Below are 121,896 nucleotides of genomic sequence, written 5' to 3' on the forward strand. Positions count from 1 at the left end.
AAGAAAACACCACAATCAAAGCAGCAGCTTTGATCCAAAGGTGAGCCCACTGCCAACATACAACTTGCCTCTTCAAAGCAACCTGACCAACATCACAGCAAGGAATACCATCTCCTTGAACTTTGCCAGAGTTACCCTCAAACTGGCAAGCCATGCCCAAGCATGGCACCATATAACATCGGACCGTTGGGTCTTACACATAGTAACGACGGGATATGCGCTGGAGTTCAAGGAGTACCCTCCATTTCTAGGCGTGAAGTACACTCCGGAAACGCCTATCTTGAGGGAGGAGATAGGGAAGCTTTTGATGAAGGAAGCAATATTGCCGGTCCAGTGGGCTCTCAGCCAGTCGGGATTTTATTCCCGTTACTTCCAAATCCCCAAACATGATGGGGGTATAAGACCTATCATGGATCTTCAGGGCCTAAATCAATACATCGAAGTACAGAAATTCAGGATGACAATGTTGCAAGCCATCCTTCCACTCCTCTTTGGGGAGAATTGGATTGCAACGCTCGACTTGAAAGATGCGTACTTTCATACAGGCATTCAAGAGAACCATCACAAGTATCTCCGCTTCACCATGGGGAGCGAAATTTATCAATACAATGTGTTACCCTTCGGCCTGGTCACTGCCCCACGGGTATTCACGAAGTGTGTTGCAGTGATAATAGCAGCCAGTTGTCCAAATACGGATAAATGGACAGTTCCTTTTGTTTTGAGATAGGCTGACAGCCAGTACACGAGAACAATTGCTAGAACATGTACACATGGTAATGACCCTGTTGGACGATCTGGGCATAAAGATCAACTGGGAGAAGTCCTTCCTGCAGCCGGCAAGACGCCTTCGATATATCAGAGCACTATTGGACATGACGGCCCAAAGGGCATTTCTCCCGAGAGAGTGGTTTTTATGCCTGCAGATGTTCATCCTCTTGTGTCAGAGGAATCCAGTGCAGAAGACAAGGACTATACAGGGGATACTCGGCCTGATGGCATCCTGCACCACCACAGTCTTATATGCAAAGCTACGCATGCGCAAGCTGAAGCTCTGGTTTCTAAGAGCTTACAAGCCAAGACTGGAGCCACAATCCAAGTGGGTGACACTTCCAGGGAAGGTGGTAGACTCACTGATGTGGTAGACAAAGGAATCGAACATGCTCAATGGCGTAAAGTTCCAGACACTGAGGCCATCAACCACAGTGACATCTGATGCTTCAATGCATGGCTGGGGGGCCCACCTACTACACCACAAGGTGCAGGGGCAATGGACGCCAAAGGAGAAGGTTCTACATATCAACTTCCTAGAACTGCTGACCGCATTCAAAGCCTTGCTCGCCTTCCAAGGAAAACTCATGGGACAAGCCATCTAGCTGCAGATGGACAAGACAACGGCCACTGCGTATGTCAACAAGCAAGGCGGGACGGTGTCCAGGTCATTATGCAACTTCAGTTTGCAATTGTGGAATTGGTGCATTCCACGGGGGATTTATTCAATTGCCATTCACATCAAGGGCACTTTGAACATTTTGGCGGACTCTTTGAGCAGAGAACTTGTGCTGGACCAGCACGAGTGGGAATTGAATCTGGTGATACTGGAACAGTTATTCCAAGCTTAGGGCAGGCCAACGGTGGATCTATTCATGACGTCCAGGAACAAGAAATGTGGCCACTATTGCTCTCGGATGGGAGTCGGCCCAGGCACAAAGGGAGATGCGTTTCAGTATCAATGGAGCCATCAGCTGTTTTATACCTATCCTCCAACTCTGCTGCTGCCCAGGGTGGTAGCCAAGCTTCTACAAGACAAGACTCGGGCGATAGTGATTGCCCCATGGTGGCCAAGTCAGCCTTGGTACATGCAACCACTCAGACTGTCCAAAGGCAGGTACAGGAGGCTGCCACAGTGGACAGAGCTGATAACTCAAGACCAAGGGGACCTAGTACACCCTGACTTACCCATGCTGAGTCTCACGTTGTGGAGGATTGGCTACTAAGGAGAATTCTCCTGAATACCCGTAAGCTGTCCACAAGGCGCAGCTACCGAGCAAAGTGGCGCAGGTTTGCGGCACATGCTACCTCTAGAGACTTTCACCGCAAAGAAGCAAGACTTAAGGCCGTTCTTCTATACCTGACAACTCTGAAACAGAGCAGCCTGGCGAATGTCTCTATAAAGGTGCATATGGTGGCTATATCAGCACACCATGATGGGTGGGATGGAAAGATGGTCTTCACCCATCCGAGGTGTAAAGATTTTTTGAGAGGCATCAACAATTTATACCCGCCGGTTCGCCTGCCAGCTGAGAAGTGGACTCTCTCCTTGGTACTCTCGTCACTAACAGAACCGCCTTTTGAACCGTTAGCGGCTGCATCAATGAAACTCTTGACCCTAAAGACACTCTTTTTAGTGGCTATCACCACGACCAGACGTGTAAGTGAGCTTCGTGCACTCCGCATGGATAAGCCTCATACAGAGATTTATCCGGAACGGGTCGTCATGTTCTTGGATCCCGAGTTCCGGCTGAAAATTGTTACGGAGTTTCACCTTAATACTGAAATTGTGTTGCCTACCTTTTTCAGGGAACCTTCATCCGCCCTCCAGCGTGCAATGCATTCATTGGATGTTCGTCGAGCCCTTCTCTTCTATTTGAGGGCCACTAAGGATATTCGTAGAACACCTCAGTTATTTGTTGGCCTTCAGGGCAAGTGTAAAGGCAATTCGCCTACGCGCCAAAAGTTGTCTTTCTGGTTAGTGGAACTGATTAAGATGGCGTATGACCAACAAGGGGTATGCCCATCGTCTGCAATCAGGGCATGTTCCACTAGGGCTTACGCCGCATCGGTGGCGCATCTATCAGGCATTCGATTCACGGCTATCTGCACAGCGGCAACATGGTCGTCTCATCAGACATTTGTTAAACACTACGCCATAGATGTGCGTACAGCTAAGGCTGCAGATTCTGGATGGGTGGTCCTTAAGAGGGTGTTACAGTGACTTGCAGTGCTTGCCCACCTCCTACTGGGTGGCTTGAAATTCACCCACTACTTATGAGTTCTGGAACCACTATCCAGATAAACAGGTTGCTTACCTGTAACAGATGATCTGGTACTGGTTCCATACATTCATAAAACCCACCCGTCCCCACAGCTGGAATAGCAAGCCACTGAACCACCGTACACATGACATGGTACCATCAAGGCCTTGCTCTCATGTCAGCCATCAAGAAACTGAATACAGAGACACCCAACCGCCACTAGAGGATACTGCAGTCACGTGCAGTGGGCAGTTGGCGTCGTGAGGAGCTAATGAATTCTTCCCGAAGCTGATCTGCGCAGGCGCAGAACCCACTACTTATGAATGTATGGAACCACTACCAGATCATCTGTTACAGATAAGCAACCTGTTTTTCTGCCCTGCCGGTTTAAGTATGCAATCGCCATGGTGTTCTCCAGACTGATCTGGACCACTTTGCCAATCAGGGATGGCTGGAAGGACTTTAGCCCTTGAAAGACTGCTAGGAGCTCTAAAATGTTTATGTGCAGTTGGCATTGGAGTGGAGACCAGCACCCCTGCACTCATAGCTCCCCACAGTGGGCTCCTCAGCTGTGTAGTAAAGCATCCGTCATGACCCAGGCGGTCGGTTGAGGTACATGAAATGGTACCCCTGACAGCAAGTTGATTATTTTAGTCCACCATCAGAGGGAAAGCAAGATTGGGTAAGGAACTGTTAGCGGTTTCTGAGCACTGTGCACATTCGGTTGGAAAACTGACAGGAAACACAGCTGAAGACGCCTGAGCCGAAAGTTTGGCGTAAGGTACAGTGGAGGTGCATGAAGCCATGAGGCCCAGCAACTTTTGCACCTCATGTGCCTTCTGTCTGAGCTGAGCCACGAAGGCAGCTATCAAGGTCTTGAAGCGCAAGAAACATTCCTAGGGCAGGAATGCCTGTTATGCCCTGGCATCCAGCACTATGCCAATATAGTCTATGTGCTTCACTGGCTCCAGTTTGGATTTCGTCCAATTGACCTGGATGCCCAGGTCCTCAAGTAGATTGAGAACTGTGAAGCCAATTCTTCTTTCCTTTGTCCTGCCAGGAGCCAGTCATCGAGTATGGAATGACCATCCACCACAGTGACTGAAGGTGTGCTATGATCACGGCCATACGTTTTGTAAATACATGGGGCACCATCGCCAGGCCAAGTGGAAGCACATTGTACTGATAGGTCTGGTTGCCCACTGTGAACCTGAGGTACTGCTGGTGGTTGTACTGGATCCTTATGTGGAAATATGCATCTCGGAGATCCAATGTTGTGAATCATTCCTCCCTGTGAAGGAGAGGAAGGATGCTCTGCAATGTCACCATACTGAACTTGCGCACATCTACGTGACGATTCAGGCACCACAGATCCATGATTGGCTGTAGTCCCCCATCCTACTTGGGGACCTGGAAATATTGTGAATAAACCCCCCACCATTGATCCATCCACCAAACTAGTGAGATCGCCCCTTGTCCAAGAGAGTTTGGGCTTCTTCCATCAAAAGTGAGGATGCTGGTGTGTACTTGAACAATGGCAGGGTCGTGAACTCTTATCGCGTAGCCCATTTGTACTAGGCGAAGGACCCAGCGATTCAATGTTATGTTGAGCCATGTGAAGGCACGACTTGCCAGCCTGATATTGGGGCCGGCAAAGTAGGAATGCAAGTTTGGTGTTGATGGTGGTAAGTTTTGGATGAGGTGATTCGGTGGACTGACCTCACGATCAAAGATGTTGCTTACCAGACTAGGTAGTTTTTGGGTGTGGGCTTTGTGATGTTCTAGCCTTTTGGTTAAAAGGTTTCCTATTGTAGCGTTGGTACAGCTTATGGAAGTCTTTATCAGACTGTTTGCAGGAGTATTGTATGAGTGATATTTAGAAGGGTAGAATTGAGAAGGCGCGGTAAATGTTTTTGCCATGAATCTGGATTTTTTGATGCTAGTCTGTGGTTTCACAGAAGAGGCCCTTCCCATCGAATGGCAAGTTCTCTACTCTGTCTTTCATGTACTGTTGAAGGGCAGCAGACCACAGTCACGTGTGTCTAAGGGAGATTGCTGTTGCTAGAGTGTGCAACTGTCTCTGCCAAATGTTTGGTGTTGCTTAGTTGCTGTCTGGTGAGAAGGGTGACCTTGGCGTGCACGTCATTGAATTTGGCCAGAAACTCTTCCGGTGATAAATCAGCTTGTTCATTGAAAAGCATAACCCAGAGCGAGTGGGTGTACTTATCGAAATAGGCAGTATAGTTCGCTATCTTCAATCCTAAACAGGAGGGAGGTTGAGTATATCTTCCGCCCCAGGACGTCCAGCTAACAACCCTCCTTGTCCCCTGGAGTGGTGTGTCTCGTGCCTGTCTTGGAAGAAGATGTGCAATCAACCACAACAGAGTTCGGAGATGGGTGTTTCAACAAAAAGTCGTTGTCCTCCTACTGGATCCTATATAAGTTCTCCAAGTGTTTGGATGTAGGGGCAGATGTTTGTAGGACCTCTCATGCTGATTTGGCAGCCTTGGAGATTACAAAGAGCACTGGTAGATGCACAGGTTGGGTGATAGCCATTGAGTTAAGTTGTAGACGGGGTCATCCACATCCTGCGTTTGCTTCTTCAACTCCAGGCCCAGAGTGGCCACCATCTCACTGATTTGGCGATGATAGGAGCACATCTCTTCATTTGGAGACACATTATCACCCAGTACCACTTTGAGTGGGGGTTCATAAGGGTGTTCTGAGGAGTCAGTGCCGGAGGTTGTAGAATCCGAGTCATAATGGTCCATTAGTATAGTTGTTCTTGGCCCCAAGGGAGTGGTCCCTCTCTTTTTGGGCACCGTTTGTGTTGTAGAAGTGGTCGTATCCAAAACCACCTTCTGTGTAGGCTGACTTTTCAGTGGACAGTTTTTGGGGACCTCCACAGTTTGTGTTGAGATACAGGGGAGTTTGACCATATGTTGAGGAATTGAAGTGGTGTCTACTCTTGAAGACGTAATCTGGGTCGCCATCGAAACCACAATAGCGCTTGGTGCGGGCTCTTCACGTGGAGGTGTAATCTGAGTCACAATGGGAATCACAGTCATAGAAGATTGACTGGCTTTCCAGAGTTCATATTCATAGTAATCATATGGGAGACCTGGGGACTGCAGATGTGCCTGTGAAGCACCACCCCAGCCTCCAGCACACACTAAGCCTTGGTTGGCCACATAGTCTCTCGGCACCCTCCAGGGATGTAGACTGGAAGCCTGCATGGTCGAAGTACGGCTTGGCATCAAGTGGAAAGACTGGAAGGTCGATGGAGTTGAGTGAGTGGACAGATGAGCCCTCATCAGCAAAATTCTAGGCATCTTCAGGACAGTTACAAGTGCACTATCCTCGAAAATGGCTTTTTATGGCTCAGGAAACCATAGAAGGTTGATGCCAGAATGCTCTCATTCAAGTTGAGCATATTCAAAAGACGCTGAGTATCACCAGGTCCCAAACCAGCCTCTAGATCTTCGCTGTCAGTGTTGAATGTTGAAGACAATCCAGGTCGAAGAGTGCAGCCCTTGCTGCACCCACAAGGTTGCTGGAGAAGGAGACTGGAAAGGCGTCTTAACTGGAGACAAATGAGTGGTCACGAGATCGAGAAGTTGATATCGAAGTCAACATTGAAGTCGACGCTGGAGCTGGGAGTTGTGGCGTGGGCATCAAGGAACCAAGCTCCACTACTTGGCCAGGGCGAGCCACAAAGGAGCTCCACTGCTATCTTGAGGTTCCTTCGGACTAGAGGTGGCCATTAGTACCTGCAGTGCTCAAACTATATTAGGCCAAGCCACTGGCACAATTAATCTATGATGCCCACCCAAGACCACCCTCTAATTTTATTATACTAAAACATGTCCAATCTAAATTCTTAAGAGCGGCTTTACAAGTGCCCTGCTGTATCTCCAGTGCCACTCTGCATCTGGAAACTGACATGATAAAGGTTGGGGCCAAAATTTGGATGCCTTGGGGAAAAAAAATTATTTGCAGTATTCACATAACAGAACAGTATCGCATAACAGTACATTTAACAATCATATTTTCCAAATATCACAAGAAAATCCAAAATCAGATCTAGTACCGTTAATATAATAACAAATTGCCCAAATACAGTGGAACTGTGATTCTACTCACAGCCTGCATTAATCTAATCTTATCAGTGATCTAAGAGGGCAATTGACCACACCTTATTATACCACTGCTCAATTGTTAATTGATCCAAATATTTCCATTGTTGACAATTAGTGTTTTCACTGCCAAGATTTATAAAGTCTATGATAGGGTGGCGGTATTGGGTTTCTCCCCGTCTCTTCTCCTTGCTATGGGCTGTGATAAGGCGAAAGCGGCCATTAAACAAAGGACCCTGGATAGAGAACGCCAAGCGGATCTAAGTAGGGTACCTGGTTTCCTAGCCTCAGGTAGCTCCAGGTTCACTGTCTTCCCTCCCCCTGCATATCTGACACAGTTGGAAATACCAAGCCACAGAAGGGTGTTCACCCTTGCCCGATGTCATGTCCTTCCATCCACTGTTTTGGAGGAAAAATTCAAGAAGGTTACATTTGCAGAAAGGCTTTGCCCCGTGCCTCTGGGGAGGTGGAAACCACTGAGCATGTACTCCTTTCTTGCAATTTTTATAAAGATAGCTGAGATAAACTCATACTCCCTCTACTACTCAGCTGCAGTTTTCCCTCTAAGGTGTGCACACACTCACATGTTTTTTGATGTCCACTCAGGTTAAATCATGAAGGCCCCACTCTGAATGCAAGTGTGCACACACTGCCTTGATACTGCCACCCAGATCTAAACTCATTCTGCACACAGATGAAAAAAAATAGGGAGAACACTGCTCAACTGCCCTGGTCACCCCAGCCAAGTCTACACTAACATGCTGCTCTCGGGTGAAAAGCGGACTTTCAGATACAATGGTGTTAGGTTATGCGCGGCAGTGTGCAAGATCCATCACACCCTGACTTCTGCCCATAATCCATGAAGCTGATTTTAACTACTTTATTAGATTGTCCTATTTTAGTTAGTAACTTCATTTCCCTTTTTAACATATAGTACATTTTAGAGTATGTCTCTCTTTTAACATTGTAGATGTCTTTTATTCATTGATATTTGAAGGTGTACTAGAGTTGTATTTTATAATTAATTTTATGTAGCAGATTTTAAAATACTGACTATTATCTATTTTAGTTAGCTGCCTTGCTATTTTAATTAGATGTTTAATGCTATATTTTATATTTTAGCTACCTCGCTTGTACTCCACAGTATATTTTAAATATATTGTATTTTTAGACCCTCATTCCATTAGTCTTCCCACTAGAGCTGTAATACAAATCTCAATCTTATAGTTTATAGTAGTAATACATGTAACATTTATTTTCGTAATAATCTGATTATCTTATCTATTTTTTTACTGTATTATTGTATTATAACCTGGGCTGGTCTTTGACCATAATAAAGGTGATTGATTGATTGACTGGAGACCTGAAGGAGAAGGAGTTGCCCGGGATGTGTTTGCTGCCTCCACACATCTTAGTGTTGTGCTCTTCTCTCGATGTTTTTTTGGGCGAGGGTGCCACTTCTACATCGGATTCCCGGTGTAGAGACTTGTGTCGCTTTTGGTGTGTCAAGTCAGAAGGAGTCTTGGGCACCTTGAATGGTGTGCCAGAGCTCGATGCTGTGGCACTTCGAGTCAAGGATTTAGACTGCCCTTCTGCAGTCCTTGGTACAGACCTTGTTGTCATGCTCAATGCCGAAGGCACAGGCACGTCGACAGGCGAATGGGGGCATCGGTGTACCGGGACGCAGTGTGCTGTCAGAGAACAGCGCGTAGGCATAGGGCTCTATTTTTCCCCATCTGGTAGGGAAAGGTCAGGCAAACGTTGCACGAAAAAGTATTATGCTCTCCGCCTAGACAAAGGAGACAGAGCTCATGGTCGTCCGCTGAGGGAAGTTTGGCGTTACAGCGTTTAAAGGTTTTTATCCATTACGATAAGGGAGAAAGAATAAACTCAGAGATACTCAAATGGCATCATCAGGAGTTCGTTCCGAGTCAGAGCAGTCATTATCCATCCTACTGTCCAAAGTCGTTACCGAAAATTCCGCCCGTTTCTCTGTTGTTGTCTTTGTTTACAGCATTTAGATGAAGAATAATAAAGTCTGGTCTAAGTCAGAGGATCATTCGATGTATTTGTTCTCTTTCCCCCTCACAGAAAATGTTCCAAACCGAGGAGCTAACTTTCTGAGGTGCCAACACAATGACAGTCCGAAAGGAACTGAGGTGATAAACGCTAGCTCACCCAAACCAGCGAAGTGCACCACATGCAGGCACAGTACCCACTCTTATGAGTGCAATGGATCCAGATCCAGATCCTATAGTTCTGCTTTTAGACCTTAATAGGGAAAAACAATGGGGGAATGACAGACTTTTTTTTTAAAGCAGTTGGGTTTATTTAAGAATAACACATTACAAAAAAAAAAAAAATACAGATTTCAGGTTTTAAATTCATTACTTGCAGAAAAACATAGAAAAACAGGTACCAAAGAGACTTGTATAAAAAATACACAGACAGCTCAAAAAAGATACAAACTTTCTAGAAGAGCACAACTTAGGGAAGGTCAAGGGGAAAATTTGTACAAAACTATTGTTTACAGGTAGAGAATATATAAAATGTTCCCTATTTGATGGCAAAAAATACAAGAGGACTTTTTATTTTTTAGAAGAAAGATACATTACGAGGTATGTGAGCAGTCCAGCATCCTTCAGGCCCGAAATCCAACCACACCCCACCTTTGCTGGCTGACAGCAGGTGCAGCAGCTAAGCACAGCTGTTGCACAACATCCATGCATATAAGTGGGGCTCCTACTGAAAGAAATGTAGGTTGTGGACTGTAGCATGGGTCAGCAGCATTGACGGGTGAGGGTGTACAGTCTCTCACATTTTGAGCCAGTCAAAGGTGCCTTGGGATCTGCAATATGTTTGCCTGTATGGAGCTGTAAAGCTGCTGCTGAGAGCACATTTTAGTTTTGCTTCACATAGAAGCTGGACAGATTTTCTGTATTGCCCTGCATCCCCAAATACACCTGCATAAAAGCAGACTTTGAGGAGGAAGAGGTCCTTCACTCCATCAGTAATGGCTGTCAAAAACATAAGCACATGTGTTGGGGGCGCATGAGGAAAGAGGGGGGCTCAGGCTCCCAATTCACCTGTAGGACTTAGAACAGAGGAGAACAGAAGAAAAGAGCTGCAAAACCCAACAGATGTTTATTTGTTCACTGCACCATTGGGAAAGGCTTATAAATATATACGGTATAAAAACAATTATAAAAGAGCTTTAAACAAGTCTTATTGTACCTAAATTCCACAAAGAGCTTGATGATCAACAACTGCTCCACTCTCCTTTGTCAGATAAGCACCCATTCAACCTATAGCTGCTTAGTTTGCTTGCAACTCCTATTGACTCAAGAACACAATGGAACAGTCCTTCCTAAGTTCAGGATCTCCTTAGATTCTGAGAACAGGCTAAGTATATGGTTGGGTGGGGATGCTGGCTTTTATAGGGCTGACCCCAGGCATTTGAGCACAATGAACAGGGCCCCAGAAGTGACCTGCAACTCTCAAGTCTACCCTTCCCTGCTCGATCAGATTCCATACACACACAGTCTGCCAGTGAGAGGCCATAATGGAGGCGGCACCTAAGAGAAAGACTCTCAGTGCAGCATGTCTTTGCAGATAAATATCTCATCTTTCCAATAGACAGGCAGTTGGCCCTAGGTTTTGAGTTAAAGGAGAGTTAATGAAAGATCCACTAAGAGAATAGATTCTGAATGCTAGGAAGGCCCCTTGCTTGAGCATCTGTGAAAAGAGGATTGTTAACCTTTCATGTCCCATGCCCTGCTACAGAATGGAAGGGAAGGGAAGGTTATGTCATGGGAGAAAGGCAGCAAGCTGCTTCTTATGTGCTGGTGTTTATTAGAGCTTCCATTCTCACCTAGTCATCATATCATTCAACAAACTAAGGGCAGTGCTACAAATTACAGTTGCTGTGGGACACAGCCAACACATGAAGAGCAGAAGTAAAACATATATGCAGACTTGTCTAGGGAACCTGGGCATATCAGATTTCCCAGACACACACACACGGGTTTTGAAGACACACGTACCCGTGCATTTTACTTCCATGCTTTACACTTTTTGCTACAGAAAAGACAACAGCACTGCCTCTACTGAGCACTGTGGAGTTAACTTTTCTCCAGTCAGGGGAGACACAGTACAACCATGCAAATGCTTTAGCCCCACACACACTCCAAATGAAGCTTAGCAAGTCTTAAGATGTTTGTACAAATCAGCCATCTGGAAAAGGGCAGAGACTGTGGAGAGAACTCCTTGGAGGTCAAAACTGAACTCCTAAAATTGCTTGTAAAAATAAGGTTTCAAAATACAAAAAACAGGGAAGTGTGCTTCTGAGAGAATTCCACAGCACACTGGTCCATGAAATAAAATATATATATATAATATATATTTTAAAATCCACAAAAATGTATTGTACAGAGTCTTGTGTCAGTGGGGAAACCCACGCAGTCCGCATCGGGGATAGCAGAGGAGGGCAAAGGCCTAGTTCAGTCTCTGAAGGGTGGTCCTGTGTCTGGCATGAAATCACAGAAGCTTGCGATGGAGGATCTCCCAGACCATCCGTTTTCGGAAATAAGGCATATGTTGCTTTAATGAGAAATTGAGAGAGAGAGAGAGAGAGAGAGAGAGAGAGAGAGAGAAACATACCACAGTCCTTTAAGAGGAAGTCAATGTAATTGTTTTCAATGCATGCTGGGAAATTGTAGACACTCATACCAAGGCAGCAATATTCCCATGCCCTACTGCACACACTCTCTTTCGCTGTCTCCCACCCACCAACCCACAGTAAGTCACTGGGTCCTGGACTTCTTCTTAAAGAAAATGAGTTACTTTTGAAGTTTTGATCTAGCAACCTTAACCTCAAATTCTCAACCTAAGCAAAGTCTTTTTAAAAAAATCAACAGTACCAAAATGCTAATAGCAGCGCCAGTTTACAGTACAGAACTGGGCTGTTAGTGTAATAAAACCTGGAGAGGGAGGGAGGGAAGAGAGAGACACCAGACACTAAATGAGCATGCACCCAGTACAGAAGACTTCAGTTCTACTATGTAACAGGCACATATGAAATACACCACCAGCACCAATCACCATTTTCAAAAGAAAAGAAAAAATGCTAAATATAAAAGTAGTTTTTAGCTGCTGACTTGATGTTTACGGATTTGCATTACAGAAATACGTTAGCTCTATAGGGCACAATTCGCTTGGCAATACTCCAAGGTTCTGCCTGAGTGCCCAAGAACAAGTTACGGCTACTGACACAGGGGCACAATGGACTGCCAGTTACTTGAAAATCAAAGTTTTGGAATCTGAATTGTACAACATGAGTAAATGTATGTAAGTTCTCTTAATCTGAATCTAAATCTGAATCTGAAAAAGTCTGACTTTTTTAAAATGCAGAACTGGTTTGCTTTTAGCATAAACCAAATTAGGGCCAGAAGGCACAATTATGACCATATAGCTCAGGGATTCTCAACGTTGAAGTCCAAAAACATCTGGGGACCCAACATTGAGAATCCCTGAATACTCTGCCAATACCACACTCACTAACTGGGTTGTGGGGGAAGGAACTTACCTGAGTGAAATTGATTGGTTTGTCTTTGGTAATGCAGTCAGCATATTTGCAGGCAAACATCCCACAGTCACTGCCATTCATCTGTTGCGGGATTTCCTTTAAAAAGAAATAAACCCAGCCCTCTCTATTTAGATGACAAAAACCTCATGTTAGCTTTATCAAATATAAACTGCACACATTAATGAAAGGTTTAAGGAGCCCAAAGAAGCCCTCCATACTCTTGGGATCGAGCAAAAATAAAAGAGCAAGTCTTCAGAACGAACGGGAACAAATAAAGCATTATCATTTCAGTCAATCAAGGAGGTCACCAAATGCCTGTAGCCTTTATTAATTCCTACAGCATCTGTGGTTGGAGAGGCCCCTCCCACTCTCTGCATGCCTCATGTTTTGGACAAAGAACAACTGCCATATACCCTCCAGCAGCACTTCACTTTTTCTGGCAAAGAAGGAGGAACTCACTCCCTGCTCTTTCCCTTCCTGGTTTTCCATCATTGGCTGGTTTTTTTACTGTAGACAAGAGCAGCAAGAACTAAGAACAAGAGGAACTGCCGGGAACAGTTTCCTTGTTCCTCTTTGCCATAAGGAGGGAGAGATCCTTCAACTCACAAACAGATTGCAGTTTTCTCCTTGCTGGTGGGTGGGGAAATGAGAGAGTTAGCAAGGACCTCTTCAGCCACTGAGGCTTGTAGCAGCTGTTGGAAGGGAGAGTTACTACTGGCATTCTGAGGCTTCAGTACACATATCACATGATGAATCCCAAGCTACTGTGTGAGCCAGGTTCTGCTGGCTGGCCAGTCACTGTAAATGTGCTCTTTCTAACAGCTGCATACAGAAGTCTGCCTGGGGTCACAGAATGGAAGAAAGGGCTCTCTTCTCATAGGAAAGGGCATATAAGCCATGGTCAATCATATGAACATTTCAGACTATGTGGATAGCATATGGGGCCAACATACCTGGCTCCTTTTACTCAGCAGCATCCAGCCATTGGAATCAAATTCCCTTCGCTTTTTGTCCAGGCTTTCCTGCTTTAGGTACTGCCTGCAGGGGTTAGGCAAGAGTGAGAAGGAACATCTTTAGCAAGCAAGCAATTAAAGCAATTCCATTTAGACAATTCTGAAAAATTACTTTGGATTTCAGAATTGCCTTCTTGTAGCAAAATTCAAGAGCTCAACTCATCTCCCAAAACTCAGCCCCAGAATACCCATAGTAGTAGTCGGCCAAAGCCACAAAAAAGGCTGATAAGAGGAGCAAGCTGCTTCCCTGACCAGAAAATCCACTTTAAAATACATACCTTGACAAAGCAAAGTTCAAGTCTCTGTATTGTACCCCAGGCATACTGCCGTTTCCTAGTCATTTCCCGCTTCCTCCCTTCATTCCTAATCTCAGGCCATATGCAGTGCTAACTCCAACAAGGGTAGGGCACAAAACAGATGAAACTCTAGGGATGAATGAAAACATGGCCAGGAGAGCCTTAGATTGATAAACCTCCTGTGCAGATGCAATGAAGGTTCTACAGAGTGATTATGTGCTGGTGTGCATCATATGTGGGTAGTCCATGGTTGAGTATCACTTCAGCAAGGATAGATGACTTGCTGTCAATTTCAGATACTTTTATGTAACAGTATTCTTGTGACCTATGCACAAGTTATATAAATATTATCTCCTTGTATTAACAAATATTACCCTCTAGGCAGCTGCAGTGTTACTTTTTAACTAGTGCTTTAACAATGAAATTGACCCTAGTAGATTCTATCTCATTTTTGCATAACATGGGTCAAACACCAGAACGTACACATAAATTGCCAAATTTCACAAAGCTTTCCAAGAGCTTCCTAAGGTTTTCCATTATTTTCTGCTTCCCAGTTTCACCTAGAATTCCATGCTGTCATACAGACATAGATGGACCATCCAAATGATGATGCTCTGGTTATTGAGGGAGGCCAGAAAAGACTGATGACAATATTTGGCATTGGGTGCCTCAGCCACACTGCATTTCTTCCAGGAACTGGTACATGAATTGACTGAAAAGCAGTTAACTATACCAAGTCCTACAAACCTGGACTGCTGTTGTGGTATTCACTGCCTCCTTTGACAGCTAGCTCCAATGGCTATTCAATTTTGCTGCTAATATTCCTGACTTCCAGAGCAAATCAGTCAAATTCAGGTTTTTCTGTTGCATTAAAGTCTTCCCTGCAGCCATAGCTTCCTTTTTCCTCATCTCCATATCTTGTAAATACATGTAAGCAATTCACCCCAGTACATCTTTGATAAACTCAGCTGCTTTAATTATATGCTGTGCAACTTGTTCTTGCTGCTTATTGTCTGCTAACTCCACATATGGAATACAGATATCAGGATACATGCCACCTTTCACAAATGTACATATCTAATGCATTTTCTTTTCTCTTACTGGTTCTTCCCTCCACACACACTTAAGGACTGAGCGCATATCTGGCCACTTTTTTCAAAGAACCATGCAACTAGTGTGCAACTCCTGTATGCACAGGAGGGCTTGAGAGTGGTAGCTCTCAAGTGCAGTAAAATATAAAAGATGATTCTGGAAAAAAGTTGGAGGAAGATTAGTATTTCTTTTTTTCCCTTTTTTAAAGACTCAATTTGGACCCATTTATTAAAGGATTTCAGGGTAGGGAAAGACATGTGGGGATGCAAAGGAGTTCAGTCAATGTGATATACATATAAGGAGCAGAGTCAACACAAGACAGATTATTTAGCTTCTACAACCTCTAAACCTGTAAGAAGTGCAGATTGACTTCTCTCAGATACCAAGAAATTCTAGGGGCATGTCCTGCTGAACACAGAATGTGGTGGCATACAAGTATTTGTCAAGATGACAATATACAGACACCGTCCACACGCCAGAGCAACACAGATTCGTCCTGCATCTCCCTTCGCATGTTAGAGTTGACGCACATACAGATATGTGCTTCATATTTCAGCACTTCTTAAAACATTGCCCCCATTCACCTACCTTTGAACGTTCTAGACCCACAAACAAAAGCACAATCTGCCTACATGTTTGCACTGACACACGAATCAGACAAAACCATGGTTAATGCTGGGAAGGGAAGCAAGGGGGAAACCTGACCCAGAGAAAGGACAAGAGTATACACATTCATGAGGATGCCCCCCGTTTACAGACAACGGTTTGTTACAAGCCAGTGTTATGGCTGCACCAGGAAACTAAATCATGAATATCACCCTTTCTAGGCATATTCAACACTTTCTCTGAAGCTTTCCCAGAGTAAATACTAATTTGGGCTATTAATTTCTCCTTTGCTTTTAACTAGGAATGCCTCCTATATCTCACATGCCTACACCAGTGAAAGGTGTCATGACCAAGTAAATGGAGAAATATACAAACCTATGAAGCTGTCTTATACTGAGCCAGTCATGGTTCACCTATCCTGGTGCTGGCTGCTTATACTGACAACAACTCTCCGGGGTCTTAGGCATAGAAAGCTATCTACAATGCTTTAAATAACCAAAATCAATAAATTTCAACTTCCATAGATGTGGATAGAGGACTTTGTATAAAATTGGTTTTTAGAATAGAACATACATTTTTAGAATAAGAACAAGCCATTGGAGATTTATGGATTGCCATAAATCTCTCCCTTTTCTAAAAAGGGGCAAGCAATCATTCAAAACTCACCAAAAATCAGGAAGCTCTAAAGATTGAAAGCATGAAAGGGTCACTAACCATGAATAGGACCTCCGTCCCCTCTTCCCGGTGTGATCCTCCCACTGCATTCAACCAATTAAAGCCTCCTGAAAGGAAATAGAAAGGGATAAGCAATTACAGGAAGGGCAGCCAATCAGCTGAAGCTCCCCACCCTTTATCTCATTTACACTACCTGCACCACTACTCCGTGAGTCCAAACTTCCAGGCTTCTGTTTTAACTATGCTGCCATCTTGTGTGCTGGAACAAGTGTTCCAGGACCAAATCTGGATCTGCTTTGACTTCCCCGCCATATACTCCGAGAACCTTACGCCTTTCCATATCTCCCCAATAACCTCACAGCTGATCTATCAACATAAACTAGCTCAAGCAGCAGAAAAGCCAAACCATTCAGTTCTATTACAGAAAAAAAAACACACCTTTAACTTCTAAGCATCTACAGAAACATTCTCAGGGATATACTGGCTTCAACCTATAATCATGGTTGCTTACTACAAAGAACTATTAATTCCAGCCAAAATTTTGCAACCATTTGCCAGAGGTGGCAACTAACAATACTCTGCACTGCCCACCTCTTATACATAGATGCAAGCTCACCCTAACACATACAACAAAGATTAAAAACGGGTTCTGTATTTTCAGTCTCCTTGTTCAAAATCCACTCGCATACCCCAGTTATGCCATTCTAGTTTATAGTACAATTAAACACATTTTATTTCATTTCATTTCAAAATTGCCAACACTGAACTCATGATTTCATCTTCATATATTTAAGTCCTTCACCATTTCTTTACAAAAGTGAAAAGCCTTTTGCTAGCTGGTAAGTTAATTCAGACAAGGATTTCTATTTGCCCTGTAAGAATATGCTTTTCTAAGTATTTGTGGTTCTCATAAAGTGGAAGATCTCCCATATTGCAGGACTAAGCAAAATTGTCTGTATGATAGCCCCTGTCATTCAGAACTGGTGGGCCAAAGCTGGCTTCAAATCCTGTTGACTTGGGAGATCAGAATGGCAAACAGTGAGGTGCAGAGACTCCTGAAGAGAATGAACTAGAGAGTGAACTCCTAGAGCTGGTAAGCCAAAGTACTTCCTTGCTAAGCTGGAAGTCACACCTTTCCAAGGCAAACTTTTGGAATCTGAATTATGGTTTGAAATAGTTTGCTATTTTGTTGGGGATTTTTCGCCCGAGTATTTTAGCTGTTTGTCTGTTGAATTCTTAGGTTATGCTGGCAAGCTCCAACACTGTAGCAAGCAAAGAAGAGTCCCCCAGTTCACTTGGATGAGGCACCTGACCAAAGTCAAGCCCTGGTGCTCCTGCTGCTCTGCCAATGGAAGCCAGAGAAGTGGCTTCACTGTGAGGTAATGGAGACATATCCTGCCCTGCGACAGGCCACAGATGTCTCACAAGAAGTGGGCACAGCATTTGTCAAGAATGCTGGCAGGTCTTTAAAAGCCAAGCTGGTCAAGGCCAAGGATGACACCTCGGGACTTTATTGCTGCACCAAGGTGCATCCCAGGAGAGCAGCAAGAGAGGGTGCGAGCCAGTGTGGTTAGACCGGGGAGACCAGAGTTCAAATCCCTACTCAGCCATAGAAGTCACTGGGTGACTCTGGGCCAGTCACGTATATCTCAGCCTAATCTACCTCACAACCAACCTTGGAATAAACAACTTTGGGCTCCTTGGAGGAAGAGCGGGATATAAATGTAATAATAAACAAAACAAATAAACCCCCTCTTCCTGGAAACTGTTGTCTCTAGTTGTAGGAAGGAGAATGGGTGCCCCCAGGCTGGGCAGGCATTATACTTCCTCTGTCCACCCCTCTCTGTGACAGAATACAAGCCAGTAGCTGGCTGTTTAATTTATATACTGCCTGACTCCAAAGGCTCCAGACTTTTGACTTAGTTTGCATTAGTGTCTCCTGAAATTAAGAGTAAGGGAGCTAACCTTAGCAATTTCCCCCCTGTTCCATTGCTTTTGTTTATGCCACCAACAAAATTACTTTAAATTGCTAACGCCGACGTTATTTTTCTAAGATCCAAGTTATCTACTTCATCAGTAGAGACTAACAGAAGGTTTTTGTAGTTGGACTCAATTATTAGTTACCTATTTTAGCTTTTGGGTTTGATTTATAGAGTTGAAATGTTTTAGTTCACTGTGTACAACATGAGTGTTAAGATGCATATCTGCCTGAGGCCCTCAGATCATCAGCTCGAGCCTTCTCTTGGCCTCGCTACTTACACATATCTGGTTGGCAGGTATTGGGGATAGGCCTCTTCCAGTAGGGGTGTGCATGGAACCGCACAGCTGCAGTCCGGCACTGTGGGGTGGGTTCCTTTAAGGGCGGGGAGGATTTACTTACCCCTCCCGCCACTTGTCCCCCTCCAGCGCTTGTATTTATTGTAAGAATTGGGGCAGCAGGATACCTCCCTGCCGCCCCTTGCCCCTCCCCAATGCAAAAGGCTCCGGCAAGCCTTTTGCACACGTGCACGTCACGCGCGAGCTTCATGTCTCCCTGACGCTGGAGGCCCGGCGCCTCGGCCCCTGCCGGCGGGTAGACTAGGCCTCCGGCGGCCCGAGGCCCGGTCTACCCGCTGGGACAAGGCTGGGTAGACCGTGCCTCCAGAAGTGCCGTCTACCTGATCTCGTCCCGGCAGGTAGACCGGGCCTCCGGCCGCCGGAGGCCCGGTCTACCCGCCAGCAGGGGCCGAGGCCGGGTAGACTGGGCCTCTGGCATAGGGGAGACGTGAAGCTCACGCGCGACGTGCACATGTGCAAAAGGCTTGCCAGAGTATCCTGCTACCCCAGTTCTTACAATAAATACGAGCGCTGGAGGGGGACAAGTGGCGGGAGGAGTAAGTAAACCCTCCCCACCCTTAAAGGAACCCCCTCCACCCAGACTGGACCGGTTCGGACGCCTTTACAATGGCCTCCGGAGCGGTCCGGACCCATCCCTATCTTCCAGTAGTGCTCCCCTGCCTTTCAAAGGATCTCCCAGATGGGCTTTGTTTGATTAACTTTATAAAAAAACACCAAAAAACTGGCAGCAACCTGGTCACTAATTTTAATTATATTTTAATCCTGACAGTTATTTAATCTTATCTGTTTGCTGCTGTCTTCTAGTGTGCTTTTCTCATGTTGCATATTTTTATTGTGTTTTATTGCATGTTTTATATTGTATTTTTAAAAAATAAAATATTTTGTTTTGTATTTTGTATTTGTTTTGTGTTGTGATTTGTTGTGTTTCATGTGTTATTGCATGTTTTTAATGTTGTGTTGTGAGCTGCCCAGAGAACAATTTGTTATGGGGCAACTAACAAAGATTATTATTATTGTGTTTTATTGTAAGCCGCCCCAAGCAGTAGTGTGCTGGAGGAGCAAGCTAGAAATGTTTTAAATGAAGAAATGGTTTGCATGCATATGTGCACATTCTCTTTTGCACTGTGAAGTGTGTTAACTTTGTTAACTGGTGAAGTTACCTTCTGTTTGTGCCAGCATGTCACACTTAGCACAGGACTTTGTTTAAAAACGGTGTGCAGTATTTGAGATAAAGAGGCACCATCTATTAACTAGGGATATTGAGAAGTTTACAGGAATGTACAGAAATCCAGAAATGCAACAAGACAAAACACAATCCTAAACACTTGTACAGCTTAATCATTCTGCAAGTCTGCTTAAGATTCCTGAATCATTGTCAAAAAAAACCATCTGGCTACATTCTTTTTACATACCTATATACCTTTATTCTCTTTATTGAGCAGGGGGAGAGTAACTGGTCCTATCCATTCCCAGAACAGCATCCCTCAAGTGGCTGCTGGTGGTGTCTATCTGGTGTTTCGTTTTAGAGTGTGAGCCCTTGAGGACAGGCATCCATTTGTATTTCTCTATGTAAACCCCTCTGGAAACTTTTGTTGAAGAGCGGCATATAAATATTTGTCTTTGTATGCTGATGCAGCACTCCTATACCATAAGCAACCATTTGCTGGTACAGGTGGACCTCGATATCCGCAGGGGTTCCATTCCCAGCAACAACCGCAGATACAGAAAATGCAAATGTCAAGTCATTGGGAGCTATGGGATCACGGATGTTAGGTTCCCAGTCATCAGGAAAATCGAAAATTACTGAAAATTGGCCAGATTTGGGGGGGGGGGGAGCTCCCAACCATGCCTTACTGCTCTGAGTCATGCTGTGGCCCAGAATGCCCCCAAATCAGCCAAAAATTGCCATTTTCCTTTTCTTAAAAAAAAAAAACACAAAAAAACCACTGAGCCATTTTGAGGCTCCAAAACACAAAACAGTCGTCAGAAATAACCTCTGAAGTCATTTCCAGCCACCCCAACCTGCAGATATGCAAGGTTGGCATTTCCCCTCCCACTTTTCTTTTTTCATGTATGATGTGGTCGGGTGCCTTTTACCCAACCATGGATCTGCAAATCCACAGATAATCAACCCATGGATATTGAGGCCCTCCTGTATAGAAATACTTAGAATCAGGCCATGAGAAATTTTCAGTTCTTTGTTTAAGTTGTCAATGATACCCTTGCTAACTTTTCTGGCACCTTAGGCCATATTGTTTTGAACCGCTTAGTCATACATTTTTGGAGAGTAAATGGGTACAGGCCAACTTGTACATACCTGAGATTTTCTTCGGAATGGTAATAGTTCTACGAATTCTTGGAACAACTAGTGTGCTGCCTCAACAGTGAAGGATTGGCTGCAATCCTAAACACTTACTGTAGAGTAAATCCCATTGAACTCATTAGGACTTATTTCTAAGTGCACAGGCTTAGGATGCCTTTTCCACTTCAACCTGCTTGTACCAAAGACACAGGCCACTCATTTTAGACTTTATCCGAGCCCTCTTCCTAGACTGCTTTTAAAGAAAACTTAACTCACTCTGGCAATAGTTGGGAATCTTAAGAGACATATGCAACACATGCCTGAACTCTATATAATGTAGCCTGGTTGCCATCTGCAGATTAAGCTGGGCTCTTTCCAAACTGAAAAGGCCATGACATGTTTACTACTTTAAGAGGGTTATGCTCAGATGTTGCCTGAGCATAACTCTCATGTTGTTGCCATTTCTTTTTCAGATGTGGGAGCCTAATCTCATGGATATTTATTCGAACTGGGTCCCATGGGGCTTACGGTCAAAACATGCCTAGGATTGCAGCTATAGTTGAACCATGTCGGTGGATGTAGAGACTCATGCCCCACATTTTATTGGAGCTCAGAGGCTGTAGCTCAGCAGCATGTCTGTAAAAATTTAGCTGAAGCCCCACACAGATAAAAACCAGCTAGGTTACTCCTAGCTCCCCCCCCCAAAAAAAGTATGTGAAAACTAGTAAAATCAGCTCAAGGAAATGGGAACATCTGTCTCCTGGGTTATTGTAGCATGCTTACTTTTAGTCAGCTATTTGGAAAGTTGGCCCTTTCTACCTATCATGTATAGAGTAGTTTGTCAGGCATGATGCTTTCCATCAGCCGCAAGCTCTTATTTCCTCTTTTCACCCTTGATTGGGGAAGCTTGAAGTATATTGGGATACTCACAACAGTATCTTGCAAGCTTCACTATTACTTCCACCCATTGAATCATAGTAAGTGATGGTATTCTTCCTGAAGTCTATGACCTAAACAAAGACAGAACCTGTCATTAAGGCATTACCACACACTCACAACCTTTCATTTTCCAAGATGCAGTCAGCAAACATCCACACTTGATGTCTGCGAACAGGAACCATCTGAAAAGCATTTTGGCAAACTTCTGCTGAAGATCTATAATGACTCCACTTTAGCTCAGTAATAGAAATCTTGTTCAGCCACACTGAGACATGACTAATTTATATATCTAAGTGCAATTAGCAAAATTTCCCCAAAAACGTGGCAGCTAAGTAGTTTTAAATTAGTGGATCTCCGAGGCCTTTAGGTTTTAACAATGAAATATGTTTGTTCACTGGTACACCTTGCAAAAGAGGAGATATTTTTAAGATGTTTTTCAGAGTACATGACAGAGAGCTGCCTTCTACCAAATCAGACCATTAGTTAATCTAGCTCAGTACTGTCTACATTGACTGGCAGCAGCTCTTCAGGGGTTCAAAAAGGGGTCTTTCCCAATCCTACCTGTAGACGCCAGGAGCCAAATCTGGAACCCTCTGCATCCAAAACAGGTATTCTACCACGTAGGTATACCAAGTATACCTCTCTCTCTCCCCCTCCCCACCACAGACAGACCAAAGAACTGTAAAACAAACTCACTGCTAAGCACCAGTGGACACCAAGGTGAATAGGCACCAACAAGATGTTTACAGAGAATATATCCACTTTTTTAGTCCAACGTTTCACAGCTTGATACCCAGCAGTTTTCAACTTGGTGAAGAAAAATGTGTTAAATGCATGTACAGTTGGAAAGTCCTTCTGTTTACTTCTCTCCATCAGCATATTCATGTAGAAGTTGATTATCTGAGAAAGAAAGAAATGTTATTTTAGAAGGTAACTGGTAAGTTTCCAAAAACAGTCCTTTAGCATTCATGCAAGAGCATTCATTAAGCAAGCTGTGGTAATTCAACTTTGTTTAGTGCTGAGCCATTGGTCCTGCTGACCCAATTATAGTTAACAAAAAGGGGACTGCTCATTAAGTTAGCATATGCAAATACTTCATAACTATTTAAGGGCTCTAAATGTTGTGTATATTTGGTAGCCTGCATACACTCGACTTGTGCAAGACAATTGCAGTATTTGAGATCGTACAGAATTTGGAAAATTTTGCCAGTAGGGGAAAAAAGGCATGGAAACTAAGGTGTGGGCAGACTTTAAGAAGCCAGATAGTAAGTCCCCTAAGAACCTGCCCAACTACTGATGTTAGCATCTGGGACCCTATTCTGTGTCCTATTGTCAGAACCAGTGTTCCTTCTAACAGGGATTCCAAGATGTTGTTGACTACAATACCCATAATCTCTAGCCAAACGCCATTGTACCTGGGGATGCTGGGAGTTGTAGTGAACAACATCTGGGAACATCTTAGAGGGAACACTGGTCAGAACTATGGCAGCTGAACTTGAGGGACATGGCCTAGGCCATATCCTGGCTTGCTATCCAGCAGGTAGTGAAAAGAGTTTTTATTTCTACAGGAAATTGGTTCCAAGTGAAGTGTGATGCGGTTTATGCTTTTCAATCTTGCTGTTTTACTATTTTTTGGTCTATACAGTTGTTTTGATAATCTTTTAGATGATCACTGGAAAAGAGCCAGAGGCTAGAAGTTATATACAGCCTACCCACCCTCTCACCCCTCCCCCCCAAGAAAACCACACACACAACCCACTCCACAGACACACACAAAGGCTAGGAACATCAGCCAGTATGCCCCAGGGTAGAGAGAACGGAACATTGGTTTCACTTACTGTGAAGGCTTCTTCTGGTTGCTGAGGCCAGGGACATCTCTATGGGTTATCCCTTTCAGGAGCTCCAAGGCAGGACAGAATTGATTGGATAAAAAGAAAAGACTGCCTACCTGAGCTTGGGCCATAACCCCGCCCCAGTTCTTTCAGGCCAAGAAAGCATAAGGAAAACTTGCACCAGAGGAAGAAAAAATGAGTTAGTATAATAGGAAGGAAGTGACGGGGAGAAATGAGCAGGCTCTCTCTCTCTCCTTTTCACTTCAGGCCGTTCCCAGAGTGGAAACAGCTGAAGAGATGTCAGTAGTAGGCCAGAGCGCCATAGTAACTGGGTGGGCCAAGATGTCCCTTGCCTCAGCAACCAGAAGAAGCCTTCATGGTAAGTGAAACCAATGTTCGGTTGCTGGAGGCCAGGGACATCTCTATGGGAAATACCATAGCTGGCCAACTCGGGCTGGAGTGTTCTGGCCTATTGTCAAGGAAGCACTTGTTGCAAGACCCGCCACCCAAAGGAAGCCTGGGCTGAGGCATATTCGTCAATCTGGTAATGCCTCGTAAACGTAGATGGCAAGGCCCAGGTTGTGACTGATGCATTTGTCGAAAAAGCTGCCAATGCTGCTGCCGCCGCCCTTGCCAAGTGAGCCAAGATGCAGGCAGGTGACTACAGATGGGCTTCATATGCCATCGCGATGCATGCTTTAATCCATCTCGTGATTGTAGCAGATGACACAGCTGTCCCCATGGACCACGGGTGAAAAGACACAAACATAGTGTCCGAAATTCTGAAGGATGCTGTTCTCTTGATGTAGGCCTTAAGGCACTACCGTACATCTAGCTTGTGCCATAGTCTTTCGCTAGGGTGAGCCGGCTGGGGACAAAACGATAGCAGGAAAGTGTCCTGTGATAGGTGAAAGGATGACAAAACCTTAGGATGTACCAACGGGTCAGGTATCAGTCTAAAGGCATCTGTGAGGAAAATGCAGAATGACTTGTTGATGGATAAGGCTCTCAGCTCAGATACATACCTGGCGGATGTGATCGCCACGAGGAAGGCCAACTTGAATCACAAAACTTTAATTGGAATGCGTTTTAGCAGTTCGAACAGAGGAAACTGAAGAGCACAGAGAATTATATGTAAGTTCCAGGAGGAGAACCTATGGACCATTGGAGAGGAGAGCAGGGAAGCACCCCTCAACAAGTGATTGAGGTTAGGGTGAGACTGGTCGATCTGCGAAGACCCACTGGATATTAATGGAAGCAAAGATGCCGCCTGTCTCCTAAGGGTATTGGGTCAGAGTCCCTTTTCCAGGCCTTCCTGCAGGAAACGAAGCAGATGTTGCAAGGTCGTGGTGCCCCATGGAATGGAGTGGCAGGCCATCCAATGCAAGAAGGTCCTCCAAGTGTACTGATAGATCCTTTCTGTTGACCTGCAGCGTGATGCTAACATTGTCTTCAGCACACCCCCGGAGAACCCCTGCCGTCTGAGGATCTGCCGCTCAGTCTCCAGATGGCAAGCTGTAACCACGCCAGTTTGGGGTGACTAATGGGACCCTGGGAGAGGAGACTGTGGTCCGTGGGCAACTCCCAAGGAGATTACACTGATAGATGAAGCAGTTCCGGAAAGCACAGCCGCTGGGGCCAGAACGGAGCGATGAGTAGAACTTTGGCCTGTAGAAGGTGAACCCTGCACAGAAACCTCGTCAGGAGCGGTGTTGGGGGGGGGGGTGTACAGCAGGCCCCTCAGCCACTGGGCTGACATGGCATCTACTGTGGTTGCCTCCTGGCAGGGAAACCTTAACATGAACGCAGGTAGCTTTTCGTTGGCAGGGGCTGCGAATAAGTCCATCATCAGTACTCCCATGAGGCTCGTGAACTGGTCGAAAACCCTCGGATGAAGTGACCACTCCCCCAGAGGAATGTCTATACAGCTGAGCCAGTCCGCCACCACGTTCAGTTCTCCCTTGACATGGTGGGTGATTATTGATCCCAGGTGTTTTCCCACCCATGACAGGAGGTGAATGGCTTCTTGATGTAGGGAGCAGGACCGAGTCCTGAGTCCCGCGCCCCGCCCCGTTCACATATGCCTTGGCCAATGTGTTGTCGGTCTTGAATAACACGTGTGAATCGTATAGAGGTGATTGGAAGGCCAGTAGAGCTGGCCAAATGGCCCAAAGCTCCCGCCAATTGATGCTGTGTGACCTTTCTTGGGCGGACCACAGACCTTGAGTGGAGAAGTTGCAGCAAAGTGTGCCCCACCCTGTCACTTGTGTCGGTCGAGAGGATGATCCTGCGAGGATCTACAAATGGTTTGCCCTGTTGAAGGTTGTCGTTCACCAGCCACCAGTGGAGGGAGGCACGAGTATGTGCCGGTAGGGAGAGAGTAACCTTTGTCTTTTTGGCTATGGCCTTCTGGTAGGGGAGCAGGAACCATTGAAAGTCACAAAGGTGGAAACGCACCCATTGAATGGAGTCCAAGGTGGCCACCATTAGGCCCCAAAGTCTCGCTAAGATGCTGAGAGATGTCGTTGAGGTAGATAGAATTGACCTGATCTCTGACTGGAGGATGCATAGGCAGTCCGGCAGAAGAGTGATGATGGCCGCTTCAGTGTCTATTATCACACCCAGATGGTGCAGTTGGTAGGATGGAGTCAGCTGACATTTCCCCCAGTTCACGAGGAAACTGAAGGTCCAGCTGAGCTTCCTGCGGGGAACGTGACTGCAGGAGCAAATCGTCCAAGTATGCAAAGACTCTCACCCCCTCAGCAGAAGATGCGTTACTAGGGGTGCCAACACCTTTGTGAAGACACGGGGAGCCGAGGAGAGGCCAAATGGTAATGCTGCATATTGAAAGTGGTGGCCTGCATACTTGAATTGAAGGTATTTTCGACTTTCTGTGTGATTTGGGATGTGAAGGTATGCTTCTTTTAGATCTATGGATGCAAGAAGATCTAGATGGTGTAGCGCAGGCTTCCCCAAACTGCGGCCCTCCAGATGTTGCTGAACTACAACTCCCAGCATCCCTAGACACAATTTTTTGTGGCTGGGTATGCTGGAAGTTGTAGTTCAGCAACATCTGGAGGGCCGCAGTTTGGGGAAGCCTGGTGTAGCGCCTCCGATATTGACTTTAACATTTCCATGTGGAAATGTTCTCGCCTCACTGACCTGTTTAGAAACTTCAGGTCCAGCACAACTCTCTTGGTTCCATCTTTCTTTGGAACCGTGAACAATACAGAATAAACTCCTGCTCCCTCCTCTGGAGGTGGCACCAGTTCAACTGCCCTGATGTCCAGCAGATGTTGGATAGCCAGGATCATCTGGGAATGTTTTGCAAAGTTTCAGGACCTTGGCATTGGAAGAAATCTGAAGGAGGGAGGAGTATGAACTTCTATTTTGTAGCCATGACGGATGACCTTCAGTACCCAATTATCTGATGTTGAGGATTCCCATGCACGGATGAAGCTGGATAAACGCCCTCCAAGCCAGGTAGGCTTCCTGTCATTGCTGAAGTTTGAGTTTGGACTGAGTGGATGGCTTAAAGTTACCAGAGCCCCTGAAGGTGCTTCGCTGATAGTTCCAGAAACCCATCTGGCCTCTATTGTCTCTACCTGTACCTCTGAAGGAGCAGAACCTTCAAAAGGACTGGTTGGATTGGTTAAATTGAAATGGCCTCTGAAAAGGAGCCTTGTCCAGCTTCTTAGAGGAGGAAGGCACTGTTTTGCACTTATCTCTTGGATTCCACCAAAACATCTTTCAAGGCTGAGTCCCCAAAGAGCTTGGTGGAGTCATACGGTACAGTGGTCAAATTGAGTTTTGAAGTGACATCCACCTGCCATAAGTGGCGTCTGCCCACAACCGATGAGGCAGAAACCAGAGCTGAAAATCAAATAGCATCGAAAGTGGCGTCGGCCATAAAAGCCTGCACCTTCTGAATCTTTAATAATTGCTGTCGCATTTTGGCTGGGTCAGTCAGAAGACTGCTGAGGAGGTCATCCACCCAGAGCAGAGAAGCCCTTGACGCCACAGACGCAGCTGAAGTCGCGTGGGTGACTAATGCTGAATTATCATACACACGTTTGAAAGCCAGTTCCACTTTCCTATTGCTCAGGTCTTTGAGAGAGGCCTTGCCATCCTTGGGCACCAGAGAGCCCGACAACAGTTGAACGATTGGGGCATCTGCACTAGGTGTCCTGAGCATGTCTGAAGCCTCCTGCTGAAATGAGTAAAATCTGTTCGCTATTGCCATGGGCTTGCAATTTGATGCCAGGAGGAGCAACTCTTCCTTGACCACATCCGAGAATAGGTCAGGCATTGGTAATAACAAATCCTTGGCTCTAGTCCTGGGAAACACTAGGTCACCTTTCGCTGATGACTCAGAGTCCTGTGTATCCTTAGCTTTTAGGCCAGTAGTCCTAATGATCTTATTCATTAAAGGGGAGAAGTCCTCTGCCACAAACAGGCACTGGGACACTGGAGAGGAACCCTCCTCATCTCCTTCTGACCATTCACCCTCCTCCCTATCTAGGGGAGCATCTGATTCCTGGTCAGGGACATCTGGTTTATGTGGAACATCATGGTCAGAAAGATGATCAGAGCCCTCTGAGGAATCCAACTCCCGTTCTAACACTATGGAGGGCTTTAGCTCAATGTGTTTTTGTTTGGCCTTCGCTTTTTTGGGCAGAGGACTGGAGGAGGTGCTAGAAGATGAACTAGGGCTGGGTGACCTATGCCTTGTTTTCCTCTTAGATTTCTTTTCCTTCTTAGTGGGTTTAACCTATTGGATTGTATCCACTATCGCATTTCTAAACCACGCCTGCCATTCGGGTGGTATTACTTTGGGCAGGGCAATGGCAGAGCTCTGGCGGGCAACAGCCTCTTCCACTAGTGCTCCCGGGGTGGCTGTGGAGCTTTTGGTCCTAGACTTCACATGCTTATGGGAAGTAGATGAGGAGGAAGACTGTCCGTTATTCCCAGCGCCCCCTCATGTCGAGCTGGCAGTCTTAGCAGAAGAGGGCACCATTTCTGAGGGTGTTGGGGAGAAAGCCGCCATTTTGATGCACTCACTGCACTGGGCCCAAAGGCCTATCAGGTGGATCTCCTTGGAGGTTGGCGGTGGTTGGGCCAGAAGATGCCTGGAAAAGGTGGTCTCCCCTTCTCTGGCCATTTGTGTGGCGTCTGTAAGGCAGCAGGCCGCAGAAGAGCACGTCTTGCAGCCCAAGTGTGGGAGACAGACTGAGGAGGTGGGGAGCGAATAAACCAGAAGATAGTAGTCAGGGTTCTTTTTTTTTTAGGTTTTCAGAGGGTATAGCAGATTAAAGAAGAAAAGACGGGGAGAAACAGCAAAATGGAGAAAAGCGAAGAAGAAAAAAGCTGCCTGGAGCTGCCGAGGACAGAAAGGACAGGGGCGGGGTTATCCCCCTCAGGCCTGGGTAGGCTGTCTTTTCTTTTTATCCAATCAATTCTGTCCTGCCTTGGAGCTCCTGAAAGAGATAACCCATAGAGATGTCCCTGGCCTCCAGCAACCGAGAAACAATATTTTCAGTGGCACACCCACAATTTCTAACCTTATATTTGCTGCCAAATGTATAAAGCAGGAGTAGGGCCATTTGCAGAGGTGAAACCATAAGAAAGATGGTTTCTGTCTGCACCCCCTTCTCCCTGATCGATTCCCCCCCCACTAATAATTTTGTTCTTCAAAGATTCTCTGATTATAGACAAATACATCTAACCCATAAACTAGAATAACCATACCCTTATGCAGACATACACTCACCAAAAGTAACTCCCTGAGAGATTTTACATCATATTTTAAATATTAATTTAAGTGTTATTAAGAGCCAGATTTAGTTAAATATGCCCCGAAACAAAACCCCATCGAAAACAAATTCTAATTATGTTGGGAAACTTTAGTTTTGCTTATTTTTAGTTTTAATTAAACTGAAGTTACACAGAAGTTTGCACAGAGTTACTTCAGAGTCTGTATGCAAAGTAAGCCTACAGAAAACTGTCAAGGCTAAATCAAGTGACCATGAGTGGTCATTTCTGAGATTCTGATCCATCTGGTAAATACAAACTAATCTCTGTGCTATGGATATACTCATGTTTCAAGACATTTTCCAGGATATGACAAGCCGTGATCTTGACATGTATTGTAGCATTTATAAAACCAGCTGCTATGCCAGAACACGGAAACTCTGAAGAGCCTCACTGCCTTACTGCTTTATTCAGAGATTTTTATAGGATGACCAAACAAATTGTATTTAGATACAAAGTGTAAATTGCATTACCTCATCATTGAGCCAGTTGAGGTTGTTCAAGGTTTGGATGTCTTTTCGAGTTATTGTTAATCGGAAAGCTTCACTGAGCACCTCATCCTGGTTCCCACTTCGTAGAACACTCTTTATTTCCCTGTCCATTTCCTAAAAGAAATAGAAGTGGTTTGGTGTACGTGTGGGGGGGTGGGGGGGTATTGCTGCTGAATAGCTTAATCCAAGATCAAAGTCAGAGTTGTGTGCTCGTAAACATGTCATTGCAAAAAAAGATAGCGTCAAAATGGGAACAAGTAGTGTGAGCCTGGAATCAAAATTCTAATCCCTTAATGCAGTGGAGGAGTTGGGCCACGGTAGAGGAGCATGGAACACCAGAGGGAGGAGAGTGTACAAACAAGTCTGCATAGTTGTTGGCAGTAATTACATGAATAGTTATGCTCAGAGTGTCCCAAAGTAATCTCCTGGGATCATGAGACACGAGCCGAAATGAGGTACATAGGAAGTATAGGCAAAATAGTGAGGTTTTTATGGTGGCCGAGGGAGGGGGGGGGGTGTTCCAAAGAATTAATATGATTTAAATTATGAGCTCTCATGGATCTGAGGGAAATACAGATTCATGGCCAAAATAGTTAAGTTTCTCCTCACAACAACCCTGTGAAGTAGGTTAGGCTGAGAGAGAAGTGACTGGCCCAGTCACTCAGCAAGTATCATAGCTGAATGGGGATTTTAACTCGGGTCTCCCCGGTCCTAGTCCAGCACTCTAAACACTAAACTGTTCCTGGACTGTACCACTTAAGCCAACAGGTGGTGACAGTAGCAAGGGGAATGTCTGATTGCTCCTTCTTGGGGGATAGACACAGCAAACAAGAGCTGGAAGGCTAAGCTAGAACTTTATCTCTGGTATCTAGATTGCTATGTACCAGGCAATCCCTCAACTGTAGTTTGAAGTGGCACATTCCAAGAACAATTTAACCGTTTGATCTGCTGTTTCTACGGATTAGCTTTGAAAGTCCATCAAGGCTTTTAGCATCAACATAAAAATTACCTCTGTAATATCGGGGAACTCGTCAGCATCAACTGTCTTGGCATTTTCTGGGATAATCGTGACAGGAATCTCCTTCTCAAGAGGTACTCGCAGATGCAAGTCTACTGAATCAGGTACAGAAAACTCCTGCTTCTGTAGTCTCTGAAAGACACACCCTTAAGATAGCAATGTCCCATTTTATAGCTTGGATTTATCACTTTTATTTAGCTGATGATAAAATGGTTCAGTCATCAAATCTGTTTAAAGTCTAAAGTATAACATAGGTTTTAAAATAGAATTCTGTGTTTGATTTCAAGAGGATTTGGATCAGAAAGATTTTACTTGATTTTAGTTCATTTTGAATTGTAACAACGATGAACTTCACAGGAGCCAAGTGGCAACAATAATAGATATTCATCTTTTTCTTATGGCCTTCAGTTGCACCAATCATTATTATGCGTAGAAAGCAAGTGTCTGGGGAAAAAATCAAGAAGCCTTCCCAGCTTGGATTTAGATCCAACATTCATCCAAACAAAGAAGCTAAATGTGTGCCTCTTACCTGGCTCTGCAGTTGCAATGCCAAAGCTTTCTGCTCCTCTATCTGCCGCCATCTCTCACGGGCTCGAGAATCGTACACACTTGTCCTGGAAAGTTGTTTGTATACAGCAGGATGAGCATTTACCATTGGTACTAGCAGAAGAATATATAGCACAAAAAGGAGAAACACAACGCCATTTCCAGATCCATCTTAAAGCCTTCTATTTGTCTAGGCTCCTGTTGGCCATCTGTGTGAGGAGCAACACACACCGGGCCACTGAGGAGCGAGTCTTGCGGCCTAGAGGCGGGAGATTCGCCACTGTCCCGGGAACGTGCAGCACGTGCAGAACTCTGAGGTGGCCGTCACCGACGCTGTATTTGGAAGCGGCATGGGTGGCTCTTTGGCGGCCGTTACCACTATTGACAATGCTGCTATCTCGGTTGTAAGGCCTCCAAATGGCCTCAACTTGCCCAGCCCAAAAACTTTCTGTCATGCTCCCTTCGGTACCAGAATTCTTCTGTACCAGGCCTCGTGCTCCATACAACAAAGGGCAGACAGAGTGAGGAGGGGGAAAGGGCCGAGGAGATGAGGGTAAGAGGAAAAAGATCCCCGATAGTAGGTTTTCTTTTCCTTTTTTTAATATATGGAAAGTAGTAAGTGGTAAGAGTTTTGAAAGATAATCAGAAGAGAAAAACAGGATTGCTGCCTGGAGCTGGCGAGGACAGAAAGAACTGGGACAGGGTTATCCTCCTCAGCCTTGAATGGGCGTGTCTTCTTTTTCTAACAAATCAGATCTGTCCTGCCTCAGAGCTAGTGATTGGGGATAACCCACAGAGATGTCCCTGGCATCAGCAACTGAGAAAGGGGCTACCCCTTCACAGTGTAGGAAAGGTCCAGAAAGCACCACCTAGACTTAATGGTGGGCTTGATCCTCAGTCTCTGAAAGCAGCTACAGCAAGGCATCATTTACTGAGTTTTTTGGGTTTTTTTAAGGTGGTATGCATGCAACTCTCTTGTCTTACCATGAATGTGAGCAAAAAAGGTCTTCAAGTAACATCACCTGAAAGCTGGACTTTGCATCCCAGACTATCCTAGAGATTTCCCTCAGCTATATCTGGCAGTGATCAAGAATTTGTGTCTGTGGAACATCACACAATGAATCCTAGTTCTGGCCACTCCTCATGACAAGCTACGCTGAAGATCTTTTTACAAAATTGAAAGCTTGGTGTTTCTCTTACTTGCAGCAAAACATTAAAAAATAGATAATCCAAACACCTACCCAACTAAAGCAAGGAATCAAAAGGTATAAGGAAAACAGAAGTGTCACAAGATTATTTTAGTTTTTCAAATGGGCCACAGCTGAGGAAGTAGCTTGCTTAAAAACCAAGAGAAAACATATCTAATCATATATTGATTGTATGAACAGAACAGAAGAAAAATAAAAACTTACAGTTCTTTGATCCACAACTCAGCCTCAAAGAAAGGGATGCTGAAAGAAGAAGTAGTACAGGTTGAGTATCCATTATCCAGAATGCTCCAGAATCCGGACACCATGCCATAACACACACACACACACACACACACACACACACACACACACACACACACACACACACACACACCTACCTACACCTCAGCTCACTCGCAGATTCCCAATTTTGCTTTTTAACATGCAGTTAAAACCTATTTAGGCAAGCAGGGGTTGCGGGTATGCCGGTCTCTCTGTTGTTGGTGGCCAGCGAGAGGTAGCTGGGGAAAGCTGAAGTGGAGGCACTGCTGAGCATGCTTCCCCGCCTTCTCCAAAATAGGCCTGAGGCCTTTGCTGCTCCTGGACGCTGCCGAACAGCTGATTGGTGGCATCCACATGCTCTGGAGGCCTCCCTCCAGCCAGGGAAAAAAGGGCACCGGCGAACAAGGGCTCTGCAGCAGTGTTGCAGGTGGCCCAGAGTGGGCCCGCAGGGTGAGCAGCCGAGACCCCCTCAGCACTGGTATGTGAAGCACTTGGGGGGGGGGGCTCTTGCCATGCAAATAAAAGGGCCGTAATGGAGGCAGGTAGGAGCAAAGAAGCAGGGCGGAGTAGAGAGACTTAGAGAAAATTATGCAAATATTCAAAAATCCAAAGTCTGAAATCCAGAACACTTCTGGTCCCAAGCAGTCCATATAAGGGATATTCAACCTGAATTACTGTTTCTTCTATAATGGAAATAGGTATTAATTTTAGCTGAAATCCAACTGAAGAGCAGTGTTATCAGATGGAAAATGAACAAAAAATAGTAATTCAGTCCAGATGCACCTACTGAAACCAAATCAAGAGAGATTTCAGGTTACAATGACCCTGAGTGATTGGGGAACCCACTGGGGTCAGAGGATAAACAAGGACTGGCTGCATGAACATATTAAACAAGGGGCTGGGGGCTGGCAAAGATGCAGTGCTGGGAATGCCTCACCAGGTGGCACTGGAAACCATGCTGCTGCAAGAAGTCTGAAGAACTAGTGAGTGCTAGAGAGCAACACGTTCCAGGCAGATGGCCAAGGAGATCGGTCACAGACATATGTAGCCCTGACTCCCAATTCTCTATCTCCCTATATCCAATAGCCTGAAAATGTAGCAAGAGCACCTGTGGATGTAAAGCTGCAGCTTGAAAAGCTAAGCCAAGCCATGAGAGCAAGAGAACACTGCTGTTGCAACTGAGGAAAAATTGTCAAGGAGCTTCACCCAGCTGGGACCTACCATCCCTGCCCAAAGAGTATGGAAGCCCAGCTATGGTGGGATCAGGAGCTTCACTGATCCCCTCCTAGAAACTGGCATCTGGCCAAAATGTCTAACCTGTCCAATATAGGGTCAAAACTTGACTATCAAAAGAAATTTAGGTAAGAGATGCACACAGAACAGTTTGTGTGTCCACTTTGCATAACAGAGCTCTTAATCCTAGCCCTCCTCACAAGTCAGGAAACACACTCACCTTGGAGCTGGAGATTTGTAGTCTTGGCCATTGAGCATGATGACAGAGTCGGATCCTAAATTGGCCACAAAACAGATCAATGTTTATTCTTACTCTTTAAATAAGCTTATTTTAAAATAAACCAGAAATATTTCTTGGTCTCCATTACTTCCAATACGTGTAACTCCATTTTACAAGAGTCATTGCTATTTCACGTAGAGAGCATTGGACTGAGGTTCAAAATTTGTTGAATTGTTAGGACATATTTTTCAGGGGGCACCGATGCAAGTTACCCCTCCCTCTTTGTGCAAGCAGAACATGCTCCCATTAGCTCAATGTCAGGATGTGAACCAGAGATCTTAATAATTTTTATTATTGCTTTTACCTTTAGGCTGCACATCTGATGATGGTAGATTATTTTGCTGAACTGGTGTACTGGTGTCCTTGGGCTCAAAGGTAACGCGTGAGGGATAACTATGCATAGGGTGTGGCAGTGGTTTATAAGAAGGCTGTCCCTGAGTCCTGAGAACATCGGTTGACCGATTAACTGGAGTGATGCCATAAACTTCAGATGGTATCCTACTTTTATTTTCAGTTTCTTTCACAAGGTTTTTAGTGAAACCTGCATATCTGGGCCTGAACACAAAATTAAAAGTTCAGAGCTTTCAAAAACAAACTGAGAACACAAGGCTGATGACCAGTCAGTAAAGATACTTCAGAGACTCACAGGTGGAGAGGCAACAGTGAAGATGACTTGGAGGTCGAGAATTTTTTCCCTGTAACCATTTGAAGCAGCTGCCTGTAGATTTCTTTCTCTTCCTCTCGAACTGTCTGCAGAGAAAATAGCCACATTCTTTACAAGCCATAAAAATATTCTGCACTACGACTAGGAATCTTCAAATTCTGTTATGGTAGTTACAAGCACTGAAGAGACAGATTTAGGTTCTGTAACAATTATAATCCACTTGAGGGGCAAAGCCCAGTTTTATTCACAAATCTCTGGACCTTGGAGGAAACTAATAGTAAAGTAGATGTGTGTCAAGAAAGTAAATTTTCCCCATTGGCCCCAGCACTTGCAAATCTTATGTTGAAGATATGGTGCCATTTGCTCACTTGCCTAAAACACACCTAGCTAGTTGTTCTAAAGGTAATTCTCTACTCCTAATCCAGAGTATTGCAGAGGAAAATAGCAATCAGCTAAAATGCTGACTGGTTGTTTCAAGTCAATGTGTGAACTTGAGCTTTGCTCCCTCTGCAGTTCTCAACATTTCTTTGGTTCATTCCCTCTTCCAAACCTCCTTTCCTAGGACCCTATTCACAATACTTTTCTTGGCAACTGCCTTCTAAGGCCCTGTTTTTTCCATCCTCCTTTGCCTAATACCTTGCTCACCCTCCAAGATCAGAGGAACTCATCCAATAGCAGCCAAAAACTCCTTGTACCACCCTCCTGAGACGTTATAGCAGCCAAGTCAATCACTGTGCCACTTTTATTTCCACTTCATGGGCTACATTATATAGATGGTGGTTAGATCTGTACAGATGGTTAATGTGCAGAGGTCTTCCCTACCACCAAAACAAACAACAGGGCACTCTTCCTACATAGGTTTCTCAAGTACCCTACACTTTTCCCCTTCACTTACCTCTTCTGCCGTACTGATGAATCTCCTCTGGGATTTTTTGGGGCTTAGTAAATTCCGACGACATGAAGCACTCCATGACAGACTGTTAACAGGCTTAATTGGAAAGGATTTTTCATAGGCAGAAATGTGGCAATGGTGGTTTGATTTCCCTACAAAGGAATTTGGTGTTCCGCTGCAGAAGAAGTACAAAACATTAATCAACTTAGAAAATATTATAAAGATATTCAGATTATATTTCTAGATACTGCGCGAACCCAAGCAGGATACCAGAACAGCCCACTTCCTCATACTTTGATGCCAGGTAAGCCTTCCATCTCCAGTGAGGAGAGCACAGCCTGGAGCCAGTTTTTCCTCCTACTTGTGCTCTAAAGGCAGGGCTATTAATGTTCACCTTTACCCTATCTGTGGGAGGAGATTCCCTAGGTCTGAAACTAACTGTGGCCGATGAAAAACAGCATATCTCACAAATGAAACAAACAAACAAACAAAGATAAGCAATGAAACTCAGGATGGTGTAGGCTGCCTGCTCTTTGAGAGTATCAGCATATAGGCCCTGTTCTGACCCCATGTGGAAAAGCCCAGGGTTTTTCCAAATTTTGTAGTGTAAGGCTTTACTCCTCTTAATCAGCACCATTGCAGAAAGATCTTTCTTATATTCTGCTTGTGAAATTCTAGTGAAAAGCCAATAGTCTGTATAGGTCCCAGAAAGCAGTTGAGGTTTGTCAGGATTTCCCGTTCAGCCTCTAGGTAGACATGTGTAGTTATTCTGGGTCAGGATAGTAGCCTTTGCCCTCTGACAGGGGATCCAATAGCACTAGCAGGAGCCAATGTGGAGCTAATTCCATCAGGCTGAAGAACCAGACTCACAGGGTTGGGGTGGGGATCAGTATGACTGCTGCTTGCACTTTCCACAAGGCTCTGACCAGTACAGGTGTAACTGTCAAAGCGGTGTGTGGAGGGAAGATACAAAATCCATCCTCTAGCTCTGAGGAGTTCTGGATAGGCTGCCAGCATCCACTTTTTATATGAGCAGATGATTCACCCTTCCAAGGGAATATTCTAGGAGAGTAAAATGGAAAACCCCTCCCTTCAAGCAAGGCTCTATAACAAGGATTTATTAATAACTGGATGATAAGGAAAACAGAGCATCAATAATCACTACTTCTGTTCAAATAAATCCCTTCCCCAGGAATTACAAGAACCATACAGTCAGATCCAAGCACGTAAACAAAAATAAATTCCCTGATGTGTAGCTAAACTGCCCCCTATTTTTCCTACTTACTTCCAGGTAAAGAACTTCCAGTTGGTTCCCAGCCCAAGGCTATTAGGCTCCCCTTTTCCTACATTAGCTGCTGATCAGACCTTACTAACAGACCTCCAGGGAAGAACACTAACACATCCCTCCCTTTCTCCTCTATAAAACCCTGCCCGCCCGCCCCCCCGGATTAGGAATGTGCAAACCGGTTTGAATTCGAACCAGGGTGGTTCGAAGGTTTGAATTCGAACCAAACCAGCCATCAGGTTCGAGCTGCAGGTTCGAATTTGAACCGAACCAGGGGGTGGTTCGATTCGAACTGGTTAGAACCGGTTCAGACATCCAAAAATTGGTAGGATGGTAGCTGGCACCCAGGGGTACCTGCCACCCAAAGCAATCGGACACTCATACGGATTTTTACAAATTTTTGGAAATTATTTTTAATTTTTTCTCATAGGGTATAATAGGACTCGAACCAGCCCATTATTCCCTATTGTGGAGCACCCATAGGTGCCAACAACCATGCAAACCCCGAAGCAATTGGACACCCCATGAATATTTGAAATATTTTTAATTATTTTTCTCATAGGGTATAATGGGACTCTAACCAGCCCATATCCCCTATTGTGGAGCACCTAGGGGCACAAAAGTGGGGTGGGTGGTAGACAACCAGGGGTGCCTACTATCCACAAAGTTCCAAGGCAATCAGACACTCCTCTGATTATTGGTGAATTTTAAAATTATTTTGGAATTCCTCATAGAGAATAATGAGGATTGCAGCAAATGTATAGCTTCACGTCAGGGAGAAAGGGGTGTCCTAGAGTGGAGTGTGGTGGGTGGTAGTTCCCAAGGTGGGCAAGGAAGCTATCAGAATTATTTGAAAGTAATTGGGCAAAAGGCTGATTTTTAAGTGATGTTTGAAGTTTATGCATCTTTAGGGTTTTTCTCCATAAAGAAGCATGGAGGTGTCAGCAAATGTATAGCTTTACGTCAGGGGGAAAGGGGTGTCCAAGAGCAGAGTGTGGTGGGTGGTAGTGCCCAAGGGGGGCCAGGAAGCTATCAGAATTATTTGAAAGGAATTGGGCAAAGGGCTGATTTTTAAGTGATTTTTGAAGTTTACGTGTCTTTAAGGTTAGCAGATGAGAGTGGATTCATGGTATGTCATTGAAAATCTTATATGCTACCAAAGAATCTACACTCAGAACACTTCAGAAACAACAAAACCCAGTACCCCATGGGTTAGCAACCCCCTCCTGGTTCTAACCTGGTTCGAATTCGAACTGAACTGGGCAAACCGGTTTTCTGCACATCCCTACTCTGGATTGGGCCACAGGGATTTGATTCTCCCGGGCTTTCTTCCTTATTTGGAGAGGCTCACCTTTCAAGCAGTTACTCTAATAGAGGCCTAGTCCCCCCTCAAGCCTATTACTACTAAGGATGTGCACAAAACTGGTTTGCCCATTTCGGTTCGAATTCAAACCGGGTTCAAACCAGGAGGTGGTGGTTCGGTTTTGGTTTTGCTCAAACCCCCCAGTTTGGTTTCAATTTGAACCGGTTTGAACCTCCCAAAGTGGGTGGGGTGGTATTTGGCACCCATGGGTGCCTACCACCCAACCCCACAAAACAATTGGACACTCATGTGATTTTTTTTATGAATTTTTGAAACTTTCTTTAATTTTTTTCCTCATAGGGTATAATGGGATTCAAACCATCCCATTATTTCCTACTGTGGAACACCCATGGGTGCTAACTACCACCCAAACCCCAAAGCAATTAGACACTTCTATGATTTTTAATTAGTTTTTGTAATATTTTTAATTACTGTATTTTTCTCATAGGGTATAATGGGACTCGAACCAGCCCATTATCTCCTATGTGGAGCACCTAGGGGCACAAAAGTCAGGTGGGTGGTAGGCATCCAGGGCAAACCCCAAGGCAATCGGACACTCCTCCGATTATTGGTGAATTGTTAAAGTATTTTTGAATTCCCCATAGGGTTCAGAAAATGTATCGCTTCACGTCGGGGTTCTTCCTTAGAAGACAAGTCTCTGAGAAGCAGGATTCATTTAGACGAAGGGGGCTGGGGGAGTAGATTCAAAGCACAGGTGAATAAGGGAAACTAAACCTTCCCCCAACAGATTCTCCCCAAACCTGCTTCTTTAAAAGCTGTTTTTCCTGCCAGTGGTAGTCACTTTTAGTCAGTTCCACTAGGAGAAAAATTTTCAAAAAAACAGCTTGAGAAGGATTCAGCTATCCTCATGCTCTACTACAGGTCTCCTGCCTTACTTTGTGGCAATCCAGTGATGACCATATCCTGACTCACAAGTCTCACTTGGCCTATTCCACTCATGAAAGGTAAATGCACCCAGTTTTGGGAAATTCCTTGTCCCCCCCATTCCCAAGGCCAGACTGCCTCAAGAACAGCTTTTGCAGGGGTTGCTGTGGGAAGGAGGGATGGGGAAGATCACCTGCATTCATGCTTTTGCACAGAATTGTTAGGATACAGCACAAAATAAAATAAAATGGAAACTGATAAAAATCTATACACACAAAACACTCCTCTGCCCATGAAACTTTACCTACCTCGAGCTTTTGCGAGTTTCAAAATATGCACTCCGACTTGCTCTAGGCTTCTGCAAAGCAGGACCCAGAGTAGGAACACAGCTCCTCCACTGTCCATTGGCAGTTGTTTCAAATGTTCTTAGCATGCTTGCTGCTTGATAGCTCTCCGGGGATGGAACTTCTGCCAAGAAAGAAGTACTGAACAGTAAGTGAGAAGGCAATAGCCTCACACCCCAGTTATCAATTACAAAACCATTTCATTGCCTCCAAGCATCACTGGCCTCAAGAGGATTCATTCATTCACACACACACACTTGCTTGAGTAGCTGGAAGAGGATTACAGAGGTTTCAAATGAGAAACCCAAAAATGATTGCAGTGGCAAATTGGCAACCAGTGTGCCGTACTTTTAAGCAAATTGGGATGCCAAGCTTTCAAGGAGTACCTGCATGACTGCTTTAGAAGTGATCCCTACTAATACAACCACTTTTGAAAGAAAAACATCTCACACATTAACAAATGGATGGACACCTGAAATCCATGTGCCAATTCTGGCAATTTTAAGTGGTCTCCAAACTTTAAGCAAGGTATAACAAGATGTTCCCACAGTTCTGCTAGTAATAGATGTTTTATACTAAAATGCTACATACGTTGCATCCCTTTGGATTTTGTAAGTGTATGCATTTGTAAATACGGCTATGTCTGAGTGCATGTATTTAAAGTATTTCCTGCTTTTCTGACTACGCCCAAGGCACAAAATAATAAAAGCAAACAAACCATTAATGTACAATACTAATTATCCATATATATCACAAAGATCAATGGCCAAGCGAAACAAGAAAACGGCAGAGTGATAAACAGGAGAAGTCATTAGGATGCAGTTATTGGAATTTATCATATTTTTATACTGCCTAATATGTACATTCTAGGCAGTGTACAAAATTTTAAATATTTAAAAGTCACAGATTAAAATACATGACACAAAACAATATAATAAAATAGTTATTAAAACAAGTTTTTAAAATTATTAAAATTATAAGCGGCCTTAAATAAGCGAGGATTTAGGCATGCATAAAACATCAAATTGAGGGATCAAGGTAGAAGTCCCAAGGCAAGGAGTTCCACAACCTGTGTGCTGTCAAAGAGCATGATCACCAACCATCCTCCCAGAAGAGGCAGAACATGCAGGAGGGTCTCCCCAGATTATCACAAGGAGTGAACAGATTCATATATGGGAGAGGCAGTCTTACAGGTACATTGGACCCAAGCCATTTAGGGCTGTAAAGGTCATAACCAGCCCCTTGCATTGAAACCAGAAATGAGTCTGTGGCCTGTGCAGCTGAAACAATGCTGGTGTTATGTAGCCCAATGGAGCAGCTAAAACTGAAGTACTTTCTGTTTGATGGCATCAATGTCGTGCTGGAGACCGAAATCAGTCTGCACTTTAGAAAACCCTTCTGACACTAGTCCAGAGAACCGAGTACGTTCTGAAAATACAGAGGTTGGCTACCTCTGCTTTATATTAACATTCTTATTGCAAGTCATTTTTACTTATAAAACTAAGCCAAACAGCAATAATTTTCCCAAAAAGGATAAACACCACCGGAGACCACAAAATGCCAATAGGAATAACACATCCAGTTTGCTCTGGTGAGAGTGAGTTTTTCTATTAGAACAGCAGACTCAAGAATAAGGACCAAACTATATAAGTTATGTTAAACATGGCAATGCCCTGACATGCTTAACTTTTCTTTACAAAATAGTGGCAGAGGGATATGGATTGGGACTACAGTAAGGAGAAAGGGTTAAATGCCTCGCTCCCTGCACTGAAGTCTAGATCCCCACTACCACTACTGTTATTTAGTAAAGAAAAGCTAAGCTCATCAAGGTCAGAGACATGTTTAGAAAACATGCAGTTTGGCCCTGAAGGAATTAAACCTGGAATATGTATTTGACAAAATATGTTCACTATGGTGCTATACTCTGTACATATTTTAAGGTTCTTAAGTAGCCCTCAACCGGAGCCAATATAGCCTGCCTTACCTGAACAGTAATTAAGACTACAGGAGGCATTTCCAGTTGAACAAGTGAAAGGTCTCTCCAAACTGCTAAACTTGTTTGGTACAAACTGAACAAAGAGACAGAAAAATTAGGGGGGGAATATAAATATAAGAATCATTCAAAAAAACAACTGCTCTGGGGTGTAACAGATAAACCATGCAACTTTGCTTAAATAAGAAGCATTATTTACAACAGTGCAAGTAAGAGTTACAATATTATTTGTTTGGAGAATGTACATCCTATCTTTCAACCAAGTGGTTATCCAGGCATCTTACAATGACTGCAGCAATGATAATCTGCTGGTTCGATGGCGGGTGGTGGTGTGTGTCTAACCTTCTGAGCAGGGGAGGGTGTACTTACCCCTCCCACCGCTTCCCCCCTCCCCGCCAGCATCTGTTTTAATCCAAGCCCATTGGGGTGGCAGCATACCTCCCTGCTGCCCAGATATGATTGGAAGTCACCAATGCACCGGCACTCATGCTGGCGCATCGGGAGACTTCCGGTCATATCCAGACAATGGGGGCAACAGGGTGGCAGGGAGGTACATGCCATGATGTTTTTTCAGGGAGGCTGGGAGTACAGCAGTTAGCCCTCTGGTATACATATGCACAAGCCCTTTGGCACACACACACGTATATATATGACATCTAGAATTCTGCAAAACCAAAATATGCTGAGGACCATATATGTGATTTCAAAATCCAAAAGGATAGTTAACACATTTTAATAGGTGAAAACTATAATACTTTATGGAATTTAATTTGGACCTGGACAACTATGGAGTCAATGAGAGAATAAAGGGGCAGAAGACAAGTAAAAGATGGTGTTGAAAGGACTGGACATTTGAGAAAGGAATTGAAAGTGAATTAAAAAAGAACTATTGCTGCTTTTCCCAGTCAGCGAGATCACAAACTTCAAGCAGAGATGTACGTTTTCCAGGAAAAAAAATCCCATGCCAATTGTCCCTCATTTGCATTAAAAAATTCTCAATTTTAAATTAATGTACACCTTTTCCTGATGCCCTAAATAGTAGGGATGTGCATGAAATACTTTAGGCACATCCCAGGGGGCAGGGAGGGGTCCCCTGAAGAGGCAGGCAGGTCCCACCTGCTCCTCCTGAGATCCTCCACAGCCCCATTGCAGCACTGTACTCCATAAAGGTCCACCGCAACAGCAGCAGCCTGTGTTGCTCTCTCCTTTAAGGCGTCCGCTGCAACGGGATGCTACTCCCAGCATCCCTTGTGCAGCGTCAGCATGAAAATGGTGTTGGCGCCATTTGCATGTTGATGCCGCGTGAGGGATGCTGGGAGCAGCATCCTGCTGCCATGGCAGGTGCCTTAAAAGAGGCTGCTGCTGTCACAGTGGACCTTTATGGAGTACAGTGCCGCAATAGGACTGTGGAGGCTCACAGGAGGGGAAGGTAGGCCTGCCTCCTCTTAAGGGGACCCCTTGCCGAAACGTTTCGGCTGCAGGGAGCTGAATCATTTCAGTGCCTCTTCAAAGAGGCGTCAAAATGATCTGGGCACATCTCTACTAAATAGATTGTGATTCCATTTGGCATTTATACAGTAAAAAACACACCACCACCACATTAATTTCCCTACACTGTACTCAAATATTTTTCAAGCAGCCAAGTAGAAATTTTAGAGATGGGAAAGTATTGGAAAAAGATTCCATCCCCACATCTTGGGCTTCAAGATAGTAAGGGCAAGGACAGCTGGTCTCATTGCTAGAAAGCCACACATATTCTGTGACAGCAAAAAATCCTATAGGATGCACCAGTTTGTCACAGAGCTTCAGGAGCTTCAAATAGATTAGGCTACGATTGAAACAGCCACTCTCTATTTGAATTGCTGGAGTGACACCAATATTTTCCCCAAGTTCACCACATTTGATAAATCCTGAAATTTAACATTTTAACTTTTGAAGAGCAAGTACTGATCATTTCTCCTGATACTGACACATTAGAAAGTTAGGCACCTTTTTCTGAGCAAATCTTTGCATTCTCATTCTCACATACACACAAGCAACCAATTCTCCAAACCTTGTTGCCAGACACTGGAAGTTGATCCCCTGAGAGAGCATTTTGTTGTAGAGGAAAGGTCTTGAATACAGAAGTGTGATTAGCTAATACATAGTCTCCAGCATCCATCTTCATAAAATCAGCAGTTTCATCTAAAAGAAGAGAGCTCTTCAGTAATGACACCCAGGAGGAAAGGAAGTTTATACAATCTAAACCGAGTAACTCTCCAAGTTCCATGTACGTGATTAGGAATGTCGCAATGGCACAAATATACAGGTGAAACTCGGAAAATTAGAATATCGTGCAAAAGTCCATTAATTTCAGTAATGCAAATTAAAAGGTGAAACTGATATATGAGACAGACGCATTACATGCAAAGCGAGATAAGTCAAGCCTTAATTTGTTATAATTGTGATGATCATGGCGTACAGCTCATGAAAACCCCAAATCCACAATCTCAGAAAATTAGAATATTACATGGAACCAAGAAGACAAGGATTGAAGAATAGAACAATATCGGACCTCTGAAAAGTATAAGCATGCATATGTATTCAGTACTTGGTTTGGGCCCCTTTTGCAGCAATTACTGCCTCAATGCGGCGTGGCATGGATGCTATCAGCCTGTGGCACTGATGAGGTGTTATGGAAGACCAGGATGCTTCATTAGCGGCCTTCAGCAATTCTGCATTGTTTGGTCTCATGTCTCTCATCCTTCTCTTGGCAATGCCCCATAGATTCTCTATGGGGTCAGGTCAGGCGAGTTTGCTGGCCAATCAAGCACAGTACACTGTATACTTTTCAGAGGTCCGATATTGTTCTATTCTTCAATCCTTGTCTTCTTGGTTCCATGTAATATTCTAATTTTCTGAGTGTGGATTTGGGGTTTTCATGAGCTGTACGCCATGATCATCACAATTATAACAAATTAAGGTTTGACTTATCTCGCTTTGCATGTAATGCGTCTGTCTCATATATCAGTTTCACCTTTTAATTTGCATTACTGAAATTAATGGACTTTTGCACGATATTCTAATTTTTCGAGTTTCACCTGTACTCTTGTAGAAATTCCCTTCATTTCAGTAGGGCATGCAAGAGAAGCTCCTTGTAGACTATGCAGCGTTATTAAATTCATCATCATGCGCTCTTTCAACCAGCCCAAACGTTCTAATACCCAACAACTGCAAGTGTCCCTTGCTGGTACCTTAGCAACAGTATGGTAAAAATGGAGAGGAAGTAGTAGCAGCAGTGGTAGTAGTCTTTATTTTGGTCAGAGACCAGATACGAGATTTACACACAAGGAATAATAATACATTGCTCCATCAACAATATCTTATAGTTACTTGGTGGTGCCAAGCTAATTGTTAATACCAATAACTTACAAATTAAAAGTTGTAAAAAAGTTTAAAAGAGCCAAAAAGGTGGTACCTGATCTTACAAAAAAACGACACAGAATTTGACCACCTTGAGACTAATTATTGTATTCTGGTCTGAAAATAAATTAGTAAGATAGAATGCTTCAGTGCAGCTGGGAAGAGACAATAAAAGATGGGCAATAAAAAACTTCCATTTTGTCTTATAAAACTTGCAATGAAAAAATATATGTTCAATTGACCCAACTGAACTTAAATCACATGGGCATACTTTTCACTATATTGGATGTCCCAGTACTTTCCAAACAAAACAGCCAAAGGCAAGACATTGCACCTTGCCAAAGTAAAAGCTCTTCTATAACTAGGGGCTGTTAGACTAGAGATGGTTCACTGGTTCAGAATCACAATTTACTCTTTCCAGGTTCAAATAGCTAGATGCTGTTTTGATGTTCAATATCATTTATCCTGTACTTTGTCTCCTTGGCCCACTCATATCCTAAAAGTAATAAAATATTTTATTTTATGATTATGATAAACTATACATTAAGAGCTTTGCCTCCAGCTGGAAACACCAAGTCGATTGGAAAGCACCAAACAACATCAGTGGAGCGAAACAAGATGGATGTATTTTAGTTTTACCCAACATGTAAAGATAGCATACCATATTTTGGCCTTGACCTTCAGGAGACCAGCTTCAGGTCTTACTACCACATTGGGGACACATCTTGTGACTTGAAAAATTGCCCTAAGAAATTTGGACTGGATTGCCCAAAATGAGGCATAGCTGAACTCAAGGTGATTACCATATGTCAATTGTGAAAACCTTTGCCTCAAAAAGCTGAACAGCAGCTGGAATAAAATTGCTTCCAATGAAGATTGCCAAGTTACCATGAATCAGCCCGACTGTCACTTCAGTATGGTGAACAATAGTGACAAGCTTTCACTTTTCAAAGGAACAATTTACATAATTTAAAAAGGAAAACAAAAAGATAATAGAAAGTAGGCACATTCAGAGTATGAGAAGCAACATGAAACTACAGTAAATAGAGAATAAATCGCCGTCTTTCACTGACCACAACCTTCATCCTGGTTTTAGTGGCAGCAGAACTTATGCCACTGCAACCTACATCTGATCTACATTTGACAAGTGGAAAAAGAGGTGAAGAATCCTCTCCTACTTGCCAGGACATCCTTTCTCCACTTGCTCCTCTACTATTGTACATGACCAGTGTATGCTTGCTGTTGCCTTCACAGTAGCTGCAGACTAGAAAGGCTGCTTTTAGTGGCAGCAGAACTGGTTTTATCCTGGTTTTAGTGGCAGCAAAACTTGTGCCACTGCAACCTACATCTGGTCTACATTTGACAAGTGGAAAAAGAGGTGATGAATCCTCTCCTACTTGCCAGGACATTCTTTCTCCACTTGCTCCTCTACTGTTGTACATGTCCAGTGTATGCTTGCTGTTGCCTTCACAGTAGCTGCAGACTAGAAAGGCACATAAAATGTAGTACAAGCAAATCAAGAGGGGACCCTACCAGTGTTCTCTCCTACAAGGATTCCCAGATGTTGTTGACTATAACTCCCAGCATCCCCAGCTGCCTTGGCTTTTGCTTGGGGATTATGGGAGTTGTAGTTAACATCTGGGAATCTCTTTTAGAGGGAATACTGGGCCCTACCACTTCCTTGCTCCCCCCAGAAGTGATGTGGCACACTTGGCCTAGAGAAGACGTGGCAGTTCTCTACCCAGGCAGTTAACACAAAGGCAGGAAAATCAGCAGTTGCAGGACTGAGGGCAAGTCCCAAAGCGGGAGCATTAGTTGCATGGGACCCTAATGCTTAAACCTATACACAGCTGGGTCACCAGAAGAGCTCTTAGGAGTGGTTTGTTGGGTCTCAACATATCAATGTACATGAAGATAGAACATTTTACTGACAAGTTCTATTTTATGCAGTTTTTATAATGACAAGAGACTGTAAAACAAAGTGGGTTGGTGCACCAGACACTCACCCATTTCTACACTGCTCACATAACTGACTCAGGTGACATAAGCTTCAGGTACCTGAGAAGAAAGCAAGATATATAACAAATGTATTGCAAAAAATGGTTCAAAACCAACCCCCATGTGATTTTTGCCTATATAAACACCTCATTTCCTAAGTCAGAAGGGCAGGAGAAAAGTTTCAGTGGCTTGAGGGCGAGGCAATGGTATTTCCTGAAAAACTGAGGACATACATTATTACTGAGCAGCATATGAAAAAGAAGACATCGACTTTCACAATTAAGAGTGAAAGAGTGTTCTTTAAAACAATTATTGCTGTCTTTCAAATGGCAGAATTAAAAAACAAAAGTTATGATTCTTTCAGACACTAATTCTAATTAAACAAGGATGCAGTGATAATTAAATTACATTATACATGTTCCTAGATTACTGATTTTTGTGTGCAGCCCATCATGCAGCTATAGTTCCATACTATACCTGAATATCAATATTAGACATATCAACCATTAGACCTATAGCTTACCCTATCCCAGGGAATCATGGTAGATTATATCAATGACAAACTGCTTAGGCAAGACAAAACAAACATTGCGTAATACAGAAAGAAGAACAGAAAGAAACTGAGAAGCCTCATGACTCATATTTCCTTTCCTTAAGTCTATTACTTTCTCACATTCAGCTCACCACCCTAGCCTGCACATCCTTACCCTCAGATTACTAAAGATCAGGAGAAAGAGATAGCTAGGATTAATCTCTAACACTTTAATAGTTAATAAAGTTAAGCACTGAGAGAAACTAATAGACATTGATATTTTTTCCAAAAATGCCTCCCCTGCCCTCATAAAAAAGAATATTGTCATAAAAATGACAAAGAATCCCAGCTCACATGTATAGGTCTAAATTACTGAACTCCACTTTGTGGGAGAAAGCAGTAATACTGTTTTTAAAAGGATCAATCAGTTAATCCTTTGACTAGAAGGATATCAGTCTAACTGATAAGGCCACACATGTATAGTACCTCTGAAATACAACTTGTTTATACTCAATCACAGAAAGAGCAAGGGAAATTAATATCTATACCACACTCGCCTCCTCTTCACATGTCCTCTGATGTAAATAAAAGTCAGCAAAACTAGTTTTTCAGGATGTCACAACTCATGTAATAGTTCATTATGATTATTGTTCTGCATTGTAATGCATAGTAACTACTTAACTGGATCAAAGACTAGGACAACACATTGTTAGTTGTTGACTAGGATTACACATACTTTGTTGGGTGTGCTGGCCCCTGCCAACTGAGCAAAGAGGCACCTTTTAAAAGTGGTGATTCTCTTTATCAGAGGGAGAGCAACTGGCCCTATCCATCGCCAGCACAGCATCCTTCCAGTGGCTGTTGCTGGTGTCTGTCTTATGTTTCCTTTTAAAGATTGTGAGCCCTTTGGGGACAGGGAACAATTCTATTTATTTATTTATTTATTTATTTATTTATTTATTTATTTTCTATGTAAACCGCTATGGGAACTTTTGTTGAAAAGCATATATAAATATTCATTGTGGTCTTCCCTCCCAACCTCCAATATTCCTACTCTAGTCTACACACACAAGACACTTGCTGGACCAGTTTTAAGCAGCATGAGCCATTTTATTAGCTTCTGCACTTATTCAGGATAAAGTTCTTACAAAGCTACGCCATTTATATATGCTGCCATGTTCACAGCTACCTTCTCCCACTAGGCCCACGAAGCAGTTTGTCAGTAGGGGAGAGGGGACTTGACAGAGAAATCTGGAGTGGGGTCTGCAATTATAAAACAGATTCAAGATAAACATCAAAGAATGAGATGATAAACCTATGGGGCAGTTTTCTGGTGTGGTAACTGTTGTGAATATGGTTGATTATATCAAATGGGTGAGCAGGCCTCCTCACCTGAGAAATTAAGCAGGGAAAGCTTTTCCCAACACCTAGCTACAGTGATAGGGAAAGTTCCCCCTGATTGCTCATTTTGCAATTTTTAGGGGCACAGATGCCCTGCCAGAAATAGAATTGGCAGAAGCTTGATGCTTGAGCACATCACTGACAGATATTGGATGCTATCTTGTTGGAGTCTCTTTCGAATGTGGGAAGAGCCAGCTGGTGATGAGCTACAAGCCTCATTACCTAATAGTGTTAGAGCATCACACCAATAGTCACTGTTCCCACCCCACAAAAAGTTAAGAAAGCATCCTGTTGCAACTTTCAAATTTGAGCTACTTGAACCCCCTTTAGAATGATGTTAGATGCAACAGGTGACAGAGCTCCATTAGCAGCTATGTAGGAGAAACTTTGGCAGATAGCTCTTGTTATGGCACAATACAGGTGTGGAAAAACTGCATCTGCCAAAATGTTAATCGTCATGTCCTGCTTTTTATCAGGGTACCCTAATTTACCAGAAGGGGGGGCACACTGATGAGAACAGCAGGGTAGAGTAAGGTGGCACACCCTTATCCCCAAAAGAGTGAGCAAAGAGACTGGTAGTCAGGAAAGCCAGGAAAATACACTAGTTGCAGGTGGTGACCAGAAACAAGTGTTTACAGTAGGAGGATGACAATAACAACTTTTACATGGTATCTTTGGAGTGTTTCAAAGGGCTCACACTTATTTCCTCAGTAATCCTAACAAGCCTATAAAGGTAGGTCAGTATTATGGTTATTCCCTATTTGGAGACTGGCGGGCGGGGGGAGGAGACCAAGAAAACAATTCCTTCCTAAAAAGCCTGAGAAAGTACTTCCAAGGCTGCAATTCTATACACGCTTCTTGGGGGTGGGCATGAGGTATGTGGTAGGAGCGAGGCCGATTAAGTACTCTCAAGTAAACAACATCAGGAAAACCCAGTTCTGGAAGTCCAGGACAAACCCTGAGACCGGGCAACGCCAGCTCAGAGCAGAGATGAGTTTTGGACCGAGGATTTTTCCCGCCCGCAGTCCAGTAGGTCACTCTCAGCCACTGAGCTGCAAGCGAGGCCTTAAGGCGGAGCGCCGAAAGAGAGGGAGAGGGAGAGAGACGACGGCTGCCTGCTTAAAGGACACGGCGGGCTCAGTCGGGCCTCAGGAGCTCGTAGCCAGGGGAGGCCGGCTCTCCTAGTTGATGTACGAAGACGCCACACTTACCGGAAACGAAGACGACGGCCGAAGCAGAAGAAACCGAAGCGGGGAAAGGAGAAGCGCGACTCTGACGCACCCAGCTGAGGCGTCTTTCTTCCTTTCTTTATTTCTTTCAGACCGGATTCGAAGAGGCGGGAACGTCAAAGCAACCGGAAACGGAAGCGCCTTGCGGGTTCTCTCGCCTCTACTTCCGGGAAGGAAGCAGCCGGGGGCGAGTGGGAGAGAACGCGGGGGGCGGGGCAGAATCCGCGGAGGGAATTGGAAGGACGAAGGACCACGCATGCGCCGCCAGGAGAAATCCTTCTCGGCGGCGGTGCCTCTGTGTGTTCGGCGCAGTCGCATGCTTTTTATTATGCATGCCACGATCCTATATAATACTCACACGGGATTTCTTAAGCGACCAGTTTGCCTGCTAGTGGTCTCCCCAGCCTAGCTGAGAAGAAGCTGCTCCAGCTCTGGCTTGCTAAATCAGTCCAAAGGTCCATCTAGTCCATTGTTGTGTCTCCTGGGTGGCGGAGGCTCGGAAGCCGCAGGGTATGAATGAAGGCAGTAGCCCTCCGCTCTTGTATGTCGTCCCCACCCCCAGCATGCTCTGTCTTCTGTATCCTGCCTCTGAACATAGGAAGCTGCCATATATTGAGTCAGACCATTGGTCCATCTCGTTCAGTCTTGTCTGCACAGACTGGCAGCGGCTTCTCCAAGGTTGCAGGCAGGAATCTCTCTCAGCCCTATCTTGGAGATGCTGCCAGGGAGGGAACTTGGAACCTTCTGCTCTTCCCAGAGCGGCTCCATCCCCTAAACATGGAGGTTCTATTAGGATTTTGTTAGGCTTTCTTAGCTAATAATATAGGCCTCTTCTCCATTGTTTTTTAAAAATCATTTTTATGTTTAACGGGTTTCGTTTAAAATAACATTACAAAGTAAAAACAAACAAAAACCAGGCTAAGTCCGCAATTGGAAGGGGAAGGGATGGCCAAGGAAGGTCGAAGGGTCGGGTAGCAGGAAAGATTGTGCTGAGTTGGTGTCGACTCCTGGCGACGCCAGAGCCATGTGGTTGTTTTTGGTAGAGGTTTACAGGAGAGTTTTACCATTGCCTCCTCCCACGCGGTATGAGATGATGCCTTTCAGCATCTTCCTATATCACTGCTGCCAGATATAGGAGTCTCCCATATTCTGGGAAACACACCAGCAGGGATTCGAACCACATGGGATATGACTCTGGGGTAGGTGAAATGGCTTCTCCACACAGGCTCATTTTGCAGAACTGGAAAGTTTTCCAAACTTTTCTCATCATTCAGTTAGGGCCTATTCATATTCTTCCCCTATGAACAGATCACATTTTAAAAGCTGGCTTCAATAGGTTACTTATCATTCTTTTTGAGCAGCATATACAGATGTTTTTGAGTAGTCTGCCCCTGTGGAAGTCATAACCAGGACCTGCAATACAAAACAGTGGGCTAACCTCACTTTGAGGAAGGTCTTGACCCCAGTTTAATATGAGTCTGATCTCCAAACCAGAAGGCCCCCTCTGGTGGTCTCTCCCACATCTTGTGCACCAAGGTGCTATTAGGTGTCTTTTCCTCCAACACTGGCATTTCTCCTCTCCTTCCCCCCCTTCTTATCATCCATACAAATCCTTTTTTTAAAAGTAATCTAATGCTACCATCCTGTGCAAACTTAGCTAGGGACTGAGTGACATTGAACACATCTGTACTTGCTTCTGAATGCACATGCATTGGAGTGAGCTGCATGGTCATAGTCATCACTGTATGGCAAGCGGGTTGGGAGGAAAGTAGTTCTATTATGCATTTTTTGGCAATGCTGTGTGAGATGCAAGCATTAATGTATTTCCAGAGGAAGGATGATGATGGATTGTTGTGTGCAAGTCCAGGAGGGAAATGATTAACTCATTTCTCAATGGGGCTTTACTCCTGTACAGTCCCATGAGAAGGAGTTTGTTCTCTTCAAGGTCAGCCTCAGAGGGTGGCTTTGACAGCACTTGTCCAATAAGGTATTCTCTATGATAACTACATGTGTACATTCTCTGCAGCACTGTATCATTATCATATATGTACATGCATCTTGTTCTGTGTGTGTTTCTTTCATATAACATAAGTAGATGTCATAGGTGGCGGGGGGGACACATCTTATTTTCTTAAGGCCCAGTTCTGCTAATACATTATTAGGTTTGTACAAATTACAAACCTAATTTCCATTACAAATGGAAGTATTTCTGGAAGGCTGGGTTTTGGATTTTAGTGCTCACAGTACATCGGGAACATAGGAAGCTGCCACATACAGAATCAGACTGTTGGTCCATCTAGCTCAGTATTCTCTGCATCCGGGGTGTGCACCTTTGGCCCTTCAGCTATTGTTGGACTACAACTCCCATCATCCCTAGGGAATGATGGGAATTGTATTCCAACAAAATCTGGACGGCTGAAGTTGAGCATCCCTGGGCTACATGGGCTGGCAGTTGCTCTAGAAGATTTGGGCAGGGGTCTTTCTCAGCTCTAGTTTGAACTACCAGGAATTGAATCTAGGATTTTCTACTACTATGAATATTTATATACTGCTTTTTGTGTGCCAAACAAATGTTCTACCACTGAGCTACAGGCTCTCTCCTACAGCACATTTTCACTTGCTTGAATTTACTTCTTTTTCATACAATTTCCTTTTATTCTGGGGGTGCGGGCAGTTCTCTTGTGTCCTGTGCCATTCCAGTGAGGGGAAAGAAATCTTTGTTTTGTAAAAGAAGCCTTCCTATAAGAGACAATCTGGACCTGGACCTTTAAATTAGCTTGCAAGGCAACATGACATTTTCAATGTAAGGCTGTGACTTTTATATCCACCAATAAAAGAGAGGTACAGGAAAGCCAGCTGTCTAGGGGCTGGGCATAACAGCTATAAATATCATACAGGAAAGCACACATGTTCTGGTTATGTGGGCGCCCCTGGACCTCTCTGTAGTAGGGTCCAGCCTTTTCATTTCAGTGTCACTTACATTCGCAGCTGTTGTCTTCTTCTTTACTTTCTATTCCTTCTCTGAGGAAAAAGAGGATCAAACAGGTTAGTGAAGATACATGTCTTAAATCTCTTAGATATATGTCTTAAATCTTAGTCATCTGTAAGATGCTATTCCTAGCACACTAGGAATAGCATCTTACAGCACTGTGGAAGCACCAGCATGGTTGAAAACCTGGATCAGCTGAAGAGCTCACTGTGTGACTTTGGGCTCTGTCTTAGCCTAACCTGCCTCACAGATTATTGAATGATAAATATTTTAAGATGTCCTGGGCTAGTGCAGGAAGAAATCTAAAACCAGTGGTCATGGGTATCCTATCAAATGATACCAGCACAAGTGAAGAATTGGGGCACCCTCCTGATGTGTTTCACATTTGCATTGGAATGAGGGGCTATGTGGATGAACAGCCCCCACATATGATCAAGGGGCACTCAGGGAGGGCATTAGGACATCCATGGGGTACTGTTAGCATGCCCCCTCCTTCATGTGTGCTGGGGTGGTATCATTTGGACTGGCCCTTTGACTTGAATGGAATGATGGGCACTCTGATGTGGCTAAGAAGCGAGAAGGTTGCTTGCAGCTCCATCTTTGAGAATGTTGAGTGGCAAATGCTATTTATGCAACAGATGGAGAAGGAAAGACCTTGCAGTGGTACAAACATAGTACCTCCCAGTTCCTTTGTTACTAACCTTGCCGTTTGTTTTAGGTTTATATATAGATCTGTTGTGCTGGGTCAGCTGTTGTCTGAACTGGTTAAAACAGGGATGAGTAGTGCAAAATTTGGGGTAGAATCGGCACTTCCCAAGAAGAAGAATATGAAACAGGCAAAGTGGTAGCTTATTACTGCGACAGCTTCAGCTGGCCAAAGAATATGGAAATGTAACCTTTGACACAGAGTTCTGTGTGAATATGAAAGCTTGCATATGGTTTCATCGGGTTCTCTGCACCAAAACTGCAAGAACTCTTTCTCAGAATAGTTCCCTCACCATTGCCTCCGAGGTGAAACTGTGGCCCTCTCTACTTGTCCAGAGTGGGAATATAAAGCCATTAAATCCAGTTCATGTCAATGATACCTTCTGGCACAGCATGCTCTTAGAGAATTGCCAAATCAACCACTCTCTACAGTTCTCTTTCACAGGTTGTCATTCTCCAGGCATTCTGAGAGAGCGGTTTAAGCTACACTGGAGCTAATCTCTGTTCCAGGTGCAGTTGTCCCCATCTTTGCATAATAGATGCATTGTTACTCACCCATTTCCCTACCACCTGTTGAACCATTTAGATGAATTTATGGGAATTAAAGCAGCTGACTTCAACTGCAGCACAGTCATAGGTTAAATAGGAAGCTGTATGGTGTCTGAATTTTGGTCCATCTTGCTCAGTGTTGTCTCCACTGACTGGCAGCAGCTTTCCAGAGTGGCAAGTGGATATGTCCTAGCCCTACCAGGAGAGCCAGGAAATCGAACCTGGGACCCTGTGTATGCGCAGCAGATGCTCTGCCACTGAGCTATGGTCTGTCTTTCTGCCTCCCCACGCCCCACCCCCCAAGCTCTGAGTGTGATTCTCCTAACTGGCAATAGGAACATACATAGGAACATAGGAAGCTGCCATATACTGAGTCAGACCATTGGTCTGTCTAGCTCAGTATTGTCTTCACAGACTGCAGTGGCTTCTCCAAGGTTGCAGCAAGGAATCTCTCTCAGCCCTATCTTGGAGATGCCAGGGAGGGAACTTGGAACCTAGACGCTCTTCCCAGAGCGGCTCCATCCCTTGAGAGGAATCTCTTACAGTGCTTACACTTCAAGTCTCCCATTCATATGCAACCAGGGCGGACCCTGCTTAGCTAAAGGGACAAGTCATGCTTGCTACCACAAGACCAGCTCTCCTCCCAGCCCAGTCTTTCAGGACTGAGTCTGAGACCCTCCATAAACAAAGCATGTGCTCAATCACTGAGCTACACATAGGAGTAGCAATAATAATAAGTAATAATAATAGGTAATAAACCTTGTTAGCCACCCCACAACAAATTGTTCTCTGGCTGACTCACAACACAGCATTAAAACATTGAGTTAAAACATATCAAATTGCACAACACATACGTAATACAAAATACAGTACAGAACCATTTAAAAACTTTTAATAGTTTTAAAAATCACATTTAAAAGGCCTGAGTGAGCAGAAAGGTCTTTATCTGGCACCTAAAAGCACAAAGTGATGATGCCAGGTGAACCTTACTTCTAACCCAAAGCAGAAAAACCCACATCTGTCAGCTCTACAGGAATGCCCCAAAGGCCTGCATAGCCAGCCATTCTGCTCAAATGCATGTCCTTCACTGAAAGGCTTGGAGATAGACACAGGTGTGTTGGAAGAGGTTGAGAGAGTGATGGCCGTGGATTGGGCATCGGAGTTGTGTTGAATAGGAGTCATTAAATTCCTGGCACTAACTGAATGTTTTAAGTATGAGTGAAATGTTTGGTGTGCAATGTTGGGAAAGCACCATACTTGCTGGGTGGCACTGGGCCAGTCACTTCTCTCTCAGCCTAACCTACTTCACAGGGTTGTTGTGAGGAGAAACTTAACTATGTACACCGCTTTGGGCTCCTTGGAGGAAGAGTGGAATATAAATATAAAAATAAATAAAGTTGCATACACTTCATGCATGGTTTACACTGCTCTAGACCAGGGATTCTCAACGTTGGGTCACCAGATGTTATTGGACTTCAACTCCCATAACCCCCAGCCCCATTGGCCTTTGGTTGGGAATTATGTGAGTTGAAGTCCAATAACATCTGGGGACCCAACGTTGAGAATCCCTGCTCTAGACCAGTCTTCCCTGTAACAGGGCTTCCCAAATGATGTTGACTCAACTACCATCATCCCCAGCTGCAATGGCCTTTGGCTGGGGGGTGATGGGGATTGTAGTCAACAACATCTGGGAACTCGTTATAGGGAACACTGCTCTAAACCAATTATGCCACACTCCTTTGTTGCTGGGAGATGTTCATGAGAACAAATGTTATTGAACAGGAATGCTAGATTGTATTTGGCATGAGGTCTTACTGCTGGATCTCAACATCAGTAATTTGTTTTGTACCTGCTGCCAAATTATATATCATTCCAGTCAGCCTCTAGAGCTTAAAAGGGACATTTTTGTCACTTGAAAATGTATTGATCCGTTGCCTGAAATCTGTATTTCCCAACTTTCTGAGACATTGTTTTTCTTGATGTGAAACGGGAGGCATGCTTCACTTTTGCACTTAAAAGATCCCCCCCCCCCCCGGCCAGTTCCTGGAACAATGGGCAGGCATGCTCCTTGCAACTGCAGCTTTGTCCAGTTCATATCACTTTCCCCTCACCAAAAAAGTATCCTGCCCTCCCCTTTGCTCAGTCATTAAAGGCTCGAGGATGGGATTCTGCTTTCTGGGCTATGGTGGTGTTTCTGGACCTCGGGCACCTCTAGCACCAGATTGTATTGGGGAATCCTAGCATTTCCCTTACTTTCCTCAGGAGGGCATCACTGCCCATATTTTGGGACAAGGAGGGTTATCCGTGCTACTTGGGGCCTGCTCTAGTGGGCTTTGAGTGACAGATGCATTCAACATAGTGGCCTAATTTTTCAAGGTTCTTTTCAAACTGTCTTGTGAGGCACACACTGTGGGAATCACTGGCCTACTTACATATCCTTTGGACTTTGGACTGTCTAAACTGGAATTTAAAAGTGACTCCCAGTCCTACAACAAGAAATCCACGAGCTTGCTTTTGCTCTGCATTCAGTAAGTAGCAGCAGCATTTCTGTTCTGTTTAATTCATAGGAAGATAGTTTCTCACTGAAACAGTAATATTGCCTTCTTATATTCATAATAGGTTTCTCCAAATATATGCCCAGATTTGTAGAAATTTCTCAGATCATACTGCAGTGGTAGAGAGACAGAGGCAATCACATTCTTAATTTTCTACAGATTAAGTCATATAACTAATTAAGTTCCAGTGAGACAAGAGACATTTCTAGGTAGCAAAATGGCTGACCTGCAGGGTTGTGGAAGGCAGGGAACCAAAGTCTAATATTTCAGTGTAATTCTGTGTTATACAAAAAGTGGCACAAATCAAGCAACAGTTTCTTGATCTCATAACTCAATTATATTTAGCCAAAGATGACTCTGAATTTAAGTCGGCCCCTTAAAAGACAGAGGTTAAATACAGGTAATACCTGCATTTACTCAAAAGAAAAAGGACTCTGAATTTAAGACAACCTCCCAATTTCTAATATAAAAAATGGGGAGCGGGGTGCCTGGTCTTGGATTCAGATAAGTACAGTATGTTTGATTTGTTAGAAACATGCTCTGTTCAACTTCAGCAGAAGGAAAAATGGCACATTTGAGATAAGTTCCCTTTGCATGCTTTAGTTCAGGTATGCCTATCTGTGTCACCAAGTGGCACAGCAGGGAAATGCTTGACTAACAAGCAGAAGGTTGTCGGTTTGAATCCCTGCTGGTACTATATTGGGCAGCAGCGATATAGGAAGATGCTGAAAGGCATCATCTCATACTGTGAGGCAGGAGGCAATGGTAAACCTCTCCTATATTCTACCAAAGAGAACCACAGGGCTCTGTGTGCACCAGGAGTCGAAATCGACTTGATGGCACACTTTACCTTATGCCCTATCTATAAAACAGCATCAACAGAGGCAGATGATTGTGGTTGTGTTGTTATGCAAAAGAGTTAAATGCAAGAATTTAGGACCCAAAAGTAGGAACATGGTCAGAGAGCTCTGGAAAGTGAAAATGTATCTCATCCTGGCCACTTTGAATTCTATCCCAGTTTTTCTCTAGTCTCAGATCTTTTAGCAGGCACTGTTTTTTCACCCCAGAACAACAATGGGAGCTAGTTCTATTTAAACACCTGAGTGTTAGGAATCCACCAGGTGCACTGGAAACCAAAATTTGCCATTGGTAAGCTGGTAATAAAATCATGGAGTGAGTCCATTGTTACCTTGACTTTTCACATGGAGGATGGGTTGTCTTTCTGGAAGAGATGCATTCATCTGGGGTGGGTGTGCATGTGTATTGGTTGTGCCCAAGCTAAATTATCACATTGGGAGGGACCTTCTGTGAAACAGTCAAGCATGATAACATCATCAGCCTGGTGGCTGTGATTCCAAAACCAAGGATGAGATGCCTTTGGTTTCCTAGCGATGTCACACAGTCACAGTGAACATTCCATCACAGATGTCCTCAGAGGTAGGCAGGAGGGAAAGGTACTTCCTGCAGTCATGGAGTCTGTCCCTGAGACAGGCCACCTTTATTTGCGTGAGGCAACGTCAGAGATATGGGAAGCCCGATGGGCTGTACTAGGTAATGGACTGAGCTGGAGTGGGGGTGGCACTAGCAGTAATCCAAAGTTGTGATGGGCCGAGAAAGGCCTATGAGCTGTGTAGCTCTTGCCAAGGCTGTTCACCTCAAATGCTTCCCCCCTCCCCACTTTCTCTGTAACAGCTAGCCTCCAGGTAAGTTGTCACATGCTGGCTGCATGCACTTTCTCTGTGAGGGTAGTTTTTGTTTGTTTTTACGGGGTGATTCATGAGAATGGCAGACCGGCAAAATCTCTGCCAACCACAGTAGTAAAGGAAAAATACAAAGTAGAATAGCATTTTTGGAACACAGTAATTTGCTGTCATGAAACAGGTTTTGCTATCAACTTGATAGTTCTTAACACATGTAGAAACTTGCAAAGGCAAACTTGCAGAGCTGCTGGGAGCTTAATTGCACCATCTGTCGATCCTGTAAATTCCATTCTCTGAATATGCAGAAGAAACTGTTCTCTAGAAAGTTAAAATATCTGCAAAATATGCATATATATATATATATATATATATATATATATATATATATATATATATGTATGTATGTATTATAAAAACTGGAACTATCTGAGCCCCTGTTTCTGTGGTTAGCAGTATTTAAGTGGAAGTGCATATTGTATGTATGTCTCTTTAAAAACTTTTTTGTATGTCTGTTTAAAAACTATTTTAAATGGGTTTCTTACAGCAAATAAATATCCATTATTGAAGGCAGGATAATAATCATTTCCCATGAATATGGACATTCAGAATTTGGAAAGATATAGATCAGCACATACTTGCATTTTCTACATTAAAATAATATGGAAGACAGTGCATATGAAATAATCTAAGGAGTATGCATCCCCTTATATTACACTTCTGTAAATAATAAAGCAAAAATTCTGGCGTCTGGCCTTTTCGATAGCTGCATCGGTGTTATGTTGTGATGTCAATATAAAGTAATAGCTTTCCATTTATTTGGCTTATTTGCAACTTGTTTGTTAATTCCTGCCAAATTTATAAATGATGCACATTTTCACATTAAAAGTGAACACACATTTAAACATTGAATAAATATAGAGAGCTCCTGATTCAGAAAGTGTACAGATTCTACAAGCGAGTCCTGTATATGGCAAGGAATTGAATAATCCATGCCTGAGCACATTCATTGAGCTCAAAGCACTAGAGGGCATGATCTTTATGACTAGAATTGAAATCCTTTCTTGTGGCCAGTGCTGTGTAAGGGGGCTTGACCTAGATGAGTGTTCATTTTTGTATGCAGTTTCTTTGTATTTGCAAAATCGTTAGTTGAACTTTTGGAATTGTTGCCTCTCATATCCCATTTGGAAAAGAAATCACTTCAAGCGCTTCCCCACCCCCGCCCCTTTCCTTTGGCAACAGGAACATTTTTAACGTAGTCTTGCTGCAACAAGTGCTGTTTTCAACAAGCTGCCAGAAAGGCAGAAGAACAAGGGATTTGGGTCTTTTGTTCTGGCAGTGTTGATGAAACATTATAAGACATGGGTGTATATTATGAGGAGTTCCTGAGTTGGCTGGAGTACTGTGCAGGCCAGTACAGTGCATCACAATCTGGAATGCAATCTTTAATCGGGAGATGAATTGACTAAAGGTTTAATTGATTGACTGGTGAGGGCAAACTTTAATTGGTAGAACCTAGAATTAAAGGCACGCTTGTGTATAACTTGAGACTGTTTTGCTTTAAATTTGTGCTGCTGTAACAGGAAATGGAAAAGAAAATTGAAGATGTCCCTTCCTTCTAATAATGTCATTTTTATTTGTTTAAGTTGTAATTTATTTTGTACATCCTTTAGTGGTTCAAAAAAGCTACTTTCCACTAATGATACTGATTTTTGACACTGATATTGTTTTAATCATATATTGCTGTTTTAATAGTATGCAGATGTATTAAATAGAATAGATTCATTGAGGTACATTAATTGTTTAAAAGGCCGAAGATCAACTCATTAATTTGAATTCATTAATTCAAAAAACTATGGTTAAAATCAAGTGGAGAACTTGTGCAAGCAGAAATAATTTGCAGAGTTTTGGACTTCCACTAATTTCCCCCTCAGCTGAAGCTCGCACAGCCTCAAATGCTGTTTTGGAAGGTCTTCCTACTCTCAGCTTTGGGAGGCTATGTGTGTGGAGGGGCGGTCTTACAGAGGGAAAGCCTCATTCTTCAAGTAGAATGCCACATGCGGTTATTAACATCCAAGCCAAACTGAACATCATAGGAACATAGGAAACTGCCTCGTACTGAGTCAGACCATTGGTCCATTTAGCTCTGCTCTGACTGGCAGCAGCTCTCCAAGGTTTCAGGCAGGAGTCTTTCCCAGCTCTACCTGGAGATGCCAGGGATTGAACCTGGGACCTTCTGCATGCAAAGCAGGTGCTCTGTCACTGAGCTATGGCCCCATACAGGCTTCAGTTCACAGTCCCATTATATCAGTAGGAAAACTTTGATTTAATATTATACATTTCCCCCGGGCCTTAGAGCACTGGAGCCAGTCCAAGCTCTTGAAGCAGTCGTTAGTGATTGAAGCCTAAACAAAAAGCATTTCCTAATGTCATGGAGGGATGTCTGCACAACTTACTGTCCTGAAATCTGTACCCATTGCTCATTGGTACTCATAACAGCTGGCTGCATGCCCTTTAGGATTAGGTGTGGCTGACGCTGCATCAAAGATCATTTACAGTGTGACATTTTCACTTGTCATTTATTGGGCAATGGGTGGGATGCAAACTTTGAAAAGCAACAGCAGAGGGCTACAAGGGGCACTTCGGATCTCAAAGGCAGTGTGGCCCTTGTTGGGGAGGAGGAACAAGGGGGCATTGGAGAGGAAGGGCATTTTCTTCATCAGCCTCTCTAAAAACTCCTTTTGGGGTTGACTTTCCAGCTCGAAGAATGGCGCAAACACCTGTAAAACACGAGCATGCTGACACAATGGGGATTGGGAAGGCCATTGCCGTCTTGACATCCGGAGGAGATGCCCAGGGTAAGTTGACCGGTTCTTTTAAGCATTCACATGGCCGTTGGGGGGTTCCTTTGGGGCCTGATGAGCGAATGGGGAAACCCACAGGGCTTTTGTTCCAAGAGGAGTCGCTATAAAAGGCCTTTGGTGTCCAGATATTTTATTGGCACAGACATTTCCCCTGAACTTGCTAAAATGTCAGAACTAGTTCCTGTCTCTGATGGTAGATTATAGCAGGAGTGCCTGAAAGTTCCTAACCGGAAATCCCCTCCTCAAAATGCTTCCTCCAGCATGTCTTACTTGTGTGCTTCTCAGGGGCATCTGGCTGGCCGCTGCTAAAGACAAAAGGTGCGGTTAGATGCAGTGCTAAATGAATGTTTTGACCTGATCTTGCAAAGGCAGTTTTGAAGTTCTTTCCCCTACTGCCCCTACTGTCCCTGTGGCGGAGGCAAAAGAGGGCATCCCCCCCGCCCCGATTGAGCCACTTTCCATTGAATCCAATGGGGCGTACTCCCAGGGAGGGGGGTATAGGATTGGTGGCTTTGCCCCCTCCCCCCGAAAAGGTCCTGTGGATGCCCACCCACCCCCCAAAAAGTCCTGTAAACCTCCTCTACTTTTCCCTCTCCAGAGCATCTTGCTACTGTCACTTCAGCCTTCCTCCACAGCACTCTGCTGCCTCCTTCCTTTCAAAAAGCAAAACCAAAAAACAAAACCCTTTGCAAGCCATTTGCGGCTCATCAGCCGGTTAGGCCACCACTATCTTGTAAGCAATTGTTTTGAAACTGAGAGGTTTTTAGTGCACAACCGACTACATACTTGTATTGCTGCTCCAATGTTTTGAGTTATTTTTGTCTGCTGTTGCTCATGTATTCTTGCAAAGTCTCCAGCTCCCAGCATCTGAGTTTGCCTGTACTCGTGTCTGTTTGTTTATTATTTATTTATTTATTTATTTATTTAAGATACTTATAACCTGCCCCTCCTGTGCAGTATTGCTTGGGGTGGCTTACAACAATAGCAAAACAATACAACAGAGAACTTTATACCGTTCTGTTGTTTTATCTGTTTTATTCCTGATTTTATTGTTTTATCTGTTTTATTCCTTCGTTGTTAATTGCTTTTATTGTTTTAGCAACAAAAGAATAAAACACTAAATGCTACAAAATTAATAGTATGTTCACTTGAGACCTTTGTGATATCAGCGGAAGCAATGAAACACTTTTTAGATGTCTAGAGTTGCCCTCTCCTGAATGGGGAGAGTCTTCCTTTTCCTCCCTCTCCCCCCACCCCATTCTGTTTTGTTAATCTATAGTCATATCTTTACTGTGTTGATCTTTGAGGTTTTTTGTTAATTTAAGACAGGAAATGTTATTCTAAAATTTGAGATTACTGCTGTTACTTATGTCATCCAGTCAGTGTTCATGGTGCTTTACATAATTACATAAGCAATCAGGACAGACTAGAATCAGACTAGAAGTGTGAGCACTATAAGATATTCCCCTCAGGGGATGGAGCTGCTCTGGGAAGAGCAGAAGATTTCAAGTTCCCTCCCTGGCATCTCCAAGATAGGACAAGGGTGGTTTTTTTTTTAATAGGACAAGATTTTTTTATTGAACCAACAAACTACCAAAGCATACAGTACGTTGCCAAAGCACAATTATATACATAGTGGTTGTTTGTACATCATATATCTACAAAGATTTACACACAAGGATTTGGAAACCCACAAGGTTATGAAGTATATGCAGGTAGTATTGTAACTTGGGGGGTGGGGGATTACAAGGCACATCAGGTAATGGGCGGGGGGGTAGGCTGAGAGAGGTTCCTGCCTGCAACCTTGGAGAAGCCGCTGCCAGTCTGTGAAGACAATACTGAGCTAGGTAGACCAATGGTCTGACTCAGTATATGGCAGCTTCCTATGTTCCTATGACAGATGGCTGTCTCAAGGAGCTTACAATTTAAATTTTGATGGTGGGAGATAAGAAAGGGGGAAGAGAGGAAAGGGTTACAGTGGGTGAATATAGTTTGCCTAGGTTAATCAATGTGGCCCAGGTTTGTTTGTTTTTTTAAATTTGACACATCTGTATACCGCCCACCACCAAAGTCTCGGTTCATTAAGTTCAGTTCATTATTATCTTTGATCCGATAAATAGATTACAACTCAGACACAGATTAAAAGAACATTAACAGTAAATATTAATACAGATATATAAGAATACGTATATAGGAGCTATTACATAAGAATACAATAAGATAAGATGAGACAACCTAAATACCTAAATTAACTGATTCTAACACACAATGTATGGGTCTTAATTGCAGCTGTACAAAACCTGGCTACTTGCTGCAAAACATAAGTGTGAATGTCAGAAAGAAGCAAATGTATGTAAAACTCGTCAGAGTTATTTGGATAAACAAAAGGGGCAATATATCTAAAACGTAGACCACAATAAAAAGAGCACATGGCCAACTGTCTCAACATCCTCATTCCACAAGAGCACAATCTCTCCAGATACAGGATTATCCTGAACCTACCGTCCATTACCGCAGAGGGCAGCACATCCAGCTGAGCCAATGTCAGGGCTCTTCTATGCATTGGGTGTGCCAGGTTATACAAATATTTGGCTGGTTTTTGTAAAGATTTAACTGCTCCAAACCTTGCGCAGTTTGATGCCCGGCTTAGATCAACTTGATGTTCCAAATCAATGGTACGCTGCTTGAGGATCACCTTGGCATTATCATAACCAAGGGGCAGCAGATATTCCATTGATAACCCAAAGAATTTTAACTTTTCAGTGATTAGATACATCCGATCAGAGGGATATTCATCTTTAAAAATTAAGGGAGCTAGACCAGAAGGAAAATAGATTAGCTTCGACCAAAGGTTGAAGATATAGGTCCACGCAAAGGTCTCCTAACTTAACAGGCCCACTTCTAAACACAACTTTGCATTAGACACACAACAGGGGGTTGAGAAAATAGCCTTAAGAAATTTAGATTGGACCCTCTCAAATAGTCGAAAGCCACTATATAAACAGATCTGGGAGCCGTAAAGAAGCTGTGGAATTACCTTAGTTTGAAAGACCTTAATGGCAGCTGGAACATACCCACTAGGGATGTACATGAACCAGTTCGGAGGTCTGAAGTTTGGGTGGTTTGGTGGCAGGGGGTACCTTTAAGGAGCATGGAGGGTGCTCATGCCTCCCCCTGCCGCATTTCCCCCACCAGCACTGTCTCCAAAACCACTGGCATGAGGCGGCAACATACCTCCTTGCCACCCCGGTCAATGTCGGACCGGAAGTGGCCGGTGCGCGTGCCAACGCATGTGCACTGGCCACTTCTGGTCCGACATTGACCAGGGTGGCAAGGAGGTACACTGCTGCCCCATGCCAGCGGTTTTGGAAACAGCACCGATGGGGGAAACGTGGGGGGGGGGGGTTAAGTACCCTCCCTGATCCTTAAAGGTAACCCCCCTGCTGCTGCCAAACTGGTTGAGTACCGGTTCATGCACATCCCTAATATATACCCCCTGAGGCAGGCGTGGAGGGAACCAAGCGGTGACCCGTGTCCTGCCGCTGCCATGGTCCCCTCAGCCCCACCCCCTGCATCTGACGTATGACACAGGGAGTGTTTAGCCATATCCCCTGCATCGTACATCAGACACAGGGAGCGTGGCTTCGATCCCGAACAGGGCCGAGCAGCCCCATTCAGGAGCAAATTCGGCCAGTGCTGCATTGTGTTGCAAACGCAGCGTTGGCCGATTTCACTTGCAAACGGGGCCGCAGAGCCCCGTTTGAGAGTGAAATCACACCCCCACGTCTGACATCAGACATCTTCATCCCCACCAGAGACTGTGACAGCAGGACATCGTCCACATAAAGAAGGTAACTAGATGTCTATTGTCCAATTTTGGTGGGTGAAAGTCCAGATTAGTCTGTCCACCATGTCATTAATATAGTAATTATAGTAATGGGGCTAATATACAGCCCTGGAGACTCTAGGCAGTTCACAAGAAGAAACCAAACAAAAAATTTAACACATTTAAAACATATATAAAATTTGAAGTTAAAACAATAAATAAAATTCAGCTAAGCAACTTCAACTGACACTTCCACTGTGTGGCTGAAGAGATGTTTCTGGCTGAAGAGATCCTGGAGAAAGAAAGCCTGGCTGAAGAGATGTTTCTTCAGTTGTTTCGTAAAAGCCATCAGGGATGGAGCAGCTCTAATCTCAGCAGGAAGTGTGTTCCACGGCCCTGGGGCAACTACAGAGAAGGCTCGCCTCTGTTGCATCCAGATGAACCGGTGGCACCCTCAGATGAACCCCCTTGAGGGAGGCATTTAGGAAGTTACACCATTACCTGATGAAGCTAACACGAAGACATAGATTTGGGTGTCATCAGAATACTGATAGCACCCTCCACCAAATCCCTGATTATCCCCCTAACAGTTTCATGTGGATCAGGGCTGCTCAACTTCGGCCCTCTTGCAGATGTTGACCTACAATTCCCATAATCCCTGGCAATTGGCCACTGTGGCTGGGGATTATGAGAGTTGTAGTCCAAAAACAGCTGGGAGGCCTAAGTTAAGTAGGCCTAATGTAGATGTTAAAAAGGACAAAATGGATCCCTGAGGAACAACACATAAAAGCTCTTGCTTTGTAAAACAACAGTCTCCAAGCAACACCCTCTGAAATCTGCTGGAGAGGTATGAACAGAACCACTGTAAAACGGTGCCTTCTACACCCCTTCCCCTCACATGTTCCAGAAGGATACCATTTTGGATGGTCTCAAAAGCTACCAAAAGGACTAACAGAGTCACATTCCCTCTGTCAGTTTCTAATTGGAGATCATCCATCAGGCCAACGAAGGCAGTCTCCACCCCGTAACCTGCCCGAAAGCCAGTTTGAAATGGGTCTAGATAATCTGCTTCATCCAAGACTGCTTGGAGCTAAGAAGCCACCCTCTCTCCATCACCTTGGCCAACCATGGGAAGTTGGAGATGGGCCTATAATTGCCTAACTCTGAGGGATCTAATGTTGGCATCTTTTAAAAAGGTCTAATAATGGCCTCCTTAAGACAAAGAGGCATCCTACCTTCCCTCAGAGAAGCATTTATGATCTTAACCAGACCCTCTCCAATAATCGTATAAGCCATGTTGGGCAAGTGGTAGCACACTATGGTCCAAGCAACTTGTTCGTGTCCTCAGGAGTCACAAACTGAAATTGATCCAATATAACCACAAAAGATGAATTACTGGATGCCCTCACAAAAGACTCTGCACCATCAGTGGTATCCAGGTCAGCTTGAATATAAGATATTTTATCTACAAAAAAACTCATTCAAGGCCTCACCTCAGCTAACTGATGGTTCCAAAGCCGGGTCCGTATAAATCCTCTCACAACCTTCGACAGTTCCACTGGACATGAACCTGTCGTACATGTATTGCCAGAGCATAGGTCTTCAATTGTGCTCTGTGCTCTAATTGGTCAGATTCCAGTTGAGTACTTTTGCACTTGCGCTCTAGTCAACTACCTCGCTGCTTCAGCTCCTGCAGTGCTTCCATATACCATGGAGCTAGGTCCGAGGTACACCAAGGTAATTTTGGAGCCTGGACCTAAAGGCCTTTGGAGCGCCCCCTGCCCTGCAAGTTAAGCATCATCCCCTTACACACACACACACACACACACACACACACACACACACACACACACACAGTGACACACGCAGTATTTTAAACTTGAGGGCACAAGCAGCAACTGAACTCACAAGAATGTAAGAATATGAAAAAGGTAAATTTATGCAAATATGCATTAGCACAAACATTTCAACACACAACTTAACATATCCCCATCACACATGTTTCTTTCCCCACTCCTCCTTCTGACTCTAAAGCAGAGGTCACGCTCGGTGCAGGTCACAGTCACACTCGGCTGCCTGGCGCAGTGTGGGCCAGCAGTGCAGCACAGCAACCACATCACCTGGGACAGACTAAAGAGGATTTGGGGCCCCCAAGGGACTTGGAGGCCCTGGAACTGCCTAGAAGTCCAGGGGTAAGAGTGCCTCTGAGCTAAATTAGAAGCAGGCTGGAGTTAGGCAATTATAGGCCTGTCTCCAACTTCCCATGGTTGGCCAAGGTGATGGAGTGATCATGTCTACTGCCCTGGTGAGCTCATTATTCCAGTTCTCCACCAATCTTGTTGGATCCTCCAGGGGCATATCTAGCATAGGGCAGGCAGGACACATGCCCCGGGCGCCACTTGAAGGGGGAGCCATTAAAAAAAATTATTTTTAATGGCCACTGAAAACAAAATGGCCACCACACATGCTCAAATGGCCTCTGTGAGGCCCTAGGCCATGCCAGGCCTCACAGAGGCCATATGAGCATGCGTGGTGGCCATTTTGTTTTCAGTGGCCATTTTAAAAAAAAATTATAAATGGCCACCGCACATGCTCAAATGGTCCCTGCGAGGCCAGCAAGGGGAGGGGGAACCTTTGCAGACACCCACACACACACACGGCCTTTAGGAAGCCCCCCGAAGGGGCTACAATTAACAAAAAAAAATTTAATTTAATTTAATAGAATTCACTGTACACATATTCATTTGGGCACTATGTTCAGAGAATCAGGGCTTGTGAATACTGAGCTAGGATTGTATTCATTTGCTCTTACTTTGCTTCTTGTGATAAGTGAGTTAAATGTGATGTCTTAATAATATGGCTATTAATGGTGAGTTTGTCTTTGAATCAGTGTGAAATCCTTAGTATTAAGGCCACTGGAAGTTTCTTGCTCTCTTTCTCTCTCTCTTTCTTAACTGTCTTTCTGAAATACTAGAATATATTCCAAGCAGTGACACAGTTTACTCTGCATATCCTTTAATTATTTTCAGAGTATCTGGGAAAAGCCAAATTCTCCATTTATTTTTAAAACTTGTGTAATAGTGATGTTACAATGCATAGTAGAGAATTAGACAGGCACTTCTGTTTAGTTTTCCAAGTACACCTCCACATAGTATTTGGATATTTCATGAGCCCCAGCATACTGAAATGTGTAGTTTTCCAGCATTTGTGGTCTGGCTATGTCCACTACTAAATAGCAATAGCAATAGCACTTACATTTATATACCGCTCTATAGCCGAAGCTCTCTAAGTGGTTTACAATGAGTTAGCATATTTCCCCCAACATTCTGGGTACTCATTTTACCGACCTCAGAAGGATGGAAGGCTGAGTCAAATAGTTTTTGAAATATTAAAAGATTAACGAGCTTGACTTGTATTTTTGAGCTGATATTATGGTAATGTTATCTGAAAGATGGGTGTCAATTGTTTGGACAGGGGGCGCAATTTCAGTGCTTGCCCTAGGCGCTATTTTCCCTAGATACGCCTCTGCCTCCAATAGCCTCCTTGGGTGGACCATCATAATAAGCCCTTCACCCCTGCAGAGGTGACTAGCATTAAAGCCTATTCTCACGCTACTTTGTGATATGATATAGTTCTTTTGTGTGGCTTTGCCATAACGTTCTATTGTATGGAACTGCTCCTACACAGGAAGATAACATCAAGTTATCACATCAGATTTATTGCTGTTTCTCTGATGTGAAAACTTATTTTTTTTTTCCCCATGGCATGTGGCCTGGTCCATTTCTATTCATTTCCCTCCTTTTGGGGGTTCTGTGTTTCCTTTAAGCAAGAGCCCAAGTTGGAGTTACATTGAGACTCCAAATAAGATTCCTTCGCTTCTCTAAGGTGCACCTTAGGTCTTGCTGTGCCTGCAAAGGCCAAGAGAGAAGTCTTTATTTATCTAGGCTGACCAAAAAAAACAACCCTTCCCAAAAACACACTTCGGGGCCTGCTTTGCAAACTGCAAAACTGGGGGAAGCATTTGCCCAGCAACCTTTTTGAAAGGTTTTGGAACTATGAGGAATGCTATGTTGGCAGTTCTTTCTAACCTCTCTCCTCCTCCTCCCCCCATTTTCAAGAAATTTTTTGCTGCTTCTTGTGGCAGTGTGTTGGAGAGCTGCTCGTGGTGTTCTCTGGCTGGCATCCACGAAGACAAGATCTGCTACCACTGCTTCTACATATGGCAAAAAAAAAACATATTTCAAAAGAGGGGGGAAGTTAGAAAACCACCAACTGCTAGTGCTGTGCCACTGGTAGTAAGAAACACCCTTTAAGAACCTTTAAAAAAAAAATCATTACCCACCATGAAACTGCCCCATTTGACACCCATATCCCCAATTTTGATTTTTTTAAAAAAATCGCTTTTGACTCAAACTTTTTTTTCTTTTTTCTTTTATGACATCAGTGCATACCAGAGTTCAATGACCTATGCATTATTTATTATTTCTTGTTTACACAGTCAGACAGGTGTTATTGACTGGTTTGCTTTATCCAGACATCGAGTCCTTCCAAGGACCTGGGATGGCTGGATTTTATTGTCAATGGTTATAGATATCGTCGCAGAATATAGGCTGTTCCCAGTAAAGCTGCTTTTTGTAATTGGCTGATGGTGATTTCTATGGCCCCTATGGTGTTGAGGTGCTCTTCAGGGTCTTTTGGAACTGCACCCAGGGCGCCAATTACCACTGGGATTATTTTGGTCGTCTTCTGCCACAGCCTTTCAGTTTCAATTTGTAAATCTTTGTATTTTGTGATTTTTTTCTATTTCTTTTTCTTCTATTCTGCTATCCCCTGGTATTGCTATGTCGATTATTTTGACTTGTTTTTCTTTCTTCTCAACTACAGTTATATCTGGTGTATTGTGGTGGCAGATGTTTGTCTGTTTGTAGTTGGAAATCCCATAATATTTTTGCATCTTCATTTTCTACAACTTTTTCAATTTTATGGTCCCACCAATTTTTGGCTACAGGTAGCTTGTATTTTTTGCAGATGTTCCAGTGTATCATCCCTGCTACCTTGTCATGCCTTTGTTTGTAGTCAGTCTGTGTGATCTTTTTACAACAGCTGATTAGGTGGTCCACTGTTTCATCTGCTTCTTTACTTGCTGTTTGTGGTTGATTTTTCAACTTTGGCTCTTATTGCATTTGTTCTTAGTGCCTGTTCTTGCGCAGCCAGTATTAAACCCTCTGTTTCTTTCTTCAAGTTGCCATTCTTAAGCCATTGTCAGGTCTTGGTGATGTCTGATTTTCCACTTATATTGTGCAAATATTGACCATGCAGTGGCTTATTTTTCCATTTTTCTACTCGGTTCTTGACTTGTTCTTTCTTGTAGGCCTGCTTTGTTTCGTTGGTGTTGAATAGTTTCTCGTTATTGACTATTTTAAGTGCATCTTCTTCCCTGTCCTTTATATATTCTTCAAGGCCTCTTTTCTCCTCCTCTACTGTTTGATGGACTTGCAGCATTCCTCTTCCACCTGAGCTGCGAGGGAGGTATAGCCTATCTATATCACTGCGGGGGTGCAGAGCATGATTGATGGTCATGATTTTCCTGGTCTTACGATCTAGCGTCTCTAGCTCTGCCTGGGTCCAGTCTATTATTCCTGCAGTGTATCTGATAACAGGTATAGCCCAGGTGTTTATGGCTTGTATGGTGTTCCTGCCATTGAGTTTGGCCTTTAGGATTTTTCTAACTCTCGTGATGTATTCCCTTCCAATTTTTCTTTTAACTTCAGTGTGTGCGATGTTATCAGCCTGGAGAATGCCCAAGTATTTGTAATGTTCTTTCTCTTCCAGGTTCTTGATCTTGCTTCCATTGGGCAGTTCTATTCCTATTATTATTATTATTATTAACATTTTATATCCCGCTCTTCCTCCATGGAGCCCAGAGCTGTGTACTACATACTCTAGTTTCTCCTCACAACAACCCTGTGACGTAGGTTAGGCTGAGAGAGAAGTGACTGGCCCAGAATCACCCAGCAAGTATTCTCACCAGAAAACATATGGTGGAGGAAAGAATGGGCCATGTCTCCCCATAAATGTTAAGGAGTCACACTTCACTTTAGTAGAAAGAATTGTGGTGTTCATAAGAACATAGGAAGGTGCCTTACACTGAGTCAGACTATTGGTCCATCTAGCTTAGTAATGCCTGTACTGACTGGCAGCAGCTCTCCAGGGTTACAGACAGGAGTCTTTCCCAGTCCTGTCTGGAAATGCCAAGGGGGATTGAACCTGGGACCCTCTGCATGCAGAGCAGATGCTCTGCCCCTGAGCTGTGGCCCCATCCCTGAAATCTACCTTATTACGGATGTTCTTTCTACTTCCAAGGATTGGAGTTCACTAGGTAGAAGGTGCTGAGGGAGGTTCCCTTTCAATCTGTGCAACCCAAGAGTTAGCTGTGTGCTTTTTCTTGCCTACAGATCGAGCTTGGGCTTTCTGTTTCCCTGCCAGAAGCACTAGAGTGAAGGAGCATTCCTTTTCCCTTGAGTTGTTGAATCCTCTTCCCTAGGATCCCCACTTGAGAAATCCTAATGTGGCTTTGTGTCCTGGTGTAAATTCTCTATGAATGATTGAAACTTGAGGGAATTTTGCATCCTCCGCAGAGGTTTCGAGTTTTCCAAAGCAATGGCAGCCACTTTCATCAGTTTTCTTTGGAGCAATCACATGAGCAGAGAGGATTTTCTGGGTATGCGGTGGTGTTGGATTACATCTTCTCTCCCGGTGTGTTATGTTCTGGAGCCCGCAAACACAGCGATCTGGCAGAGCACACTACTGCAGGCCCTTGCTTTAAATGTCAGCAAGTAAAAATAAAATGTGCGAATCACCTGAGGGTGGGATCAGCTGAGGATGGGATTCGATACATGGGATATTCATGCATCTGGGTCCATCCTGATCTAGAGCCCTAAGAAACAGCACATGCTCTGAAGGGCCCTGCTAAGAAAGCAGGGGCTGGCCAATAGCAGAAGGGCCATCAGAGTCTGATGATGAGTATGCTGCCATTATGTGGGCCCTGCATGACACACTTGCAGCATCTGTCACAAGTCCTCATAAGGATTCAGTGAAGGGAGCTCTGGCTGTAACAATACTTAGCACTGCTACCTTGTATTTTAAGAGTTCAGAACACTTCACATGCATGTGTGTGTGTGTGTGTGTGTGTGTGTGTGTGTCACACACAACACACACACTAGGCATGGCTGGGTCAATGCAAGTTTGGATTTAGGTAAATTTCACTCTAAAGAAGCTAGTCTGAGTGAAGCGGACATGAATTTGGCACACATCTAACTTTTCAAAGGCAACATTGCTGTGAAACCCAAGACGCAGGTCTTCAGAAACATCTGAAACTACCCTTTGAAGATGCCCTTTTCATTTTAATTTCTTCAAAGAGGTTTCGTTTCATGGCATTGACATTTACTCTGATTGTATGCAGTTTTGAGGAAGAGTGCTTCCCCCTCTCTCACACACACACACACACAAACCCAAGGTTTCACCACTTCCAACTGAAAGCCAAACTTCATCACCGTGCCTGATAAGACAGGTAGGCCTTCGTCAGTGTTAGGGACCTGCTGTGGCTACTATGCTGTCTGAAAGGCAGCGCTGATGGGGTAGCCACGGGGCTGCTGTGGAATGTCATAAAACTGCTTCTGGGCACCAGCGCAGTGCTCCTTCCATGGGAAACAATAGAAGTCGTGCTGTGTGACTGCCTGACACAGTTTATAGCCATTCCATAGCAGCCCCGTGTTGCTACACTGTCGGGGCTGCCTTTTGAAATTGCACAGCAGTCCTAGTGGATCCCTCCCATCAACAGAGGACTGCCCAGTCATGTTGGCCATTGTTTGGCCCTAGGTGTTTGTCTATTCTTTGTTATCTAGCAGGGCAGAGAGGGCTGATCAGACCATGGTGGGTGTGGAGGGAGGCTTGAACCCTTTCCTTCCATCATGATCCTAAACTAGACTGGTGCTCCCACGGCTGCCATTTGCCCCAGGAGATAAGCAGCCACTGGCACCAGTGATCTGGATTCAGAGTGCGGTGGAGGGAGAGGGAGAAGAATGCCTCCCCTTGTGGCCCCAGTCCCAATCGTCAGCCCTTCTGCACCAGCTGCTACTGTGCAAAGGAAAAAAGTGCACAAGGCACTTTCCTGACACTGTCCACAAGAAAGTGCACAATGTCAGGGTTAATGTCTCATCTAGCTTGGTCCTAAGCTCCTGCTCCAAGCTGTGAGTGGAGCTGAGCCGTCTGCCTTGCTTCAGATCAGGTTTTTGTTGTTGTTAATCTGACACAGCCTCCTTTCCTGAGTGAGACCAGGAATTCAGGGCTGAGTGAGACAGCTGGGCTCTCCTAAGGCTTTCATGGGTGTTATATGTCTGCTTAATTTTTAAAAACAGATTGTGAAGCCACAAGCCTGCTTTAGAATCGGAGCAGCAGGATCTATATATTGGTGTTTATCACATCTGTATCCCCTTCCTCCAAAAAGGTCCAGAGTGGCATCCATGTGGTTAGCCCATTTTTCCCCTCACAACAATCCTGCAAAGTGGGTTAAGCTGGGAGATAGCAATTGGGTCACAAAGAACCCCCAGGAAGCTTAATGGTCGAGGAGGCTTCGAACCCCGGCCTCCCTGGTCCTAGTCCAACATTCCAGTAACTACATCACACTAGCTCATTTGCAGCACTGTATGGTTTAAGGCAGAGCTGCACATCTTTGGCTGTCCACCTGGTTTTGGACTACAACTCCCATCATCCTCAGTCACCATGGCCAATGGATGATGGGGTTTGTAGTCCAACATCTGCAGTAGGGCTTAAGTTTTGAAGCCCTGGTTTAAAGTTTTGATGTTTTCTAGGATAGAGTTTTTGCACTGAAATCTGACTGCTTCAGTGTTATAAAGATAGGTCCCTTCCATTGCCTGCTTGCTTCACATCACAGGGAAGGAACTATAAGCTCAGGCTGTACATGTGTTAATTCAGAAGCAAATTTCACTGAGCCAGCTTTGTAAAATGATCTAAACTGCCCTGATCATAAGAATATTGCAGGAGATAAAGGCCAACCAGGTCCTTCACTGAGTTCAGCCCATGGCAGAACTCTTAGCTTCCTCAAGCTTCTTTCAGGCTTATTGGAAAAAATGTTTTCCTTTGTCCAACAAGATGTCCTCTACCGCTATTACCTCTTTCTGCTTATCGCCCATTTCTGTGTTTACATTGTCACCGTTTCTTAGTAGGGAATCCAGCTCTAAACCATGTGGCCAAGCTGTTAGTTTCCTTTTCTAATCTTGCAAACTTGCACATTTACCCTGGAGATGTGATCCCATCAATGAAACCCCTGTGAGCTGTCTTGGGCAGCATTTCTAGAAAGCATTTGTCTTGCTACCCACCTCCCTATCCCCACCCAGAAGCACCTGTGCATTAAGAGCACCAAACAATATTTGGGCGTGTTCAGATCCTAGTTCCCTTCATTAAATGCTTGTTTTCATTAAATGCTTGTTCAGATCCTGGTTGCCTTTATTAAATGCTTCTTTGTTTGCCTAGTCCAGAGCTTGTGAAACGTTTTTTTAAAATGATGTAACGGAGGATCACCACTATAGGACCACTGCTGCAGGACAGCATAGAGATAGGTAAAGCAAGCTAGTTGGACTTCAGTGCTGCAGTGCATTAATGCTGTCACGTGAGAGGTAACTATTAATGTGAGGCAGTAAAGGAGAGTACCATAGTGTTAGGGACAGAGAGGTTCCTGTATCTGCCCTCATCTACATTCTACTCCAGCTCCTAGCTGGGACCCAGAAGTTCAGGGCTGTGTGTGTCACTCTAGACTTTTCTAGTTCTATGCAGGATACTCACTTATGCCATGATGAAAATAATGACAGGAAATGGGAATCCCTGTTCAAGCTATAAAGCATAGGTGACTTGTGGCTGTGGTGACTGGTGTATGAGATCAGCTTGTCATATACACAAACAATCAGCCTGTGCCAGAAAATAAACTGCTGCATGAACTAGATTAGATCCCCAGGGAGTCCTGTTAATTTGCCCATTTGTTCCTCCTGTGATGTTCATATGAACGAAGTGATCATGTTGAAATACAGCAGAGCAAAGCCCAATAGGAATGCTTTTGTTTACATCTCAGAGAGGTCATGTTATTTGTACAATATGCCATCTACCAATGACCTCTTCTTCCTTCTCCTTGCACAGGTATGAATGCTGCTGTCCGGGCTGTGGTTCGAGTGGGGATATACACCGGAGCCAAAGTGTTCTTCGTTCATGAGGTAGGTAGAGATGGTAATTTCTTTCCTAAATAGTGCCTCTTTTTGCCCAGTTAGGAATGCCTCTCAATACCAGTTGCAGGGGAGCAACAGCAGGAGAGAGGGCATGCACATACTACTTGCCTGTGGGCTTCCCAGAGGCATCTGGTGGTGGACCACTGTGTGAAACAGGATGCTGGACTAGAGAGGCCTTGGACCTGTTCCAGCAGGGCTGTTCTTATAAATTGCATAATCCAGATTGACATCTGGATATATAATTCAGGGTATATTCCAGATTGGCATCGTTCTGTGCCAGAAAAATCCTCTGCCTCCATTTTGCTTGGGGGAAACCTAAATATATAGCTCATTTAGGCTAAACATCACATTATCTTGTCTCCATGTGGTACTGTTGGACTGCATTTTGTTTTGAGCATTTTTCTGTAGTTACAGCAAGCCATAACAGCAATTACTCTTGGTGTATATCTCATGTGAAGGGAAAAGGCTCAAAGTTTCTTTTTAAACAATCTCTCATGCATTTTCTTTCAGGGCTACCAAGGGCTTGTGGATGGTGGTGACAATATTAAGGAAGCAACATGGGAAAGTGTGTCCATGATGCTGCAGCTGGTAAGCTGGGAATCAGGATTTCTTCTTCACTCCAGGTTGTGAAAGGTTTGAGAGTTGTCCTCCTCACCCCAGTTAGCACCAACGCTAAGGTTTTCAGAGAGGTCTGTGACGTTCAAGTGCGCCTGAAGCTATAGGATTAGGGTATGTTTGCTTCCATGTACCATTGCATGTTATAGTTTGTTTTGTCCCTTGTCACTCCTAACTGTCTCTTATTTGCTCCTTTGTTCCTGTGGTGCTCTTTGTACACTCACATGGGAACAAGGAGGAGCAAGAGATAAACAAGAGCCTCATTTCATTTGTTTTGGAATCTGGGGAAGCTGCATTCATGCACAGCATCCCCAGAAGTGTGCCCACAAGCCTCACCCCTGCGCTGGTGCGCTCTGAAACCACACCCCCAGTTCTCTACAGTGACAGTGGTAGTCTGTAGTAGAGACATGTTGTACTTGTGAAGCAGTCCTCCCCCATGATGTTGAACCCTGTGGCACTCAAGTGCTCGGATCACAGGAAAACTCTTTCCACAAGTACAGTGTTCACGGTGGCAGACAAATACGGTGACCATGCAGAGCGGGAGGGGTGGGGCTTCAGAGCATGTCAGTATGAGGGTAGGGCTTGTGTGAGGCGCCCTCGTGGGGATGCTAAATGTGACAACAGCTGAACAGGGCTGAAGAGTGGGCTTGTTCTCTGTTGCTCCTGTGGGCAGGAGCAATTAATGAGTTGACGTTTTGCAAAGAAGCACATTCAAGCTATGCATCAGGAGGCATTTCCTAACTCTAAGAGCAATTGCACAGTGGAGAAATCCACCTCATGCCAAGTTGGGCACTCCTTCACTCATGGTTTTCAAAGAGAAACTGGGAGGCCATCTGTCAGGGTTGCTGTAGCAGTTTTCTTCCTGCGTTGAGCAGAGAGTTGGATTGAAACACCTTCAGGGTACTTTTGAACTTTGAAATTCTATGAAATGTATCTGTTCAAGGTGCAAGCAAAGTGACATGCAGGTGAGCATATTAACTTGCTGCTTGAAACAGCCTTCTGGGGAGTCTACTCACAAGTACATATATTTAGCAGGGGGAGAACAACTGGCCCTATCCATCCCCAGCACAGATCCCTCCAGTGGCTGTTGCTGGTGTCTATATTATGTTTCTTTTTTGGAGGCTGCCTCACATGCATGGCAGCCTCCAAAATGGCCGCCAAGAAGACGGAGAGGGCTGAAACGGCCCAAAAATGGGCGAAACTGGCCCATAGAAGACTGGGGGGAGGGGGGAACCTCTGGAGACACACACACACCCTGGGGCTGCAGCAGTGCCCCCTGTACCCGCCAGGAAGCTTTGAGTGTTTTTTTGTTTTAACATTTAGAACCCCAAACACACTTGAGCCGAGTCAGGATTCTAGTTCGGGGGCACAAATTTATTTATTTATATCTATGTAAATATATAACCCCTGCTGACTGAGCAAAGAGGCACCTTTTTAAAATGGTGATTCTCTTTATTGAGCAGGGGGAGAGCAACTGGCCCTATCCAACCTCAGCACAGCATCTCTCTGGTGGCTGTTGCTGGTGTTTACCTTATTTATTTATTTATTTTTATTGTGATTATTTTTTAGATTCTGTCCTTTGGGGACAAGGAGCCATTTTATTTATATATGTCTATGTAAACCGCTTTGGGGTTTTTTGTTGAAAATCAGTATGTAAATATTCATCGTATTTGTATACATATTTGTCATATTTGTTTACATTTTCGTCATCGTAATTCATGAGTAGGCTCCCCCACTGGCTGTTTAGAGAGAAGAATGTTTTCATGATGCCTATCCAGTCAATCGCCAGTGAAGTACTATTTTTAATGAACTACTCTCTTTTTTGGGACTTGGCTCCTACTCTGAAACACCATCTGAAATGTAGTGTGGAATGTCCTGCCTAGAAGTTCCTGGCATGTTTCAGCACCTTTCCTGTGAAACACATTTTGAGGCTATTCACACGATTGTAGAAAATCGGGCTAGCCTCCGCTAGCCCTATTTTCTACAGTCATAAGAACCACCGGGCTCGGCTGCGAGCCTGCTGGTTCTTGAGCAGGTAACCCGCTCAAGTCGCCCGCCCCTAAAACCGGGTTTGCGGAGCAGGAACTCCGCAAACCCGGTTTTTAAAATCGTGAGTAGCTGTGATGTGGCTCTGCACTGCAGTTACTCATGAGTAGACCCCTGGTGGGAGGCTGAAAAGCAGCCTCCCGGCTCAGGGGTCTCCCCAATATGCCCTGCGCGCTCACGCAGGGCATACTGGTGCTTCTGGGGGCCACACAGCCCCTGAACTCCCCAGCCCCCGCCAGCTCCGTCACAGAGCCGGCAATCGTGTGGGCGGCTGATCTGGCCGCCCAGGGCTCCCACCTTGCTCGTGTGCAAGGAGAGCTCACTCTCACAAACCAGGTCTCATTCATCGTGAGACCTGGCTCTGTGTGTAGTTTCCCGTTGTGTTTTACTAATAACAATAATTGTTTGCATAGGGAAAGACTTGGGTGGTCACAATGAATTCAGGAAACTAGTACCACTGCTAACCTCTTGAACATTTTAAAATTACTCTGCTTGTAGTGAACAAAGGACTTTTTACCATTCTGTACTGTTCATAATGATAATAAAGTAGACACAGTCATCCATAGTGATCCAGAAGAAAATAATCCCGTAATCCAGAAGAAATAAAAATGGTAAAGAAGGTTGGTGTTAAGTGTGCAGAGGATAGTTACCTACCTAGAACAAATGACACACTTTTAAAGAAATAATTTGCAGAGGAAGAGGAAAATTCAGGTTAATGCTAGGAAGAATGTCCTGAGAGTAGGGATGTGCACGGAACCGCTGCAGGGAGGCTCCAAGGCAGCGGGGGGTCTATCTTTAAGAGCAGGGGAGGGTGCACTTACCCCTCCCACTGCTTTTCCCCCACTGGCATCCGTGTGTTTCAAAGCCCATTGGGGTGGCAGTGTATCTCCCTGCCTCCCCGTTGCCCTCGTCTTCCGGATATGACCAGAAGTCACCGTCATGCCTGCGTGTGCCTGTGCCAGGGACAGCAACATCCGGTCATATCTGGAAGACGAGGGCAACGGGGTGGCAGGGAGATACACTGCCACCCCAATGGGCTTTGAAACACTCGGATGCCAGTGGGGGAAAAGCAGTGGGAGGGTTAAGTGCACCCTCCCCTGCTCTTAAAGATAGACCCCTGCTGCCTTCAAACCAGCGGTTCTTTGAACCAGTTCAGAGGCCCATAAAGGGCCTCTGAAGTGGTTCCGTGCACATCCCTACCTGGGAGGGCTATTCTGAATGAATTTCCCTCTTTGGAGTTTTCAAGAAAATGCTGTGCATTATCTACTAGGGAATATAGTAAAAGCAGAGCCATTTTAAAGAGAGAAAAAATTCATCAGTTGAGATATTTTAAGCACAAGGATATACTGAGGACAAAGGGCTAAGAATTCAAGAGCCCCGTTGGACCAGATTGAGAGTCCATCTGTTGCTGCATCCCTGTTTCCAACAGTGGCTGCCCAGATGCCTCCTAGGAAGTCCACAGGCAGGGAACAGAAGCAACAGTGTTCCTTTGGGGGTTTTTTGTCCTCAGCATCTGGTATTCAAAGAGGTACTGCCTCTAAACATGGACGTTCATTCAGCCCTCCTGGCTCCTAGCCATTGATCGACCTGTTCACCATGAACTGGATAATCCTGACTTTGAGTTCAACCCCATTATACTATTTACCTGTCTAGCCAACCTAATACAATAAGTCAACATCTGATACATTAATGTACCCTTTTTTCTTACATTTTTTCTGAATTAATGAGAGTTAGGTAATTCTTTTATAAAAACAAAAAAGGGATTACAGAGTGAGATTTTATTTTTAATTTGGTGAAATAATTGTGAAACTTCTGAAAACATTACAATTCTCTTCTTCTGCCCTTGAGTACAACCCTTTCCTCCTCCTGCAGTTTGTGAAAGATCACTGGCTGTCTGAAGGAAGAAGTTCCTGTCAGGAGGAAAATTATTGTAACATCCTGACCTTTTCATCTGCTGGGGTCACTGGCAAGGCCATATGTCTTAAGTGTAATGTGTTACCGCCATGGCTGGGGTCACAATGAATGTCTGAGACCCAAAATAGCTTGAAATCAGAGCTGACCTTTGCCTGCAGCCATACTTGTGATGGGAGTGTATGGGACTGGTCAAGTTTCACAGACAAGAATTGCAGAGGATTCTGGGGTAGCCAAGCCTCCCTCTAGGCCCCCTTACTCTGATTGGAGAAGTAGTGGATCACATACAGCCAAAATGAACATACCAAGTTGCCTTATAACAGGCCTTGACAAATGTTCTTTGGATCTAGGAGCCAGCCCAAAAATTTAGGAGCCACACAATGGACTCTTGATAAAATTGCCAGACTTAGTGATAGTGGGGACTTGTGGAGGGGAAGGATAAATGGGATTCTCGTTATCTCTGTTATAAATAACATCCTTAGGACAGAAACAGGGCTGCCTGGGGCAAACAAATAAAATAAAATAAAAATTAAGAAAAAACTCTGCCTCTGAATATCCTAGCCTAAGTGCCACAATAACATTTCTAAGTGCCATGGCTCCCTGGAGCCATGGGAGGCTCCAATGGCTCCCTGGTGCTATTGTCAGGCTCTGCTTTTGCTTTATTCAGGCCCTTGATCCATCTAACTCAATATTGCCTACTCTTGACTGGCAACATTAAGTCGAAGTCCTTAGGCTTAATGGATCTTTCCCCTCCCTATCTGGAGAAGTCAGGGACTGAACCTAGGACCTCCTACATGCAAACCTCTGAGCTATGGCCCCTCTGCATTGTCTTGCACACAAAACGTCAACTTGTAGCAAATGGATTTTGGGGATATTGAAGATGCCTTGTTCCGTCGTGAATGTAATCAGTTTCCTTCCTTCCTTCCTTCCTTCCTTCCTTTTTACATTTTAAAGTTTTTATTCGCTTTTACAATAGCTTTACAATTAAGTAAATATTGACTTCCTGCTTACCTGTCTGCGCGGTTCACGTTAACTATACTTATAAACCATTGCTATAATAATTCAAAACATACGTACTCCACTTTACTACTCGATTTTCCCCAGCCCAACCTGCTGTTATTGCTATATTTCAAACCCTGCTGAGAGGTCCATATTAGAAAAATAGTTCTTTAAGTGAAGTAAAAATGATTCCCAATCTTTGAAACATTCCAGATTTTCTTCCCTTATAAGTGCTGTAAGTTTTGCCATCTCAGCATATTCCAAAATTTTTATAAACCAGTCTTCTTTTGAGGGCATTTTATTGTCTTTCCATTTCTGCGCATATACAATTCTTGCCACTGTGGTTGCATACATTAAAAATGTTACATTTCTTCTGGAGAACTCTCCTTAAGTTATTCCCAGCAGGAAGGATTCTGGCCTCTTAGGAAATGTCATTTTAAAAATTTTCTTCAACTCATTATATATCATATCCCCCCCAAAAAAACCCTTTGCCTTCCCTCATGACCACCACATATGGAAAAAAGTTCCTTCACATTGTCCACATTACCAACATTTGTTTGAAACATTTTTATACATTAATGCTATTTTTTTCGGTGTCATATATGCATCATCTTATGATAATTTTCTTTTAAAGTATAACATGCAATAAACTTTAAATCAGTTTTCCATAATTTTTCCCAAGCAGCCATATCTATATTATGACCCACACCTTGAGCCCATTTTATCATAGTTGTTTTAACCACTTCATCTCTTGTCTCCTCCAAAAGCAACGACCTATACATCTTAGAGACTAATCTTTCCTTATTTTCACACAGCTCCTTCTCAAATCTTGACATTTGATCCACAAATCCAACCTTAAGATCATTTTTATAAATTTTATTTAGCTGGTGATACTGAAACCAATTACAAACCAAATTTTGTACTTCATTTAAATTTTTTAATTTACAGCCCTTCTCTTGAAAACATAAATCCCTATAAGTACCCCATTCAGATTACATATTTGTGTCTTTACGTGCCAAAGCCTCAATCGGGGATAACCATAATGGAGTTTTACACTCCAACCACTTTTTATATTTTGCCCATACTCCCATCAGACTCCTTCTTACATAATGATTTATGCACTTTGCCTTTATCATACCATAAATATGAGTGCCAGCCAAACCTTCTATCGAATCCTTCCAAATCAAGTATTCTGGGATTTCTTAATGTTATCCATTCCTTTAACCACACCAGACAAACAGCATCAAAATACAGCCTTAAATCAGGCAGGGTAAGACCACCTCTTTCTTTAGCATCTGTTAAATTTTTAAATTTAATTCTTGGTCTTTTTCCTTGCCAAACAAATTTAGTTATATCCTTTTGCCATTGCTTGAAACAGGTTAACTTATTAATTATAGGAATTATCTGAAAAAGAAACATTTTAGGCAAGACATTCATTGTCACAGCTGAAATTCTTCCCATTAAAGTTAAGTTCATTCTAGTCCATCTTTGCAAATCAGTTCTTACTGTATTCCATATTTTAATATAATTATTTGAAAACAAAGAATTTTTATTTGTCAACCAGACACCCAAATATTTGAGTTTCTTCTCCACTTTCAATTCACTTATTTCGTAAAGTCTATTATTGGATTTCTGGTCCATATTTTTTGTCAACACCTTCGTTTTACTCTTATTAATATAAAACCCAGCAAATTGGCCAAATTGTTCTATTTTTTCCAAGAGCCTACCAACCTTTCCTAATGGATTTTCTAGAAAAAACACCACATCACCTGCAAAGGCTCTGAGTTTATACTCCTGTTTCCCTCCTTTCGGACCTTGTATTTGGTCATCATGAATGTAATCAGTTTTCAAGGCAAAATTATATTATTGTGCCTCTCCCCAACCCCTTTCTTGAATAGTGAGGAAATTAGGCTAGCCTCTATATTGTAATTCAGCGGGGAGGTTCTTGTGAAACTGAAGTGTTCTACAGTAAAAGAAAAATGAGAGGAAATTGGTAATTACATCTTTTTTGCGTAGAAGAGAAACTAACTAATGAAAGGGTAATCAAGTGGCTATTCATCAGTAATTTGCTACTGTGCTGAACAGGAAGCAGTGAGAGGCAGAAGATGCAAGGAGGAAGCTACTAACTAAAGTTGCAGGGAATGTTGCTGAATGGGGCTGGCTTCTGAGTGAACATTATAAATAGGATCTCAGCTGTGTGCAGGGGCATAGTTAGGGAGAGAGGGCCCGTGTTCACCCCTCTCTCTGGCGGCCCCTTGGAGTGAGGGAGATAATGAGAAAAATAGGGAGGGGTGGAGCCCTGGCTGTGTGGAAGGTGGGATGGGGCTGTAGCTCAGTGTTAGAGCATCTGCTTTGCATGTAGAAGGTCCTAGGTTTGATCCCTGGCATCTTCAGGTAGGGCTGGGAAAGACTCCTGCCTAAAACCTTGGAAAAGCTGCTGCCAGTCAGTGTAGGCAAAACTGAGCTAGATTGACCAATGTCTGTCTCAATCTAAGGCAGCTTCCTATGTTCCTAACCTATTCTGGTTTAAGGGAGTAAACAATAGCCCTGGGAATCGTACCTTGCCTGGGAAAGCAGGGGAACAGAAACCGTCTCCAATTGGTTCCAGCTGGTCTCACTCTTCTCCCAGTCCCTGATCAAACACTCCTCACCCCTGGGAATAGTGTGTAGAGTGCATATTGCTAACAAGATAATTAAGAATGAATGTGCCAAGTATTAAAAGAACAGAGGTAAAGATTAATGTCATGTGCAGAAGAAATATACAACACAAACTTCAGCAATAAGACTGAGAGACTGTTTCTCTCTTTAATGTTTAAAAAACCCTTTAATTTTCATATTTGAAAATTCTTACTAGAATTTGTGTGAAATGATACAAGAAAAATCAAGTTATAGGTTATCAGTACAGCAGCATTACTTATTGGGTGGGAGACATTTCTTGGACACAGTCCATCTAAGGCCACACTTTTGTGATGCTTTTGTCCATAATAAGATTGTCCCATATCTGACTGTTACCAGTGTAGGGTGTACTTGGTTTTTCCAGTATGGAGTGATTTCTGAACTGGGAGCTACTGGGATGTAAGAAATGAGTCCCTCATTGTGTGGCACCTCTGTCTGTCCTTCTGGAAAGATATCCCGAAGTGCACTATGTCAATCTCTTGTCCTGTGATGGAACCTATGGCTTCAAATGTCTTCTCCAAAAAACCTTTACAGCTGAGCACAAGAGTCTATCTCTCTTGATCACAGCCAGTGCTTGGGTAGGTGGCCATAATGCTGTCTTCCAACTCCCAGCTTATACTCTTAACCTGGCTTGTCCCCTCTCAGGGTGGCACAGTGATTGGAAGTGCCCGGTGCCAAGACTTCCGCACACGTGAAGGACGCGTGAAAGCTGCTCGCAACCTGGTCAAGAGAGGAATTACAAACTTGTGTGTGATTGGAGGTGATGGCAGCTTGACCGGAGCAGACACCTTCCGAGCTGAGTGGACCAGTTTGCTGCAGGAGCTGGTTAAGACAGGTATTGCAGTTTTGAATGGGTAAACCAAGGAGGGGAACTAAAAGCTGAATGTTGAGTAGAGGCAAAAGCAACCTCATGCTGAAATCTTTGTCGTTCCTTGGAGCGGTTGACCCACCTAGAAAACTATTCTCAGAGATCATTCTCTTGACCACAGTGGCTGGGGATGGGGAGGGCTGGTGGGAGGAAGGCAGAATCCTACCTACCTTCCCCCATATGACCGCCTCCACTGGCCACATGGCTGGCATGGTGGCAGACGCCCAACATGGGTTCGGGAGGACTTGCTTCTCCTGATCCCACAATGCGGTGCTTGGGTAGCAGGGAGGCGGTCCGCTACACTGCAGCAGGGCTCCTCTCCCTGGCCATGCAGTACTCAGGGCTCTATGGCCACCACTCCCAGTGGCCATTTCCAGAGCCCCAGCACTGCAGATGTCTGGAAAGTGAGGTAGGATGGACTCCTTTTCCCTCCTACCTCATTTTTTGCCAGGGTAGTGGATCTGGGATACCTGGGTTTGCAGCTGCTGAGTCAGGAAGCTTCCCGGTTGTTTGGACGACACGAGCTGCTTGGGTGAACTTCCTCCTACCCAAGCAGCCCATGTTGTATGAACAACTTCACAGTCTTTGTTCATCTGACTCAAAAGCCCCTGTTAAGGCATGATGGAACTGTTACTCTCATTGCAAAAGTTGGAGGAACAGAACTCAGTTTTACACAAAGGCAGTTCACACAATTACAATTAGGGTAATGACCAAGTATACTATCCTAGTTCAGGAGCTGTGTACACTCCCGTTTTGTGACCATGTGCCTGTAAAAAGCAAGGCCAGAGCAGGGAGGAAGTGATCCTTTGGTAGAGGGGAGCTGGGTCAGAGGGCGATTCCTCCTACCTACCTCAGCAAAATGCTGGGTGCGAGAGCTGGGTAGGACAGCGCCATCCAACCCAACTCCTTTCTCCCAGACAATCACTTCCTCCTTCTCTGACCGTGCTGTTTCCCTAGCACATGATCACAAAACGGGAGCACACACAGCTAGGCTAGGACCTAGGAACTAGGCTAGGACCTTTGTCCAAGCCTAATTATAATAGTGCAAACTGCCTTACTATGAGTCATTGGCAGAGCAGTGGCTTGAAGCAAGATCTTTGTGGCCCAGACCTAAATCTTGTTCAAGATCTACTGTACTTTAACCGAGACACCTATGGGCACTGAATGGCTCCTATTAGAACTGAGGTTGTGGGCTGCGCTGCTTCATCTCGAAACTTAAACCTCTCAACCTGATGTCTGAAAACGCTTATAGGTGCCATCTTCATTACACCAATCAACCTGTTCTGGAATCAGTGAGGGACAATATGGTCCAGTAGCCAGTTTGCTTTGGATTTAGAAGAGCTGAGTTCAAATCCAAAAACCTTGTTTCTTATCTTCCAATGAGATTAGTGGGATTCTTGTAAGGTCAAACACAAAACATTTTTGAAAGCAATTTGCAGTATAACTGAGGAACAGTAGCAGTGTGAAAACAAGGAGCAGATTTTGTAATGCAAATTTAGTTGTTGTTTTTTTTTTTAAGGCAATATTTTAAGAGAACTGATCATGTAATGGATAAGCTGTGTGCTAGAAAGTGCCCAGTTCACATCTTGGTTTAGTTGTGAAATCACTCATCATTTCAGGCAAGCCACTGTCTCTCAGCCATAATGCTCCATCTTTTGTATGACGGTGATGATGATGATGATGATGATGGCCTACTTTACAGGACTGCAGTATAGATTTCTGAGAATAATATATCTGATATTACTAAACTGGCTTTGCAGCCCTTCTACATATTGAGGTTAGGCTAGTAGGGACTGAGAGGCAAGGCCTTCGCAGTGGCAGCACCCTTAATTAAGAACTCCCCTTTGAAAGTCACCAGGCTAGCTCTTATTAATCTCAAAAATAAATAGCACTTCAGTGTTGTTGGGGGTGGGGTGTGCATGAGAGAGACAGTTCACTGGTCTTCGCATAGATCTATTCTCTCCCCCCCACCCTTTTTTTTTTTCCCCTCAATCCAAAGGACAGTCCATGTTCCCAGATTGATGAAGTATCACTGACGCACTTGACTGGGAAGTTCTCCTGTGCAGACCACATTGAAATGGATAGGAGCTGTGCAGGAGCACAACTGTGCTACCATTCCTTTACGGGCATTTGCAGATGGGGAAATACTACACTGTTTGGGTTTATCTACTCTCTGTCCAGATTACATAGCTTCCTCTCCCACCATGTTTTGCATTTATCTATGAGCTGTTCATGTCAGTTCCTTTGTGCGCTATTATCCAGCACCACCTGCTGTCCATTTGCAGGAAATCCATGATGAAAATTGTGCCTTTTGAGACTACTGTAAAGGTAGTTTAATTTTCACAGCAATTTCTGTGCAAATTTAGTGTGCACAGAAGAGCTCCTCAGTCAGTTACTCCCCCAAAAGAAGAAAATATGAAAAACTGCAGTAGCAGGGGACTGATAAAGATCCATCTTCATAGCAGGGGCTTCATTAGAGTGTGAATTGCTCAGATCCCCAGTGAATTGCTCAGAGTCCTGAATCTCATCAGCCACCTCCCTCCTCCATGACCTCATGCAGCAGTGGAGGCAACTGCACAGAGCATGGGAGAGGGCTCCTATCTTCACCCTAGCTCTTTGCCATTTACACCTTGACACTGTCAGGTGCTGTATTATAATATTAGAGGGGGCATGATTTAATTTCAATATCAAAAGAGGGATTGTGAGCCTGGACACCAGATCTTTTAAGTACCTAGAAACACCCTTGCTTGATAGCCTTGTGTCAACCAGATGTTTGTCTTGCAGTGTCTCTGTTTTCATCTCATTTTCTAGCCTCTGTTTTTCTCAAGAGGGCATAGTGACTTTGAGTTCTAGTACTGAGCGACTAGTTTGAAATGCTGTCGCTCTAAAGCCTGACTCACAGAATAAAGTGAGAATATTGAGCATTGTTTTATTTTCATCAGGTTCAGGATAAGCAAGAGCTTGCAACGGTGACATAGTTATACCATCTGCTGATATTCCATTGGTCCCTCTCTGCCCAATACCTTTCCAGGTGGCATCACAGCAGAGGAAGCCCAGAAGTCTAATTACCTGAACATTGTCGGTATGGTCGGCTCTATTGATAATGACTTTTGTGGTACTGACATGACCATCGGCACAGATTCTGCTCTCCACAGAATAATGGAGATAGTGGATGCCATCACCACCACTGCCCAAAGGTAAGGCCTATGTGCATTATACTGGACCGTGCATATTCTTCAGTTCCTTGATAGCACTTTGGAAACATACACATTGGGCCCAGAATTCCATACCCTCAGCATCTCAGCTTTCACTTTTAACAAGGCAAGTTTCTAACCTTAAGACTAGATATGAAAGTGTTTGGACAATGGCTGGAGAAATTGCTTGACCTCTTATTAACTTGTAGTAGCAGAATAAAGGATACAGAAGGTAAAGAATGTGGGTTTCCTTGATGCAGAGTTCTGATTATTATTACTGTTTTGTTACTTGCCAAGTTTACATAACCCAGACTTTACTGCTACACTGTGTGTTTCCTTACAACTGAGCTGCTACCATTTATGCTCCTTACATAAGTCCGTGTAATCGGTTCTGAGAAAAATGAGGGTAAAGAACCTGTGTCTTTTTTCAGAGTTAATCATGTGGAATCTATATTTGGGTTCAACTTTAAAGATATTTTGGCACTATCAATGAGAATTAAAATGCTGTCGCCTCCGCTTTCCCCCCCCCACACACACACACACATTCAAGCTTCTTGGTCTTAAAAGAGCAGTGCTTTGTTACAAGGAAGGTATCAGAAGAGTTAAAGAGAGAGCAACGAAGTGATTATGTGCTAAAAGCTGTTCATTATGGTTTGTGATGTCTAAAAGAATGTTAAGTGGGCTTTGCAGTTGGATTGTACTAGAATATAGGGGAAGATAAGAGTGAAATCGACACAAGTTCTCTGCTCTGTTTGATGTGGTGATCATTTTTGGTAAAACTGGCATATCAGTGGTCAGAGACTGGTTCGTGTATGTCACTTTTCGTTTATGTGCTTTCTGATGCAACGTTCCACTCTTGGTGGTTCCTCAACGTCGCTGCGCTGCCCTTCTCAGTGTTTCGTGTACAGGATGTCTGCTAGCGGAGGTCATTTAATATGTGGACCTGCACACAGTTGGATAAAAATTGGGGGGGCAGCGGGGCTCTGATAGTTGACTAGGAAGGACAGAAGAGTGATTGGGATGAAGGACATTTCAAACCACTTGTCAAAAAAGAAAACACAAATAGCACAAGGGACTTTTGTGGTCAAGATAGTTCCAGTTTTATGAAGCACTAACATTCACTTTAAGAAATCTAGAAATATGAGCCAGAACATGGAACATGGTTAGACTGCAGGAGCTACCCCACCCCAATCAATTGACACAAACTTACCTACTTTGAAGATTTCCCCCCCAAAATGCTATTATAAATGTTCCAAATAAATAAAATATACAATTCTGTTAAGTGTTCTACTTTTCGGTGTTCATGCATTCCCTTTTGTTTTCTGTTACAGCCATCAGAGGACATTTGTGCTGGAAGTAATGGGTCGTCACTGTGGGTAGGAAATAATATTTTGTTAATTAGTTGGTTGGTATGTGTACTGGCCATGATACTTGTTTGTCTGTTGACTTGTGAATCTTTACCCTTCTGCAAATCCGCCAAACTTGAATATCCCTGCCTGTGCATATTATGCACAGAGATCAAATAAAGGTCTTCCATCATAGACCTTTATCTTGTTCCTTGATGTCTTGTTCCATAAGAATTCAGAGGGAAGCACAGCCTTTACGCTTTGGTGTCAGGAAACGTCTTCCCATCTAAGAAAACAGAAGCTTTAATAGTTACCCTAAGTAGGATTTTTCGTCTTTCTTCTCACCACACAATAGCTGATTGGTTTGATACATCAGTTCTCTCAGAATGAGGCTGCTGCACTGCTATGATTCCAATATGTGTTTATTACAGACTAATTAGTCTGCTGGCACAAAGAAAGGTTTTTCCTTATCAGTTCTTTGGGCAACCATCTCTGGATGCAGACAACTGTCAAGTTTTCCCCAGAGAGGATGAACTGGAATTTTTATATTTTAGGAAGTCACTAAGTCATGTTTCTTAGTATCGAGTCAGTCTTACTCCAGACATCTTTTTGGAATAGCACCTGCCCTGCATGGATTTTTCAGCTGCTAGGTGGACTGTGTCATATTTATTATTGAACTGGCATAAGACTCAGGCCTGGTCCACACAAGGAACAGAATGAGGTGGTAGAGTGGATTGTACCACTTAAGGCCACAGCAGGGGATGCTACTTTTGAATACTTTCCATGTACACAAAATTCCCTACACGTCAAAATTAGCACAGGAGTAAGAGAGACTCTAGCTCAGCCTTTTATATTCTATTCCTACATGCAAGAAATTATTCACCTAGATCATTCGAATATCTAGTTGTGTGGGCTTAAATGGTTCAATCCTTTCTACCACCACAATCCATTCTGCAGCATATATCTATGCCAGACTGAATCCTTTGTCTTTTCCCCTCGCCTCTAGTTACCTAGCTCTTGTAACTGCCTTGGCAAGTGGCGCAGACTGGGTTTTCATTCCAGAATCTCCACCAGAAGACAACTGGGAGGATCACTTGTGCAGGAGATTAACTGAGGTGACCAAAATAGGAGAATCCGGATTTTAGTTTTGTCTGCCTAATCCAGGGCTGTCATCAGAGGTCCAGAAGGATCCACTGTAGATTCCTAATACTGCCTATGGATCCATTGACTTTGTGTGGTAGCAGTGAAGGATGAGGAAGAGGGAAAACAACAACTACTACTACTACTACTCCCTTGGGGCCCACACAGAAGAAGTGGGCAAAAATTAGCACAATCAGCACAACATCATTCATTGGGATGAGAGGATCAAGATTTACCTAGGCATTGAGGCCACCAGGGTCGAGTCTAAACCCCATGTTATCACGGAAGGCAGCCATTCACTGATATGGGCAACTAAAGAAATGTGCTTGAAGTTATAGTTGGAGTGGGGACAAATTATCCCATGACACTGTGTGCCGTGGTTTCCACTGAGAGGGACCTCCTCAGAAGCAGAGAAGCAATGCTTGTCCATGCACAGAGCAAGCAGAGGTCCCTGCAATATACAGATCCTCTCCCTCACCACCATGGCCACTCTGCCCCATTTTTGTGAGAGGTATCACCTTAAGTGGCACATCAGGAAATGCTTGACTAACAAGCAGAAGGTTGCTGGTTTGAATCCCTGCTGGTACTATATCGGGCAGCAGCAATATAGGAAGATGCTGAAAGGCATCATCTCATACTGCGCGGGAGGAGGCAATGGTAAACCCCTCCTGTATTCTACCAAAGAAAACCACAGGGCTCTGTGGGCGCCAGGAGTCGGAATCGACTTGACAGCACACTTTACCGTTACTTTATTTTACTAGTATTATGAGGCCAAAACAGGCAGAAGCTGCCTGAAAGTAGCTACCGTACACATGCCCATAACTGGAGCATGTTCCACTCTGCCAGTTTCCAAAATGACTATGCTATTGAGAACTTGTATAGATGTAGCACAGTGTGGTGCAATTTTATCCTACACTATGTATATTTGTATAGAGAGAGGTTTATGCCCTGCTTTTCAGAATCAGGTAACTGCCTCCCAAAACAACTAATAAAAGATAATGATTTTAGACTGGATGTAGAATGCTGGTGGTTGTTTTTTTTAAGTAAATCTGTTTAACTATGAGGAGTGGGTGAAAGAAGTCTGCCCCAGAGACCTGTTGCTTAGCAGGACAGGGCATTCTAATGCTCTCAAATCACCTCAGAGTTGGTCCAAGAGTGAGGACAAGCCTGGAGTGGATTAGGTCCCATTAACCAAGAGTCTAGACTGCTCACAACTTGGACTTTCCTGCTGGGGATGGTTTCCTAAGCTTCTGCAAGGAGGTGATTTCCCAAGCTTTTGTAGTGTGATACACTTTTGCAAGGCAAGGTTTGAGTGCCTTCTTCCCTGTGGCAGTTTGCAAGCAGAGGAAAGGGCTGGCCTGATTCCAGCTGTGCCACCACTGCCGATAGCCAGGAGTGGCACTTCAGCTTCCAGCCCAGCAGGAATCAGGTGACACAAGAAGCCAATAGGGTCCCAGTCTGGCCCTGCTGACTCTGTCCTAGTTCCAGTTTGAGGAACTATTGGAACAAAGGAACATAGGAAGCTGCCATATACTGAGTCAGACCATTGGTCTATCTAGCTCAGTATTGTCTTCACAGACTGGCAGCGGCTTCTCCAAGGTTGCAGGCAGGAATCTCTCTCAGCCCTATCTTGGAGAAGCCAGAGAGGGAACTTGAAACCTTCTGCTCTTCCCAGCACGGCTCCATCCCCTGAGGGGAATATCTTGCAGTGCTCACACATCAAGTCTCCCATTCATATGCACCCAGGCTGGACCCTGCTTAGCTATGGGGACAAGTCACTCATGCTTGCTACCACAAGACCAGCTCTCCTCCTATTGCTCAGGGACTTGACTGCCTGCTGCTGTGCTAGCCCCTTGCCTCCAGCTCACCAGCCCTCACACCTCCAGCCAGGCGCTCACTTTCCCTTCCTTCCCTTCTCTGCAGACAAGAACCCGAGGCTCAAGACTGAACATCATCATTGTGGCTGAAGGAGCCATTGACAAGCACGGCAAGCCCATCACTTCAGAAGACATTAAAACTGTACGAGTTAATCCTGTTTCTGTCTGTGTGGAAACCCCTTGCTGAACATTGAGGCTGAGCTGAAATAATTCTCCTGGTTGGGTGGCAAGATGTTTGGTTTTCTGCTATGCCCAGTCCATGGGCCACCTTATACAGTTAGAAGAATCTAGGAGTAAAACTGTTTTGTGGCTGTACTGTATTTACCTGAATACAAGATGACTGGATTTAAGAGGAGCCCCTTGAAAAATAGGTTAAATACAGGTTATGCCTATATTTGCTCAAAAGGAAGAGGACTCTGGATTCAAGATGACCCCCTGATTTCTAACAACACTTGGGTGGTGGTGGGGGGGAGTAGTCTTGGATTCTCAGGCAAATATAGTATGTTGAGGAATGTAGGGGTGTTTTTCTTCCCCTACCACCACAGAATCCATACCTGCTTATGAACTGCAAACCTGTCAAGCAGGATTAATGTCACTTTGCCCAGTTAGAGTTTGAAGGCTTATCACATTTTCAAGGCATGCCTTTGAGAAAGAGTAAGGCAGACACCACTTCAGAAGGCATAAGATGTCTCATGAAAGAAGGGGTCTTTCTAAATTGGTTTTTTAAAACAAACAAAAAACTCACTACCTTGGATATTATTCTGAGTTCTCTGTTTGCATGCACCCCCCAGAAAACAACAGTAGGACCCTAGGTCCCTGTGCAATGAACAGGGAAGATGAGGGATGGGACAGTTGTTGTGCCCCAAGGTCACTTCTGTGCTCTGCATATGCTCAGGAACTACACCAGAGTGAAAAGGAGCTTAGCTGCATTGCCACCTGATTCTAATATGGGAATCACAGATCAAAACTGGTGGAGAAGTGACAAAATACCAATACTACAACTTTATGTAACTTTAAAGCTTTATTGAACTAACAACATCATAAGGCAAGTCATTTTCTAAAACCATTCTAGTATATGCATGATAGCTATCTTATGTGTTGAATGCATGTAAAAAAAAAAAAATCAGTGTTACAGCTAGCAACCAATATCATCCTAACAATATAAAGGAAAGAAGGAAAGAGACAAAGAGGCTATTCACACGGTCCACCGAAATCGGGCTAGGGGAGCTTCACCCGATTTCGGTGGACCATGAGAACCATCAGGCTGGCAGGCGAGCCTGGTGTCCTCCAGGCGGTTAACCCGCCAAACTACCCCTCTCCTTAAGCCTGGTTTGTGGAGCGAGCACTCCGCAAACCCGTTTTAAAAAAAAAAAATCGTGAGTTGCCACGGCGTGGCTCCACGCTGCAGCAGCTCTCAAGGAGACCCCCGAACAGGAGGCTAAAAAGCAGCCTCCCGGCTCAGGGGTCTCTCCAGCATGCCCTGCGCGCTCACGCAGGGCATACTGGAACTTCCGGAGGCCACGCAGCCCCCGAACTCCCCAACCCCTGCCGGCTCCGTGACAGAACCGGCAGTTGTGTAGGCGGCTGCTGCAGCTGCCCGGAGCAGACTGACTGCTCGTCTGCGGGGAGAAAGGGTTTAGCCCGCTCTCCTCGCAAACCCCCTCATGGCTCTTCTCACCGATCATGAGAAGAGCCTCAGAGACATAGAGGAAACTTCAGGAGGAAGGAGGAGGCAAGGGGTGGGGCTGGAATGGCAGCCATAGGCAGGCTGAGCTGTCGGGAGAGAGGGTGAAAGGGAGGAGCGCTGGATTGAGATCAAGGAACTTAGAGAGTCTGCAGAGATCATCTTTACTAATTCTAAGTGGATTTCAGCAAGTGAGCGTTGCTAGGGTACGTAGCTTGGGAACGGTGAGGCAGTTGGTGTGTCTTGGAGATCCTCTTTTGGAGATGAATGCAGATCACAACTTGCTTCAATTCCCTGCTATGCAGAGGGGGTTGCTAACGTTACATCTGGTGGGACTTCTGTTTGGCTGGATAGCCTTACAGAGTCAGTGAGTTTGAGAAAATGATTGCTGCATTCATGCCTGCTTCCACCTTGTATTTAAACGTGTTTGATCCTTTGATCTGAACATAGCTAAACTACAAGCATCTGGTTCTCATGACAAAGCACTTCTTCATTTCAAAGGAAAACCACCTATTAAATCTTATCAGGAAGGAACTGTCTCTGTTTGTCCTTTTCTGCAAGAGGAGGTTAACAATCAGGAGGTTAAAAATCAAACTCTGCAAACAGCAGCTATCATTCTTGAGGTTTCTTTCCTGATTGGGGTCTGGGAAAGGGGCGAAGGGGCAATGGGTTTTTCAGGAGATAACAGTCTAAAACAATTGGTTGCCAGCTTTACCTATCATGTTGTAAACTAAGCCAGATGAAGAAAGCAATTTCAGTAACATATGTGACAGGCATAACTCAATCTAGGAATGTACCTATTGTAAGTCAGCTAGAAAGGATCAACATGAGATATACATTAATGTAACAGGATGTCTTCCTTAGGGGAAGACCAGCTAAACATTTGCCATTCTAACAATGCACTCTTTGGAGAGATAATTCCCGGAGTCAGCAGCTCACTAAGAGTTCAACATGCCTTTTTCCAGAGAGTTTCTGGTAGTAAGACTTGAATTAGACACAAAGCCAATTCTTGATTCTTGGATCCTTAATTCTGATATAGAGGGCATGTTATGGGTCATAATACAGCGATAGTGCTGTTAACTACTTTTGTTGTACATGAGGCTAGATGAATGTTCTAACACTGGCACTGCACAACACGGGAGCATATAGACAGCCAGGAAATGGAATTATAAACAAATTCAACTTAAGGTTCTTGAAATAGAAACTGTGATAGGAATTGCAGGAAGCTGCATGGCTTCAAAACTTTTAAATAAAAGTATTTTGCTTCCGCTGCTCAAGGGGAAGTACAAGAACTTCTACAGAATACTGGCATCCTTCTCAGTGTCTACTGGAAATTCTGTTAATCTTCATTATTCTGTTAATCTTTTGTTAGTCTGTTAATTCTGTTAATCTTCATTCCCCAAGGCTTTGAGAATGAGTTTGCCGCCTTAAGGGCTACAAACATCTTGTTTTTAATGAAAGTTGGAATTTTCTCAAGATGCTGAGTTCTGTGTAGAGATTCTGCACCTGCTACAATTCCACGATTGCAGAACATAGTCGGCCTTAGTTCTAGCCATTTGTCTAGTGGGCCTTTTGAACTGTAATGGAATAACGCCATGTTTGCACTCCTTTCTGCAGCTGGTTGTGAAACGCCTGGGCTTTGACACAAGAGTCACCATTCTAGGACATGTGCAGCGTGGTGGGACCCCTTCTGCCTTTGATCGTATTCTGGTAAAAAAAACCACCCAAATAAATCTGTTCCATGTGCTTTTTATAGATGTGCTTGTAGCCCCTGGTGGCGCAGTGGTAAAACTGCCGCCCTGTAACCAGAAGGTTACAAGTTTGATCCTGACCAGGGGCTCAAGGTTGACTCAGCCTTCCATCCTTCTGAGGTCGGTAAAATGAGTACCCAGAATGTTGGGGGGCAATATGCTAAAATCATTGTAAACTGCTTAGAGAGCTTCCAGCTATAGAGCGGTATGTAAATGTAAGTGCTATTGCTATTGCTATTTTGGATATCGGGATGGGAGGCCAGGGGACAAGCTTTAGTCGTGGTGCTAAAAGTGTAGCCCCACTAGGTATTTCTGCTACTGGAACTTAATGGCCAGACATTGCATGTCTGGGCATTTCTGATTTGGCTTTCCTCTTTCAAAGCAGCAACGATGGGAGAAGAAAGTTGGCAGGGGGAGGAGCATGAAGCATTAGGGGCTGCGGGGGTGTCATACCACTGAGTGCCCTTCCCCCAATTTGGAGCCCCCTTTTCGATATTGTCTCCAAGTCATTCTTAAACAATGCACGGCAGCATTGTTCAGAACTGTAATTTTTCCTGCCTCTTGGCAATGTTTATGGAAATACCCAAACAGACATGCTGTGTGGCTGTGGAACAAGGAGGGATGAGTCACTGGGCCCTTCTCCCTTCCTTCTTTCCAGGGTCTTTATTCAAGTTGCCTCAGTTTAGGAAGCCCCAGCCAACAGGATGTAAACAGCCTTATGGGACCACCCAGGATGAAATCTTGAGGGAGCTCCTTCCAATCCCCCAAGCCCAAACCTCCCCCTCTTCTTCCTCTCACAGGGAAGCAGGATGGGTGTGGAAGCAGTCATGGCATTACTGGAGGGAACTCCTGACACTCCCGCGTGTGTGGTCAGCCTGTCTGGCAACCAAGCCATCCGCCTTCCTCTCATGGAGTGTGTCCAAGTGGTATGTCTCTCTGCTCTCTCTCCTATCTCACTGATCTGTAGGGACCGTTCCATCTCTTAGGACATAGCTCTATACTGTGACTTACAGCAGGAATTTCCAAGGCTGGCCCAAGAGTTCTTGAAGGTGGAGGTGGTTTCAAGGGCTAAAGGGGAAGTGAAATTGGTTTATTGTTTGTGGCAGCTGCTGCCTGTTTTATGGCGGTGGCTGCAGTGTTTCTACCACCAGGTGCTGGCTGGCAGCCATTTTTTTCTCTGAATGCCCCTTGGGAGGATGCCATGATGTAGCCGGAGGAAAAAGCATATGGTCACAAAATAGCAACTTCCCCCTGGGGTCCATAACACGTGGGGGAGTGGGCTTTCTGGGGAAATGATCAGGGGTAGAAGGGTTAACCCCCCTCCACAACTTGCCATGTTCTCAGTCTGAATTGCACCCCTACCCAAGCTGCTATTTACTATAGGGATGGGGGTGGGGACAACTTTTTAAAAGTAGTACTAGTGTGACTCATAATCTGATTAGGGATTCAGAACTTCTGCTTCGGGAAGCCCAATATTCTTTTTTTAAGCTTTGTGTATTTCGCACACACAGAAAATTCAGATCTGCATCTAGGCCTATGGATAAATTATGTGAACTTGATATATTTGCATACCATTGCTTCATTTTGCATCATTTACTCTGTCTCCATTGTGCTGAATGTTCAAATAATATTGATTTTTAAAAATAGTATTTATATTTGTGTATTACTGGAAATGAGAAGGGTGACAGGAGAGAAAGGTATAAAATTGTTGTACACTGCCCAGAGCCTTTGGATGGGGCAATTTATAAATGTAACAAACAAACAAACAAATAAATAAATAATCTCCAAACTTTTCTTCAGAGAGTCTTGTGGCACCTTAAATTTGTTGTAGAAGAAGTTTGTAGTGCATGTTATCAGTTTGTTAGCCTTCAAGGTGCTACAAAGAATAATACTTTAATTTGTTGCCGCAAACACAAGAAACATGGCTACTTCTTTGGAAACCTTTTCTAATAATTGTGTGAGATAAAAGCTTAGTTTTTATCTTATATACATATTCATTTAAAAACCAGTGTTCTAAGGATTCAATTTTTTTTTTCTAAGGTGACATACAACACAGATACACATACTCTATAATCAACATGCCAAACCTTCATTTCTCAGGTTGTTTTTGTGAGGGGTGGAGTCCAAAAAGTCCCTCTCTCTGACAGGATCCTACATATGAGAAACACTAACCTTTTCTGCATCTTTCAATAGACAAAAGACGTCACAACAGCTATGCATGCGGGTCGGTTTGATGAAGCTCTTAAACTCAGAGGAAGGTGAGTCACCCTCTGAACAAAACCTGCTGAGGGCCATTCTCTCTTTTACTTTATGACTGCATTCAAATTTAATGATTGCATTCAAAACTTTAGTCAATGGCAGCCACTTTTAATTGACCTGGCTCAGGAGTTGAGAAAAGACTTGTTCATTTTTTGAGGCTGTTTTATTTCAGAAATATATTTTTGCAATAGGCATGAAAAGGAAAGTATTAAAGATGGGTCTTCTAACAATGTGTGGTAGAGTTTTTTAATCACAAGTTTTCATCTTCTGTCTCAAAAGCACTTCTGTTGAGGTTATGGTGTTTTGCAAATGGACTTGCATATAATTAATTTTGATAATTCGAAAGACTGATTATCAATATATTAAACATGCTTCAATTAGTTGGAAGCCCTAAGATTTAGCATTTCAAGTATCAGATTTGGCTGGGATCTGTTTTGCACAGAACAGAGGCAAGGATGTCCTTAGAGAGCCCTGGTGTGGGGGGAGGGGGGGGGCTGAAGCAAATCAGCCAGTGTGGGGCTCACTTCTAGCTAATTTTTAATGGTGCCAACGACTGTGTGGGGCCCTGGGAGGTCACCCTGTTTGCTCTGCCCTAAGGACAACCTTGTGGGGCAAGTTGCATTCCTGTTACCCTTAGTTTTCATCTTGTGAACTAGTTTTCCCTTCTATTTTACTTGTTCCATCTGGTGTTCTATGCACTCTCCATTTTGTGCCCATGATGGAGGAAGCTCCTGACTGTAAAAGTGCATGCCATTATACATGGATTGGATACATAGGTCTCATTTATTTCCGTGGTGGCTTCGAGAGCCAGCAGGGTGTAAGGGTTAGAGTGTTAGACTAGGCCTGGAGAGACCCAAGTTCAAATTCCCATTCAGCAATGCAACTCACCGGGGAGTTCTTCACACAGCAGGCTTTATTGCGAGTTTTCTGCGAGGCTTTACCGTTGATGTGAATTCGGTTCGTCCCTGGGTCCACCTTTTTGTCAATCAAACAGACTCAGTGGGAATCATTTAGAGGCTTTTATTGCTACTGCAGTTAGCAAGGTATTCAACGGGCTAATTGCTCTACATTGAATACGAATTGGTTACAGCTGAGGTTCTCTTTTATACAATCAACAAAATGGATGCTGAAGCTCCCAGCCCAATACACATAGCAAGCTGGTGATCTAACCCTTTCAAATGCACATGCGTAACTTGACTCTATTGTCCATCAGATGATTCCCCCTTATTTGGTTAGATCCTGTTTTCTTAACTGTCAGCAAAGAACAGTGAGAACCTTGTGAGAACCAAGTTTCATAGATACAATTTAGTGGAGAGAGATAACGATGTTGATCATGAGAGGCCGTGATGTCCCTGAGCTGGGCTGGGGTTACTTTGAGTTAGAATGTGGTATTCTGGGCAAACATGGAGTTTCTTTGGTTTTCTAAACACATCACCGTGAACTCAAATTTGCCGACACAGAAGGTAGATTTTTTTACCCCGGATATAAATCAGGCTACACTTTTAACGCGCAGTGAAAAACCTGAATTCTGTGTGAAGTGCTCCCCAGTAGCTCGCAGGGCCTTTGAGATAAATCTGCCCAATATGTGAACGTACACCTTCCATTCTGGAGGAGATGCGAGCTAAAGGGCTTTAAAAGCCCTGTGTGGAAAATCCCGGGTGGCTCTGGACCACTTATCTCTCAGCCTAAGCTACTTCACAGGGTTTTTGTGGCAATCAGTGTAACCATTTACACCACTCTGTAAAGTAGGTGTACAGGAGGAGGAGAAAGACCAGGATATACATGTAAATAAATAAATCAAAATTAATCCAAATTAGTTTGGATGCTGCCTGTTGTTGCCTTCAGCCTCTCCCTGACCCTTAGATGCTGCAGCAGTTATTAGTCAGTATCTAGGGATTGTGTTGTGCTCAGGGAATTTCCTAACTTTTACTTCAAAGTGCTGCTCTCCAGAGGGTCCTCTGGGGAGTTGCTTTAGAGCCAGGGGTGGGATGCATGGGGTGGTCGTAGGGAAGAGTGGCCTGGCAATAATAATGATGTTGCTTGGCATTTGAACACCTCTGAGTGTTCAGAGCACTTCACCTGTGTGATCGCCTTATAACAGTCTTGTAAGGTAGCCCAGTATTATGATGCACCTATTATAAAGGTGGGGGGAGGCTGAGAGAGAGTGGCTTGCCTAAGGCCACCCTAGCAACTCATGGCAGAGGTGAGATCCAATCCGGGGACTTCCTGCTTCATATCTCAGTCTCTTAGTACTGCACTATTGCTACTCTCCTGATATGCGTGTGGGATTTTGTGTTCAGCCCTTCCTCGCCTTTTCTGCAGTGAATGTAATTCTCTCGCTCAACTTTAAGATAGCCTCAAGCAGCCTTGTCAGAAAATGCTGAGTGTGCACACTCAGACAAGCACACCTTCTCTACAAAGGCTGTGGAAAGGAGCAATGTGTGTCCCATTGGGTGATGCTAACTACTAGCCTTTTGCTTTTTGCAGGAGTTTCCAGAATAACTGGAACGTTTACAAGATTTTGGCCCATATACGCCCACCCTCTGCAAAGGTAAGAGGGCGGGCTAGGGAATGCCTAGTATTCATAAGATGGACATCATGTTAGGGCTGTGGGATTTAGAAGATTGGATTCTACTAAAATTCAGCAGCAGGGGCATATAATGGATTCTCCTAGATTCCTGGGTAAGCTGGGGCATCAGTATCAGATTTGGTTGGGATCTGTTTTGCACAGAACAGAGGCAGGGACGTCCTTAGAGAGCCCTGGTGGGGTGGGGGGCCTGAAGCAAATCAGCCAGTGTGGGGCCCACTTCTAGGTATTTTTTTAGTGGGGGAGCTCCCTCTGGGGGAGCTTCCTGCACTCCCAGGTTGTTGATTGAGTTCTATCCTTGGAAGTGCAAGAAAAAGTTCCCCAAATAGGAAGGCACAACATAGCATTGGTTGTCTTTTATCGTGTCATGTGTTAAAACGAAAAAAAGTTTTGTACCAAGGTAACCCAAATGATGTGCCAAGAAAAGCTGAATTCTACAACCCAAATAAATTCTGCAATTTTGCGTAGTTCTGCTAATCATATATATAGGAACAGCTATGTAGGGCACTGGAGCTCCATTCCTTGTCTGCTAGAAATCCTATCTAGCTAACTCTCTGTCTTCTCAGATTTCATCACACATACACAGATTTTCATACTCATCTTTGCTGTCTTGTCTAGAAACTTAAGCTTTAAAAAAGGAAATGAAAACTGAGATTCTCAGGGTGCTGAATTCTGCACTCAGTGCCAATTACTACACTTCCACGCTATAATTACAACATTGTAGAATGCGCACTATCCTACTACTCCCAACTGTGGTGTGATCTATGCCCCCTGCACTCTCATTCTATGATTCTGGAGCATGGTAGAATTTCCTTTGTGAAGGAGAAGTCTCCTCAATGGCTATTCTGCACAATGGTGATATGGAACATCCAGGTTTAGAGGCCGTAGGCCAGTTGATGGGGCTGAACAACAGGATAGACTATTGCTTTGTGCCTGGCTTGTGAGCATCGCAGCAACATTTGGTTGGCTACTGTGGGAAGCAGGATGCCGGACTGGATGGACCTTTGGTCTGATCCCTCAGGGTTGCTCTTTTGAGGCTTCTCAGGCAAAGACTAGACTGGCATCTGTAGCTTATTCTTTAAATGGGCAAAATATCCTTCCTGGAGATTGAACTGATTAGTCCCTTTTCACGCAATGATTCTTTGAATTAGAGGGGATAGAGAGATGGGGATAGAACAGTTTTACCTATCCATGCTATGTTTTCCCTCCATGATTGCCAGCCAGAAATCCAGGACTTCACATCCCTCTTGTTGCACCCTGGCCCAGTGTAGTAAAGGGAGGAGCTTGTGTCTTCCCATAGTAATTGCTCTCATCTCTGTAAGCAGGTTTGCATGACCACATGGAGGATCATGGTTGTAATGGGAGCAAAGCTGTTCAGTTAATACATTTTTGTCCTTGTGTTCCTCCAGTGAAATGCAGGATTCTAGAGTGAGGGCAGTGGCAGCCCATGAACATGCCGCTGAGGGGACAGCAGGAGGGACCTTTAAGAGTAAATGAATTCAGTGCTTACCTCCATGCCCGCCGCACCTGAATGCTGTTCGGCGAAGCGGTGTGCCACCCAGCAGCCCCTGTGGCGGGGAATCGCCTCCACCACTCACCTGGCTTCTGGCGGGGGCTCGGCTCAGTGGAAACCAGGTGAGTGGCGGAGGTGATTCCCCGCCACAGGGGCTACTGGGCGGCACGCTGCTTCGTCAAACAGCGTTCAGGTGCGGCAGGAGTGGAGGTAAGCACCGAATTCATTTACTCTTAAAGGTGCCTCCCACCGCCGCCGCCCCAGTGGCGCGTTCACAGGCCGCCACTGAGTGAGGGGTACCTAGAAGCAGGTGGTGTACCTTTTAAATTGTGTTTAAAGAGCCATTTATTTGTTTGTTATTTCTCTTTGTAAACCGCCCTGAGCCATTTTTGGAAGGGCGGTATAGAAATTGAATTATTATTATTATTATTTCTTGTTTATACAGTCAGACAGGTGTTATTGACTGGTTTGTTTTATCCAGACATCAAGTCCTTCCCAAGGACCTGGGATGCCAGAATTTTATTGTCAGTTGTTATAGATATCGTTGCTTTTTGTAATTGGCTGATGATGATTTCTGTGGCCCCTATGGTGTTGAGGTGCTCTTCAAGGTCTTTTGGAACTGCGCCCAGGGCGCCAATTACCACTGGGATTATTTTGGTCTTCTTCTGCCACAGCCTTTCAATTTCAATTTTTTTCTATTTCTTTTTCTTCTATTTCTACTTCTTTTTCTTCTATTCTGCTATCCCCTGGTATTGCTATGTCGATTATTTTGACTTGTTTTTCTTTCTTCTCAACTACAGTGATATCTGGTGTATTGTGTGGCAGATGTTTGTCTGTTTGTAATCGGAAGTCCCATAATATTTTTACATCTTCATTTTCTTCAACTTTTTCAATTTTATGGTCCCACCAATTTTTGGCTACAGGTAGCTTGTATTTTTTGCAGATGTTCCAGTGTATCATCCCTGCTACTTTGTCATGCCTTTGTTTGTAGTCAGTCTGTGCGATCTTCTTACAACAACTGATTAGGTGGTCCACGGTTTCATCTGCTTCTTTACAAAGGCGGCACTTGCTGTTTGTTGTGGATTTTTCGACTTTGGCTCTTATTGCATTTGTTCTTAGTGCCTGTTCTTGTGCAGCCAATATTAAACCCTCTGTTTCTTTCTTCAAGTTGCCATTCTTAAGCCATTGCCAGGTCTTGGTGATGTCTGATTTTCCACTTATATTGTGTAAATATTGTTGTTGTTGTTGTTGTTGTTATTTAGCTTTATCCCAATCCCTTTCTCTCCTGCAGAGTGGCTACAACTTGGCAGTGATGAATGTGGGTGCACCAGCGGCCGGCATGAATGCAGCTGTGAGATCTACGGTCAGAATTGGACTAATCCATGGCCATAAGATGCTGGCTGTGCATGATGGGTTTGAAGGCCTTGCTGAAGGAAAGGTATTCCTCCAGAGAGTTCCTCCCACCATCATTGTCGTTATTATTTGGTGGCACATAGGACTTGTGTCACCATTTTGGAAGAGCTGCTTGAGCTAAGAAGCCTTTCCCCCCCTTTCTTTTCTCTTTCTAGGTTGAAGAGATTGGATGGGGAGGAGTTGGTGGCTGGACTGGGAGAGGAGGATCGAGTCTTGGAACCAAGAGGTATCTGGATGGGAGGGTGGCATGTTCAGGGCCATGGAGACTCTGTGTATTTTTTTTAAAGATCTGAAATAGCTGAGGTACACTTTTTTCTGAACTGAAATTGCAGGTTTGTTTGAGGGTCCAACTGCACATGACGTTAAATGTGTTGATGTAGTGCCCCCTTCTTTAAAAAAAACTATATTCAGGAAAACAAATCTGTAATGGCAGGTTCCCCTGTAGGGCAAATAGCATGGTGGGTGGGTGTGGATCAGGACCATGGTGGGGTTAAAAGGTTAGTTTTCCTTCCCATGCACTGTGAATGGAGTCTAGACTGAGCTCCCAGCCACTAATATTTTTTTAAAAAAATAAGAAAAAGATGGACCATGTGTTATAACATCGCATGAAGATTGGTTAGAGTTGAATGAGTAAAAATTGGCTCTCTTAGTGAAGGCAGCCTTACATTCCTACAGGAATCACTGGATGACATGTCCCACAACCTTACGAGAGAGAGGCAAGAGTTCCATCCTCACAAGAAGCCAGTGTATGAGGCTTGCCTTGCAAGTGCAGCACACAAGTAGAGGGAGACCATTTTCACTTCTCTCCCCTCTCTACAAAAGTCCTTTTCACATCCAGGAATATATCCATGAGAGTTGTGCAGCTCTCAGTGACATATTCCTGGACACACAAAAAGGGTTTTGTGGGGAGGGGAGAAAAGAGGAAATCCATCACACTGCAGCTGTGCAGTTATGTGCAGTTAGTTTATTGGCTCCTTGTGAGGGCAGAGCTCTTGCTTTGTACTCATATGATTGTGGGGCACTTCTTTCACTGTTCTGGATGTGCCTCTGTCTTTGTTTCAACTGAACCAACTGAATGACTTCCAAGAGCAGGTAATTTTTCTGCACCAGGAGTGACTAAATCCTCCAATCATACCTGATGCCAAGATGCAGGGAAATTGCCCACCCTCCAGGTGAGGTTGATGAAAGGAGTGCAATTAACTGGACAGAGGCACAATAGGAAGCCACTCCTGCAGGATAGGTAGTTTGGGCTCAGAGGAGCCTTCAGTTATCTATATGTTTCTCATGATTCGCTAATGTGCCCCTAACACATTGTTTGGGAATTACTGGGATAAGGTGACCCTGGTGCTTTTTACAAGTCAACTCAGAGCTGCAATCTCAAGAAAGGAGCACTGAGGCTTTCTCTGGTTTTTATTCTCTTACAGGACTCTGCCAAAGAAATACTTTGAGGAAATCAGCAACACCATTACCAATTTTAACATTCATGGGCTGATCATCATTGGTGGCTTTGAGGTAGGCCTTAGGCAAGAAAGGGTTAGAACATAACATAAGAACCGCCCTGCTGGATCAGGCCCAAGGAAGCCCATCTAGTCCAGCATCCTGTTTCACACAGTGGCCCACCAGATGCCACTGGAAGCCACAGGCAGGAGTTGAGGGCATGCCCTCTCTCCTGCTGTTACTCCCATGCAACTGGAACTCAGAGGCATCCTGCCTTTGAGGCTGGAGGTGGCCTCTAGCCCTCCGACTAGTAGCCATTGATAGACCTCACCTCAATGAAGTTATCCAAGCCCCTCTTAATAAGAACATAAGAACGTTCTTTAGCACATAAGAGATATAAGTCAAACAGTCTTATAGGACTAAGAGTTTGGCATAGGAATGTGCAAACTTTCATGTTCCACAGAGCTTTTCAGAAGGCCCAGCATGACAGAAAGGAAGCATCCTCTGTCTGTCATCCAAATCCCAGGCTTGCCTGACAAAGGAAATAATCTGCAGGGTGAGTGCTGATGAAAGACAGGTTGATTATGGGAATGAAGAATATGAGGAGTGATGAAAAGAGATTGCTTAGTTCAGCATGCAAAGAAGAAAGCTGCAAGGAGCTAACAATTCAATCCTTTCTCAGGACAAGATTTTAGGAGTATGATCTGAGCAGTTTGGGGTGACTGATGCATCTCTCTCCCTGGCCAACTATGGAAGTCAAAGCAGCCTTGGTCTCCCTTTTCTGTAGGCTTTCACTGGCAGCCTGGAGTTGGTTGATGGCCGATCCAAATTTGAAGAGCTCTGTATCCCACTATGTGTGATTCCTGCCACTGTCTCCAACAACGTTCCTGGCTCGGACTTCAGCATTGGTGCAGACACTGCTCTCAACACCATCACAGCAGTAAGGCACTTCTTTGTATCCCTCCTCCAGTTAAATAAGGAGCCAGCATGGTGTAGTGGTTAGAGTGCTGGACTAGGACCGGGGAGACCCGAATTCAAATCCCCATTCAGCCATGATACTTGCTGGGTGATTCTGGGCCAGTCATTTCTCTGTCAGCCTAACCTCACAGGGTTGTTGTGAAGAGAAACCTAAGTATGTAGTATACCGCTCTGGGCTCCTTGGAGGAAGAGCGGGATATAAAATGTTAATGTTAATAATAATAGGGGCCACAGAAATCACCACCAGCCAATTACAAAAAGCAACTTTACTGGGAACAGCCTATATTCTGCGATGATATCTATAACAACAGCAACAACATTGACAATAAAATCCAGCCATCCCAGGTTCTTGGGAAGGACTCGATGTCTGGATAAAACAAACCAGTCAATAACACCTGTCTGACTGTGTAAACAACAACAACAACAATAATAATAATAATATGTGAAGGACCAGCCTTGCCCAAAGGGCAGGGTTTAACCACTGTCTAAAGTAGCATTATGCAGTGATTGTTATGGATATGACAGTAGCAGATGTGGCCTTAGTGTGCATGCTTCCCTTGCACAGGAGGAACAGTAGGTGCTACAGGAAGAACAGAGTCTCTACTCCTGTAAGTAGGGCTGTATGTATTGTACATATTCAGTGACTCTGCAGCATCCCGATCATCTCAGCTTTCATCTTCATTTTTGTTAAGTTTCTGGTCCTTAAGATTGCAAAAATAGGCTTAAAAGCTTTTGACGGCAGGATGAATACGGTAGTATTGGAACCAAAGAAAAGATGGATCCACTGGTGCAAAAATAAGTATTAATTCAAAGATCCCAATGTGTTTCAAGCAACAGCTTCGGGGAGCGGGGGGGAAGCTGAAATCATAAACTATTTCTGAAAAAATGAAATGGATTTCTCATGGACAATAGCCTTGCATCTTCCTGTGATGGCCTTGCAGTAGGTTGCATCTCCCCTTGGGGTCCGCATTAAGCCAGCCATAATAGAGGCTTGCAAAAGGTGTCCTAGGGTAATTATTCCCCACTATCTGCATTGAAAAGGACCTTGGGAAGACCTCCGTCGGAGACCTTGCAAAGCTGCTGCCAGTCAGAGTAGACCCAACACTAGTCTGACTCAGTATAAGCAGCTTTGTGTGTTTATTGGTCCATATCCTATTTTAATTTCTACTCGCGAGGAGGCCAAAACCTCAAAGAGGAACTTCCCCCCCGTCCAATGTTGTTGTTGTTTTTAATCTTCCTCCACCATCTTGACTGTATATGTGTATTTGTTTAAATCCCTAGACTTGCGATCGTATCAAGCAGTCTGCGGCTGGCACCAAGAGGAGGGTCTTCATCATTGAGACGATGGGAGGCTACTGTGGCTACCTGGCGACCATGGCAGGCTTGGCTGCTGGTGCTGATGCGGCCTATATTTATGAAGATCCGTTCACCATCCACGACTTGGAGGTGAAGACCTTTGCAAATGCCAAAGAAACAAAGGGCTGTCTCTTCTGAAAGCATGCCTGCTCCAAGGAGTGCAGCAGCCCTGTGCGGATCAGGTGGATGGAGCAGGCCTCCACTGCAGATATCAGAGCAGCAGTAATTCCCAGACTGAGTGTTGGAGTTCGCCAGGGTGCTTTGGGAGAACTGCTTGCGGTCTATGAGAGAGAAATAGATGGAGCAGCTGTCAGAAGCTGATGGCTGCGTCTCTGCGTGAGTCACAGCTTTGGCCTTGCCTCCTTCCAGCCAGCCTCCATTGGGAGCGAATCATTCTGCCCTGTATCTGCAGTGGCTGTAATTAGAGCATACCGTTACTCCTCATGTTGGAGACCAGTGTTCCCTGTAAGAGGGATTCCCAGATGTTGTTGACTACAACACCCATAATCCCCAGCTGCAATGCCCAGGGAATATGGGAGTTGTAGTCAACAACATCTGGGAATCCCTCTTACAGAGAACACTGTTGGAGACGCAGCAAGATTACCTACCCTCGGAAACGGCTGCTTTTCTACACAAGTCACTGCTGGGGCCTTGCCTCCTTTCAGTCAGCCTTTGCTGGGAGTGGTCATTCTGTCCATTCTCTGTGTTGGGTATGATGGTAGTGTCTGAAGAATGCAGCAGAGCTCAGAAGAGGCTAACGCATCTCTGCACGAGTCATTTCTCTGGGTCTTCTGCCTATCATTTGGGAGGCATGCCCAAGAGCAGTGTCTCATTCAGAAGCATGTGGTGCAAGCTTCTGTGAGAGTAGGGTAGTTCCTACTTGTACACTCTTTCTTAAAGGAAATATTCTCAGATTAAGAGTGGACTGTAGCGCCAGTTTTAATTCAGAAGAAAAGTGTGACTCGACTATAACATAATATGGGAAACATATTAGTATATCTTGTAATGTAATATGTTGCCTGTCTGTATCTGTGAATGTTGACTGTGTGCCATCACTGATACTAATGGATTTTGGTCTATATACTCTGTTATTTTATTAACTAATTTAGACCTTGATATTCCCATCCAAAACGTGATATCACAGATTTTGGTACAAAGTTCAAACCCCCTGTTGATAATTCAGCACTAGAAAGTTTTCCCAGGAGTGCATTCTTATAGAAGACAGTATTCTAAGTCTTAGCTCTGTAGGAATGTGTAGTTCTGCTCTTGTGTAGTTTGGGGCAGAACCTACCACTGTCACAAGAACCTTAAGAAACCATGTGATCAGTTTGTTTGTTTTTGGCTCACAGATGAATGTGGAGCATCTGACTGAGAAAATGAAGACCACAGTGAAGAGAGGTCTAATACTGAGGTATCTGACTAGACCTGGCAATCAGAAACAGTAGGGAATTGGATGTTTAAAATTGATTTCCATATCTGTAAGGGAGAAGACCATTTGTAAGTGTGGACAGAAGCAGTTTTGCTGCCCTTTTAACCATGCACATCATTCTGTTTTGAAGCAAGCTCTTACAAATACCTTGGTTCTGCAGTTTGAATGGGGGAAATCTGGCTGTGGAGGGTGTCTGTTGGCTAGCACCTGTGATATTGCTGCTTTCCAGACTAGACTCTACAATGGGATCAGGACATATCTCGGAAGTGTGCTTCCACACTTCCTGTGTCTTGACACCACAGTCCCTATGCGGACATCAGGGTACTGTTCACATTTCCAATGCCTTGTTTCGAATTTAATTGCTGCAATATAGAGCTAGGACGTCATATATCCGGCATGAAAAAGTTGCTGTTTGGGGAGGTTGTTAATTGCTGTGAGTCTCCTCCCCCTGCTGTTTACGTTGCGAATGCGACTTGCCCGAACGGAGGCATTTTGCTGCTGATGAGCAGCTAGTCTGGAAAGCGCCATTATCAATCCACCTTCTCCCTGCCCCTCCCCCAGAGCAGTTTTGCAGCTTTTTCACTGTTTGTAGAGGGTTTGTTTTTTTGTTTTTTAAGGGGAAGGTAAGGTAGACACTGGATGTATACCAAAATTAATACTTCTTTAAAAAAAAAAAAAAAAGGACAACCCACCTGACTTAGAGAAGGAACAAGATTGGTGACTTATTAGCCTTCGACATATGAAGGCATATATGTTTGGGGTGCAAGATATGATGCTGGTGTTGAACTAGCTTCAACACTGGATCTTTATATGCTATTTCTGCCTTTACCTGAATGAGAACAGTGATACTTCTTTCCTTGATTGAGAGAACTGATGGTGAAACCCCTAACTGCTTGGTATATTACTTTGTGGAGATTTAAGTAGAAGCTGGCTACAATTTGTTTTTCAGTTTATACCACACTGTCCTTAAAGTTCAAAGTTGGATCTTAAAATATGGATATGTAAATAAAGATTGAATTCTGCAACATGTTCCTGGCTGCTACTGAAAATTCCTCCTCCTCCATTTTGAGGTTGTTTTGAGAGTGTGAACACACATACATGTGTGCACACATACACCCTTCTACCACATCTGTGGCTTGGCTTGTGCTTTGCTGGGACAGAAAATGGCACATGCCTCCGTTGGGATCTGCTGCAGGTGAGGAGACTCTCCATGCAATGAGGCCAATCTATGCAGCTAAGTGACTTTCAAATGCTGTTGTAGTTTATACAATACTATCAATGTATATGATTCTTTACAGAGTTTTGTAAGCAAAACAAAGCAAAAAAAATAGGTCCCTGACCCCAGTAGCTTACAGTCTACAACTGGCTGTGAGCACAACAGGGGAAAGGGAGGGAGAGATGAAGGTATCAAGGGATTACTGTGAAGTTACCTGTAATCAAACTTGTTACAATTGTGGATTAAGGCTAAGGAACTGACCTAAAGGCTTTGCAGAAGTATCGGGTTTTGAGGAGAAACTTAATCTGAATCCAATGTTTTTTTGTTTCTGCCCTTCCAGGAATGAGAAATGTAATGAAAACTATACCACTGACTTCATATACAACTTGTATTCTGAGGAAGGGAAAGGCATCTTTGACACCAGAAAGAATGTTTTGGGTCACATGCAGCAGGTATGTCTGGTGCCAGAAAGCCTGGGATACTGTTAGTGCTAAAGCAGTGGTGTTAACTATGTCAGGAACCCACCCTGACACCCCTCTCAAGTCCAGGGAGGTGATTTGTTTTTATATTGTTTTATAACAACTGAATCTGCAGGAGGCTTTACAGACAGGGCTGTTACCCAAATCTCCTTCGGAAGAGAGTGTGCGCTTTCACACACCAGCCAAACTTACCCCAAAGTCCCTTCGAGATCCTTGGAAGCACACCACACACAAATCAGGCTTTGTCTTCCAAATTCTAGCTTGTCTCGTCGTATTTCTGGGTTTTTAAAATGCTGGTTTTAAGCTACTTTTTCTGAAAACGCCAGAGCAAATAGGGAGAGGCACTGACAGGCACTGATGTAGAATCATTAGCATGATTAGAGGATACTCTCTTTAGAAATGCAGATATCACTCTCTAGAAATCTCTCCCCCACCCTTACCACTGGCTAGAAGGAAAACACAAAGGCATGCGATGTGAACTTGCACCAAAACAGAACTCAAGAGCAGAGAGGAGGGGCTGCTTCCTTCAGTGCTACAAGTGTAATTCAAAGTGGCTTCACTCAACATTTACCCCGCAGCATGAAGCCATGTGTGAATAACAGCCAGGTTCTGGGAATTTATTCAGTTTTTACTTTCTTTTGCTGCCACTGTATGATTACTTATTACCCTGCTCTCAGTACTCAGCATCTTGGTTACATAGCCTCACGAGCGCAGGATAGGCATATATGTTCAGTGTACAAATGAAACAAAACTTGGTGTAGAACAAAAACAAGAATAAGTTTGTTTACAACCGATCGGATTAAAAATCTCTGCAAGAGATTTGTACGTTAGCTGTTTAACTCTCTGAGTGTTTTTTCCTTCTTGATAAAACGTTTAGGGAGGTGATATAACTGGGACAGAGGTAAATAAAACTTGATTTGCAGACTTAGTTAATCAACTTGGATCTTCCTGTCTGTCACCAGGAAGTTTCACTTCTGGTCACCTTTCACATTCAAGGTTTATTTTCCATGCTTAACACTCCCCCACTTTAATTTAATTTATTTATTTACATGTATAAACCGCCCCATCCAAAGGCTATGGGTGGTGTACAACAAATTTAAAAGACATAAAAACACACACCATTTAAGACACAGTGCTAAAAACAATATAAAAACAATTTTAAAAAAATTAAAAACCTTTAAAAACCAATTAAAATACTTTTAAAACGATTTTAAAACCTTGGAAGACCAGGCCAAACAAGTAAGTGTTTAGGGCTCTCTTAAAGACTGACAGCAAGGCTAAACTGCGGATATCTGCAGGGAGTGCATTCCAAAGGACAGCAGCAGCTACAGAAAATGCCCAGTTCCACGTTGCCACCAGAAGTACTAGTGGTAACTGGAGACGGACCTCTCCAGATGACCTCAAAATGCAAGGGGAATCATACAGAAGAAGGTGCTCTCTAAAGTAGCTGTTCAGAGCTTTAAAGGTAATAACCAGCACTTTGTATTTTGCCCGGAAACATATCAGCAGCCAGTGCAAGTGTTTTAAAACAGGCATAATATGCTGCCGCATTTTGAACTAACTGAAGTTTCCGAACTACATACAAAGGCAGCCCCACTTAGAGTGCATTGCAATAGTCGAGCCTGGAGGTTACCAGCTGATGCTTCACTGTTTTGAGAGCGTTCTCTTCGAGGAATGGACACAGCTGTCGAATCAGCCAAAGTTGATAGAAAGCGCTTCTGGCTATAGCCTCCACCTGAGATACCAGGGTAAGGCTGCGTACCTGTTCCTTCTGGGGGAGTGTAACCCCATCCAGCACAGGAAGATCTAACTACCCTGTTTCCTGTCCTTCAACCAGTTAGCAATCCACATATGTACTTGTCCCCTTATCCCATGACTGCTAAGTTTTCTCAGGAGTCTTTGATGAGGAACTTTGTCGAAAGCTTTTTGTCAGCTGGATCACCTTGATCCACACACTTGTTGACACTCTCAAAGAACTCCAAAAGGTTGATCAGGCAAGATTTACCTTTGCAGAACCCATGCTGGTTCACTCCCAGCAGGGCCTGTTCTTCTAGGTCCTTTACAATTTTATCCTTGAGGATGCTTTCCATCAATTTGTCTGGAACAGATGTTAAGCTAACTGGCCTGTAATTTCCTGAATAGGCCCTGGATCCCTTTTTGAAAATTGGTGTTACATTTGCTACTTTCCAGTCCTCCGTTACAGAGCCTGATTGCAGGGATAAGTTATATATTTTAGCAGGGAGGTTGGGAATTTCACATTTGAGTTCTTTGAGGACTCTTAGATGGATGCCGTTTAGCCCTGGCGATTTGCTAGTTTTCAGTTTTTTCCAGACAGTTTAGAACATCATCTTGTCACTGCTGCCTGACTCAGTTCTTTAGCCTCCATCCCTAAAATGCCTGTTTCAGGAACAGGTATATGTGATAGGAACAGTGACCATAGTGCTCAAGAGGCGGTCCAGAAAGATACCATGGCCGATGGTATCAAATCGAACTTTTAGAGCACTGCCCCAGTGTACTGTTGGTTCCACAGTCTCCACGCATTCACCAGTCAAGTCTCACACAACCCCCTGAACAATCTCTCTTGTTCAGATCACATAAACCAATCTTCCTGCTATGCTCTCTCTAACCTCTCACTCCTAACAATCACCTCCAATTATCTTCAACTGTTTTCTCCTAACCAACTGTCTTTACTTGAATCCCTCCCCTTGAACTTTCCATGCCTGGTTACTATGGCAACACTCACACACTCACTCTCCAGCTCCTATATGTACGTTCTATCACATAGTAGTTCTGTGGAAATGGAACCAAGACGCAAGACAGATGAGCTAAGTGGAGAAGCCCCCAAAGGTAACCTTGTCTCTTGAGAACACTTTTCAGGATCTAGAGGATAAGAGGAGAGTAGGGGCAAAGCTGCAAACCAGGAAGCATTTGGATCAGATTTCACCTCTGCCATGTTAGGCAAGCCTAACATAATTTCTTAGCTTCAACCTCTCTCCAATAGCCCTCCCTTACCTGCAGTATATGAATAATAATACTTTATCTATCTCACAGATTTTGTTTTGTAGAGGTAATGGATGTGAAGCACTATATAAATGCAAAGTGTTACTTGTATTTATAAATTGCATTTATTTCCTGCCTTTCCTCCATGTTGGTGTTCTACATGGGGTTCTTAGCCAGTCTCCCACCGAGGCACTGACCAGATCGGCACCCAGCTTGCTGCAGCAAGGTGGCTATGTCATCAGCCTTGAGCCCTGGAGCCTTTGCTATCCTCCTTCTCAGTAGTTCTGGTGCTTATGCAGACAGGGATCTAATACCCCAAGCCTCTTTCAGCAAACCTGGACCATCAGTTCCCTAGTTAGGAACATAGGAAACTGCCATATACTGAGTCAGACCATTGGTCCATCTAGCTCTGTATTGTCTTCACAGACTGGCAGCAGCTTCTCCAAGGTTGCAGGCAGGAATCTCTCTCAGCCCTATCTTGGAGAAGCCAGGGAGGGAACTTGGAACCTTCTGATGCTTTTCCCAGAGTGGCTCCATCCCCTGAGGGGAATATCTTATAGTGCTCACACTTTTAGTCTCCCATTCATATGCAACCAGGACAGACCCTGCTTAGCTACGGGGACAAGTCATGCTTGCTACCACAAGACCAGCTCTCCTCTCCTACTTATAGGGCAACTTTTTAAGTTGGTCTCTGCTGGTTACTTGTGGCTGTGCTAGGTTGCATATAATAAACTCAAATCCTTCCTCAGGCAGGCTCAGCTGTGATGTGTAGGACATTTGTGGCTGGTTCCGATGTCAAGTGGAACTTCCATTAGAGTCAGGCTCTGTGCAGTGTTCCTGAGTCTAGTGAATGCAGGCTCCCACTCTCATCCCATCACCAGCATCTACCTCCTATCTAGGTTACAATAAACTAAGAATAGTTGTATTGACCAAACCCACAAATCGTGGCTTATTCTAACCTGTTTGCTTCGAATAACCCGAGCTCTGTACCCAAGTTTTGAAGTGAGTTACAGATCTCAGGTTATCTGAAGCAAGTCGTTACCAAGTTAGGAAACTATCCTGCTAATTTTGAATAAAATTTGGTTTTTAAAAGAGAGATGTATGTTTGATCTAGATTGTAATAAGCCTTCAAAAGTTTCAAATTTTGGAGTGTCTGATTGTTGTTAATCTCAATAATTTAACTGAGGACAAGGTTTAATCTATGGCTATAATTCTAATTTATCACAGCACTTTTCCAAAAGCTTGCTGTGTCATCCATTGTAATGGCATCAGTGCAATTAATCCTGTCTTTGAGCCTTCTGAGCAGAGAGCTAACAACAAACCATTCTCACAGCTGATTCTTATGGAAAAGAACAATTTTCTTAATGTAACCTGCTTAGAGATGCATCTATTAGGCAGTACAGAAATGTGAATAATAAATAAAATCAAGTCAATCCTCCCTTTCTCTATCACAGGGTGGTTCACCAACTCCGTTTGACAGGAACTTTGGAACGAAAATGGGTGCCAAAGCAGTGGCATGGATGTCCGGCAAGATTAAAGAGTGTTCCAGACATGGTATGTGGATGACATGTCTGGGTTCGCCATGAGGAAGGGTCTAAAAAAGGGAGGAAGGAGTCTCCTCTCCAGTGAAGTCTCACTCTCCTGAATGGTGCCATTCGTGGCGGTGGAAGATGGGAAGTCCTTGTCAAGATGCATAGGTTGCTCATGAGATCAAATTTGGAAGACATAGTTACTGCATTGCTGCATGATGGAAGCATTGCTGCATGTGAGCCAGCGTGGTGTAGTGGTTAGAGTGCTGGACTAGGACTGGGGAGACCCGAGTTCAAATCCCCATTCAGCCATACAACTAGCTGGGTGACTCTGGGCCAGTCACTTCTCTCTCAGCCTAACCTACTTCACAGGGTTGTTGTGAAAGAGAAACTCAAGTATGTAGTACACCGCTCTGGGCTCCTTGGAGGAAGAGCGGGATATAAATGTAGAAATAATTTTTTAAAAAATAATGTGCAGAGCTGTGTACCGTTCTGGCTGCTTTATCTCAAAAATGATGTCTTTAAGCTGGAAAAATGATGTCTTTAAGCAGGTAGAAAAGGGTGAGCAAAATGATCAAAGGGATTGGAGTGCTTTCTCTACAAGGAAAAAAGGCATTTGGGGCTTTTATACAAAAGACTACCAAGGGGAAACATTTTAATTGATAAAAATCATGCATAGTTCAGAGTGAGTGGATCCATTTCTCATCATAGTTCTAGAACTTGAGGTCAGCCAATGGAACTGGCAGATTGAAAACTGATAAAATAAACAAAGTATGAAATTCCCTGACAAGAAGGTGTTTTGATGGCCACTGGCATACATGGCATTGAAAAGGGACTAGAAAAACAAAGTCATGGAGGATAAGACCAATTACTGACTGCTAAATATGACAACTAATTTGAACCTCCATGTTCAAAGGCAGTTTGATCTCAAAACCAGTTACTGGAGAGCAAACAGTGGGTGGGTGGGGGGGTGTCTGTTACCTTCTTGTCCTGCTGTGGGCTTCCTAGAATAGGAACCTAGACTCTGGTTCAGCAGGGTAGCTCTTACCTTAGCCAGGGCAAGGATTGAATTGTCACCTCAGGCTCCCCCACCCCACCCCAAATAACTTAGTGCTCAATCCCTGAAGAAAAAGACAGTTTCTGGCAGAATACCCTTGCTTTCCCTTACGCTGGTAGCCCTAGCAACTGCTGGTCAAGTTGGCAGAGGACATGATGCTGCCCGAGTTGGGGGGGGGGGATGGAATGGAATGGAATGATATCCCCTTTGCTAATTAAGGTGGAGCACAATCCACCAGGAAAATCTCCTGCACAAGCCCTCTTATAATGGATAGGAACTATACTTCCAGACAATCTTCAAGGACAGCCCTCCCACCCACCCGCATGGAGCACATTGCAGTAGTCCAGGGGAAAGGTTTTTTGAGAGAGAGGCCAAGTTCCACTTCTTTGTTTGCCGTCAGAGAACTCTGTGAGCTTCATGCACCACTGTTACCTTTTCAGGTCGCATCTTTGCCAACACTGCTGACTCGGCTTGTCTCCTGGGCATGCGCAGACGGGCCCTGGTCTTCCAGCCTCTCTCCGAACTCAAACAACAGACCGATTTCGAGTAAGTGTTGATCCTCTGTGGGCTCCATCAGGAAGGAATTTAGTAACTTACAATCTCCAAAATCTATCAGAAGCCTAAGAATGTCACTTTCAAAAATGGTTTCTAGCTCTCATTGGTGTAGAGATAAATTTTGATATTGTGATTGAAAAATATGGCTTTAATCTTAATGTCAGCACATTAAGATCAACTCCTCTAACAGGAGCACATGAGTCAGCAAGTAATCAGTGCTGCCAACCTTTTCTGTCAACGCAGGAAAGGCTCTCGTGGTTTAAGAAGTGACCATTTGAAACTGCTGAAAGGTGAAGAGCAAATGCATAAAAAACATGCACAATTATTCTTGTGGGAGGAGGTATGATTTTCATTCTCAAAATGGGGCCAGGGACCCAGATCTTTTAAGTACCTAACAACAACCCTGCCTCGTGCTATCCAGGCACTAGGCCTTTCTTCCAAAGATCCACAATTATATACAAACTATTTACTCTGTTGAAGCAAGGGGACCCCTCCTTCAAAATTGCTGGGAAAGTAAGCAGTCTGGGGTCTACTTAACATATCTCTGGAGCTGCCTGGCTGTGACACCTCTTGGGAAAGAGGTGCTCACAAGGATTAACAGGACCCTAAATTCTTTCCAACCCATATATACTGCAGATGTGATGATAGGCTGGATTCCAGCTGCCTGAGACCCCTCCCCAAGTCAAAAAGCATGGCTTTTATAAGTTTTCTCTGTGTGTGCTGCATTAACACATTACATTTTCAGATTTAGAAGCCAGGGCTGTGACATTTAAATGATGCATTGGTTAAATGAAGCCAGTGAAAATCCTACTGATTGGTTAAAATAATGGCCCCACTGAATTGGAAAGCAGATGTCTCTTTAAAATTGTTTATTTTTAATACAAGAATTTGTAAACATGTTGGGTGACAGGCATCATCATGGAAGATTCCCCTCATGCACCTAAGGAATGCCTCTTATGGCACCAGCTCTGTAAATGCATGTGTTCTCTGAAATAATGGGATTTTTTCCCCTTCAGTAGTATTATTTTATTAATATAAACATTTAGCCAATTAATTAATTGGTCCACTAAGATTTATTAATTTGGAAAAACATAATATGGTAAGTGACCCTGGATGTAGTGGTTAGTTTTATGTCTTCTTTGCTTAGTGTAGTACTCAGTCTCTTTTCCATATCACATCTCTGTAGTCTGATATCTGAATATTTAGTCCTGCTTCTTCTTCCCTGCTCTGCAATATATTATATTCTGCCCTACAAACATCTAAACCAAGGCCGGTTTATCTACATATCCATAACTTATTTTCATGAAAAGCAATGTCGGGGTTTAGAGTCACAGATGTCAGAATCCGTTATTAGTGCCAAATCTTAGAGCCTTTATGCAGATTTAAAAAGTAGCCTTTTGACTAAATAATTGGCCCATCACTATTGTCTAACTTTAAAAGTTGGCTGGTGCAGACCAAATAAGGCCTTGATAAAGTAAAGGTAAAGTGTGTCGTCAAGTCGATTTCGACTCCTGGCGCCCACAGAGCCCTGTGGTTTTCTCTGGTAGAATACAGGAGGGTTTTACCATTGCCTCTTCCCGCACAGTATGAGGACTCTCTCACAAAGATGGTCAGCTGTGGGTAGCCAAGAGACATGGTTTTGTGGCATTGATCTCCTTGCCATGAGACACCCACCTTCTCTCTTTCCAACAGGCACCGTCTCCCCAAAGCACAGTGGTGGCTGAAGCTGCGTCCCATCTTGAAGATCCTTGCCAAGTACAAGATTGAACTGGACACTTCAGAGACAGCCCATTTAGAGCACATCACTCGCAAGAGAGTATCTGGCGAAGAGTCTATCTGAACATGCCAGCTACAAATCTCCCTTGAATTATGCTTTTAGGAGACCTCCAAAATAAATTCTAAATTTTCAGTTCCTACCCCTACTTATCATGCAGCTGTTCATCTAGTGTTCATATAACATGGGGGCTGCACATCTGCCAGAAATGGACAATACATCGTGCCATACCTTGGTACATGGAAATATACTGTATTTGCGGGTTAAGAACAACTATGTATGGCTATACTTGCATTCTGCTTCTCCTCCTAGAAAGCTCAGAGCAGCTTCTATGGAGCTCCCAGTGATCTCCCTTCTAGGTGTTGGGTAGGCCCACTCTGCCTTTAACTTTACCCATCTAAAGGATTTAGGCACACTAGGCTCTGCAGGGTTGTCTGGGGTGGCAGGAGGGGTGCTGCTCAAGCAGATACTATATGCTTATTTCAATCATACTTCAGTTTTAACGTTAACATTTTTACTGGATTGTATAACCTTCATGTTAGGATCTCCTCCATTTGAACATAAAATGACAACTACCCCAGAAGATGCTCTTAACATTTGTGCCTTCAGAATACAGATGTTTCCAAGTGCTTGAAATAAAACAGGAACTAATTTACCAGAGATTGAAATGTGGATCTCCTAGCTTTATTTCTTCAGGGACATTCATAATACGGACAGAAGTGATCCAGCACAACCAAGTGTGCCCCCCCCCCCCCGCCATGGCTCCCCATTTGGGGCAATGTTGGTTCATTACAAAAATAGGGACATCTGTTCTTGTCTTTTAAATTGGCATATTCCAGTATGTGAGTATGAACAAGTGATGTACCAGTGAATGCTCAGCTGGTGGTTGAGCACATAGGCCTATAGCCTCCTTTAGCTGCTGGGACTCTTTGAATAAATGGTTGCAATGGTGTATGGTCCAGTAGAGCCATAAGACTCCATGCAGAGATGCACTGAAGCCGCAAGAGAAATCCAGACACTTTTAAAACCTGGCAACTGCAGAATGAGCATTGCTGTATTTATCCCCATTGTAACAAATGGGGGATGTCATAATGCTGCTTCCACAGTCGCCAGGTATTAAAAGTGTCAAGGCATATGTCTTAGCTTTGCTGCAGTCTCACACAGAAGCTTATGACTCCACTGGACTGCACACCATGGCAGTCTGTTTCTTCCTCTTGAGCTTTTGGGGCACACTCCAGAATTTCTGATCCTTATGCAGCATCTGGTCATTGGAACAGTTCATCTTGCAAATGCTTTCCTACTGCCTAAGTCCCCTCTCCATATCTAATTTGTTTAAAATTAGCATTTTTAAAATATTCCGCTATGCTAGAGTAGTTTATCTAAGTGCTAGTTAATATAAGCTTTCTGACAGATCTGTTAGAAGTCAGGAAAAGGGAGTTGGAGTGAAGTGAACGGAGCATGACAGGCCTAACAAAGTAGGGTGTCACATTATATAAGGTGGTAAAAATGTGCCATCAAGTCAGTGTCGACTCCTGGTGACCACAGAGCCCTTTGGTAGAATACAGACCAGAATGAAAAAGGGTGGCAAGGGGGAAGATAGAGCTAGTTAACAGTAACAGAGGATTAAAAAGCCTGCAGGTATGTATATTTGAGTTTCTTCCACTTGGTGGTGGTACTGGGAGAATTGAGGGTAAACAGGCAATACACAAAAGTAAACAGGGAAGGACACTTAAACAGGGGTGAATTAACAAGTCATACATGAATTCATACATTTGAGTGAGCTTTGGCAGCCAGCCAATTTCTGGTCTCCCCCTCATCCTTGGACTGGACTTGTGCTGCATTGCAGGATGGCTCAAAGGCAGAGAGACCAGGATGATGAGCACGGAAGCCAACTGGTAGACGTTTGCATCTGTATTACCCTAAATATGTTTAAAGCACCACCCCACCCCTCTGCATTTAAGATAGGAATCAACTGGTAGCCTAAGAGCCCAATGGTGGCCCTAGCACGAGCCTTGCTTTTAATGACCCTTCTCTATGAACAGTAGCCACTTTTTCTTCCTTTGAGCGGCAGGTAAAAAGGCCCTTGCACCATGCTCCCTAGGGTTTCTATCAGTTCCTCCTGAATGCTCACTAGCTGCTCTGTATAAACTAGGATACGGGCACAGGGGAGCGAGCAGCTAAACAGCAGGGTTTTTGTTGCTATTCAAACTAGAGGAGAGGGTTAAATAGATCTTTCCCTGGGTATTGAGTGGGTAGAACAAGTGTTAGACCAAGAATATATTAAGTCGCTGAGCAGGCATTTTGATCCAGTGTGCTTTAGTATGTCAAAAGGGGGATGGGGAGATAGCTCATTGGTAAGCTATGACATAGCACCATCAGAGACCTAGCTTAGACTCGCCACTTTGCATGCAGAAAAGTTCCAGGTTTAATCCTGACCACCTGTAGGTAGGGCTGGAGAAGATCCCTTGTCTGAAGCCTCTCAGTCAGTGCAGACAATACTGAACTAGATGGACCCGAGTATAAAGTAGCTGACCCAAGGAAGAACGTGAATAAAAGGCCTTGACCAGAGCATCATGGATGAATTTATGACCTTAAGGAGGAAATGTGGAGGAGAGACCGCACAGTAGCCAATGATCGGTGCCATCTCTGGTTTTTGCAATTATAAAATAAAGTCAGCAACACTCCAGATGGTACTGGGGTAGGATTTGTGTATGACCTTGTCTATTGCTAGGTTTTCCTAACTGGAGGAGAGTATTCAACATTTTATGCTCTGGTCTGGAGAAAACGGAGCATTGGTCACTTACCGTCAAGGCATCGCTGTGGGTTATCCCCGTCACGTGCTCCTGAGCAGGACTATGTAAAATAGCTAATAGCCTTTTAGAGCCCAACGGGGATGAACTCACCCAGTTCTTATAGGCCGAGTTAGCATAAGAAAAGGTACATCCAAACCAGTTATAACAGACAGTACAGAATACAACTAAATTGAAAAAACAGGCAACCAACAAGAAAACAGTGTAAACCACTTGTAACATGCCATAGAAACA

General features: G+C 44.1%; 2 protein-coding genes across 7 annotated transcripts; one reads left to right on the forward strand and one right to left on the reverse strand.

Annotated features, from left to right (window-relative positions):
• Positions 1 to 10,293: 10,293 nt before the first annotated feature.
• Positions 10,294 to 50,841, reverse strand: SENP1 (SUMO specific peptidase 1). 5 transcript variants are annotated; one of them, XM_053291258.1, is made up of 19 exons: positions 50,666 to 50,839; positions 47,668 to 47,742; positions 47,530 to 47,581; positions 44,175 to 44,305; positions 42,113 to 42,197; positions 40,093 to 40,252; positions 36,255 to 36,426; positions 35,342 to 35,445; positions 35,000 to 35,250; positions 34,636 to 34,690; positions 33,123 to 33,161; positions 31,694 to 31,778; positions 31,156 to 31,296; positions 30,129 to 30,260; positions 22,709 to 22,912; positions 22,004 to 22,083; positions 13,706 to 13,790; positions 12,753 to 12,848; positions 10,294 to 11,767 (listed from the first exon to the last, which is right to left on the reverse strand). In XM_053291258.1, exons 3-19 carry the CDS (start codon positions 47,531 to 47,533, stop codon positions 11,705 to 11,707), a joined length of 1,887 nt encoding a protein of 628 aa, XP_053147233.1. In that variant the 5' UTR covers positions 47,534 to 47,581; positions 47,668 to 47,742; positions 50,666 to 50,839; the 3' UTR covers positions 10,294 to 11,704. The 5 variants fall into 5 exon arrangements, 4 of the variants coding, with proteins under 4 accessions (XP_053147233.1, XP_053147234.1, XP_053147232.1 ...); XM_053291259.1 differs by lacking the exon at positions 47,668 to 47,742 and having other exon boundaries at positions 40,093 to 40,249; positions 50,666 to 50,840; XM_053291257.1 differs by lacking the exon at positions 47,668 to 47,742.
• A 2,742-nt stretch (positions 50,842 to 53,583) lies between these two features.
• PFKM (phosphofructokinase, muscle) lies at positions 53,584 to 119,514 on the forward strand. Of its 2 annotated transcripts, none has more exons than XM_053291255.1 (23): positions 53,584 to 53,728; positions 61,938 to 62,036; positions 76,078 to 76,151; positions 76,674 to 76,751; positions 85,056 to 85,245; positions 88,310 to 88,475; positions 89,804 to 89,848; positions 90,825 to 90,933; positions 92,882 to 92,977; positions 96,137 to 96,229; positions 97,071 to 97,196; positions 98,464 to 98,528; positions 101,017 to 101,080; positions 103,921 to 104,067; positions 104,198 to 104,268; positions 105,467 to 105,554; positions 106,267 to 106,419; positions 107,739 to 107,903; positions 109,163 to 109,224; positions 110,799 to 110,910; positions 115,392 to 115,491; positions 116,964 to 117,069; positions 118,771 to 119,514. In XM_053291255.1, the coding sequence occupies exons 1-23, from the start codon at positions 53,602 to 53,604 to the stop codon at positions 118,916 to 118,918; spliced, it is 2,484 nt and encodes an 827-aa protein (XP_053147230.1). In that variant the 5' UTR covers positions 53,584 to 53,601; the 3' UTR covers positions 118,919 to 119,514. The 2 variants fall into 2 exon arrangements, with proteins under 2 accessions (XP_053147230.1, XP_053147231.1); XM_053291256.1 differs by lacking the exon at positions 53,584 to 53,728 and adding an exon at positions 57,407 to 57,454.
• Positions 119,515 to 121,896: the final 2,382 nt, after the last annotated feature.

This window comes from Hemicordylus capensis, chromosome 2 (genome assembly GCF_027244095.1).
Source record: "Hemicordylus capensis ecotype Gifberg chromosome 2, rHemCap1.1.pri, whole genome shotgun sequence".
Classification (NCBI taxonomy): Eukaryota; Metazoa; Chordata; class Lepidosauria; order Squamata; family Cordylidae; genus Hemicordylus; species Hemicordylus capensis.

Bases quoted from the DNA above. Each gene is read 5' to 3' on its own strand.
- SENP1 (XM_053291257.1), bottom strand. The intron at 22,084-22,708 runs GTGAGTTTGTTT...GTCTTTGTTTAG, and splicing joins GTGTCCACTGGTGCTTAGCA to GTCATAGACTTCAGGAAGAA. The intron at 11,768-12,752 runs GTAAGTTCCTTC...TTCTCATTAAAG, and splicing joins AACCAATCAATTTCACTCAG to CAACATATGCCTTATTTCCG.
- PFKM (XM_053291255.1), top strand. From the start codon at position 53,602: ATGTGGGCGCCCCTGGACCTCTCTGTAGTAGGGTCCAGCCTTTTCATT. The intron at 90,934-92,881 runs GTGACCAAAATA...CCTTCTCTGCAG, and splicing joins TGTGCAGGAGATTAACTGAG to ACAAGAACCCGAGGCTCAAG. The intron at 98,529-101,016 runs GTGAGTCACCCT...TGCTTTTTGCAG, and splicing joins GCTCTTAAACTCAGAGGAAG to GAGTTTCCAGAATAACTGGA.